At 38.5% G+C, this 121,896-nt stretch overlaps 3 protein-coding genes across 3 annotated transcripts; 1 reads left to right on the forward strand and 2 right to left on the reverse strand.

Moving 5' to 3' along the window:
• Positions 1–19,281: 19,281 nt before the first annotated feature.
• On the reverse strand, positions 19,282–21,350 carry LOC140232398 (uncharacterized). The gene is made up of 2 exons (XM_072312525.1): positions 20,443–21,350; positions 19,282–19,519 (listed from the first exon to the last, which is right to left on the reverse strand). The coding sequence occupies exons 1-2, from the start codon at positions 21,348–21,350 to the stop codon at positions 19,282–19,284; spliced, it is 1,146 nt and encodes a 381-aa protein (XP_072168626.1).
• Positions 21,351–30,524: 9,174 nt separating this feature from the next.
• Positions 30,525–54,696, reverse strand: LOC140232360 (nose resistant to fluoxetine protein 6-like). The gene is made up of 16 exons (XM_072312486.1): positions 54,621–54,696; positions 52,970–53,049; positions 51,734–51,809; positions 50,120–50,280; positions 48,069–48,156; positions 47,460–47,550; positions 46,572–46,954; positions 41,139–41,312; positions 39,868–39,961; positions 38,878–39,157; positions 36,584–36,663; positions 35,792–35,893; positions 34,261–34,399; positions 32,661–32,859; positions 31,750–31,892; positions 30,525–30,635 (listed from the first exon to the last, which is right to left on the reverse strand). Exons 1-16 carry the CDS (start codon positions 54,694–54,696, stop codon positions 30,525–30,527), a joined length of 2,277 nt encoding a protein of 758 aa, XP_072168587.1.
• A 7,129-nt stretch (positions 54,697–61,825) lies between these two features.
• Positions 61,826–119,492, forward strand: LOC140232179 (multidrug resistance-associated protein 1-like). The gene is made up of 34 exons (XM_072312318.1): positions 61,826–62,038; positions 68,417–68,590; positions 71,370–71,498; positions 76,531–76,668; positions 77,456–77,578; positions 79,331–79,392; positions 81,528–81,650; positions 82,132–82,479; positions 83,416–83,593; positions 84,312–84,566; positions 85,337–85,540; positions 87,387–87,533; positions 88,036–88,120; positions 88,721–88,787; positions 89,852–89,978; positions 91,031–91,207; positions 91,715–91,882; positions 93,354–93,582; positions 94,457–94,541; positions 95,394–95,550; positions 95,940–96,153; positions 98,216–98,526; positions 100,475–100,622; positions 101,231–101,530; positions 104,027–104,084; positions 105,271–105,586; positions 112,620–112,819; positions 113,310–113,436; positions 114,308–114,409; positions 115,300–115,446; positions 115,848–116,006; positions 117,173–117,339; positions 118,162–118,356; positions 118,986–119,492. Exons 1-34 carry the CDS (start codon positions 61,979–61,981, stop codon positions 119,095–119,097), a joined length of 5,592 nt encoding a protein of 1,863 aa, XP_072168419.1. The 5' UTR covers positions 61,826–61,978; the 3' UTR covers positions 119,098–119,492.
• Positions 119,493–121,896: the final 2,404 nt, after the last annotated feature.

The raw sequence follows: 121,896 nt of genomic DNA on the forward strand, positions 1-121,896 counted from the left end.
TTTAGCTACAGAGCAGAGCATGACATTGCACGAAATGATACTAAAAAGCAGGATATACAGTGTATATATATATTGAGTAGGTTGTCCACGTGTTGGCGAGATAATAAGATAAAAAACAAAACTGGAACAAAGCGCGCATCCTTGGTAACACGGTTGCAATATTGTTGTGGCTTAATTGTTATTATTCTCTCAGTATCAACAATTGAGAAAGAGCGAATCGCTCGAAAGGGCCTGGGAGACATATTGCATGCGGAGAATTGATGCGCCTACATTGATGACCAACTCTATTCTTATGTCCATGGGACATTGCTACATTGAAGCGGTGAAGGGCTGGAATCCTAGCTGGATATCATTTTTTTGATTATCATTCACATAATTACTGGACGGGGTCGTCACAACGTCAGGATTTTACACGTATCGCAGTGGATTTATACTTTGCATTACAGTAACCTGTGCCCATTACATGTATATTACTTTTTTTAGAGAGAAATCATTCATCTGTGAATCGAATATCATCGTCCGACAATTCCAGGGGATTACATGGACTTTGCGATTTTTCCATTTGACTCTAACGCTTGCAAGTGATTACATTATCATTGTACTGATATATAATCGTTTCTACTGATCACTGTCTTTACCCAAGATATCACTGTTACTAAGCCCCCTCAACATTAGTTTATTGGTTCTTTTGTGCGATCATTCTCAGCGTAATTTTGGTCGTAATAAACCTTCAACTTTTGCCTCTCCCCTCCTTTCCGTTTCATCTTTCTTTCTCCTCTCAACGATTTCTAAACCCTTACGTGATTTTCTCTGTATTCTTCCTTACAACTCTCTCTGTTCCCTATCCTCCAGTCTCTATTACTGCCACTTCAACTTCCAGCTCAACGGTGCCCCTCAATTGTCACTTTATTTGCCTCCTTATACTCCCCTCATGTTGCTTCCCTCTTCCACTCTTCTCTTTCTATATAGGCTCTTTGTTTTTCTACCAAGCAACGGTGCAAAAACTACACAGGCCTACACATTGTGTCACTGCAAATCTCTTTTGTTTCTTTATTGTCCAAGAACTACCCCCACACCCATTCCTTCATATTTTGTCACACTAAAGAGACCCTATAATACATCAGCAAGCTCGGGTCATCATTAAAAACAAAAACAAAAAAAAAAACAAAAAGAAAACAGACAAATCATACATTTAAAGCCGGATATTGATGCTTGAGAAGAAAATGCAGTTAATATAACAACAATGGAGAACTTCAGTAGCTTCTTTACTAACACATAGAAGTAAAGGAAAATATTTAATAAAGTACGTAATTTACAGCTAGCAAGTCATCTTTGTCATATTATAAACGTCACACCAAAGAAATAAATATTTCAAACACAAATATTTCTCGTCATGAGCTGAACCCGATATTCACTTATGCAGACAGGTATCAGTAATGCTTACAATTTCGACCACAGTCCGTTAGCTCACGCAATATCTTTATTATAGAACAGTGCCTTATAAACCAGCCAATGTAAACAGAAATAATAAGATTTGCAGCGGAATAAATTGAATAAACACATTTCATGTTGACAAGGAAAGTCGGGACTTGGTTAATTGATTTCCTTTAGCACACACTGTTAACGTATATTTATGAAAGTAGAGAAGTTAATTGAGTTCAATTATTAAGTAGCTAAAGCTCAGCAAATTAGGTCTGTTTCTGTAAACATTCACCTCTGTAATACGAGACTTTGTCTGTACTTGAGTAAAGTCTAAACAAGAATCCATGTCGGTGTTGGTTAATTCGTGTACATGAAGATAGTCACCGCACGTACGGTACACGTAATACCCAGTGAGTGCAATGCTTTCATTGATATTTGTTTGATTTTAAAACTCTACAAGATCAGCAATGTGTATCAATCGCTCATACAAAATTAATGACTCTCGAACTAAAGAGTCATGACAAAGAGTACATATCGAGCTATGGCTGTACAGTTCCACGCTGAGCTTAACTAATCGTCTGCTCACCAGGCTATCAAATTGATCCGAAATTGTCAGAGATTTGCCGTTCTATGATCCTTTACTTATCAAACGTCGTAATGGTAAAATGCATATGTCTTTTAAATTAGCGAAATGTTCACATAACTAAAAGCCTATAACATAATCATGCTTTTATTTCGCTGTCCGGCATATGAACAACATAATGATAATTATGAGTCGAACAAGGAAATAAGGGGGGCATATTACTGTAGTATTATCCAATTCATTCCACAGTACTTCTGGTCTATTGCTAAATAATCGAAATCTGTATACATACATTTCTAAATTCTTGTTAACTTCTAGTATGATGATAGTTATAAACAGTTGAATCTGTTTGTTTACGCCTACGATACGTTTTCAGAAACAACTTACTTCAATACATTATTTTTGGTACACGTCACGAGACCAACACCCACGAGTCACACATCTCACGAGTTATACAGCCCACAAGTCATATCCCACGAGTCATATAGCTCACAAGTTATACATCCCACTAGTTGTACAACCCACGAGTTCTCGGACACTAAGCAAACAAATTCGACATCAAGTAAAATAAGCCCACGAGTAAAAAAGCCAATGAGTTCGAAACTACGCAGAAAGCTCACGAGACCAACAACCACTGACACCCATGAGTGATACAGCCCACAAGTCACACAGCCTATAAGTCACATGTATAGCCCATGAGTTGTATAGCAGAGTCATAAGGTCCATAAGTTCGATACTAACCATCAAAGCTCACGAGATTGACACATTAAGCCCCGTGCTGTAATGTCAAACTCGTGTGATGTTTTTATCTGGTGTCAAACTCGCGGGCCTAGTTGTATGACTCATGGATGTCGGTCTCGTGGGATTACTTTTGATTGCATGGCTTTAAGAACGCGTTAAAGGAGAATTCCAGACGATTTTTATAATATCACATCATGTAGCACATAAACCGACAGGTCCATGTACAGATTTTTGGAATTCATTGTGGTCTTTGAGCAGAAAAACCAATATTCTGAAAAATCTTAAGCAAATTACACTGAAAAGTGTTGATGACATAGAGCCTCACATATTTCAGAAATGTGTCAGGGTATCTCAATTACAATACTGCTTGATTGATAAGTTCACCTGTGTAGAATGTATGCATGCATTCTTCTTTTGTTCTGTTTCCTTGAGCCCAAACTCATGCGTTCTCATAGTTAGGCTGCCATGTCATCATCTTTGTTCATTGCAATTTGTTTTAAATTTTGAACAAATTTTATTCCTCATCCCAATCACTATAAATTCGGAAACTCTGTACTCAGTGCAATAATTTATCGTTTTTCAAATGTGAAAATCTGAAAATCAACCCGATGTCTCCTTTAACTCAAACATTGCGCTTGAAAAAACAAAAGAATATCATTTTGGAAATGGATTCGCTATAACAGCATACATTTTGATTGCAAAAGAGAACCAACGTGCTGGGTCAGAATCGTGAATGCAGTGCAACAAGGTCAAGTGTGAAGGCAACATGTTCGTCGTTTTATTTGGTCTAATAATTCTAGTTGAGCAGTCTATGTCAGAAATTGCTAAAGCGATGAACAGATTTTGCAAGAACACTATAGGAGGCTTAACACATTACGGTACAACGCCAGACCAGCTCTGAGAACAAAAAAAAAAAAATAAATAAATAAATAAATAAATAAATAACAAACTCAATTAGAATCACACGAAAAGCTGAAATGTACACATTTCACTCAAGTAACATAAAGGTAACCATCTGTTGCTTTGACCGGTTTTCAAACAAAATTGGTGGTGAATACTAATAGTTCGACCCACCGAGGCAAGTGGGTCAAGTGAAGATGGAGTAGGAACAATAGTTTTTGATCAAGTGATGGTAGGCAAAGTATGGTTCGGTCGTCACATGAATCCACGAATCTTGGACCGAGATGGGGACATTGAGCATTCGTTGGGAGCTAGTCACCGGCGTGGAAGTATTCAATGGGTGATCGCTGGTCAATTACTCTTCCTGAAAAGGAAACAAAACAAGAGTGTTGAAAACCCGAAAACCATCTGTCATCACTGTGCACATAGTTCATTACGGTCGATCGTAAGCCACTTGTAAGATTATACATATTCAGGATTATACCAGATATTTTGAAAACGGTTTAATTCATTCAAAAGAATGTATATTGGGCCCTGGGCCATGTTGGACTGTTTTGAAAAGACATTATTTTTTCTTTAGTTTAAAGACATGAAATATTTTAGTAAAGTTGAGCCTGGCTCATGCGGTTTTAGGAGCCGACATTGGCCATTCCTTATGAATTTTCAGATATAGATCCCCCCCCCCCCCATTAAAAAACCCCAAACCCATAACAACAACAAAAGTGCTCAGAAATAAAGGAAGAAAAAAAGAGAGAGATGTGCAAACACAAGTCAATTCACAATGGTCATGCAAATTCCATGATCATGCCAAGCTGTAGTGCGCGTTACACGAAACTTTTCATTGCAATCACCTAACCGGGGAGTAATGTATTGGCGCTATTTTCTAGAATAGCATTACTAGTCATAGCGTCATAACCGTGTAACATTTCTTTCCAAAGTAGGTGAGCATTAACTTCGGGTAAATGCATACATATAACAAATATAAATTTCCAAGTGTTCAAATCCTTCAACTTACCTTGGCATACATTTCATGTCATTTGGAGCATTTCAGAATTTGCGCATATGCGCTTGCGAACTTTAAAAAAAAAAAAGATAGTGAATGATACGTTTTTGGTAGGAATGGCTTTGTACTGTATTGGAGAATATGTTGACTAAATTTCATGCCTATCCGACTTGATAATGATGTCATACGGGCCTGTCAAATGAAGATTTTGTGCGTGCGTCACTGACGATATTAAGCGCAAATTTATCCCCCCCCCCCCCAAAAAAAAAAAAAAAAAAAATATATATATATATATATAAATTAAAAAAAAAATTGCTCATCTTAGATGCGTTATACCTTGTCGGATGCAAGCTGACATCCTTTTTATCATATATATATATATATATATATATATATATATATATACATACATAATCATGTTACTTCTGAGTGTTGTTCTCAACTTCCAATGAATCTCCTGATAGTGAAGGTGTGTTTAAAAATGTTAACCAATGTGTCTCTTTTGTGCTGTCATAAGCACAACTCATAGTAACAGTAGTCAAAGTGTGATAAATGGTAAAATGTAATATACGCACTGTTATACTTATATATGAGAAACACCTGCTTTTGGTATTACGTATATGATTACAGTTTTAATTTACTAATCTGAAGTTGCCGCTTCATTTACATCATCGTAGGCCTATTTGATTGACTGTGAGACAAAAGTCATGGGACTTACAGCATGGATTGAAGTTAGATTTCAGTTCCGAATACTGAATTTTGTCTTCTCATTTTCCACAATGAGTGTTATCGAATGATAACAGGGAGGGGGGGGGGGGGTAGAGAAGCAACTTGGAGGAGATGAGATACATGTCATATTCCAGGTGATGATGCTCTCGAGACAAACAGTTATTTTCTATTCTCTGTGAATTGAGGATGGTACAGAATATTCAAAGCATGATGTTAATTAACATTTTGTATCGGTAGTTGTTGTTGTTGTTGTTGTTGTTGTTGTTGTTGTTGTTGTTGTTGTTGTTGTTGAAGAAGAAGAGAAAGAGAAAAATGTGGCTCTATACACCAAATAATTGGCCCCATGTATCGGTAGCTGAGGGTCTTTTTTCCACAATGCATCGAACGTAAAAGAAATTAGATGAGTTAATTCTTTTTTTCACTGCTACGAATCCAGGAATAGGAAACAACGCATACCTACCCAATTAGAAATGAGAAATTATACAAACTTACCCCAAAATGTCATCGTCAGTTACCTCAGTGTATTAAATGATTGTTCATTTTTGTCTAATCTGGATTTTAACAAATGGAGACTAACCTGGATTTTCTCAACCAAGTTACATTAAAAATTAGCAAACTTCACTAACATCACTTGTCTGCTGCCCTCGTTGTTATTCGTCCTATCCATGCGCACACGACATGTGTAGATCAGTATTGTAAATGGATCATTTTATAAGTCAAGGATTATTTTGTTTTTCTGTCTAAATTACGGCCAAATGACTAAAAATTTTACTTCATGCTTCATCTTGGTTAAGTCTATCGCCCCCGATCCAGCGTGTCACCTCTTTCGTCTCAGCGCCTTAATGCCGTTGTAGTTGACACCTGGGTCGTAGTCATGACGGTGACTTCTGGTGCGACTTCTGACGGCTCACTGATTGCGCAAGCGATCCGGATACCGATTACTTCGCAGATCACACCCGACAGTGTCATCAGTATGCCGACCACCACTGAGCCCACGGCTAACATTATGATACCAACCAAGAGAAGCCCGACTCCAACCAACACCATGAACACTGCGACCTTCGCCGACATCACTTTTTCCTTCTCTCTCTCTCTGTCTTAAGTCACAGGGTGTATCTCTGTTGGAGAAAAGGACGGTATCACGAAACGTAAGACTCGTTCAAACAAATGAGGACCAGGAGACCAGTGGATGCGATGTGAGAAACCCACTGAGAAACTACGACTCTTGTAGTAGGTCAGGGTTGCTAACTTTTGAACTAAAAACATTTTTTCTTGTAATTGCAAGTTGATGACAAACTTTTTTCTGATTGCATAGTGTGTGACTGCGATGAACATTAATAATTTTGGCTTAAATTGTGTTAAGCCCTCATAAATCCTCATAAACTTCCTTACTTTAAACTTATAAAGCCCAAGCTATATGACCCTTCCCAGGCCCAAGGGGGAGGGGGGGGGGGGGACACAATGTGCCCCTCCCCTATATAACTTTGTTATTGTTTGATGTTTCATCGTCATATTTGGCTATTCATAGCAAAATAAAGAAATACATTATGAGACCTGTATATGTATTGATTGGGATAGGTACATGCATAGTTATCATATTTCATATTCCCATAATATTGGAATGTGATAAACAAATAATATTAGAGGTATAACTTGGGGGAAGGAATCAAAATGACACAAAATAGAACAGCAATCTTTGGAAAATACTGTTATTTTTTAAGTATCCCTATTATATCTATTGTTCTATGCCGTTGTTACAGAAAAACAAAGGAAATAATAGAAAAAATAATTCAGGGCCATAATTACTTCACATTTTGCTTCTTAAGCAAATTTCAGCTAAGAAACGCCCATTTTATACATTATAATATTGTTAACTGCAATTGGAACAGAAAAATACGCAAAATCTGACTGACATGGTTGACAGTTTATCGTTGCCATGGCAACCAGCAATATCAAATATAGCTAAATCATAATTACATCAAAATGTTCAGAATAAGATTTTGGGAAAAGTCGCCAAAGTCGGTTAAAATTGGATTAAGGGGGAAGGAGTGACGAATGAAAATCTGGTAGGGGGCTTTATAGGGTTAAGCATGGACCTACGCTATGTAGGCTCATGCTTAAAGTCTGATTTTCACAAAACTGTTAGCACTCCTGTTCGTAATATTCCACTCTATTCTTCACTGCACCGTCACTCTGCTCTGCACGGTGCCAGGTAAAAATGGCAGAGGTAAAAATGGCAGAGGTAAAAATGGCAGAGGTAAAAATGGCAGGGGTAAAAATGGCAGAGGTAAAAAGGGCAGAGGTAAAAAGGGCAGAGGTAAAAATGGCAGAGGTAAAAATGGCAGGGGTAAAAATGGCAGAGGTAAAAATGGCAGAGGTAAAAATGGCAGGGGTAAAAATGGCAGAGGTAAAAATGGCAGAGGTAAAAATGGCAGGGGTAAAAATGGCAGAGGTAAAAATGGCAGGGGTAAAAATGGCAGGGGTAAAAATGGCAGAGGTAAAAATGGCAGAGGTAAAAATGGTAGAGGTAAAAATGGCAGAGGTAAAAATGGCAGATGTAAAATGGCAGAGGTAAAAATGGCAGAGGTAAAAATGACAGGGGTAAAAATGGCAGGGGTAAAAATGGCAGAGATAAAACTGGCAGAGGTAAAAATGGTAGAGGTAAAAATGGCAGGGGTAAAAATGGCAGAGGTAAAAATGGCAGAGGTAAAAGTGGCAGGGGTAAAAATGGCAGGGGTAAAAATGGCAGAGGGAAAAAATGGCAGGGGTACACTCTAAAAAGACCCGAGTCAGAACTGACCCGGAACTGGTACCGTTGGGGCATGTGCACCGTTCCGGGTCAGAAATTACTTGGAATTAGATCATGAAGACCCTGAATGGGATCATCCTGACCAGATTCATGACTCTGAATGGGTCATATCTGACCACATTCCTTGTCATTTCTGACCCGGAAGTGTGTATGACCCCAACGGACCCAGTTCCGTGTCAGTTCTGACTTGGATGTTTTAAGAGTGTAGAAATGGCAGAGGTAAAAATGGCAGAAGTACAATGTCAGAAGTAATGAGAGCAATTTCGTCAGATATAAACGTCTTGAATGATATCCTAATCACTAATTACTAATAACAAATCCAAATTGCAGATTTGAAGAATATTGATTTAATTATGTTGTAAAAAGATTAGAGCACTCTCATTATTCTGATTTTGATTCAAGTGCAGTGGCGTAATCTGTCTGTGTGCAGAGAAATAATAAATCAGCTAAGAGCCTAGTAGGCCTATGGAAAATTATCTTTATTATTCATTATTATTATTATTATTATTATTATTATTATTATCTGTCATTATAAGAGGGTTCCAACAATGCTGCAAAGCCCTTAAACAGTATAATCCTACGTTGTTTCGCCCAATGAAGTTATCACACACACACACACATACACACACACACACACACACACACACACGAACCCACTTTTGGTATAAACATATACGCAGATATACATACTCTCACATATACACACTCTTACACAAACGAATTCCGCTCACGTCCAGGCTAGTATATTGTCATTAATTTCATTTTTTGAACTGTTTAGTGTAAAGAAGTGCAGGAGACATAGTCGAAGCAAACCGCTAATTTTTCACCTGTTTAATATTATTTTCTCACATTCAGGTTTCGTAGGAGCCTATTTATCTCACAAGGCCTGATCACGACATAATGTAGAAGTAAAAATACAAAACGAAAAAAAAAAAACTACGGTAGATGTATCGGCAGACATAAGTAAGCTCTTGCAAAACATTTTATTACATTGTTCAAGTATCACATGGCGCAAAAACAAATAAGCTCTTGCAAAATATTTTATTACACTGTTCAAGTATCACATGGCGCAAAAACAAATATCTCGAAGTTTAATGAACACTTTGTGGTCACTTTACAAACTTATGCCTATTAAAACAGGAGACGAACTTTAGCAATAAACTGTTCTAGTGAGAGTAAAAACTGATAGTTTACCATGGGATTTCTTTCAATCATTTTGAACAAATCCGCAGGCCAAAAAATGTAAATGTTTGATGCTTTTCAAACTTAGTTGTTGCTCCAAAGTCAGATTCCATTATGTTATCAACATGGTATGTTGCTAAAGATTGTTAGATTCAGCCACCGAGAATGACGTTGTTCCCTCGTTATACAACAACAGTATAAGAAAATCCAGTCCAATCCCATCCAGGTAGATTGAAATCACCGCCTATGACTACCATAATGATCGCGATTCAATTTACACAGGGATCGCTGAAGCTCTGCAAGACTCTCTTTACGTGTGCCGCGGGGAGAAATGTAACACTGCCCTTTTGAATTTCTCCCAGTGGTAACAGAAACAGTAAAAGATCCCTGCCAATTTTTCATACCTGCATGTCTGTTATCAAGCAATTTTATTTTCAGAAGCTTGCACACTTTTTAAAATACTTATTAACATAGTATAGGACATACCAGATCTAAAGTAAGTTTAATATTTTACTGACAAGATACCTGTAGAGCTGTATAGTGGTTAATAGGTCAATTTTCAGGCTCATCTTTTTACTGATATAATTGGATTGTTGACTGGCCGAGCATTTTTCAAGTTACATGAGTGTCCCATATTTCTCCTCGTGTCCCATTTCTCCCCGGTCTCCCCCGTGCTTTATTTCAGGAGAAGGCACGAAAAGCGCGTATTGCGAGAAAGGTGTCAAAAACATGAAGGAAAAAATCTCTGTCACTTTTACTTCGTCCTCTTGCATTTCAACGACTAAATTCTTATCAATGGCATTTTTTATCTCTAGCATTTTGACCACTGACAACTTTACCTCTGACATTTTTACCACATAATTATTTACCTCTGCCATTTTTACCGCTGCCATTTTTACCTCTGCCATTTGTACCTCTGCCATTTGTACCTCTGCCATTTTTACCTCTGCCATTTTTACCTCTGCCATTTTTACCCCTGTCATTTTTACCTCTGCAATTTTACCTCTGCCATTTTTACCCCTGCCATTTCTACCTCTGCCATTTTTACCTCTGCCATTTTTACCTCTGCCATTTTTACCTCTGTCATTTCTACCCCTGCCATTTTTACCCCTGCCATTTTTACCTCTGCAATTTTTACCTCTGCCATTTTTACCTCTGCCATTTTTACCTCTGCCATTTTTACTTCTGCCATTTTTACCCCTGCCATTTTTACCCCTGCCATTTTTACACCGAACCCTCTGCACATGGTGATTGGGAAATGGTGATTGGCAGTGATAAATCTGTGCATGGTATTAGCATGATATCATGTTATTCAATTTTGAAATTGATAAATTCTTATAGCATGATCGGTTGTATTAATATCTGTAGACTAGCCGCTACAATCAAGACCTTTCAGTTCTCCGTTGGTTCAAATAAATCCTCAAAGAATACCAAAGCAGGTATATCTAACTCACATCATAATAATTTTGCTTGTCTGAAGTACAAAGAAATTAAAGTGAACATTTCTAATTATTGTAAGTGGACTGGACAAGATGTGCAACTTGTTTTTGTCGAGGATGAGATGAAGTAGGGTGTGAGTTGAGAAAATGTAACACAACGAGACTTCCAACGCCCGTACCAACAATGATCAAAGGACAGAACATTATCAGCTCGCTAGCCTGACCGAGTTTCGAATCCGGGACCTATTGGTTAGACAGGGAAGACAGGCTACCGACAGCGTGACATGTGATGAAAACATAGAACATTGATACTGCATTAAAAACAAGTTTACCTTCATATACATGCACGGACTGAGTAAATGTACAATTGTAGTAATATCAATAAAACATATCAGTGAAAGTTTGAAGAAAATTTCACAATCCATTCAAAAGTTATGATTGTTAGTTTGTCTGACATCAGAATTTGATTTTAAGATATCATTTGCGTTAGATTTTTAAACAATCATAGCTGATCATGTTTCATGATAATCAATCCTTAATAATATTATGTAAACCAGATTAGATAAGAAATAATATTAAACAATTGTATTTCTTAGAAAATGAAGTATTAGTGTCAGGTCAATGCATATTCACACACAGCAAGATGCACCTTGCACTATTTCAGGCACAATTTTTCCTCTTCATTTTTCGTTGCCCTTCTGTTCCCTACCAATATTCTAAAACCACCATTATTTCAAGCATAAGCTTACGATGCGCGGTCTGTTGCAATTTCCCCCTTCACGAATAGTTCTTTTATCTGATATTGATGCAAGTTCTGTTTGCACTGTATATTCTGTTGTCAGCAATACTGAAAATTAATCCCCAATGATATATTTTTTTTTAATTGAAGTATAGGAAAAACGCAGAAATAAAACAAAACAAAACTTACCCCCCTTTAAAGCGAGTTGATGCGATTGTCAGGTAATTCCACGTCACAATAATGTAAAGTGATCTCAAAGTGGGCTCAATGTTACCACCCAAGTACCAGCAAAGGAAGCCTGGGAAATCTGTACAATATAGCCCATTGTTCATTAATTGCCTTCCCTTCACTGAAATGTTCGTCAGCATTGCCCAGGGTATCGGATCCCTCATCTTCTTAACAAAAGGTCTCCTAGGCGACGATTGCTTGTTAGGTCAAAAACATCATTAATCTTTGTGCTGTGTACAGAAATTTCCCCCTCTCTGTAACACCGACTGAATAATAATTGTGAGCATTCCTCAATGTCTAGAATCGTATCTTAGATAATTAGAAAATGTTGACTGAAATCGTATGCAGGTGATAATAATGGTCATGAACATAAGAAAAGCGTATGTATTGTATAAATCGGGTAGTGAACACTCGCGATAAAATATTCGAAGTAGAAGTAAAAAGTTTATTGAAATCTAAGCAGTAGAGAACATAATTTTATATTAGGATATTGTACAAAAACGAAATGATACAGAAAACAACAAGGACAGGAATAAAACAGGGATAAAAGAAAAAGCAAGAAAGAAGAATTTGAAGAAGACAATAGGGATTGAAGAAGAAAATCATAAGAAGTGAAAGTAGAAGCAAAATGAAGAGGAGTAAGAGTTGTCGAAAGACCCGTCCAGTTCAAGCATTGACCTGCCAGTAGAGAGCTGATGACGGGATGCTAGGGACGAGTGCTGCTTAGCTTTGCTCGAGCTTATCTATAGCCTAGCAACACAAGAGGTACCACTCACTGAATTATGGAAAGACACTCTCTTCGCTAGAGTCTCTAATAACCTTGAAAACTTGGTTGTGCCTCTATGCGTACACTCCCCGTCGAAGAGACCTCCCTCACAGGCCTGACTCAGAGTGTTCTGGAGGGTTCCTATACCTCCACAAGTAACACATTTGTTAGGTTCATTATATACCACTTGTTCAGGCTAGCAGGAGTGAGCAAAAGGTCATAAGTTAGAATTAGTGGCTCCATCTACCATAATACAAACCATGTCAAGTGCCTTGGGTTCTACTCCTTTCCACATTGTCCAGGTACCACTGAGTTGAGCCTGGCCTACTGCTGTGGTCAATCTCTTCTTCTCCTCAGCCTCCCCGAAGCACACAGTCACGTTGCTTCTTGACTGTAGCTGTTGACCAACTTTTGGTTGAGGTCAAGCCCAGACCAAAAGGACCTCTGTTTTTCACCATTTCTTTATGCTTTAGCCTTGACTCGGTCTCCTCAACAGCAATCTGAGCTCACCATTTTTTTTTTTTTTTTGCCTGATTTCACCACTGGCTGACAATGATCTTTACGATCGGAGCATAATGGACGATCTAGCCTTTGCCACATTAACCTCTTCAACCAAGGAGGCAACATTAGTCAGGCAACTTGGAACGCTCAGCCACCTATTGACACATTCATTGATCTTCCGTTTTGTAGCTTCAACATAGGAAAACCCAACATCATAGACAGTCAATGGCCACATGATGTTTGGCATCAAACCAAGGGAATGGCATCCAACCAAACTGAAGACATTGCAGTTCAAGTTTACCCGGGAGACCACACTTATCAATTGTCTGCAGACCCTTGGCAATCTACTCCTCTGTCACCTTCGATTCTACAGTGTACCACCAACTTGCTGGTCGTACTTGTGTGGATGGGATTCGATCCCTCACCACAGAGTAGAAAGGGGCAGTCACGCACCTTAACTTGTTTTAGGACAAGGCTTCTTCGTCTTGAATTTCATTCTACACCAGTTCTACAGGTTCTGAAGCCTAGCCAGAATCTCACCTGCGAACTTTTGAGTTTGGACAGAGGATTGTGCGGTCGTCCACGAAAGCATGAATCGGAGGCAACTCCTCTGCATCGGGAAAGGTAACACCACGCCTTAAAGTCTATGCCGACCAAGCAATCACATTCACTTCTAACACAAAACATTTAATAGGCTTATGGGAAAAAATACCCAACCCATGGGTATGCCATCTCCCAGGCTCTGCCGACCCGTTGTACACTGCTGGATGGTTAAAGGGATTGTACAGTTATGGTTGAGACCTAATTTCAGGTTTCTAACATTTTTTGGTGAGATAATGAGAAACCTCTTATAAAATGAGAAAGAGCATGTAATTCTATGAAGAATTCAACGTTTATTTGATGAAAATTGGTTTTGAAATGGCTGAGGTATCAAAAAAGAGCGATTCTAATAAAGTGTGGGACCCACACTTTATTACGATCGCTTTGTGTAACTTTGTTTTTTGATTTGTCAGTCATTCCAAACCCGATTTTCATCAAATAAACTTTGAATTCCTCTTAAAATGGTATGTTCTGTACTATTTCATAAGTGTTTTCTTGGTATCTCGCAAAAAGTTAAAAGCAAAATTCTCATCTCCACCAAAACTGTACTATCCCTTTAACCGCATCTTGAAGTCTTGATTGCTCTGCAATCACCATGGAAAGAATCCAAAAGAATTCATAGCAAACTCAAGGAGTGCATGTGGTACTGAGTTTTACTTATTTACCACATCAACAGCGAGATTCCATCGTAGTCTCTTCAACTCTTGAATGGTTCGCCGTATCATACAGAAGTATGTTTAAGGCACCCGGGGAAACGTTCAATACCTGCCTTCTACACAGATGACAAAGGAGGAGATCATCACTAATAAAAAGCCAAACATGATTTTACCTTAGAAATTGAGCAGAGAGATAGGCCGAACTGACCTACCAATCAGGTGGATTTTTCCTCCTTTGGGTTGCATATACTCCCTAGGCCTTACACAGGAACGTAGGACGACACCCTGCTTCCATACAACTATCAAACATCGCGGCAAGAACTTTCTTAGCATTCCACACTTCTCGAAAACCTTGTACCGAAGGCCATTTGGGCCTGGTGCAGAAGCTGCCTATATAGACTTCTTTAGGAACCCCTCGACCTCGGAGAGCTTAGGCTCAGGCAGCGAAATCCAAGGGCTCTTCAGGTTCGGTAGGCCTGACCAAACCCGTACAGGAGGCAACGGGATATCCCTCCTGTCGTCAGAGCAAGTACTAGCCAAGTGCTCCTCAAACTCAACTTATCAGACTTACTCTGATCAAACAAAGCCTAATTGGTGAACCTATACGGGTTCTGGAAGAACGATCTTCTGGACCGTTCTCTCCCCATCCTCTTCTTGCACTGAGATTCTGCAAAGAGACGTCAGATTTGTTTACAAGCTCTCGCGCAACTCAGACGGGCCTGGCTTCTCGCTATAACCTTCTTTCTTCAACCAGTGTCTTGATAATCTATTAAACTTTTGTCTTTTTTTGACTAATTTTGTCTTTATGTTTCGATACATGAACTAAGTAAGCAATGAACATTTCATTGATGTATAAATGGAAAGAGAAATAATTTGTCAGTTTTGATATGAGGGATGGAAGAGTCAGAGCCCAATGGCATCTAAATTCTCCTTTGAAACATCCCTTAAGGTAGCCTTCATTTTAGCATAAGCCCAACATTTTCATCAAAAGCGCTCTTAGTACAGAAGGCCATATAACTCTTCTTTACCACGCTGTCACTATCATTTCGATGTGAATTTATCCTTCTACTTTGGTTCACCATCCGACATGGGCTATTTCTCGCCTTATGTGGACCAGGGAGGTGGAAGACGTTGGTTCTTATTTCCAGCATGATCCGCCAGTTTGCAGCAGAAATGAAAAATCCCCATCTAAAGACTGTGAGCATACTCTGTGTGTGTGTGTGTGTGTGTGTGTGTGTGTGTGTGTGTGTGTGTGTGTGTGTGTGTGTGTGCTGCATCTATGAAAAGAAATTGATAATAATATACATGCTGTGGGTACATGACTGGGGACGAACAATACACGTCTCACCTGTATTCGTGTTTTCCCCTGCGTTTTTGGACCAGCGCTCATCGACAATGATAAAAGTCACCCCCCCCCCCCCTCGCCTCTATGGCATTCATGTTTTAGTTCTGATTCTGGTTTGATGATACCCAGGCGGAACCTACAGTACTAGATGAGCGTTCTGCTCCTGGGCGAACTGGGTGAAGCCGCTATGTGACAGCAGGGGCGTGGGGAAGATGGTAATTTGCGAGTCCTACCTTCCCTGCCACTTCTTTGACATTCCATGACATGTACGAGCGTGGCCGCCCTCCCCTCAAATGACTTATTTTACGTCAGAGTGAGAAAAGCAACGTAATAGAAATCTTATTTACAGAAATATATATATCTACCTATATGTCTTATACATACATATAGGTATGTAATACAGTGTATTTTGTAAACATAATATCTCATGTAAGAACATCATTCATATATTTATATATTTAGCATATGATTGCATGTGTATGTGATATATGTTTATATGTACATATAAATATGTATAAATATATATATATATATATATGTATATATATATATATATACATATACATACATAGTACATGTATATACTATTATAATAATATAAGTAATTAACTCGGTACTATATAGCCTACTGGCCAATCCCATTAAGACTGTTGGTGACAATTGTGAGAGCATATAAAACGAGGCGAGCCACATGCAATGAGGTGCAAATGCTCCATAGTTTTAAAAAAAAAAAAGTCCGATAAAGAAGACACATTGTGAACATTATCTTCAGTACATTTTCTTCCAAAGGAAAAATGATGAACATGGTTTTAAATTACAATACATATACAGTGTTTATTGCATATTTTCACAGCGTCTACGTCATAAAAGGGAATTAGTAAAATTGTGCTTTTATGAGAATGCATGTTTCATAATAACCACGCATAAAACATTATTGTTACCGTGCCTGGATTTTAAAAAAAAAATCACAATTATAATCATGTCAGAAGACGAAAATTCAAACTTGAAATTGACTAATATGTCTTGTGATGAGCAGCTTATATTTTCTATCTATACGCATAATGATAAAATCGGTTTGGCACAGATCAGTTGTTGCCACAGATCTGGCAAATCTGGGGTGAATATCAGACAAGCTCACCATTGTCACTGATTACCTACTTGAAAAAGATCCTCAAAAAAGGGATAATGGTTATTAATTCTATACAAAATATTGTGCAATGATACCTAATGAGTGACATGATCTGTGAATACGTACTGTCATCTTATCTATATCACAATAATTATGGCGTTTATTCTAGATTCAAAGAGATTTTTCTCCTCACCACCACAAGTTCTTTGTCTAGATTTATACAGTGGAGGAGCGGGGGCTGTGTGTCAAAAGGTTTTTCACGTCATCTCACATTGCTGAAGAGACCCAATATTACACCTTGACGCTCTATTCATTACATAAAAACAAAAAGACAACAGACAAACGAGCAAAATCAATTTCACGCAAAATGCTGATGCTCTAAAACAGAACGCGAGTCAGGTTTCGATCACGTTGACGTTTATAGACACCTATGGAGTACGTCTTTTCAACAACAATTCAGCTACAAACATTCTAATAAAGCACATATAAAAGCTGGCAAGTCACCGCTGTCATATAACATGTCACCACGGAAATAAGAAGGAAAAATATTTCAAAGAGTTGAACCTGATATTCACAAAGATGGACTGGATTCAGTCACGATTGAACATCTCGACCAAATTTGTGGTTTAGCGCACACAATCATGGAATAGTGCGGTATAAGCTCGTCAATGTAAGTAGAAATTATAAAGTTTGCAGCGAAATAAAGATCTTAATATACGCATTTCATATATGAAATGCCAAAACAATCAGCATGTATGGAGGATTTGGTTGATTGTTCCAATTTGCAAACATGTCTTGATATGAAAGTAAGTAACTTTTTGTTCCACTATTGACTAGCTTATGATATAAGCCCATATATTCCTTCTATCACTGTCATCGTTATGACTTTGTAAGAGCATGAGCAACGTTAAAACAGGAATGCTTGCGTGTCCCACACACCCATATCGGTGTTAGTTTATACCTCATGTACCTCAACATGGCCACTGCATGGTACACCCAACAAATACAACGTTCTCATAGAATTTATTTGAATTTCAAGAGTCTGCAAGATATCAGCAGTGTGTAGAAAATGTCTCATTCATTGTGTCTCGAATTAAAATTCCGCTGCTAAAAAGTAGATCTACTACTGTGCAGCTCCAGATTGCCCTTGAAATCTTTTTTTTTATATAGTTTATTCATCCGAAAATATACTTTCTAAACATTAAATACATATGCCCTTTAAAGTAAATGTCCAGTGTGACCAAATGTGAGTCAAACAATGGACGATAGCTTAAAAAGGGCAAAAAGTACTTTCTACGTCATTTCAGTTTTGCAAATCGATTGCGCAATGATTAATAATCTATTTTCTAATATTCTTATAAACTATGCGGTTTGCGATCAAATTGACACCATATCATACTTGGGGCCTCACGTTAGCCTATAGGCCTAATGCATTTGTTTAAAAAGGCGATAAGTTTTTCAAGGATGATTAATAACCTCAAAACATTTTAGGTGCAATTTTTTTAGGTGCAATTTTTGTTTAACGTTAATACAGTAATAAATGTTTGGAAGTGGCAATGTCAGTTCACATATGACATTCTTAATTGAGGGTATGGCCAATACGTAGGTGCCGTGCGCAGAGCAGCGTTTTAGATGCATTATGGGATAGCTCATGGGACAAACTTGCCCCGGTTTTGGCTGCACATACGCACTGACATTACGCTCTGTCTTTATAAAGAGGTATTTTTTGTTGAAGATTTCTTCGCTTTCCACCATGTGACCAGCACATTGAAGCCTTGCAGTAGTAAACCATGACTCTAGTGACCGCAAATCAGTAAAGCTTAGATACTTTCAACTCTTTTAAGCTGAATTATAGCCAAGAAAAAAAGGGCTAACAATGGAAAAGCAGACAAAGAACTCCATTGAATCGTATGGGAACTGCGACTCGCGTGAGACAACCGGAAGCGAACAAGGGACCGAGGAATCCCACAGTGCACCTGTGACAGAGCTCTTCAGCGTGCGCAGGAGTTTTTTACGTCATTGGCGATAGCGAGAATTCCACAAAGACCTAGGAAAGCGCCCACCATGATCACAAGGTAATTGCGTAGAATTGTTTATAGAACGCTGTCACTCTTAAACTGAGCGGGAAATAAATACAAATGTCATTATTTACTAATTAAGCACTTGCTTTCCTTCAAAAAAAAGTACTAAACAAAAAAAAAAAAAGATGTCAGTCACATGGTGGCCAAAATCGTGAATACAGCGCAACATAGTCAACGTAGCATGTTTATTAGTTGAGATGATCTAGTAAATTATGGTTAAGCAGTCTATGAGAGAAATTGCTCCTAAAGATAAGTAAAAAAGATGAATAAATCTTCCAAGAGTACGATGCCAACCCAGATCAGGGCACCAGAAGAAAAAAATAAAGTCCTCATCACAAGAAAACCTAAAATTTACACATAATTCGTTCAAGCAACACAAGGCAGCCATGTGCTGCTTTCACAGGTTTCCAGGCAACGGGTGATGAATACTAATAGTCCGGCCCACCGAGGCGAGTGGGTGAAGTAGAGCGGGAATAGGAGCGGTAGTTTTTGATCACGTGATCGTAGGAAGGCGGAGTCGGGTTGGGCGGGGTCGCCACGTGAGTCCGCGAACCCTGGACCGAGATGGGGACATTGAATGTTCTCTGAGCGCTAGTCACCGGCGTGGAAGTATCCATCGGTGGTCGCTGTTCCATTACTCGCATGATCTCTTGATCGTCAGATTTGCTGAAATGGAAATAAATCGACAGCGTTGAAAGCCTGAATAAAAGAAGTCAGTGTACTTTACAACTCTCAGGTAGCAGCAGCATGGCTAGGCGGAAGACGCAGATATGTGCTACCGGGACATTTGCTCTAGACTCTCCAATCATTTATTTTCTACAGCTTTCAGCCAACTTGGGTTTGCCAATACATCGATGTGATAGACATAAGTACTAGCAAATAAAATCTGTCCACATCCACAGATAATAGATGCATATGGAGAGCCATAATATACAGTCATTCACACAGTAATATAATCATCATGATTTTACATGTCAAATTAACAGACGTAAAGAGTATCAGCTTACTGCAAGTCATTTCATATTCATTCAGAGAATCATAAAGCATATTGCAAAGTCATACAATGGTAAGTGATTCAAGACCTATTCTTGACCAAATTACCACTATTTTGAGGTTATGTTATAATAATATGCGTAACATTATATATATATATATATATATATATATATATATATATTATACATACATTTTGTAATGAATTTGATATGACTTGAAGTGGTATTTGTATTTATAGTTTTACAAGACTTTAAAATATTCTGAACAAATTGTACCATGTATATACAATTTTCGCCGTTGATGACGTAATAACAACATGATCAATTGCATTAATTTAGAACATATTTTTTATCTAATTGATCTTCTTTCTTATCCTTTCGCGTGAATAAGCAGCAAAGATTACACAATACACGCATCATACCGAAAACAGCATTAACCAATGTTTGGAAAAAAAAAAGCAAGCAACGGACTCCAACTTCCGTAGAAATGTTAATAATACCAATCCAAAGTCAACAAGTTTGGTTGCCCAATTATATCAGTTATCACTGAGAATGCTTCATTCTTCCAATCATTTAAATTACTATCTAGCTTACTTCCTGATCATTTCTTGGAGGGCCTCTTCTAGCTGGGCGAAGTCGTCTTTCCATCTCTCAGAATCTTCCGATTCCGACATCGCCATGGCAGGATTGCCGCCGAGCAAACCGCTCCGCTGATCGGCAACGTATCCAGGAGTTTCTTCTTCGTGGGAGGGGCTAGTGCCCGCGTTTGCACTGAAATCTGTGATTGTGTTGACTCTCAGTGGTCGATAGCCCATCGGCGTATGCCAATCGGGGCTCGCGTCCCCTCCCTTCGAAACTGTGGGCGTGTCTTCGTTGGCCGTGACGTACGTTGTAGAAGGCCCCTCCTCCGGCCGGCTGAAGTCTACGTCACCAGTGTCCCCGCCCGTTGAGGCGGAGTTAGTGCCGACGCGGGTTTGTAAAGTTGTGTCTGACGTGACTGTCGATCCACCGCCTGGCGTGTCGTCTGCTACGGCACCGATCTCGCACACATCCCCGCCCCGAAACTCCGCCATGTACTCTTTATATTTCGTCGACGTCTTGAAGCAGCACACGCACAGAAGGTATACCAAACCTACTACGAGCACTATGACTCCCAGTACCAGCACACCTATACCGACGCCCCACACGATCTTGGATATATGTGCCAGGATGACAAGTACTATCAGTCCAGCAAGGGTCAAGAATCCGCCCAGGAGGATCATCACCACTGAACAGATCATCTGACATTGCTTCTTCCGGGGCACCACGACCAGGCTGACGTCTGGCCGCACACTCCATCGCTTCTTCACCTTCTTCCGTCGACGATTGCCGGGTTTCTTCTGGCGGTAGACAACCGCCGACGAGCCGCTGTTACTGGGTGGGTGGTAACGAATCTCATCGCGCCGCGAACGGTCGTTTCCCCGCGTCCACCGCCACTGCGCCTCTCTCGGTTTCTCAGCCATCTTCAATGCGTGGGACAGTTAGTTTCCTGAAATAAAGATCAGAATACCTTCATTGATTTATGTCGATTCCAGACTTAGAAATTCATTTAAATTTTTAGATCTTTATTAAGATCTTTTTAGAAGGACCTTTTCATCAAAGTATTAATATTTTGCGTCAGATGCCTCAGTACTGAGCACATCGTTGCACTAGCTTATCGATACAAGTCTTGTTGAGGAGTGACACTGATTCTATTTGTAAAACTGTGAAATGCTGATTATTCTTTGATGGCATTTCATAATCTAAAGTACTCATGGACACATTGCAGTGATCTATAACTTGAGACTAAAAGTACATGATATATTTCATTTCATTTTGGCATGTATTCATGACGTTCAACAACGTCAGCCTCTTCCTAGAAAATGTGGAAGTATGACAGACGTATGTGCTTGCATATCAGTCATTGTGTCAAATAGCTAGGTCTTGAATAACCTGCGTAGTCATTTTCATTTCATGTTCTTAAATAATTGGTCCTTGCATTTTACGACCTGGAAATAATGCAAGCAGTGTAAATTGCAGAATTTGCAGACCTGTGTTGATTCAAAACTGGCTCCACTGACTCCTAAACTACCCTCACAGACAACTTTTCGTGGTAAATAATCCTTGAAACACAACCCATCCAAACTGGACTGAGATTTTATATTGAACACGACTAATTGGTCTCTTTTGTTAACAATGTCGCATTTAGTATAGTGTGAGAGAATTATCTGGTGACATCCTACATTTAAGAGTACTTCTGAATGTAAGTATTTACTGTGTCAATGGGAGATTGATCTCCTAAACCGTGAACCGACTCTTTGCTTGATGTGTGTTAAGTTTCCATCTATTCCCCTCTTAGTAGAGTCATACCGTTATGCTGTCCCTTTAATTATGAACGCTTTTACATTCTACCAAACATGCAAACGCAAAGTGACTAGTTTGTTATGGAAAGAAAATAGACAACAACAACAGTAACGCCAATGATGGTCTGACCTTGCCACAATATATAAGACAAAAGCGGCGCCATTTTTTTAAGGCTGCTGAAGAGTGTGCTTTCCACTGCGCATGATCACTCGATGCATGGTGGCTCCCAGAATGCGTCAGCGATGATTAGGGGGCGTGGTAGGTTCTTGCCATGCGTGAAGTCAATCAGTTATATTACCTGTTGAAATACAGTGAGCACTGAAATATTGAATACATATTTGACGGATAATATCGTAATTTATGATGTGCGATTCACTTCAAATGAATCGGGCTGACAAGACATACCTCTCAAACAAGCAGATCCCTTCGGTAGTACAAACATGTTCATACTCATCTGCATTTGTGTGCAAGGAAGCAGTTGTCATATAAATCTACATGTAATAGCAAGAAATTCAACCTTTAAAATAATCATGTTATTGGTATACATGTAGTTATCAGAACGTTATTTAACCAACAATCACTGGCGTTCAATACATAGAAATAGTATGTGGTAGTTACCAATACAGAACACTTGCAATCATTGTAAGGATACAACAAAATCTGTTAATTTTTCCTTCTGGAAGGAGGGGGGGGGGGTGGTGACGTTCAAATTCCTGACTGTACATTGGCACAAACTGTCCAGCACACATTGGCGTCTGTAGAGAAAAACTATCCGACAATGTCCATCAGCAGTACCTGGTCGCCCTTTCTCTCCAGGCTGGTGGCAAGAAAAACAACTTTGTTGGCACTATTCAATAAAGGACACGAAAATATAGGCACAGATTGTGCGAGACACTCGAAAAATAATTCCCTCTCCATTGTAACCTCTCCACAATAGAGTCGACACTTTGCTGTTACACGCGTGTCGGCCTAAAGTCTACCGCACGTCGGTGGGAAGGCACCACTGTGCACTAAAGTGTGCATGAGAAAAAGTCAAGCATGCACAGGGTGAGCACACCACTTGTTCGATGGGTGTGACTGACTGCTACAGTATTTCATTGTCATCACCTCCACGTTCGCCGGGTGAAAATGCGGTTCCGCTGCGCACCTTCAAATCGACAAGAGAAGAATTACGCGTTACAACCTTCCAAGTCAGTCACCTTTCATGCGATCAAGATCTATTTCCTTTGACACGTAAAGTAGGCAGGTACTTACAGACATTCCACTGTATTTACTTTTCTTCAAAACACCGGGGTACTAGTCTGTTATGATAATTTGCTTAAAGTGCATACGAGGAGACTGGTGTTCATTGATATACAGAGAGACAAGATATACAGACAGTTAGGCAGAGAGAGAGAGAGAAGGAGAGAAGAAATGAACTTGCATAGCAAATATATATGATAATATGTAATATACATGTATACACATATAATGCTATATATATTTCCTTTAAAAAGGGAAATAAACACATAGCCTACTTTGTGTATATCATGCATGTTTGATAACAGGATATTGTAAAATGCACCTGAATACTAGCATAAATGAGATATTTGTATGTTTCTTCGTGAGACTTGATAGAAATGTTGGGTCACAGCTTGCTACCTGTCAAACGAGGGGGGGGGGGGGGAGTTATCGGAATTATCCATCACTCGACTAGTGATGTTAAGCCTCTCAAGACCACAATATCAAAATGTCAACGGGACTGAGATCAAACTGGGTGCTAATCGTCATGACGGAGTTATAATATGGTGTGGTAGGAAAGATCAGGTATAGTGGGTGATGCAGGGGCGGCGCAGCCGTGGGGGCCGTGGGGGCCGTGGGGGCCCGGGCCCCCACACTTTTTGTGCACCATACAAAGGAATACATAAGGTGCCATCACTTTGGGCCCCCACACTTTTTTCAACCCGGAAGTACGTAAGAGGCACAACAATGGGAGGGGAGAGAATGAGCTGAGGACCTTTTTTTTTTTTTTTTTTTTTTTTTTGCTTGTTAGCTCATGAAACCCGGAAGTGGGCCCCCACACTTTTGAAAACAGTGCGCCGGACCTGTGATGTACATGGGGTTCATCGTTGAAACAAAAATACTGCCTTTCAATCCAATCATCAGTCACACATCAAATGCGATCATCAACTTTAGTGTGTAAATCATCATAGCTAATATATTATCATCATTAAGTATCAGCTCACTTGTATGTCTGGATACAAGATTGCATCAATTGCTATTGATATTGTGAAAATAACTTCGCATGGTAAGTCAAATTTTTGTACAGATATATATATATATATATATATATGTATATATATTATATATATATATATATATATATATATATATATATATATATATATATATATATATATATATATATATATATATATATATATATATATACTATATATATATATGTATATATATATATTATATATATATATATATATATATATATATATATATATATATATATATATGAAACTATATAACAAAGCAGTCTGAGGCGAGTGGGATACACCAAGGTCACTCTGTAAACTGTTCCCCGGGTCTGCATACAGGGTGAACAAAATAGGGAAGAAACAAAACACGAATTCCTGCGGTTTGTCAAAACCTGTAAAGCACATGCCTTCACGTTTCACTGAAAATGCTATTCAATATTTTGGAGAAAAAAAAATGTAGGCCCTTTGTTTCTTTGCTATGGTGGATTCAATTCTTTTAGAGCAAGTGTTGGTGACAAATCAATATCAGTGTTCAGGTAAGGTACACAAGGGAGGTGAGACCGCAGGGAGGTGGGTGAGACGAAATCTCCTTGGGTCCACGTAGTGAATACGATTGAATTACTTCAAAAAGTGGAGCTCTTTTTATGCCAAATGCTGACGCACGACTACGCCATGTAACTCTAGTTGCTGCATTTTTGACACGGTACGAATATACATTTCACAACAAAGACACAATCATGGTGTGATACCACTTAAACGTTTAAGCCTCTACAGTAGATATTAATTTCATCATTCTTTCACGCTGTCACTGCGTTATAGAGAAGAGAACTGAGTTATTTACATTCTAAAATATATTCGGCACTTCATGCCCGACCACTGTAGAAATTTCAATTATACCTTGTTATCTACCATACACAGCACGATCTTCATACTGTACAAAATTGTATTCGCATGACTGGCAGAGGGATCGATGCATATGGCCGGGCAAATGATTCCCTAGCTCTCGGCCATAAAATCCACAAATTTCGCAGGTGATATAGATTATGTCCCTAAACCAGTCTATCATTCACTTATAATTCTTCACTTTACCATGGCAAAATTCTAACCTGCGTTGGAAACACCGAAACCACATGTCAACACTGCACGTACACACAATGTATCGATACAGGAATAGCATATAGAACGTTTCCCAGCATGAGAAGTCACGTGCGGTCTGGTCTGAGAAGGAGACATAAAACGTAGCCCATCAAAGGACTATTGATCTCAAAAGCCCTCCATGAATGGAGATTACGATAATGCACTCTCATGTATGAAGAGTCTAGGTACCATCACACAAAAACACTGGCTCCTTTTCCACCACACGAGACCCACCGTTCACGAATATACTTACGCGAGTGAATTCGAGAGTTGAAAGTTGGGGAGATTCCATACACGGGAGTGGTGGTGCCATGTATACCCTCTCAGAAGGGTACTAGTATACGATTTGGTCCCTCCACTGACGGACTATGGCAAGGTCATGACAGTTCTCCTTTCAAAAGAGCGCGGCTGACTTTTATACTGCATTCGGCACAGTAAACAGTCACCTATTTTTGGTCCCTTTGAGGGCGCGTGCTCTATGATTGTAGTTGTACAACTGTACCGCTATATGTCCGCAGTAAGTATCGAAACAGAAACCTCTTCATTCGACAATACAGCGTCCAAATAAGCACTTAGGTGCACTTAGTACCTCCTTAGAAGGAATCGGGGCACTATACGGATTCTTTACGGAAATCCACGGAAATCGGGTAAATTGCTCCCAGTGTGTTGACTACCAAAACAAAAAGGCTAGGCTCAACTGTTTCTTTGCGGCTTAGGTGCGAATGGAGAGAACTGAACGTCGACTTTTTGTGTTTGATCTGAGGCGAAGCGACAAAGGAAGAAAAACGGGGGGGGGGGGGTCTCTATATGCTCCGTCGATCAAGAACGGAGACTCGAATTCAATTTCTTCTCTACGCAGCCATTCATATCAACACCGAGATCTTTTCCCTTTGCGCTTTGGTGTACAGGAGTTTGACGATCCCACATCAAACGGGTCTTCATGACGAGGGCGGACTGGGAGAAAGAAAACGCATTCTTGTTCAAAAACCAGAATTCAGGGTTAGATTTCAGATTACATGCGTGGGCTACGGTTGAACAGGTCACTAGTGTCAAAGCACACAATCTGCCACACACATACATACCCACACACTAATACTTGTCTCACAATTTCTCTTTCTCAGATAGAGAAAGACAGGGAGTAGGAGGGGGTGGAGACTCAAGGAGAGAAAAATTAAGATTCACACACGCGCATATAGATACACACACAGATGCACACGCACAGTGGCATGCAGACACACACACTTAAATTATAACTTATGGCTTTTTTTTCGCAAACTCGCATTTGGGTCGTGTGTTACACACAAATATCAGTATCTCTTAACCTTTGTATCGTGGTGGTATGGGTGCTTCTGATTCTGTTCCCAACGAAATTGATTAATCATTTCGTGCATTAATGGAAGAAAGTAAGCTTTTGGTATAAGGATGTGGAATAAAGGTGGACTGTTTATATTCTAACTGCCGACCAACGAAACTTCACGAACACTTCTATACACTATCCAGTCATACAATGTGGGTAGCAATGCAATGATTACAGTGCACCCCTTAAAGCGAATGTGATCATAACTAAATTCTCGTTACAATGAAATCAAAATCGAGGTCCGAGAATTATCATCATATTATATCTTTGTACACTATACTGTTCGGCTATAACGACATTTCGACATAACGAAAGAAAACTGCCGGTCCCGAGGACATCATTATGACGGGAGTGCACTGTATTTTTCCATCATATCATTTTCATAATTGGCTTTAATAGTAGAAGTACGTAACATGAAGTAGTAGTAGTGGTTGTATTGATATTATGTTATCGTCAGTATCATTACAACTAAATCATCTTCAACATTAGTTTCGTATGTCCATGAGTTGTATATGGGATAAAATCAGATATTTGCAATCGGTCGCAATTCTACTTTCTTTCAACGCCACACAAGACTTAAAGTCAGTTAATAGGTTTAACCTGTGAATATCCTTTCCTGCTTATATCGCCTCGTCTTATGCTTTCCAAGGCACTCCTATACCCACCTGCCACTCACCCATTTTAGAATTACCATGGAGCAATACAAGGAGTTTCTCTCTTTGATCCTTTTATTTTTTATATACCAATACCGTCTTTGCACATTTAAAGACCAAATTCAAATATGATAATACCCGCCCAAATGCAAAACTTCATTCAACCACCACTTACACTTAGTCCAACATTTTCTTATAGGGCTTAGGTGCAATATCAGGTCCGTTACAAGGATTTTTTTTCTTTTGAACTTTGTGAAGGATTTTTCGCTATTTTTTTTATTCTTCTTTATTCTTTTATTGTTGTTTTTTCTTAATATTCAAGTGGTCCCTGTTTGCCAGGGGCAAGGAAATGGAACGTTTCATTCATTATCTTATTTCTATGGTGTTTAGGGTGAATATCTATTTGTTGGGGGTTACGATTTGTATTTTGCGTTAGATACTTTGATTGGTCTGTAATGTTGCTACATGATTGGTGGGGGATGGGACTGGAAATTTTTCAGATCTATTTGGACTGAAATCTCCATACATCCATCATTATTCCAGCCACACACCTCATTGAGAGTATCATTTCTTGAAGGAATTATACGTGTTGGCTTCTAGTCCGAAGACGAGAAAATCTGTGTTCCTGTCACAAATCTCAAAGACAGTATTACCAGGTGTAATAAAAGAACGAGTCTGTGGTTTGTGTAGCCATGTGCAAGCATAGTCAGCATACAGACATGCACATAATACAATATATTCCATCGAAAGAGATTATAAAATCTCTTTGATATCACCATAATTATTAAAACGCGCGCGCGCACACACACATGCCACACCCGTGGTAATCTGTTTGCGCCACACACACACACACACACACACACACACACACACACACACGCATGTACACATGCACTCAAGTACACAAGACAATAATAGGCATACGGTCGTTTTTTTAAATGATCAGGCAAAATGACCAGTGATTGGTATTAATCACTTTAATGATTATCCAATACTTTAGTTCTATAATAATCTTCACAAAATATCTCACAAAGACAGTGTAACTTTGAATGAAACTCAGATTAACTTTGTTCTTATGATTAATGTTTAGCTCTATTAACAGGGAAGACATTTTGATATCTGTTGGACAATTATGCTGTGAGCTAGCACTGGTGACTCGTTTTTTTTTTTATTATTATTATATCCTGTTAATCAATAACCAAGATTGTGCCATCATTATCAAAGTTAACTTCAGTTAACACCGAACCTTTGACTTTCTCTCTGTTATTTTCCACATCACAGTATGATAGTTATGATGGAAGAACAAACAGCTTTTAAAACCTACGGAATCCTATATAACTTGCAAAGGTATATAATACACTATGATATACTACAGTTAAACAAGTCTTTGGAAATGATAAACACATTTTATATGCGTAAGCACTTTGAGATGAAAGGTACCAGATTTCATGTTCATGGCAACTTAATAATCGGACAAAGAAAAAAAAAACTTTAGTGTAACTTATATGAAATATTATTTCAAGCTCTACTGTTTTTCACCAAATAGGAATATCCGTGGCAATCACATGCAAATTACACGAAGTCAATGATATGATCACCTCTACCATTCACGGTTCCGACGTAAGAATACCATACGATATCATTATAGTATGAAAATAACTATTTCATAGGGCTTGTTAAAGATCTCAGCAGCTATACATCCCCTTTCAAGTGGAATTTATGTCTTCGCAAATACAACAATTTCACAACTCCACAAGGACTGACGTAAGTGAAAGATATACCCCAATTTATGGTCATTCCATGTCAAAATGTGCTGATGAAGTCAAACTGCTGTGCAGATGACATCACATCACATCACTTAATATGCATGGTTAGAATTCAAATAAATGTTGGTTCCCTGAGAAGCATCGTAGACAGAGATATATCAGAGAGTACTATAATAAGTAACATACCATCAACATTAGAAAGGAACCATAGACATTTCCGAAAATGTATATACAATATTACGTAGGATACAGTTTAACACAGAACTGGAAGAAAGTAAAAAAAAAAAAAGTAATACTAAGTATTCAATAAACAATAGGCTATTGCCCAGAGCGACTACCAAAGTAGATATTTACTTCTTGATCAACTTTATGTCAAGGTGAGAAGATACTCTGAAACACTATCAAATCAAACAAGAAAGTACAATAAACATCTAGTTAAATCATGTACAAACTGTTCAATAATCGTACGTTATGTAAACATTTCCCACCTTAAATAGTAACTGTGGCCAATATCACCGTATGGCGAAACCATGACGTAAGCCTTTGTAACTCCACAACTTTCTTGTTCTATCTCTCTTTTTACTGCAGAGGTTTTACCTTTCAGATTCTATTTATGTTTATATTACTCTGGTCATTTTCAAGTAATCATGAACATGTCTATACATGGGGACTACCCTACAAGGGGTTTTCCCACGAAACCGACACCCACGAGTTCGACATTGAAAAAAAAAAAGGTCCACCAATCATACAGCCCATGAGTTCGACATTATAGGAAATAAGGCACTTGAATCCGACACTCGGTAAAACAGCCCACGAGATATTACAACAGGGAGCTTAATGTGTCGGTCTTGATCGTGGGCCCTGTTTGCTTGTAATGTCGAACTCTCATGGGCTGCGTGACTCGTAGGCTGTGTAAGTCGTAGAATGTACAATGACCAATGGGTTGTTATGACTCGTGGACTGTATGACTCATGGGTGTCGGTCTCGTAACATACATCCCGTTACAGAAATGTATTTTGGAAAGATCTACTAGTATGCAAAAGTTGCAGCGTAAGTGCGAACACATCCGTTTGAGTGAGAGCGTGGATGGCCACGGGATGGACTCCACCAAGCTTAAATGTGGTATTTCCACCTACTTCTTGAACATGACCTTCTCCAGTCCCATCGGTGGCATTTCCATGAGCAGCGAGAGAATGAGTCCAGCCATGTAACAGAACACTAGGGTGCCCACGTAGAAGTAGCTCTGCAGGAGTACAGATCAATATCATTGCAAAAACCAATATACAAGAGAAAAATGCACACTCGCAGTTTTTGCAGGACATGCCGACAACCTCTGTCAAGCAATTCGATCAATTTACAGGTGAGATGTATACGACGTCAATCTGTCTAGAACCATGCATGACCAGATAGAAACAGCGTATTTTACAACACAAAGGGATTGTCAATCTAATCAGGATGGTAGCTACTTGTTTTTGTTTTGTTTTTGTTTTCTCCAAGCACATTCGCTCTTGTTGAATGCAGCAAAAATGACCTAACCTGCACACAGCGTTCACAGGTTTGCATCCTGTCTCCGTGTATAATAAACGTTCAATGAATTCCCTACAACCAATTGGCTAGTCCAATAAACACACGCAACTGGAAACAAGTTCTTTTAAATGTAAAAGTCTAAAAAGGTTCTCAACAAATTCCAACTTACAGAAATAATAGGGCTTGTCATCAGATGACCTGTAGTCATCTTATAAAATGAATTCAATACACAATGCACTCGAAAGCACTTTAGATCTAACGTATTTTTCTATATTTTGTTCAAGTGGGTTCTTGCATTTCTTTTTTTCCCCTGCAGATGTCAGGATGAACATGACCAGTAATTTCCAGAAATATATGAACAGCTTCTTTGGTGCAACTGATTGACAAATTGCCCTACATCGACGTAAATAAGCACTGAATTGATCAGTGTTTTAGTAGTAGCCATGATAAAAAATCATGGGCGTACATATTCGAGCAGGATTCGAACCTACGACCTCCTGATCATGGCTACTACTAAAACACTGATCAATTCAGTGCTTATTTACGTCGATGTAGGGCAATTTGTCAATCAGTTGCAATGAAAACACCTCGACGGAAGAATTTTCATGAATTTGAATAGCTTCTTTGTTACAAGACTTTATTTTGAGCCAAAAAGAGGTATGATACCCAACATAACATTTTGTAAGAAGTATAAATCATAAAGTATTGGACAAAATATGATTTTTACGAATGAATATAGCAATGAGAGAAAAAATGCGGACTTTGCGATGCTGACAAAATATTGCAGCTTCTAATCAAGATATGGTTGGAAAAAAACCCCCCAAACTTACCCATGACAAGTTTCCCCAATGAAAGAGCGCCTTGCCACTTAAGAGGACGTTGTAGATGACAAGGGGATGGATGAGATAGGTGCAATACGTCAGACGACCCATTGGGATCCAGAAATTCCACGTCAGAAAAGTGTTGACGACGCCTAAGATAAACAATAAAAAAAATAAACAGCATGTGTTTGTATTTGTGTTTCTTCGAATATATCTGTGTGTTAACATAAATTGTATCAACCTCATGTTGGAGATCATATCTGCTTTTACGTGAATAGGAAAATCAAGACAATTAATGTGCAATATCTAGGACAATTATTGTTTCTTTTTTCCTCATCCGCATTAACTTTGTTCTTATTTTACTCTCAAAGTATTGGCTTTTTCATCACTAATTCTGTTTTCCCTTTCCTTTTGTTAATCATTATACAAATTGAATTAAGCCGAACTTGGATATATCTAACTTCACTTTGTTTTTCATGCAAGCTGTTGTATTTTCAGTATTTTTTGCTTCCGATAATATGGAAAGTAATAGTGGTAATCATTAATAACGATAATACTTCAGTTCGGAAAATCGCTGATTAAAAAAATGTGTCAACGCATATAGCACTATAAACTAATGTAAAAAAAAAAAGAAATGGAGGACGGGAACAAAGGATGCACATAATAATTCCTTGTTTTGGACTCCCTTTGAGAGCAGTCATTCAGCTGCAAAAGGATTTTAACCCTTTGTATGTCACATTCATTACATGTCCATAGGTGTGTGCATGTGTGTGTGTGTGTGTGTGTGTGTGTGTGTGAAATCGACACATTTTTGCCTAAGTGGCACAGAAAGGGTTAACTAAAGTTTTAGGAGGGTGGAACTTTTAAACGAAATAAGTTTAAACATGTACATAACTGACAATGAAACTTCGAAAATTCACCTCCGCAGTCGTTGACGCATGCGAAGCAGATCCAGCCGATGGCGATGGACCATGTGAAACGAGTGAGCCCCTCCCACAAAACCGCCTTGTACTGCTCGAACACGAAGTCGGGGTCGGTCGGGTTTAGGGCCCAGTAGAGGCCGTAGACGCAGGCAAACATGAGAGCAAAGGCCACGATCCAACCGGGAAGATAGATCCACTGATGAAAGAAAAATGAAGAAAGTAATGTAAATTTGAAACGAATGTGCCAAGTGTAAAGTAAAAAGGGATCAGAAAGTCAAGAAACTTTGTGGTATGTTGAAATTAATAAGTAAGGATAGAAAGAGACTGGACGATCATTATCTTATGTACATCAGGGCTCGGCAGTAACGGTGGCCCGGTGGCCCGGGGCCACCAAATATGAAAGTCGGGCCACCGAATTTCAAAAAAGGGCAAATTTGGTGGCCCGCCTCGGGCCACCAAAATTTTTTGAAAAGTATGTCAATAAATTTGTAACTTTTTGCGCCGGAAATTAGCAGTTTTGTTCAAAGGATGGATGAAAAGGACTGAATGAATGCCTGAGAGTTAGTGTTGCAAATTTGTTGAAGTTTATTTATGAGTAGATATGTCCAACTTCTAATTCTTACTATCATAAATCTTAAATATTTGACTCATTAAAAAAAAAAGGACTTTTAATATTTTTATTGTTTTTTTTTCGGGACACCAAATTTTTCTCTCGGGCCACCAAAAATTTGAAATTTAGGGTTTTGGTGGCCCCATCGGGCCACCAAACAAAAAAGTTAGTGTCGAGCCATGTATACATGTACTTTCATTATTAAACAGGAAATCTACCCATTGGCAAAACGAAAGAGAAACACGTTTCCTACCATGCCTACAGAACGATATAAAATGACAAAAAATCGCATAAGAAATTCGAAAGATATGATATTTAAAATTTCCTTTTTTTAACATTTATTGACCAGTACTAATATGAATATTCAGCGCGGCAAGTTGGCGATGTCATGCTCTCACAATTTCGTATTCATTTCGTATACAGAAATGACAAATAAATATCATACTTTAGCCGTATGACTGTAAAACTTGCCTTAAAAATACCCAAAATAAAAAAGAAAAGATGTTAGCTCTGATATGTCTTGATATGGGAACATGCTTCTATTTGCATTAGCTAAAAATAACAAAAATTCCGAATTTGATTCGATTGATTTTATTTCATATCTTTTTTTTTAATAAATGAAATACAAAGTTAGTTGAATGAAGTAGCTGAGCCCAGTATAATTTGAATCTGACAGTTGAAATAAATAAATGATTAATTCAAATAGCAAATAAATTTCATATGAAATTATGATATACATGAAAAATTGTGAAGGTATGACATCATCAACTCACTAAGTTGAATATTCAAAGGGACTGGTGAAGAAATGTTTTTCGTAAAAAAAATGAAATTCTGAAATGTCATATCTTCCTTTTTTGTCATCCAGTTTTTGTCATTTTGTATGATTCTGTAGGTAATCATTTTCTCTTTTGTTGTTGTTGGAAGTTTATACATTTTGGGGTAGATTTTCTCTTTGAGGCTAGCCAGCATGAATTCGTATATACCCACCCATGGCATTGACACCTTGCGGTCCCTAGTGTAGAACATGATGTAGCCGACAAACATCCCAACAGTGTAGGAGTGAATTCGCGTGTATGGTTTGGTGTAGGTGATGTCAGTATCAGGGATAGGCCGGTCGTTATACTTGCTAGATAGTAAAAAGAAAAATAAATAAATAAATAGGTGTCATGTAATAAGGATCAACAAGTACTTTTGAAGTATCACATCAAGCAATTATAACATCATGCATTATATTTACCGTATTCATATTACAAGTACGTAGTATAATCAATCTCTAACTATCCTTCTATCTACATGTTGTTAACAATAACATAATTATTGCATACTATTATGCGATTATTGCCTACATACGAATATCAAGATTTAGTAATGAACATCTAAAAATAATAACTTTTACCATTTTCGTTTTCTTGATCAGTATAACTTTAACCTTCATTGCCGCTACGGCATTCCTCTTCCCTAGTATCAATCGCCGTATTCTTACTCATTGCCACATTATGCTAACACACCCCGGCCCAGCTTCATCTCCACCTCGATTTTATTTCTGGTGTGTTGAATTTATTTGACGTTTATCTTAAAAAAAAAAAAAAAAAAAGAATATTTCCGCCATATCCATCTATATAGGTCACTACGATCATTGTTCTGGTTTCCAGACCACAAGACCAGACAACAAGACCATGAATTCTTGCAATCCTTTGGAGACGAGACATGTGCAAAAATCCAAGAAATATGCAAAAGCATCTCGCAAATACAATGTACAATTCATTTACTTCAGCAATAATATATTACCTATAAATGGTAGAAAAAGTACGTCAAAACTGTGCATGAACATTTGCCATTATGACAGATTTTCACCAAATTTGGCAGGTAGCATCATTAATGGGCTCTCAATTTGTTTTAACGATGCATATCTCCTCCTCATCGGGGGTGGGGACAGGGGGAGGGTGTCAAAGTCCTTAAAGGAAACCCAGACCCAAAGAGCTATATGGACTGAATGAAAGCAGCAACATTAGTAGAACACATAAGTGAAATTTTGAGGAGCATAGGACAATCGATGCAAAAGTTATTAATTTTTGAAATATAATATTATAAAGAGAATTCCACGAAAATTCATTTTTCTTAAAAATTCCACATTCCATTAACTTGATACTGACATAATCGTGTTTAAGGGCAGTAATTATTTCCCTTGCTTTCTGAAAGCGGTTATTCAAGTGCTCTTTTATTACTCAAGAAAAATGAAAGCATGTTGAATCTTCTTTATATTTTCTTTATATTGTTGTCCACACGTCATGATGTCATAAACTCATGTAGTCTCCTATCCAGTAGTTCCAACACCAAAACGGTAAAAAAATCATAACTTTTGCATCGATAGTCCGATTTTCCTCAAACTTTCACTGATATGTTCTACTAATGTTGCTGCCTTCACTCAATCCAGGTTTCTCTTTTTGGTTTTGGTTTCATTTAAACTAATTTAAATAAAAAATCAGCTCAAGAACCCAAGGTGCTTCATTTCACTCACTCTCCCACGGGGTTGATGCCGTAGTACCACTTGATACCAATCATGGATCCAATAGACACCGCGGTGACGGCAACTATCGCGGCGACCCCAAGCTTTGGTCGTCTGAACAGAAGCGTATAAGAAACCCATTTACTCCGATATGATAAATAATCCAAAGCGAATGAAAAAAAAAAGGAGGTAATGTATGGAAACGTAGTAAATTTTGGTATTTGTCAGGGTTCGTAAACAGTACTTGAAATCAAATACAAAAACAGTTTTCGTAGTCGCAAAAAGAATTACTTGTCGCAACTTGTCTCAAAGAAAAATGTTGTAACAACTGAAAAGTGAAAATTTAATTGCACATCACGGAAACCTTAACTTCGTTAAAATTTGCAACATTTCCAAACATTCGCTGCTTAAGTGAGATATGCCTACCTTCTTAACGCCTTGTCAGATGGATTTTGACAGCCAGCAAAATGAATTATAAAGACCAAAATTGTGCAGAAAGATTTAAGAAGCTTAGAAAGAGCAAAACTTTCCGTGCTTGACATTCTTCATTAGCTTTCATTTTGAGTATCTTGTTAATCTCTCATCTGCCTCTTGGCTGTATCAATACATGGAGCTATACTGCTTGAACTTTTGACAGTTTACGAACAGTAGCCTGTACGGCAGATTGAGACTTAGGCCAACATATTGGAAGACTTTTTAAAGAAATTCAGTGAAAGATAATGTAAATGATCAAACTAATGTGCATTAAAACAAAAACAAAACAAATCAACAAAACAAAAACTGTATGATGTTATCATTACGTACCGGTAGAGGAGAACAATTATAAAGGGGCTCAGCAAGTAGAACTGCATGTCGCATGCCAGGTACCAAGCCCAGCCGAAACACTGGGGAAAAGGAAAATAGCATTAACAAAAATCGAGTTACAAAAAGAAGAGATATTGATGCGAGACACCATGTAATCACCTATACTTATAGCCCTATCACTCATGTGCTACTTTTAGATTTGAAATTGTGTTTGGCAACGTTTCAAAAAGAGACACGCTGAAGCAACAGATAGCTTTATGTATTTTGTATGTAATCATATTTGTGTGTTATATTAACAGGGTTCGACTTCAGTGGTGGTCCAGTGAACGGGCGACACCAAAAATTTATGTTGGGCCTCTAAAATTTCCAAAAAGATTATCTTTTGGTGGCCCATTCAGGCAAACTTTTAGATAATTAGTGGATTGTTACGTTTATTTTTTATTTCTGGCCACCAAAATATCACATTGAAATATTTTAGAGGCCCGAGCAAGCCCCGAGAGAGAGAAATAAAATGGTGTCGAAGCCTGGATATAACGAACTTGGTCTTGGGGCTTTACAGTCACAGAGGTAAGACGAATTTCAGTAAACAACACATGATAGACTTCAAAGAACCTGCCAATGCAAATAATAATAATAATAATAACAACAACAACAACAATAACAATAATAATAATGATGATGATGATAATAATGATGATAATGATAATGATGATGATGATAATAATAATAATAATAATAATAATAATAATAATAAAATTTAAAAAATGAATTTGCCAAAAATGTATGTCTAGTTTTGTTTTTGTTTTTTTCAGGCAAGCTGCTCATTGTTATGGGCACATTAAAGGGGAATTAATCCCAAATATACAAACGGATTGAGCGAATGCAGCAATATTGGTAGAACACATCAGTGAAAGTTTGAGGACAATCGGACAATCTGTTCAAACGTTATGATTTTTTTTTTTATTTTGGTGACGAGACTGCTGGATCAGAAGACTACTAGATCATGGCATCACATAATGTACTACGATTTAAAGAAAACATTTATAAAGAAAATTACACAAAATATAATTCCATATGAAAAGGTGCAGATTTCGTGGACTTTTTACTGAAACATGTCAAGGGGTAATATTTGTCGCCTTGCTTTCTGAAAGAGGAAAACCTAGTGCTCTTTCATTATGCTAGAAAAAATGGAAATGATGTTGAAAATAAGTCAACATGTATTTCTAGGTTTCATGTTCCTTTTTTATGAATCCGCGGAAAGACGATCAAGCATGACTTTGTATTTAAAGACGTATATTGATTTCTTAATGATTGATCGTAAGAAGATTGATTATCATTTTTATTTTCAAATTATCTCTCTTTTTTGGGGAGGGGGGAGGGGTAGGATTTAGTTAAGATTATAGGCCTATACATAATAGGTTTTCATGTACAGTGTGTCCAAAAAAATTACAATCCGATTTTCGCATTGATAACACCCAATATGATTAAACTGTCTAAATATTACTTGAAGGTCTTAAAATATAACATCTTAGCTCTATTTTGCAGAAAACCCCATTCAATTTGGTTAAGCGGTCACGGAGGAATGTGGATTGTTGTAAAGCATGTCATGAGTCTGATTCTTCCAAATTTAGCACTTCGATGCTCTTGTGTGTGAATACAATAGACGATTGCAAAACCTAGAGGGAAGAGATTCCTGACATCCTCTACAAAATTCCTCATTTCCCTTAATAATGATAATAATAACAATTGTTTTGGATATAAACTCCAAATTTTATTGTCCAAGAATGGAAATTCATTTTGCCCAATTGATCTCGGGCCCGGCAGCCACTGAGCAGCGCCAGATCGACGTTGCTCTAACCTTTTCAACTGTTGAACGGCAAACAAGGTAGCAGCAACTCCCATCTTTTAACGTCTTTTGGTATGACGCGGCCGGGGTTTGAACCCACGACCTCCCGATTGTGTGAGGGCAGCCGCTCTACTCACTGAGCCAACACATCTCTTTGACCACTGAAGCAAATCGAATAGGGTTTTCTGTAAGATGTGGGCAATGATTTATAGCTTCATACTAGATTGATTCACTATTTTTAAAGATATCATTGCGGAGCTCCTGTTTTATTTTATTTTATTTTCATTTTACTTTATTTTTTTTTATTCATTTATTTTCTATTTTTAATTTTTGTTTTGTTTTGTTTTGTTTGTTTGTTTGTTTTGGTTTTGTTTTTGTTTTTGTTTGTTTTGTTTTTTTTTTGGGGGGGGGGGGGAGGACATACGGTATATTGTAACGGGGAAAGTACCGAGTAGTTGTTGTCTCCGGGGAAAGGGTATAAGTTGTTGATGTAGAGAGGGTACGTCCACCAGGTTTCTCGGCAGTTATCGCGTATAAACTGGTTGTAAAGGAAGTCGAGTAGAGGACCCTGGCCGGCCATGTGAATTCCCAGTGATACCCAGAGAGCCATGGCGCCCAGGAGGGCCGGGGTCAGGCGCCAGTAGCGGTGGAATACGTACATCGCCCAGTTCATTTTGCCCTTGGTTTTGGTGAGTTTCTTTAGCGTGACGTACGTGACAAGGAGTCCTCTAACCAGAGAGGAGATTGAAAGGGTGCATGGTGAGCAAGATTAGTCATGATCTAGGAGGATGCACACATATAAAATGCGAAAAATTCTTTAAAGTTATGCAAAACACTTTTTGAAGGCTTAACTCACTGCATTCCAACCGAGGACTTATGGCTTATCCGAGAGCTTGGTGTAGACCTACAAGATGGAAACAAGTCCGAATTTACCTAATCCGCTCAATTCAGCTAAGGCAATCTTTTGATAAGTCTAAAGCCTATAATGGGTCACCGGGTCCGCGAATTACCTATCTGGAGGGCGAATATTGCAATTAACTTCTGCTCAGAACTAATGATGCCATTTGTCTTCAGAGGGCGCTATCCATGATCAAGCTATTTTATATACTTCCGATGATAGCCGAAAGCCTTCTTTAACAGCTTGAACTATTTCAATACCTATATCGCTAGTATGATACTGTATGGCATCAACATAAATAACAATGATAATGATAATAATAATAATAATAATAATAATAATAATAATAATAATAATAATAATAATAATAATATTATTATTATTATTATTATTATTATTATCATTATTATTACTGTTATTAATAGCGAAAATCATTATAAAAATAATGATAATTACAACAATAATAATGATACTAATGATATGACAATAATAAAAATGATAATAATTCTATGCATTTCTTCGAGGCTTCAAATGTCTTACCCTATCACGAAAAAAGTGTCCACGGAGAGGGTAGAATGCCTAATAGCCATCATAGGAAAGCTGAGTGAGTTCGTAATCGCATAATAGTAGTTATCTGAGGCCAAGAAGAAACAAAATATAAGGTACTGTCCGTTAAGAAAAGATCTAGCGTTATCATAACTATACATGGATATACTTTCGATGCCTATTCTCCATGAAGCATACGAAAATCTACGAAATCTAATTTGTTTCATTAAATCAGATAAAACGATGACCAAGATGGCCAAGTACATACAGATTCTTTGCGATAAAAAGAACACGTAGGGGACTATTATTTTCTTTGATTGCTCTGGAGGATTTCCTGGTAGAGATGAGTGTAATATGTCGCTCGTATTCGTATTACTATTGACATTTTATCATTACCATCGTTATATAATTCATACTTCGTCATTTTACCGTCATCGACATTTTTAGAACAAAAAGGCGGGAAAAAGGGGTCATGTCCCATTGAGCACCAGTGAGAAGAAAATCGAACACTTGCGTGAAACTACCTCGTGGTGAGTCTGTTTTGTCCCATAAGAGCTCTTGTTATTGTTATATGCATTCATGTTCACGTCCCTGTTAATGTAAATGTTCACATGATACAATTACTAGTAACTATACATTGTATATTTGTCTCTGTCCTTTTCCCCGTCCCTGTCCCTTATCTCTGCTTTGTATCTTCATCTATCATAATTTCATAATATTACTGCATTATTATCATGATTAGAGAGGATATTGATTTGCAGATGGCACACTCGCCACAAGTGTTGTACTGCAGCTAGAGATGATCCCCCGGTATTTTCAAAATGATCTCATTGTTATCTGTACTTTTGTACATCGTCTGCTGAAGTAATGTCATTGAACTGGGAAAAAACAGAGCGGTGAAATAATAAACGGGGGAAGAACTAATTAAGAGGAGATGAGGAATAAGAGGAGACAAATCTGGGAATACGCCTTACAAGCAATGGTTCTACATAGATTCTTCATATTTCACGTCTTAATTGTCTTATTCGTTGGATACGAAATTCACTCATTCAATGTCTTGTTATCTTTATGATTTGTTTTTGAAAACATTATGAGACAATAAAAACAAACAAACAAACAAACAAACAAACAATAAAAGACCGGGATAATCATGCACGAAGAGGAACGAGAAATTCAGGGGGAATGAGGATTGAAAACTGAACTGAGATTAGCAACAACAACCGAAAATTGAAAGAGAGAAAAAAGAGAGAAAGAACGAGTCTGACCGATCTTTTGAGAGCCGTAGAGGAAGAGATTGCAGTGCAGGAGAATGACCCAGAACATACTGAGCGTGCGCAGACCGTACAGCGCGCCGATGTCCGATTTGGAGCGCTTGGCGCTCAGGAGAAACTTGAGGTTCGAAGCCGCGGAGTAAGCCATGAGGATTCCATCGATGGTCTCTACAGGCATGAATCAATCACATTCCCACCATTTATAGAAGAAATGATGGGTGCATGAATGAATGGAATGCATGCAAATGAAAAAATGTTCAATTATGTCCAGTCAAAGATAAGTCATTGCAAACCTAACTGGTTTTTCAACAAGTCAAATGTGACGTCAATCGTTATGTCATTATAAAGCAAAGAATCTTTGGGTGTGTTTAAATGACTTATGTTTTTTTCATGCCCTCCTTGGAAACTACAGGCCAATTAATTAGGTGATCCGAGTATCCTCTCGGATCACCTATTGTATCTGTACGGATTCTTTCTTCTTCTTCTTCTTCTTCTTCTTTCTTTATTTCTCCCCAAAAGTTGTGCAGAGGTTAGCTCAGAAAGTGCTATGTCTATCAAGTTCAAACTTATACCATGTATGTATCGTGTTCCAAAGACGGCAATCGAACTAAAATCAAAGTGATCAGTCGACCGTGACGTCACTATGACGTCATTATATGAAAACACATTCTCAATCATATCTCATTAATGGAATGAAGTTTTTCAATGAAATTTACGTCACATATATTTCAAGTTATGTGCATTTTACTCATGTTCTCAAAATTCACATTTTCTCTTGATACGTGCGCGTACGCGCGCGTTGAAATATTTGTATGCTCAAATCGAGCTCAAATTTTTTTTACACACGTTTCAGACCATTTGGAGCATTTTTTGAAAAATTGAAAAAATCGGACGGACGCGTACGCGCGCGCGCATATACGCACGCACAGCTCATATGCAATAGAAATTTTCAGTTTTTTCACACTTATCGGCTGCCTGAAATGTCAAGGAATATGTCTACCAAGTTTCAAGTCAATCCGACTCAATATGACGTCATACGGGCCCGTCAAAGTTGAAATTCCGCGCGCGCGTCAATGGCGATATACAGTGCAACTATGCCAAAAAAATGACAATTTTAAATCCGATTTTACTCGTCAGGATGGACGGTGACCCCCCATTTTCTGTACATATTTTGAAAGCTGATGAGTTGTACATGTCATTTCATGGAGTGGCAATGCTGACAAAATGATTAAAAGATATCAAATTTCTTAATAAAGTAAAAAAAGTAAATTTTCAAAATGACGTCATCATATTTCAAGTTCATTCGGACGTATCTCACGAGTCTTCTGTCAATTTTCACCCAGATTTCAGTATGATGTAGCTTATTTAATGTTCTTTCAAACATAAAATTACAACATTTTGATTGGATAACGGTATCACCTCGTAAAAATGGATTGAAAGTATCCTTGTAAAATTTGACCAGTTTACGTGTTATCTCTATGGGAGAGCAGTTTTTCTGGCAGTGAAAATTGACATGACTATCTTTTTCGAGCACTAGCTCACTTATGCTTCGGTGAATTTTTCCCAGATTTTAGTATGTTGTAGCTGAGACTTTGGGCTATCGTAAGTGTGCCCTCCATTTTTTCATACGACGTCGGCATCACGTCGAAAAACTTGGTTGAAAATTGCATGTGGTTTCGATGCAGCGTCATTTTGCTTAATACATAGGGCCTATGGAGCATGAAATAGGTCATTGCATAGCGCATCCGACTCGTAATCCTAAGGTCCCTGGTTCGATGCTCACCCCTGCCAGTTGTTTTTAAATTTTTTTAAACACTATTTTTTCTTCTTTTTCTTTAGTTAGTCTTAATCTCCTTTCCTAACTTTATCTTTTTAGGTGATCCGAGTATCCTTCGGATCACCTTCTGTATCTGTACTGATTCTTTATTTCTGGACAAAAGTTGTGCAGAGATTAACTCAGAAAGTCCTCTGCCTATCAATTTCAAAATTATACCATATATGTATCATGTCAAAAAGACGACAGATTTTGTAAAATCATTGTGATCAATGGACCGTGACGTCACTATGACGTCATTATATGAAAGCACATTTTCATTAATATCTCATTAATGGAATGGAATTTTTCTATGAAATTTACGTCACATATAGTTCAAATCAAGCGCACTCTACACATTTTCTCAAATTTCAGTTTACACTTAAACCGTGCGCGTACGCGCACGTTAAAATATTGACATGCTCCAATCGAGCTCAAATTTTTTTTGCACACGTTTCAGATCATTTGGAGCATTTTTTGAAAAATTGAAAAAATTGGACGGACGCGTACGCGCGCGCACATATACGCACGCACAGCTCATATGCAATAGAAATTTCCCGTTTTTTTACACTTATCGGATGACTGAAATGTCAAGGAATATTTCTACCAAGTTTCAAGTCGATCCGACTCAATATGACGTCATACGGGCCCGTCAAAGTTGAAATTCCGCGCGCGCGTCAATGGCGATATACAGTGCAACTATGCCAAAAAAACTGCCAATTTTAAATCCGATTTTACTCGTCAGGATGGACGGTGACCCCCCATTTTCTGTACATATTTTGAAAGCTGATGAGTTGTACATGTCATTTCATGGGGTGGCAATGCTGACAAAATGATTAAAAGATATTAAATTTCTTAATAAAGTAAAAAAAGTAAATTTTCAAAATGACGTCATCAAATTTCAAGTTCATTCCAGCGTATTTCACTAATCCTTTGTCAATTTTCACCAAGATTTCAGTATGTTGTAGCTTATTAAATGCTCTTTCATTAACATAATAACGGTATTTTGATTAGATGACGGTATCACCTCGTAAAAATGGATTGAATGTGATCTTGTCAAATTTGACCAGTTTACGTGTTAACTCTATGGGAGTGCAGTTTTTATGGAAATGAAAATTGACATGACTATCTTTATCGAGCACTAGCTCGCTTATGCTTCGGTGAATCTCTCTAAGATTTTAATATGTTGTAGCTGAGACGTAGGGCTATCGTAAGTGTGCCCTTCGTTTTTTCATACGATGTCTGCATCACGTCAAAACACTTGGTTGAAATTAAAGCTTATCTTCCATGTATTGAAGTATTTCTTTCTTTCTGCAACTTTCTTTGCAATAACTCAAGAAAAACGGCCTCTATCACTTTCATATTTTGCACATGTTTAGTTCATGTGACGTGAATTATTTCATAAAATAACAACTACTTGATCGGACACCATCTTGGGTATGTAAATTAGGGTCAAAGGTCATAAGTGTTTCACCCTGTATCTTAGTGAATACATGTCCTATCTTTCCCATATTTTGCACACGCGAAGACCATGTTACAAGGATCATTTCACAAAATAACTACTTTTTACTCAGATGCCATCTTGTCTGTACAAATTGAGGTCAAAGGTCATATGTACTTCTTTTTGTATCTTCGTTATGACGTGTTATCTCTGTGGGAGGGAATTTTTTTTAATGTGAAAATTGACATGATTGTCTTTATCGAGTACTAGCTCACTTATGCTTCGGTGAATTTCTCCCAGATTTTAATATGTTGTAGCTGAGACTTTGCGCTATCGTTTTGTTTACTTCGTCTTTTCATACGATGTCGGGATTACGATAAAAACTTGGTTGAAATTAAAGCTTATCTTCTATGTATTGAGATATTTCTTTCTTTCTGCAACTTTCTTTGCAATAACTCAAGAAAAACACGCCCTATCACCCCCATATTTTGCACATGTTTAGTTCATGTCTCGTACATTATTTCATAAAATAACAACTACTAGATCGGACAACATCTTGGGTATGTAAATTAGGGTCAAAGGTCATAAATGTTTCATCGTGTATCTTAGTGAATACCTGTCCTACCTTTCCCATATTTTTCACACGTATAGACGATGTCGCGAGAATCATTTCACAAAATAACCACTATTTCATCAGATGCAATCTTGGGAGTGCAAAGGTGGGTCAAAGGTCATATGTACTTGTTGCTGTTTCTTCGTTATAGTGTATACAGAATTTGGTACCTAACATGGCAGATATGACTCCCTTTGCTAAATGAGAATGCAAACATCACACGGCCAATGTCTCTAAACACAGATGAAACTTGTATGGTCATGCCTATTGCGATCAGGACTCGAATCATTGGTAAAAAAAATCGGATCACCTTAATTTGTCAGTGATGACAAATTACAATCTCTAGTTCTGATTTTTTTTCATGCTTCTCCTTCAAATTTCTATAAAAATAACACAATTTTTCTTTATTTTTCTTTCTTTCTACTACTTTCTGTGCAATAGATGAACAACAACAATGGCTATTAATCCCATATTTTGCACATGTTTTGTTCATGTCACGTACATTATTTCATAAAATAACAATTATTTGATCGGACACCATCTTGGGTATGTAAATTAGGGTCAAAGGTCATAAATGTTTCATCCTGTATCTTGGTGAATACATGTCCTATCTCTCCCATATTTTGCACACGCAAAGACCATGTTACAAGAATCATTTCACAAAATAACCACTTTTTGCTCAGATGCCATCATGTCTGTGCAAAGTGCGGTCAAAGGTCATATATTCTTCTTTCTGTATCTTCATTATGACGTGTTATCTCTATGGGAGTGCAGTTTTTCTGCAAATGAAATTTGACATGACTATCTTTTTCGAGCAATAGCTCACTTATGCTTCGTTGAATTTCTCCCAGATCTTAATATGTTGTAGCTGAGACTTTGGGCTATCGTATTTTACCCTTCGTCTTTTTCGTACGATGTCGGGATTACGTTAAAAAACGTGGTTGAATTTAAAGCTTATCTTCAATGTATTGAGATGTTTCTTTTCTTTCTGCAACTTTCTTTGCAATAACTCAAGAAAAACAGCGTCTATCACCCTCAAATTTCTGTATCTTAGTAAATACATGTCCTATCTCTTCCATATTTTGCACACGCAAAGACCATGTTACAAGAATCATTTTACGAAATAACCACTTTTTGCTTAGATGCCATCCTGGCTGTGCAAAGTGGGGTCAATGGTCAAATATACTTCATTCTGTATCTACGTTACAGTGTATACGGAATTTGGTACCAAAGATGGCAGGTCTGACTCGCTTTTCTAAATGAGATTCCAAATATCACACGGCGAATGTCCCTAAACACAGATGAAACCTGTATGGTCATGCCTAAATTATGTATTTGTTGCTGTATCTTCGTTATCTAGTGTATACAGAATTTGGTACCAAAAATGACAGATATGACTCCCTTTTCTAAATGAGAATCCAAACATCACACGGCCAATGTCTCTAAACACAGATGAAACCTGTATGGTCATGCCTATTGCGATCAGGACTTGAATCATTATTAAAAAAAAATCGGATCACCTTAATTTGTCAGTAATGACAAATTACAATCTCTAGTTACCAAATGTTTTGCTCCTCCCCTCCCGGTCCTGTCCCGCACTGTCTCCCCCAGCGTGGAGTTGCTCAGAGCTCCGAGCGTTCTCATTTGGTTCTGACTTCCAGGCGGTTCCCAGGGACGTTTCCACGACGACGGGATCTTGGACTGGCGGGTCGACGTCGCCAAAGGAGCGATACTTTTCTGCTTGGGTGTCCTGCAGTGGTGTCGTCGGGCAGGCGGTCGTGAATGCGAGGTTCTGAGTACCGCCGTTGGTGAAAGACGACTGGACGCGATCATCGATGGGGATCGTTTGAGTCGGTGAACGATCGTTCATGAAGTGCTCGCGCAGGTAAAGATCGTAGATCGTGCCGATCACGACAAGGGCGGCAATCAAACTAAATACAGTCCTGGATAGAGAGATATTTGATCGAAGCAGCTTTCACTCACAAGCAATATACGATAACTTGTTAATGCACAGTACATTGATTATTTTCTTCCATTCTAGATTTCGGTATGAATTTTAGTTGCTGCTGGTGAGTTTAATTAAACATTATGGGAAAAGGCTGATCTGAACTGAACCGCTAATATCAATCGAAAACAAAATAAAACAATAAACTACACTGAAAAGTCCTGTATTCATAACTATGCTGCTATACATCTATATCCTCATTTTGTGAACATTATTAAACGACAAAGCGGCTTTTTAAAGTCTTTTTCAGTCTTTGAGGTTATAACGTTAGTAAAAATATCACTCTCTAAAACTTTGACGAGATGTAAAACTCTTTGCCAAATTCGCTTACATTTTGCAGTGTGTCTGATTTCTTATGGCATTTCAGATAATGACGTCTGGCAGTTGGCATCGTAAAAAGAGAGAAAGAGTGGAATACATAGTAAGTATTCAGGCTGACTTACAAGACTGCTATGGCATCAGCCTTCCAGGGCTCCGGCGCAAAGCAGTTGAAATTTAGTTTCGGATCCGTGACATTGAACACAATTATAGACACTGCGGGTTCGGGAGGAAAAGGTGACAATTACAACGAGGGACCCTCATGTTACTACTTATAGGCTTTGCACAGTGATATCCGAGCTGGTTGTTAAGATAGTTGGCCTTTTCTGTTTGATCTGTACTGTATACAAGCTGTTTCGGTTTTAATTTTAGAATAAAAAATACTATCCTCCAAATCAAAGCTACTTCGTCAAGACTGTAGATGACAAACAACTTCATTGAGCATGCTGAATTAATAAAATCAATTTTAGTGACAATAGTAAGGAAATAAGGTTACGCGATAATGATAAGATGTTAAACAAAAAAAGTAAGCTGTAAGACACCATGTTCTACGACACTAAAACCGTGATCTTACCATTTAAACAGCTTTGATACCGAAAATATATCAGCAATTCTATTACATGTATACCCCAGTTCATTTACTTACCTCGTTCTCGTAGAAACATTATACCGAAAACAAATCAAGACTTAAAACAAATCAAAATAAGGGCATAATCAAGTAAAGAGTTATTTACTCTCATCGGCGATTACGTTGACCTCCTCCCCCGAGCACGAAGACGGCCAGCACGTTCCGACTTGGATTTGTAACATCGAGTCCGGGTCCTCCAACACGCCAAAGATATAAATACCAAGGTATGATGTTAGTGTTATTCATCGCCATGGAAGCTGGTTCTAAATAACATCACCTGACCCGATCTGTGAGCACTATTGTTGCTAACCATGCTCACACCTGCACGGTTCCCTATAAAACTCCTGTTCCCTATATCAAAAGGTAATGACTGCGACATCCATGCACTCTTGATAATCTATGTCCTCATCCATTGCATGTCTGTTAATCACAGATTAGATGATATTTGATTTGATTTGATTTGATATGATTTGAACGATTTGATTCGATTTTTTTCTTTCCGCATTTAATCAATAACAGATTGAATACAAATGTCAAACGCACAAAGACAAGGAATAACAATTTGCAGTGATTTAAAACGATAATATTAGGTTTTCCCGGTCAATTTCATACTTTTGTCACTCAAATGCATTAATGTGCATTCAAATTCATGCAGCGCACGCACGCAAAAATATTCGATCTTTCAAATTCAGAATCCGAGCGATCAATTTCATTCATGGACGTTCTATTTCGTTTTCGTGAAATCAAATTCACGATTGGGCATTCAATTTCAAAATGCGAGCACCGACTTTCCTACTCGTGCATTCAAATTCATGCGATAGTCACGTGATAGTCCCAAAGAGCTTGTTTGGAGCGTTCAAATTCATTTTAGGCGATCAAGTTCCTACTTCGTGCAATCAATTTAACGAGGAAAATGGAGTAGACTTTTAAGAAAGAGAAAAAGGCCAACACAACCAATAAAGGCTTGCATACAGTGTAATATTATGGTTGTTTACAGGTTCTACATTGTTCTCTGTTCATGTATTCTTTGCTTTTCATCTCAATAAATTTCAAATTGCAATGTCCAATTAGCAGTGCATCCAAACAACACAACGACTAGTAATCATATTTCTTGGTGATACTGCATGCTGACAACGCCCAAACACCAACCACATAATCATGATAATGACAATTCATCAATTTAATGACAAACTGACACACAATGATCTCACATAGTCCCGCAAAAGTAAATCAATAAGACAGCAATACACTACAAACAACACGTATAAAATGTTAAAGTATAATATATCAGTTTCAATATAGTCGAAATTGTGTTTTTTTTCCTCGAAAGTGTCAACCAACCCTCCGTATTATGTTCGTCTGTAGGCCTATACAGTGCCTAATTTTTGTTTGTTTGTTTCATTTTCCATCAAACAAGGTGGCTGGATAACCCATATTCAGCTGCAATAGCTGGTCTTCCATAATATGGGGTCCAATTTGATGTTCTTTGCGATGAATAAATGCAGTGGGAACTTTTACGTGCATGAGTTGTGACTCTCTTACACATGGGACCTCCATTTTATGTCCAATCCGAGGGACATGTGCCTGTAATTAAGTGCGAGTTCAAAATTGTCAATGAACAGGTGGACCTCTACTGCCAAACAAATAATCATCATAAATCCCAACACATTCAAAGCCAAATAAGAAACACATGCATACACGACCCCAAACTAACTAAATTCAGGACTTCTTTTAAATTGAATGCAGTTATTTGGAACATGGTTGCCTATTCACGAATTTGAATGACCGACGAGATTCCGTCGCCAGCTTGACATGAATTTGACTGCTCATTGATGAAATGCGTGCTCCTCTCTTAAATTTGAATGCTCCGATAGTGAATTTGAATGTTCCGATATTGAATTTGAATGCTCCGATAGTGAATTTGAATGCTCCGACAGTGAATTTGAATGCTCGAATAGTGAATTCGAATGACTGGATTTTGAATTTGATTGCTGATTCAGTGCTGCGAGCGTGGAATGCGTGAAATCGAACGCTCGGAATAGGAATTTGAATGACAAAAGTATGAAATTGACCGGGAAAACCTATATAACATTAAAGGTCTAGTTGTCTACAGAGTTCTTCAAAAGCCAAAAGGTCACAAACTTTATTAGCTCTTACCTCTCCGACTTCCGTCATAGCCATGCAGTAGCGGGCGTCAAACGGAGAACCACTGGCGTCGCCTTTATTAACGTCCAAGCACTGCTCGATCACGCCGTACTCCACGGCGGTCCAGGTGAATTCGACCTCGACACCGGGCATATCACCGAAAGACGTGACCACTGAATTAAGCGGTGAAAGTGTTGAACAAGAGTCAAGTGTACGGGGTGGTGTGCGACGTTAGAAAATTACCCTCCCCCCCCCCCCCCAGCAAAGAGGAATCATGCTCTTTGTGTGTGTGTGTGTGTGTGTGTGTGTGTGTGTGCGTGTGTGTGTGTGTGCAAGTGTGTCGATTGGACTAATATGAGATTTTTGTTCATGGCGGGTTTTTAGCGAAATGCTGTATTCTCAAGACGCATTTAGTGAGCGGTGTGTGTCATGAAACAGATATTGATTAGTTTGATCAGATTGATCAATGTACCTTTTTTTTCCTGAGATTTGTGCAGAACTTTATATCATTTTTGTATCCATGGTCTGATTTGAAAAAAAGGAAAAAACAAAAATCTTATATTTATACCTTTTAAAAATGTGATTCAGCAGCACAAGTGTCAGGGTAATGAAGCAGATATTGATTAGTTCATCAAGATCACTTTTTCTGAGATTTATGCTGAGTTTTATATCACTTTCATATACATGGTCTGATTTGTGAAAAACAAACAAACAATAAAATAACAATAATTATACAACACCGTGTGTTTAAAAAAAAGAATGTCATTCAGCAGCACAAGTTAGAAAAACAGCTGCTTATTCTTGTTCAAACTAATTTCATTGAGAAAAAGAGTCTGATGTTGAATGAAATTCAAATAGGGGCCTAAAGAACATCATTTGAATAGATGTGTTTGTGCGTTGCTGTTGTTGTTTCTCGTTCCGGAGAACAAGAGTGCGAAGCAAAAATAATTGGCTTTTCCTTAACTGTGTTGAGTGTAGTGAAATTTACAAGTCGAAACATATCGAAAATATTATACTGTATATGAAAATGGATGATTGTTACAATATGCTTATAAGGTTAACATGAGTAGGGTTCAAGCGCTAAATGGATTATCTCCATTGACTTGAGTGTGTATACATTGACGTCGATCGTGTATAGTCAGTCACGCACTTCACACACACACACACACACACACACACACACATGAAGTTTATGAATGTGCATATAGGGCTCTCACTGCTGCTGTTGTTAGTTTTTTTTTTCTGTCGAAGAAGGGTAGCCCGTAGAATGATACGGGATCATCCCACTAGACCGACACCCATGCACGAGTCATACATTCCACGAGTTCGACATTGAAAACAGGTTCTTGAGTCATACAACTCACCGTAGTCATGGGTTCGACACAGGGCAAATAAAGCCCACGAGTTCGACACAGGTAAAAACAGCCCACGAGTTCGACAGATACAACACGGGACTTAATTTGTCGGTCTCGTGGGCCTTGTAAGCTTAGTGTCGAACTCATGGGCTGCATGACTCGTGGGTGTCGGCCTCGTGACGTGCACCCGAATATACACGTTCATTTCTCTTTATCATTTTCTTTATTGCAGACGAAGAATCTCCCACGACAATACGTTGCTTGTGCTTACTTTTGCGGGCGTAAGTTGCTCCAATAGCCAAATCTGTCGAATACTGTTGCAGATCAGTCAGACATTGCGTCGGATCCTGAAAAAATAGAGGGATTTTTCTTTTTCAATCTTATGACACATGGCTTATATACGACACGGTAGATCGCAAACATGGGTAGACCCTCTCCTATTCCCTTCGTTCTGGAAAGAAAACAAGTCGTAGTTTATGCTCTGTCCTTCTTTTGTTGCTTTTTCTTTTATTCCTGTTATATTCCTGCTCATTTTGTTTTCTGTGTCATTTCGTGCAATGTCATGTTCTCAGTAATGGTCACGTGATTTAAGATCTCACCCATAAAGAAATGACATATTCTAATCTCTTGTGCTACTGGCTTATGATGAATCTGAATACAAACAAAGCTGGTAGCACATTAATATCAGCAAACTCTGCTCGACACTATTGGGAAAGTATACGAGATGTGTATTAACTCACCCCGAAAACAAAAATTTGTTTTTTTTTTTTTATCAAAAAGTCTAAGCGGAATGCAGTCACAATCATTGTTTGTAATTAGTTGTTTATGGAGATTAAAGTGCAATTCAATAACATACTTAAAGGCATAATTTACCATTTGCAGATGAAAGCATTAGTGCTTTAAAATAGTTCTAAAATGTGAGTTAGGGATAGAAACAACCACTGTCAAAATTTGAATCCGTATAATCGATGTTAAGTGTTGTTAAATACACAAAATGTGAACAATAGTTATAATAAAAATGTTTCCAGACTAAACCGTATACAGTTACGGTTTACTGAGAAAAACCCTGATATCTCCTTATATTTTAGGTTTTATTGGAAATATTTCATATGGTAGGATGTTTTATGATACAACAGACCTACACATATGCATCAAATGTGATATCTTGAACATTTTTGAAATCACTGCTCCCAAAGGTAAACTGGACCTTTAATTTGACTTGCGTAAAATCAGAGGAAGAGAATATCACCACATGATGTAGGAAAAGAAAATAGAATATCTGTAAAAGTGGATATTTTCGCGTGACTAATTTTTCGCGCTTGGCCGGGTCGGAAGAGTTTCGCGTGTTTTTAATTCCGAGGAATCAAGACATCACGCACAGGCACATATGGCAAGCAAAAATATTCGCGTGCTTTTATTTTCGCGCTAGTTTCTGGTTGCGCGAAAATTTGAACACCGCGAAAATTTCCACTTTTACAGTAATGACATCTCTGGTATCCATTCTCACCTTAGTATCGTTCACCATCTGATCGATTACAACCGGTCCAACAGAAGGATCGGTTAGAACGGCGTAAATAGCCCCCAACGCTGTGTATAAATGCCATATAATATGGCAAAGAGAGGGAGAGGGGAAAGGAATTCAGAAAAGTTAGCCATGGACAAGACGGGTCAAGAAAAGGTGAAAGCAAATATACACAGGAATATTGTTCCTTTACACTGCTTTTTACATGCAAATATAACCCAGAGCGGATTAGTAATCAGTCCTCCGAAGGGAATTTAATTTCATCACGCGAATTCGAGAAAATAGTATACAAAGACTACTTAAGGAGATCTCACCACATAAAAAGTCGTACTGAAATTCACACATGACCTTTTTTATTGTACTTGTCCAATATTGTACTCAATAGTTAGTGATCTTTGCTTAATTTCATAAACCTTTTTCCAAGTAAACACACTAGAATGAAGATATTCTATTTTAGCTTGTTTAGTACCGTCTAATCGTTGACAGATGAAAATTAATGATATTGCACATGAACTAAGTTTGATTTATTTAAATCACTGATTGTCAAAGAGTTACCTTCGCTTAATCTTCTTCTTCTTCTTGCGTATGAGGCAGTGGCAGCTAAATAACGTCCCTCAGTTAATTATGAATCGTGTCAATATGTATTCTCTTTTGGCTTAATTTAAGATGGAAGCCTGCCTTACTGTTTCTCATTAAATTTTACATGAACAAGGATTATAGTTATACTATAGTGTACATAAGAACACACGAAAACTGAAGCTGCTCAAATATTTATTTCAATATTCTAATTTCTTTAAAATCTCATTATTTGAAGTTTATTTTTCTTTTTTATAGAGTGAATCTCAAAATTCACATCTCAGAAATTCATGTGAATGACTTTCACTGGCATGAGAAGCAGCGAATTGACCCTTTAATGTGCCAATGAATCAAATCTTTAAGCCTACTACAATAATGAATTACTGAATGCAATAACTCTCTTAGTTTCCTATTTCTCATTATAACGGAAATTGCTTCACAAAGAATGGGATCTTGCACACATCATTTAACAAACTCTATACTTGATTTCTTTCCTTACCGAACAATGGGTGTGTGCCTCCTTAACTTTCAGGCTGAAAGCTGAAAATGAAATAATCTATATAATATATATATGTATGTATGTATATATATATATATATATATATATATATATATATATATATATATATATATATATTATATATTTAAGAAACTATATCTTACAGTATTCAATTGCTTGACTAAATTCAATTGTACATATGAACATGAAATTAATGGATAGCTCGCAGGGGGTTAAGCCACTGGCATTCTATATAATTTACATTTGAATGGAACTGGGAAAGTTCCTTATATGTTGTTACACTTTGTGTGGGTGTCTGTCTTTCGACTCATCTTAACTGGTGTAATTACAATCGAAAATTAAAGATCAGTTCCCATCTCGCTTTTGACGTCTCGGGAGTAATCATGAGATAAAATAGTCACAAAAATAAACCAAAATCTTTCTCTGTCTTGATGATACATCATTACGTAAGAAGACATCACATTTTCACATCATGTTTTCTTATCTACAATAATCTATTTCGATTCTTTTCTTTATCAGAAGGATAACGGAATATGTTACCTAGTTCTTGCTGTGCGTGACAGGGACTTAGTGCAATCCACAACACCACGGCGATGAGTTGGGCTGATGATGGCATTCTGTTGAAACGTCCACCGCACGTGGTCTCCCAGGAAAAACAAAATAGAATAGATTCTTAAAATGAGTTCCAAGCTCAATTGTACAAGTTTATAACAATATAAGAAGTAGACGTCTGAGTTCTCGAGCGATTTTATTATGGAAACATACAAGTAGACCTGTATACACCAGTGTTATGCTAACACCTACCACCCTACGTACCAACGCAACTACGGAATGAACTGGTTGGGTCGCTTCAGGGGCGGATCCAGGAATTCCATAAAGAGGGGCGCACGCAACCTTCCCCATTTTTTTTCTCTTTATTACTTTTGTTTCAACAAAAAGAAAAATAAAGAGGGGGGGGGGGGGGTTGGCGTGCGCCCGGTGCGGTCCTCCCTGGATCCGCCACTGCGCTCGGCTATGCCAACAGAACAAAGTACGCACTTTCAAAGGAAGAAAAAATATATTGATATAGATTGACAGACATGCAATTCAGAGCGTTCTTTGGGGCCATTTCCAGCAGGCAATAACGCATGTTATATCATGGCTATTTTTATTTTCTTACATGTAGACGACGATGACTGGCAATGACTTAAATTCTGTCCGTCTCCTGTGTAGTCCAACAAATATAATGTTGTATAGCAGAATCTGGTCCGTTCCTTTTGAGAATTAAACTTTCCCTATTGGAAAAATACTCAAGTACGATGGTTGTCTACCCGCTATTGCATCCAATTTGCAATATTCCATCTGGGTCAAAATGTGTGGAGATCACGAGATCATCACAAATATGACAAAAAGACACACCAGGGGGCATTTCATGAAGCGTTTTGTCAGACATTTCTTCTGACAAAATGTTATATGCCACTGAAATCCTTGCATCTGATTGGCTGAGAGCAAATTTGTCCGACAAACCTGTCGGACGAAATGTTTTATGAAATGCCCCCCTGCACACACGCACACACACACACACACACACACACACACACACACACACACACACACACACTCACACACACACAGGCTCTTGCATCGAAGATTGGTGCGTACAGTATATTTTTAGGCATTCCTTTTAATGTATTAATTGCGTTGTGTGTTACTTCTATTAACTTAACTTTTATCACAAGATTGAATACAGTGAACTACAATACCAAAGAGTTTTACAGGCAATCGCGGAGCGCCTGAATACATAATTACTTTTTTGTTTACCTACTTTGTTTTATGAAGTCACGCACATTATTTACATTTCACACAGCTATAATGCGCTCACGTGCAAATGTATAAATAAAAAAATGACAATTAGGGACACACTCCCCTCCGCCTAGTTACCTAAGTTATGGACCATGAACCATCATAACTCCAAGAATAATCCTTGTTATAAAATTGGCTTTAGAACTCTGCAATCTGATTGGTCAAATTATCGTGCATTGATTTTTGCTGATCCATGTAAAAAGTTGAATTTCTTGAATTTACTGGTCTTTTATATAAAACGAATGATGTACTAGGCCTATATAATTTCATATGGACCAGTGAGAATTGGATGGTCTCGTTTATTTTAACAGTTCCAAAGTTAATCTGAGCATCCAATTCTCACCGATCCACTCATCATTCTGTTTATCATTCAATTCAATTCAATTCATTTCAGTTTTATTGTCCGTTTCTGGAAATTTGTTTTGTTTGCATGCATACACGTTACATAGACATGATAGACATATAAGAGATATACAGCAATACGATATCAATGTCATTATCAAAAGTACATAACATTAAAGAAAATATTAATCTGTATGAGTCAACATTGTGTTGGTTGCGATGTGCATATAACATTCAACAAGTGAGTTATCATTTCAAAGGTTTTGATTTACTTTATCTAATAGTCGACTTACTTGTTTAATGTTTAACTTGTACTAATGTTTGAAAATGACTACCCCGTTTTACGATCAAACTCTTTAGCCGCGCAGTGAGGAAGCTTTTAGTGGACCTCTCAGTTCTCTTTTTTTTTCTCCTCAAAATACAACTTTGTATTTTCCCGTATGCATTTCTATTAGTTTGTTGACTATTGATTATCCTTCGCACTTTGTACTGTATATATATATATACTTATGATGGATTTTCCGATTTACCTCGTGTTATGTTTTGCCAAGGAAACTGAGAATGAAATAAATTAATTGAATTGAAATTGAAATTGAAATTGAATTGAAGTCATTAAATCTATAGCATAAATTTGTTTCTTTTTTTCATGAAACCGTCATTCTCAAGGATTTACCCTCTCGATGTAATTAACTCAAGACAACTATATAGGATTATGCTTACGTATAATAGTCGAAAACAATAACACTAATTACTCAAGTCTTCAGAGATAGGGCTCCACGTGCATCTAAAGAACGAGATGAATGGAAAGTTGGTGCCTGGAAAAGTTCATCATTCTCCCATTTTAGGGAAAAAGAATACGAGTACAAGAGTACATATTTATAACCAAAACAAGGACAATATCAACAAGAACATAGACACAAATTGAATAAACTAAATTACATATTCGAAAGTAGTAATATACTCTACACGTAAACTTTATTTTTCATTCTTATTTCTACAATGCCAAGAGCTGTTCTTTCCTTTTTATTGAAAAGAAAAAGATGATGACGGAATTCCCGAACATTAGAGTACTAGTGGTTGCATAGTCTTACGTCACTATCTATATAAAAATGAAATGAGTTTCATGACTTGACAGAGTGCATGATGTTCATTTTCTAAATGGTGATAGCGCCCTCATTCAGGGTCACTGTGTCTTATATAGATCATTCTGGCACTGCGCCTGCAAGCTATAACAGTTATACTTTACACTATGACCAACTGTGTCAACATATCGGTTCACCAAATCAAACTATTACTTCTCGAGAGCATCAATCAATTTGCTAAAAGTGCAAAACCACAAAAATTTCAGTTGGCTGTAAATCAGACCAAAAAGGGGTTGTGATGTTTTAGCAAAATTGCACCTAACTGGCATTTTGAAATTTCACGTAATATTTATGAATCAGTGATGTAACAAATATTTGTATGGTATATGCCTTACATAATTACAAGGATTTAAGGTTATAACCTTCAAAGTCTTCCATATATTTACACGCAACTTTTTCTAAAATTGTAAATTCAAATCATATCGAACAGAAAATGTCTATCTCTGTAATCATATTTGACGAGTAACTTTTTAATACACTTACAATCCAAAAGTATCAGTTGCAAGTTCACATCCTACGGATATAACAACACGTGCATATTATATAAGCCAAATTCGCCACTCGGATAAAGGTATAGATCTCTGATGATTTCCACAGCCTTTCAATTAAACTGATGACTCCATTTTGTTTGCTTGCTTTTGCTTCATATAGCTCAAAGTCAACCATTGGACAGATGGACCTACGACAAAGTCAATCTTAACATGGGTTGGAATTGCACTTAAGGGAAGTTAATGCGACTTAAAGGGACCAAGAGCGAACAATCCTTCATTGTTGAAGCCCTTGAAATCTTATATTTCTTGAACTATATCAACCGAAGACAGGCACCTTGATCTATCATTCTTATGTGTTTATACCATCGCGTACCTGCTTGAAATGCAGTACATTATTTGTTGTGATGATTTTGTTGGACGATATTCGTTATTCCGAAAGTTCGGTAATCCGAAAATGAGAAAAAAAAAAAGAAAAGAAAAAGAGTGTGCGCAAACGAACTTTCGGAATCCTGCACCTAATTTCCTTCTTGGATTAACGAACCTTCAGAATAACTATTTTTTTTTTTCATTTTTGGACAAACGAACTATATTTCACTTTCGAATTAATGAATCTTCGGAAACGGAGTGTAACCTCTATGATAAGTACTCGTATAATGTTTTATGAACGACTGAGTTTATGTGAAAGACATTTCTCTCCTCCTCCCCCTCACTCATTATAAGTTCTTTGGTCTGTATGTATACGACCCTTTTGCTCTGTTTTACTTGTCAGAAACGAAATTCCATGTAGGCCACTGCTCATTCATTATTGTGTCCTGTGACTTTGCACTTGCTAAGGTCGTGTCATGAGAAATGTGAAAAATGAATGTAAAATGAAATAAATAAAATGATCGTCATTGCAACAAGTTATTGCATTATGGAAAACAAAGGTAATTCGACCTCATGAATGATAAGTGATCAGGAGCAAGACAGGAAAATCACTATTAAAATAGATTTCTCTCTCCCCTCTCTCTCTCTCTCTCTCTCTCTCTTCATCTGTCACACATTCATAAATACATTGTTGTAACACACAAACACACACTTCATTTCTCCATCTGTCTTTGTTCAGAGACTTTTTAATCAATGAATGACGACTCCGTGTATCTAGAGATTCGTTTATTCGATCAACTGCATAATTATTTCGGCCTTCGGCCTCAGTATTAAAATAAAACTACTGAGGCTTTTATACATGTCGTACACAGCTTTACTATTTATAGAAAAAGCATTCAAGAACATGCTCTATTATATTACATTCTAATATATCACATTAGTATTATAGTTATATATCAAAGTGCATACTTTATATCATATCAGATCATTTATATTACATCATTATAAATAGTTTTATTTGGATTAAAAAGTGTATACATCATGTGATTGGTTGAAAGAGCTATACACGTGAGGTATTTTCAACTCCTGTACATCAAAATGCTGGCATGTTTGAGACTCAACGGAAAACTCTGTGGCCGGTGGTTGGATACCGATAGAGCGCCAGCTTTCGAAAGGATAAAGACAATCGTGTAAATAGTTGAGAGAATAGTTTGATTTTTCAAGACGTTTTCAATAACTGTTAAAATTTGGATTTCATTGAATTCGGAGGTAAAGTATGAGCACAAGACCACAAGACAAAATAAAAGGTTTAAGCCGTTATTCTTTTCCCCCACATTCTTGTTAAATATTTTTGTATAGATAACAGTTTTAAACAAAATGCTCTGCCTAATTTCGAGATTCTTGATAATACTATGGGTAGATAGAGCTGACTGCTATAGTTTTATTCATTGAAGGGAATAGGCCTACTCTCAAGACAAAGTACATTCGTAAATCGTACAATATAGATATCGAGAACATGGCTTTCCCGCACTTATTATTTTGCCAAGCTTACAACTTTCCCGGCCTTGATGGCGTCTGTGTACAATAACTGAAATCACAAAAAAAAAAAAAAAAAAAATCAGAAGCTTTCCACAGACATAAATAATTATGTATTATATCGTAAATGATGCATGAATGTAAAAAACAAAACAAAAACAAAAACAGTGTAAATAGACTAATCATACGTAAATAAAGAATTTGGTTTAAATATTATGACGCCTTTAATAAAGGGCGTTTGATTGACGGTGATATGGGTTGTAAAAGTTATGAACACCGTAAGGGAAGACTTCTTTTTCTACAAGTCCCTGTAAAATTGCATTTCTTTCATTCTTTGGGTATACCTTTTTGCTGTAATGCAACATTCCAAAAAGACTATCGGAGGTGACGCTTTGAAATGATGGGGGTGAACAAAAATTGAAATTTATCATTTGTCTCTAACTGCATAAAATCATGTGATTCACTCTCGCGCTTGTGGCAATGGATGTAGATATACGAGTGTTGTATAACGAAACCTCCTATTTTCCTTTCACTATCTCAAACCATACGTGTACTAAAATTATTATGCAACGTTTGCCTATGCTTTGCAATGATTTATAATTATCATCATGATCCATACGACCTTTGATGTTAAAGACGAGATAGTAGGTGAAACATTTGAATGAAAAACATAAAAAAGTGACATTTAAAACAAAGATTTATCTTAATAAATATATATATATATATATATATATATATATATATATATATATATATATATATATATATATATATATATATATATATATATATATATATATATATATATATATATATATAATCACAGAGTTACCTCGTCAGACACAGCACACGCTACACTTTGTTTTTGCTTTTGGACCAAAGAGAAATACAGCTATACGTGTGCTTTGTTTTGGACCCTGGGCACTGACCTGGGGGCCCGTTTCATAAAACTTGTCATCAGCGACAAGTTGTCATAGATGCTAGGAATTGATTCAAGGGCGCCGCCTTTTGGGCTCTACCACGTAACTGACGCTCGCCATTCATTGCGTGCCGTCTACATACGTCTGTTATGTATTCTGTGTGTCCGAACCATGCTCTTTGGTCCGCGCGGCGACGTGGTCGGGTACGGTAGACCACACAGTATATACAGTATGCAGTGTATACATCTTTTGTTACGGTACTGAAACATTTTGCATACTAATGTGGAAGAGCCGCCGGAATGACTCCGCTGTCGCAATTTCTATCGTTCAGGTGGCAGACAAATGCAGAAAGCCTTACAGCTCTTGATGTGACCTTCAAGTATACGGTTACTTATTCCTATGCTGCTGGTCTGTCTCTTTACAACAGCAACTCGGATGATTCGACAGCCAGCCAGCAGCTGCATGCACGTTTCCATCCTCTGACTGGGGCTGGGACATCACACCGCTAGCCGCTCGGGCGAGCTGTAGCCGTGGTGGTCTACGTCTCTCGTTGGTAGAGTACGCTGTCCATTCCCGATCCTCGAGTTCGACTCCAGTTCGGGTCATAACGTCGTTCGCGCTTCTCCCACCCACACTTCACCGACAGTGGTTCTATTTTTAATGCTATTTAACGACGGAATATTTCGGTATAGACCCTATGCGTAAATGTCTAATTTCTGGAACGGATGCTTGAGCAAATCTGTATCACGTCGCTGTCATCACTTGTCGAGGCGGGCTAAGAATGATGCAACTGTTGTGTAGATTTCGATTGTTGTAGAACCCTGCCCGGGCCCTGCTACACTTACGGCATATTATTAGATCTAGAATCTAGAGTGCGTCGTCTGCAAGTAGCTAGTGCCTTGAACCTTGAACCTAGAACTTAGAAGTATCCCTTTCAGCAGCTCCTTGGAACTATCCCAGGATGGTACAGATGCCGTGCCACAGAGTCGAGATGGTGGTAGTGGTCTAGTACCGCATAGTCACGATAGTGCTCCATGATAGTGATAAAATTTACTGATGCTGATCAGTGCAGTGATAGTCCCACAGGTGAGGTGTAAGAAGTAAAATTGTGCCACAACTTGCTGCGTCAATCAGCTTGTCCTTGTAATTGGCACTGATCGTCAAATTGCAGCATCGTCTGCTTTGAGCTGTGAAAATAAAGAAAGCAAGAGCAGATCTTGGACTTGGGTGGAGGAAGAGACAGTGTGGAACTTGTTGAGATGGAAGACACAGGATCAGGAGACACATCATGGCAGAAATTCTGTGGCTCAGAATTATGGGTAGGAAAGACTTTTCACCCCTTTGAAAGGAGTTCCTGTTGGAATAGACCGATGCCGATGGTATCTGTCTCTTCACGATCACAATGGGCGTCGTATCTGATGTTGGGACATGTACATTTACTACATGCATGTGTATGGTCAGCCCTCCGTTGAAACAAAGGGCTGACCGGTGATGACCATACAGTACGTGTCCTAACGTCAGATACATGTAAGAAGACCACCGTGAAGAGACAGATACCATTGATCTACTGCACTGTTGGAACAGCCTCCAAAATTTTGTTACAAGATAACTAATCAAGATGTGTATATATATACTGTAATCATAATCATGCATATTACTGGGAAACCTTGGAATAGTTTAATAATCCTAAGTAAATAGATGCATCCAGTGTCTACACAACTACTGACTATTAAAGACAGTTTTGAAATTAGTCTGGACAACCTGGCTTTGCTGTAGAGTACAAACCCATCAAGTTATGAGTTTGATGCCATTATTCCACCTGGTTGTGACCTGCCAGCAATCTTTAAATGTTGACAGAATCTGGATCTGAATGCAGAGGCTTAAGGAGGCAGAATTTTACTGTATTGATAATTAAGAGTAAACAGTAAAATCTTTCACCTTTTACGCAAGGAAATCCACCACCGTCTCTGTACGTGATTTTTGAAAAATAATTCCTTCAAGCGATCATGCAAGAGCCTGCAAAATAGTGCAATGTAGGCGATGCCCAACTAGTTGGTTGGAGTTTAATAATGCCTTAGAAAACCAATTTAAGTGTTTCAAAATGGTCATAAATGATTCATCATAAAATGCGATGATTATTACTATGCAGTTTTATGATTTGTAGATAAATTGTAAGTACATATACATATATATCTATATACATGTACATATATATATATATATATATATATATATATATATATATGATATATACAACAATATAAAAACTCATTTAAAAATTAATAGATATATATTTTTTTAAACCCTGAAAATACCATGCATTAGACACCATATTGGCATGGTCCTATTTCAGCTCCTTCCCCCCCCCCCCCCCACTAATCAAGGATTCAAATGCAGACCTGCAATTGTGAATTATACATTTTCATCTTCTTGCTGAAATATTCATCTTCTTGATGAAAACAACATAATGGACTTTCCCCAAACTTGGCAAGTAGCATTCCTAGGGGGATAGGATCTCAAAAGCCCGAATTCACGAAGGTGGTACAAACGAAACCATGGTTTAAACCATGGACAAAAACCATGGAGCGCCAAGTGTCGCATGGAATATTTCGTTACGAAATTGGTCATTTTGTCGACAAAATGACCGTTTTGTTAACGAAATTATCATTCCGTGGACGAAATGTTCATTTAGTCACAAAATGTTGTAATTTTGTTACAAAATGATAATTTCATCGACGAAATGACTGACTTCGTGACGAAATATTCCATGCGACACTTGGCGCTCCATGGTTTTTGTCCATGGTTTAAACCATGGTTTCATTTGTACCACCTTCGTGAATTCGGGCCAAAGTGTTTGAATGGGCACCATGCTTTCCTTGGGGGCCCCAGGGGGCTCAAGCTTCCTAAATTAGGGAATATTCTTCTCTAGAATCGAAGCTTTAACCAAGTCTTATTCTTTTTTTTTTCTAAATTGCATAGTCCAACCTTCTATAAAGTACAATGTACTTGGCAGGTATTTTTACCAGTGTGATGGAATACCATGCCCCCAGCTCTCATAGCTGCCCCTGCCCCAAGTTTCCAATGTTCTCAGGTAAGAATACATGGAAGATGAACTTGCGATACTTGGGTGAGCGCGAGACCCCGGGGTCTATTTTTTTAAAAACCTGTCTGAGTGAATGATTGTACATGTGCGTGCTGTGTTCATGCTTTTTTTCTTTTTCTCTTTGCCTCTGCCACGAAGTGTCGTTGGAGACAGTATGTTTTTGAAAGCATGTTAATTTTTTATTAGGTTTATTTGAATCACTGCAGTATGTTTACATCATGTTTAAAAAACAGCGACAGAAGTGCTATGTAAATAATAGTATTTGGTAAAGTGCTAGTCATGACTCGTTGATTTGGTAAGCAGATATCTTTCAGTATACTCTTCACACTCTGGGTTACATGTGTGCTCAGACATTCTTGCAAACATACAGCTTACGTTACCTAAGGGCTTAGTGTATTTAGTGGTGGATTATGCAGCCACTACAGTAGGTCAAACTTTTGTTGTTCTGATTATGCGTGTGTGCGATAGAGAAAACGAGAGAGAGAGAGAGAGAGAGGGAGAGAGAGAGAGAGAGAGGGAGGGAGTCTAGATTTTATGGACGAAGGGGTCAGTGAACAGTAGCTAACCTTAAGAAGAGAGCAAAGGAAAGATCATGCTATTGATATAACTGTGATTATCACATGTTGACCACCCCCCCCCCAAAAAAAAAAAACAAACAAACAACAACAAGAAATAGGTGGTACTCTTTTCACAAGACACTTTGAACAGCATGTGATTACCAAATGTACATTATGCAACTGTGTTATAAGATACGTGTAGTTATATAGCATCATAGAAGTATCCAGGGAAGGGAGTTCTTGCATTGAAGGCTGTACTTAAAGGATACAGATTTTAATTTCCTGAACTGTTTTGACCAATGACATTGTAATTGCCGAGCTGAAACTATCAACAAGTTTGAACAGTCCTGTTGTCTAGTATACCCACTTTTGATGTCCAAGATTATCATTTGATAAAAAAAAGAAAGATAGAGCATGAGGAAATACAAACTACAACCTCTGTAGGCCTACATGTAGGTGTAAATTGAAGATGTAACTGTAGTTCTCCAAGCAGAGGTCTTTTTGTTGTTTTGTCTTCGCCTACTTTTATACAATATCCTCAAGAAAGTATTCATGATACGTACAATGTAACATTCCGATTTTCAAAAAGCAAATTGAATTGCTATTCCATGAGGTGAACAAGAAATAAGCATTGGAATATATTTGCGCTGAAGTCAAGAAGACAAGAATTACATCCTTCCCCCTGAAGAAACTAGACAACTAGACTACAGCTGTAGTATTAACTTTTTACTTAAGTATTACCAAAAAGAGGTTGTGAAGCAAGTCACATTTCAATAATTGAAACCCAACTCAAATCAGTGCATCATAAACCAGAGATGGCATCGTATCCTTCCTTTGAAAATAGAATTATGCAAACTAGTGCTGTAAAAAAAAATACATTAATAAAAAAAAAAGATGGAAAAAAAAATTAAGACTCAACTACACTATGATTAAAATTATCATTACTGAGTGGCGTGCTTTTATTGACCATGTCAATTGTGTAGGTTTGTTTTGCTATTTGGCATTTTTTTTGTTTGTTTTTTTTTTTGAGGGGGGGGGGGGAGATGTAGAGGCCTGTCAAGAAATGTAAATGTGAAGATTTTGACCAAAAGTCACAACTTTTGCTGTGTTGTCATGGGTACTATTGCAATTGTAATGTAACATGTACAATAATATCTGGGTAAGCTCTCGAAAGTAAAGATGGAAGTTTGAGTTTATTTGAGCAAAAGCAATAACTTCATTTTAATGGTTCATTTTATGGCCTTGGATTTTTATTCCTTGACATTTATGCTACCTGACTCTGGCTTGTTTGACAAAGCAAACAATTATGTGGTTGTGTTTGATTAACATGCAGGTATGTGCTTTATGACCACTTGCACACATTCAGCAGGCAGAGTACAATATTTAATTTACAAAGAAACTTGATGTAACCTATCCAAGCCAAAAGAAGTGTGGGGGAATCTGAGCTCACCCAAGTAGGGTGATTTTGCACAGATCAATAATAGAGACATAAAGTTCCCGTGAGTGAATGCGATGAAGAAAAGAGATATTGCTTATTGAGGTTGGAGACGATTCCATTTTTTATGTGTGTGTTTGTGGGGGTCAAATGAAACACTATTTTAATAATTAAAGTGATTTTCAAGAAAGCTTGTCTTTACTGTGTGTGCCCTGTACATCCATTGGACCAAGAAATGATGATAATAGAGAATAATATAAAAATGGCAGCCCTTCATACATGTGTAACATGTAGAAGACAATCATTACATCAGCTTGATTTTCTATTCACTGTTCATTCAGAATGCATGAGGATGCAATTAACTACAATTGTATTGTTGTATCTTGATTCGCTATTTTTGCACCGCTTGATCAGATGAATTATTTCAACTTAAAGAGTATTATGAACGTATAACCTTTCTGTCGGTCTTTGTTTTCACCGGGGCATGGGAGGTTCGGTTCATGTTGTTTCCTGTGCTTATCGATTGTCGGGATGAGTTCGAATCCGACCAATTGTTTCCCAATGATTTCCTGTCCTGAAGTAGAGTTGAGTACAAGGGGAGCGTGGAGTACTGCAGAAGGTCACCAGAGCGGCACACCATTGTCAAGTTTTGTCATCCTTCATTTTCTAACAGAGTTTAATGAAGCTCATCTTCCTTTCATTCTGTCAGGAGCTTTTGTGGAATAGATGATTTAACCTGTACTTTGTCTAGATACAAAATAATGCATGATTGATACAGAACATGCTGGATGCACTGTAGATCACATGATAAACACATTCAAGCAATGGATACAGCTTGGAAAAACCCTTAGGACATTCAGTTTTCCAGCTAAAGAAAAGAATACAGTGGAAAACATTGAAATGGGGGAACTATTCATTCATGTCTTGATTTTGATGAAACTTCAATTTTTTTTTAATTTTTTAAGCAGTGTCCACACTTTTTTTAAAATAATCAAAATATCATGGTGTCTCGAAATCTCAAGGCATGTCATGCACATACATGTACACTGTACACACTGTATTGTATCAGTGTACTTGCTGAAGTGACTCATTGTGTTGATCTGAGGCTTACTGTGCCTATTTTTAACCTGTCTGCTATCATGAGTGAAGCGTTCATACAGGGACAAAACTCTGGAGTCAAATCTTGAACAACTTTCAGAAATTTGCAAATTTGTGAGACCACTTTGGAGTTTTAGGATGTTGTGTCCACATTTTAATAAAGAAATATTCTCGGCAAAATTGTTTGGAGTTTGAAAACTCAAATTGTATAAAACTGTCAGTATGAGAGGCACAGTAGACAAACCTTTGTTGGGAATAAAAGTTATGGTTGGTTGGTTGGTTGGTTGGTTGGTTGGTTGGTTGGTTGGTTGGTTGGTTGGTTGGTTGGTTTTTATGCAGTGATCCTCTGATTGAAGATGAACGTGAAAAACTAGCCAAGTAATTAAGAGTTTTCTTTATTTTCTAGGTGTTTCAAGAATTGAAAAAATAAAAATGTCCTTTATTAAATTCTTGTTGGTTTCCATGATGTTTGCTCAGTAAAGGTCCATTTATACTGACAGTATACCTTCTGCACTGCTCCCCTCCCTGTTCCCCCCCCCCAAAAAAAATAATAATAAAAAATACATGTACATGCAAGGGGGGGGGGGGGACTGACACTGCATTGCAGTTGGACTTTGTGATTGACTGGACAAACTTTAAAAAAAAAAAAAAAAAAAAAGAATGAAGATGTATAGAGAATGAAATCAGACGATCTGATTTTTTTTTTGATTTTTTTTTTGATTTTTTTTTATTTTTTTTTTTATACCTCTGCCCTAAATGGTGCCAGAGGCATTCACAAATGTTTATTGGCTGTCACTGTCCCTCCCACATCTTGTTATAACACTTTCTGTATATAGCTTTTGGTTATTGGCCAGGTAAGTTAAATATTGGTGAAGATGCAGTAATTAGCTCATAGTCAAAATCCCTTACAATCAAAGCCTATAAAGTCAAAGGTCACTGAACTCTAGTTTAAATATGTATATGCATGTATCATATATATTTTTTTTTTTTTTTTTTTTGGAATGAAACACGCTGTATTATGGATACTTACAGAGATTGAGTACAGCATTCCAGTCAACTCTCCCCAGCAGTTGAATCACTGTAATGTAAAATGTAGTGATTGAAGTTTTACATGTTATTTTCATCGTACACAAGATTTGTTTCTTCTTTTTTTAGTTTCAGGTCATGTTGATCCTGTGTGTGCAACCATTGATAGATAGGTAGAATGTTTGCCTATGTGATACCGATTCAACGATAGTGATAAGGGAGAATGCCATGGTCATAGGTCAAGATACCTAAGTAATCATTAAACCAGGATAGATGATATTGCCTTATGATATGAAGTAAAGAGTGACAATACTCAATTGTCCTCAGAATCTGTTTGCTGAGTGCACATCATGTGCAAAAGTGCTGTCACCTTTTTACAATGTTACTTCTCATTCGCTCCCACAGAATTTGTTCATTTGCATGACTGTGTTTGACTTGTGATATCAAAGTGTGTCTATGAACTGTTTATTGTCCATAGGACCCCACCCTGCTGAACTCCTCCGTGCCTGACATCACACCATGCTTCCAGGAGACGGTGTTGTCCTGGATACCGCCGGCCTTCCTCGGTCTGGTCGCGCCCTTCTATCTCTTCTACTTGTCTCGCCACGACTGGGGCTTCATACGCCTATCCAGGCTGCATCGCATCAAGCAGGTATGTTTTTTGGCGTGTCATCTTTGTACATGTATGAAAGGTACGCGCCCAATGCCAGGGACACGTATTATCCCTTTTTGAAGACGGTTCCAGTGTGCACTGAATTCCGTGTAAATGTGGTATTTGAAGACAGGGAAGTGCGTTCACTGGGTTTCTGACATTTACAGTGAGAAACTGTAATTCAATATATTCTTCAGAACTTCTTAAAATGCATATTAAAGGTAGCTCCTTTGGGATTGTTTTCCTACAAGTGTAGCCACCCTTTGATGTCAAAGTGTCTTGTCAAAATTACTCTTTTTACGCTCACATTCAGTATTCCCGGCCCATCAGGGAATTCAGGGAAAATTATTTAACTTTTTTCCTGTCTGGGAAGTCAGGGAATTTGATAAAAATGCCTCAAATCAGAGAACTTTGATTGGCCCAAAAATTGAAAGTAGTCATTCAGACTCTGTTATATTTTGTTGCATATCAAAACAACATCCAATGGATGACCAGTGTTTTAAACTGCAAATAGTTTACTGCAACAACAAAGAAAACATGTGAAACTGGAAATGAGTATGGTTATGATTATATATGATTATAGTGGAATTTGGGGACTTCATCAGTGAAAAATCAGGGAATTTTGTTTTCTTGAAATGCTGGGAACCCTGACATTTATGATATGTTTAATATAAGTACTCTGTACTTTTGTTCTTCTTACAGTCAAGAAGTGGAAGGGCTTTAGATGACCACATGTGAATGTAATATGTCGTATGTATAGTACCTGCATTATTACTGTAGATGGACAGGCCAGTGCTAAAATTTGACTCACCAGCCTTTTCAGACTTGGCCCAAGAGTATAGCCGCTTGAAATGTCCATCAATACCCCTCCCATGTGGGAAGCATTTTGAGTTCTCATGAATTCACAGTCCACATAGTAGAATTACCTGGTATTCCTTACAGTGCTGAGCACTCTGTCTCATTTTCTTGCCTGTTCACATCTGTATATAATGCTATTATATCCTTGTGCAAATTCCTAACTGCTAGATGTGTCTGTTGTGGGGTTTTTTGGGAGGGGGGGGGGAGGGGAGGTTGTGATAAAACATGCATGACAAGACTTCCACAAGACATTGATTAGTACAAATCGACAAGAGAAATAGTGCCCAGGGTCTAGGGTTGTTTTTTTTTTTTCCTTTTTTTTTTTTTTTTCCTGGCACCACCAGACAAGATAAGCCTTAATAAATACAGTATTTTGATCTCCAGGATGTGCACAGGGGCACAATGGGTGTATTGTAAGTTGGCCTTCTTACTACTCGTAACTTGATAGCGAGATACATTGTAGGTTCATTCCGTGCATGAAAGCTTGCTCCTACTGTAGCTACTTGTCTGTAGCTACTACTGGTCATACTCTCTATGGCTGTTCGGGAGATTATGTCTCAGACAAACTGGATCAGTCATGCTTAAACCCACTGGGGCTGGTTGTGCTACATCATATGTGTTAACCACATAGAAAATGCATTGCAAAATCTGGGAGAAAATAGGTTAATTACATAACAGCAAGATGAGCAAATTTACTACAGAGCTGACCTTAGGCATGTGTTTGAATACCCTAGTACATTGTATGTTAAAGGTCATTTTGTTTTTCACATTTTTATGGCAGTTAAGTGGTGACATCATGAACTGCACAGCAGTCTTCTTATCCAGCAATGTGCTACCATTTCCTAAGGGATTGTCTGATTTTCCTGAAATTTACTGACTGTGTTTTATTACGTTTGTAATATTGCTCATATTTTATGTATACTGGTGTTTGGGTTGATTTCCCATTTAATACTTCTTATACCTTCTTGTGTAGATACATAAAGTTTTTACAGGTTAAACCATTCTGTAACATATTAAATGCATGCTCTGGTAGGACCACTGGCCCTGAATAGCAATAGCCTCCATGATTAGGTAATTGCTGTCATTTTGAAAGGCCAGGGTACATAATAATGTACATGTACTGTACCAACTCATCCCAAGCTGTGGTGTATTCATTATTTGTATTTGAACTTACCTACAAACTTCAGCTGTGTGAATTTCTACACTAGGCAAATTGTTGCAAAAAAAAAAGAACTTGGTAGTGGAACTCTCTACATGTTTGTGAAAGAAAATGCATCACAGCCAGGGTTTACAGAGGAAAGTATTCACTGATGTTTTTCCAAGCCATCAGGCCATCATAGTAACAAGATAAAAATCACAGCTATTTGTTTGTTATTACAAATTATTATTCCATCTTTAGTATCATGAAGACAGGTGAAAAAGAAGGAACAAGTCTTGGGATTTGAACCTGCATTTCTTTAATACTGCCTACCAGGCAGGGCCACTACCATTGAACTGAAGCCAATTCATGGCAGTGACAAGATGATGTTTGAACAAATACCCAATGCCTCACTTCTCTGTCATTCTCTCTTGGTCTTATTTGTGGTTCGCATAAAGCCTTCAGTATGGTGAATTATGCCCTTCATTCCTCTAAGAACAAAATTGTTTGTACATTATTTAAGTACATATTTTTGATGTAGAGAGGAACACTTGTAAATGCTTTACACCTCCAGTAAGGTGAGTTGTGCCCTTCATTCTTAATGTTTTATTTATCTCTTTTTTTTTTTTTTTGGTAAGAAGTGTTGTGAAGAATTGCTAGTGCTTGTGAAAAAGACTGCATCACATTAAGCATACCACAGGGCAGTATATATCATAAGTGTATATTTATGAAGCATCAGGGAAGCGTGATTGATCAGAATACTCTTTCATCCTTTCTCAACAGCTTCTAGCCAGCCTCCTGATTCTCTTGCCATTACTGGATGTGTGCGTGGGGATCGCAGACATGGTGCGGACGAAGGGAGAGCTCCCCGCCGTTTATCTTGTCACGCCAGCGTTGATTGCAATTACTATGGTGAGTCCCAGCCCGCGCAAATATCAGAGCTTGCCAGGTGTCGATGAGCTCTGTGTATAAATATTTGTACGCACACATCAAATTAAAGAATGGTGTTAAAGGCCTCGTCATGTCTTTACTTATTACGGTCACAATGTGTAGGCTAAACAATTTTAGATGGCTGTATTTGTGGCATAAACATTTCTGAGTATCATCATTAAAGGACAAGTTCACCTTCATAGACATGTGGGTTTAGTGAATGCAGCAATATTAGTAAAACACATCAGTGAGAGTTTGAGGAAAATCGGACAATCCATTCCAAAATTATGAATTTTTGAAGTTTCTGCTCGGTCACAACTGGATGAGAAGACTACTATGGCTTGTGATGTCACATGAGTACAACGATATAAAGAAAGAATAAAGAAAATTCAACATATTTCCATTTTCCTTGCATAACGAAAGAACACTCAACTTCTCTCTTTCAGAAGACAGGGGGAATAATATTACCCTTGATATACGTCAGTAACAAGTCGAAGAAATGTGCACTTTATTCAAAAAGTAAAGTTTTGTGAACTTCTCTTTTTATTTTCCTTATATCGTTGTAAGCATGTGACATCATACACTGTAGTAGTCTTCTCATCCAGCAGTGACTGCGCAAATACTTCAAAAATGCATAACTTTCGAACAGATTGTCTGATTTTCCTCTAACTTTCACTGATGTGTTCTACTAATATTACTGCATTCTCTCAATCCTTATGTATATGAAGGTGGACTTGTCCTTTAATGTAAACTACAGTACATTGTAATTAGATGAGCTGCAAAAAACTCCAACATATACAAGTATGGATTGCAGATAGAGCACTTAAAAATGTATAATGCTATTCTGCCAGGTAGGGTTTCATTAGATTTAAAAAATGTTGTGTCAGACAATGCTTTCTGAACATTTTTGTCTGAAATTAATTTCTAGGGATCAAAACTACAATTTTGCACAATTTGAATACATATGTTTCCTGATATCTGAATAAGTGAGGATCCTTTGTATGTTTTTTGTACTGTCACTTTTTTTTTTAAACGATAAACCTTATGGCTTCATACTTTGGCTGTCAAGAAACGTGCCTAACAGAATGATCTGTGAAAATTGATTTACTGCCGCTGTTTGTAAATGAACACATCAACATTGGTTGCTTTTTAGATGAGCAGTAAATCATCCCTCTTGACATGCTGATAGAAACTGTGCAAATGAAGTCTTTGGTGTCGGAACGTTCTCATTCAACAGTCTGAAAATGTTCAATATATTCTCTGTGTGCATTGTGCAGCAGCGTACCAGTACATACATGTACTGTATGTGCAAGACACATCTCTACATTCTGTATGTCATCTTGACGTTGCTGCTAATGGGGAAGTACACATACATGTAGCTCTAGATGTGTCATGGGTAGATGATGGCTGCTCTGTGTGCTGGTAAAGGAAATTCTCTCCCGTACGGAAACTTGTTTGGAGAAAAAGTGGTCATTCTAATGCAGCAGAGTAGTGACAATAAAGGCAACATGCGTGTGTATGGCAGATAGACGAAAGGATGCTGATTCCAGTATTGATTTCCGTGTTATGCTTGGTAGTGCTTCCAGTGGGTTATTTTTATTCCTAGAAATGATCCTTCTTGTTTTACATGAACGTAACATATCTCTTTAATTGTCCTCTAAACACTGTGTTAAACAATTTGTGACTGTGAAAAACAATGTTTTGTTTTTGTTTGTCTGGAATGCTCTTCAAGGGCATTCCCTGTTTGAGCAGATGTAAAAGTCAAATATTGTGATAAATTCTACTTGTGTTTTCCTTCAAAAAATAAATAAGGTAAATTACTAATGGTTGGTGAAGCAAGCAAACAAGATTTTTTTTTTCCAAGGATTCTTGCATTGTACAGTAAACTAAAATGGAGAATGTTTAATATGAGATGATCAAAGGAACCCTACTTTACTGTAGTTAACAGCCTGTAACATATGTGACCGTGCACCTCAAAACGAACATAAAGTCGCACACACTGATTTTGCGTGAGGACTGAAAACAAGTGAAATGGGTCAACCTAGCCAAAATTGACTTTTTCATATTTTCTGAAAGAGCAGGTCTTCTTTTACATTATGCTAAAATTTGGTATCATAAAACGGGCAGGAAAGTGTGTTTTTTTAGCAGTTTATCTCGAACATTTTTGATAGAATAGTGTGATTAGGTGTGTCTTCAGAATCCCTTTTTCATTTCTGAAAAACCTTGTCCACACTCTTCACTTTCAACTCTAATAACTTTTGCAAGGATAGTGCTACTGCTTTGAAAGTTGGCATTAATTATGGACAGAATGTGTTAATGAGACATGCTTATTTTCAGTTTAATCTGATAATCCCTTCATTGTTGTTACTCCAGTGGTTTACTTCCTGTTTTTTGTCCCATTCATCGCACAGCCAGCACGGTTTGGTAAAGATTAAGCGCTTGAATAGACACTGTACTTCATCAGAGCCTCTTTTCTCAGTTCACACTTTTTCTGAGGTTGTGCTTTCTTTCCAATATTTAGATAGGTTAGGAGAGTCCATTTGATTTGAGTTATACATCATTTTAAAGCTTAAAGTCTGCTCTTTCAGAATATGGTCTTAACTAAAAATTCATGTCTGGCGACTTTTTGTTTGTTTTGAGGTGCACTGTCACATATATATGCCCGTATCCTTCATCGTATCAAGTGTCTGATATGACTTAAATTCACTCTGAAACTGTTGCTATTTGCGACTGCTCTTCAATAGTTTGAGTCGTTAGTCCCAATAGGATAACTTTTCCGTGGCAAGCTTGATGAAAGACTAATGAGATGTCATACAGTACGTGTATGACATGAGGACATGGTTGTGAAACAGAAACTACCTTTCAAAAGGTATACCTGAATGATATTTGAGAGCATTGGACTCTGATGTATTCAGGACTGGAGTCACATGTAAGGTATACACAATTATGATATACTCAGGCTAATGATAAAAGATAGATAATGTAACATGAAATCATGTTTTAGCTTTTACTCTTTCAAAATGAGGCAAAATAGACATACCAGATGAAACAATATAATTCAAAATTCTATACATTATATGTTGAACAGGGTTCAGTTAATGGCATAATTAGTGTCAGAAGACTAGCCAGATGTAAATTATACAGCAGGAGGTGATGACTGGTCTGCTTCTTCCTCATTAGTCTAAAGATCATATGGAAGCATGAAAGAAACAACCAAAACACTCATATTCTATCCTTATTTCTAGTTCAGTTACTCTATATGCCATATATTTTTGTGAGTCTGAATTTTCATGAATCGGGACTTCCTGATGACTTCGCAAGTGATTAATTTTGCGATCGTGGAATACAGTACTGCACAATATATAAGTGTACGTGCACGTCACATTCATATTGGGATCAGAGTCCATATTTCACATGTCTTAAAATTTGTGAATAGCACCTAACTCACAGAATTCGCAAAAATAAAAACCCATGAAATATTTAGCATATACAATGGTCTAAGTTTATAGGGTTTGACTGGAAATTAGAAGAATAGTATGTTCTAATAAACAGGTGTGAAATCCTCAATGCAGAGATCAATAGAATTCAAAATTCATATTTGTGTAGAGCAAAAACATACACTAGTGTACATCAGAATTGCTCATTACATCAGGATTGCTGTTTACACATGTAGATGTACAGTGCCTGGCTGTAATGGACTCTGAGATCCCATATACCTGTTCCGTTTGGGCACTGTTTTTCATGTTTTGATGTCTATTTCAGCCACAACTGGGGGTCTTCATTATGTCTAACAATAGTTCATTTATGCACTGACATAGCAATACACCTGACTCATTTTATAACCCATTGAAACTTATTTTTTCCCTCGAAGTGTTATATTTGAAACCCCCCCCCCCCCCCCCCCCGTTATGGCAGACAAAAGTTACTACAGTGTTAAAAAAAACCAATAGGTCTAGATACGTGTTCTTATGTGTGACCATTTATCAAAGTTTATTGACGGATGACCTCCAGCTGTTTTACATTTTGAACTTTAGTCACAAGTTTATCTGGATATCTCTGATGGTCATTTATGTATATTTGCTTCTAAAAGTCTTTACCCTGTAATTGCTTTTCTCTTTTTGTCGTAAGTTTGATTTGTATGCTAATATCACTGTTGGGGCGACAAAACCTTGTACCGGTATCTCATAAATGCCAAAAGTTCAGGAGAGAAAAAAACACAAAAATCACAAAAACAAAAACATGAAATCCAGAGCAGTGTAACAAATTGGATTCACTACCTTTTCTTTGAACATTCCATGGGAACTTCATTTTTGGGGGTAAGACAGTTATATAGGATTTGGGCAGGACATCACTATAAACTGATTATCTGACAATTAAAAAAAAAAAATAATAATTTTCACAAAAATTTTAGATACAAGGTATTGTCACCCCAACAACAATATGTGTAAACATATTACAAAAAAAAAAGAAAAGAAAAAATGTCAGTTCAGCAAAATGTATCTATTTGGTGTACATTGTATGCCTGCAACATAATGTAGGAGAGGTTTTCAGTTTAATGACATTCATTGCTCTCCTTCATAATTTGATTTTTAAAGGGGAAGGCTAGTAACTGATCAGTGGGAATCAGTGGAAATGCTGGGAGATGATTGTTCCAATCCTTATGGGATTCATTCAAGAGTTCATTGTATATCTATTGTTGTGTGAAAATGATTTGCTTCATAATGGTCTCATATTCAAGTAATGTGCAGTTTAATGCTTCCAGGTTAGCGTCCCTGGTCAGTGACGGAGCATTAATCTGCACATTACTCGAATATGAGACCGTTCTGAAGCAAATCATTTTCACACACCAATAGATATACAATGAACTCTTGAATGAATCCCATAAGGATTGGAACAATCATCTCCCAGCATTTCCACTGATTCCCACTGATCAGTTACTAGCCTTCCCCTTTAAGTACTTTTTGGAAGTAACAGTTGGTCATTTTGTCTTTCAACCTCTTCTTCCTCCTGCCAGATTTTAGCTTCTGTCATAATCCACGTCGAGAGGAGGAAAGGTCAGCAGTCCTCTGGTGTCCTCTTCCTCTTCTACCTCATCAGTATTTTTTGCTCCATAGGGGAGTTCCACTCAAAGGTCATCAATGCCAGGGTCAGTGTGAGTGTGTAGACTGTGGTTATGTTTTTATTGGAAATTTGAGATCTTTACAAGTATTTTTTTTTCTTCTTCCCTTTTTTTAATCAGTGATGAGGTCACTTACAAGAATATGTTTCTGTAGTACCTGAAAATTTTCACTCAGAAAATAAGTTCATGCAATATCTTGCTCCCCCTCCCCCTTGTTTAGCAGTGCAGTACCTTAAGTAACTTAAGAAGTAAGTTTATGCCATATCTTGCTTTCCCCCCCCCCCCCCCCCCCCAAAAAAAAAGGAATGGTATAATTGATATTGTTTGATGATGAATGCACTACAGATACCGGGCTCAACATTAGCAGTGGCCCAGTGGCTTGGAGTCACTAGAACTTGATGTGAGGCCATCAAATTCTTAAAAGGCTATCTCTTAGTGGCCTGATTGGGCAGTGTATATTCGAAAATGAATTTTTGTATTCCCTTTTATTTTTGGCCATCACATCCCTTTTTTGGGCTACAAAAACTTCACATTCTCTGATTTTAGTGGCCTGAACGGACCACCACAGAAAAAGTTAGTGTTGAGCCCTGCTGTATATATTTCACACACATACATGTAAGCAATATATTCAGTACATACACATTATTGCCTTTGCCTTTGCAGTCCCTTTGAAAGATATCGGCATTGCCACTATGTGTGTGTAAATGTTCTGTGTTGTTGAAAATTTAAATAAAATGAAATTAAATGAAATGAGCCAGCTGTTTTGATGAATATCTCAAATTTGGTCACTAAATCTGTCATGTTTCATTATGATTGACAGGGTTCTGAGGACGTCTTTCGTTACGTGACATTCTTCCTGTATTTCTTTGTCCTCGTGGCCCAACTCGTGTGTGTCAGCTTTGCGGAGCAGATGCCCTACTATTCACCTGTTGTCACAGATGCTGTGAGTTGAGCTTCCATTTACATAATGCAAGAGTGGAATAATAACTTAAAGCATACTTGTGAAGCAATGATTGAATGATTAGAATAATTGAATTAAGAGTTGCAAACATACACAAAAAAATAAGCACATGATTTAGTAAAAAGGTACATTGTGAGTGGATGCCATCAAGTCTTTAATATGGAAACTATTCAAGAGAGAGAGAGAGAGGAAAAAAGAAAAAAGGAGATTGGCCGTAATAGACAAGTGGTCATAAACAGTTCTGACTTTAGCTGTACAGCTCTTAAGGCAATGAAATAAAATAAGCCCCATAGACGAGACAGGCTTCACTACCACATTGTCAATGAAGGTTCAATTACATGTATATCTACTAATGTGCTGTGTATTTAACCTGTTGTGTGCTTTGAGTGTCATATACATAGAAAACCCCATAGCCTTGGACACACTCTTTAGAGTCCCTAGTGGCACAGAAAGGGTTAAACAATTTTGCTTTCATCAGGATATGCATCCAAATTGGAGAAAACATAAGTGTCAGGCTAGACTATGTGGTGCTTCTGAGATGTTTAGGTGTGATGTCTGCTATCTTTTGTGTGTATATGTTTTTGTTTGTTTTTTAACTGTACGTACAGTTACGCCATCGGTTGAGCTCTTATCCAGTATTTAACCCTAAAGGGGCCGGGCTTTTTTGGCTATGCTCAGACCGGGGGGGGGGGGATTCCGCCCCCCCTGAGATCTCGGCCATCGGTGGTGCGATCGCTATGAAATTTTGCATGCGTGAGACCCGCGTCATAATCTACAAGATTGTGTTATAAGATTTTTTGAAACAATCAATTTCTAATTTTAATTAATTAATTATGCAAATTAAGCTCAAGGTGATATTTTAGCTTAATTAAAAGCATTGAGAGTCTAATTTTTGATCTGTAAATCTGTTTTAGCATCATCAACAATTGTACATCACAAAAACTTCCAAAACTCATTTCAATTCTTTTCTTTGTTTTGTCACTGACCACTTTTCTACCATAATTAGCACAAAATTAATCAATGAAAGTGATTAATTGTAAAAATAATCAGGTTTTTATGCCTTTCATGACAGAGCACTGTTTTCCATAGGAAATGTACACAAAATCACAAAATTGTGCCCGTTTTGGAGCAACATTCCGTTACAAAAATGGGTGTGGCTTCGCAAAAGTATGCGCGGACGTTGCAAATTTGGTCTCAAAAGTTGCGCGAGACTTGAACGAAGAAAGTCAAGAAGCCTCGCGATGAGGCCTTCTCGCGTTACAGAATTATAGCGCGAAACGTCGAGGGGGGGCGGATTCCGCCCTCCCCCCCCCCCCCCCCCCCCGGCCCTTTTAGGGTTAATATATGTTATCATTGATTTCAGCTGTCAAATATGACGAATATTGAAAAACATTTTCAGTGGTCATAAGCTGTCTAAGATGCAGAAACAGACTCAGTCAGACGGGATAAGTTTGTATTCTTTTCATCTTCCACTCTTTAGAGAGGACAGTTGTAATTTTTAGCAGTGGGAACACAAACAGGAGAGTAGTTCTCTACCTGATTTTATAGCACATAATGGACCACCATACGCATATGTGTGCCTGGTGTGTCAGCAACTTTCTATTTAAATGTAGTCTTACCTACATGTGCATATCGTGATTTTCTATAGATTTCATGGCTTCAGAACAAACTATTTGACTTCTTTGGAGTCATACATATTCTCATTTCTTTCCTCCTTTTTGTCTTTCTGTGTAGAAAATATCTCCCGAAGCTACAGCCTCCTTCTTGTCAAAAGTCACATTCTGGTGGTTCTCCAGGTATGTAGAAAAAGATCCCTGTAAAGCAAGAAACCTTGGCAGCATAAGACTTTTGCGAATATTGGAGCCAGTGGCCTCTTTCGCAAATTGCTAGTGGCATTCAGTGCATATAGTGTAGACAAGAACATGCGTGTGCATTTTAATATCGCAAATCTTGGCTCTTGTGAAATTAAAGTGCATGTGAAAGTTCCTGGTTTTACAGTAATTAGTTTTTAGCTCACCTGAGCCGAAGGCTCAAGTGAGCTATTGCGATCGCTCTTCGTCCGGCGTCCGTCGTCTGTCATCTGTCGTCCGGCGTCCGTCGTGCATAAACTTTTACATTTTCATCTTCTTCTTGAGAACCCCTTGACCGATTTTCACCAAACTTGGCAGGTAGCATCCCTAGGGGAATAGGATCTCAATTTGTTCAAGTGGGCACCATACCCCACCTGGGGGCCCCCAGAGGGGCCCAAACCCCCCCCCCAAAAAAAAAAAAAAAAAAAATTAAGGAATCTTAAAAAAATCTTCTTCTCTAGAACCAGAAGTGATAGAGCTAAGTTAATACTATGAATTAGTACATTGATGACTGTAGTTTCAAGTTTGTTCATGGCGGAATCAGGGGTGCCCCCCTTCGGACCCAGCGGAGGGGGGTGGGGAGGGGTCCTAATGGGACCCAAATTGTGCATTTTCATCTTTTTCTTGAAAATGCCACAATGAATTTTCACCAAAGTTGGCAGGTAGCATCCCTAGGGGGAAAGAATCTTATTCCCATCAAATGGGCACCATGCCCCACCTGGGGGCCCCAGGGGGCCTAAGTTTGGACCAAAATTGTAAATTTTTAGCTTTTTCTTGAAAACCCTATAACTAATTTTCACCAAACTTTGCAGGTAGCATCCCTAGAGGGATAGAATCTCAATTCCATCAAATTGGCACCATGCCCCACCTGGGGGCCCCATGGGTCCCCCCCCCCCCCTCCTGTAGGGAATCTTTACAGATTTTCTCTAGAACTGGAAGTGATTGAGCTTAGTTAATACAATGAGTCAGTATATTGATGACTGTTGTTTCAAGTTTGTCCGTGGGAGAATCAGGGGTGCCCTCCCCAGCCCCCCCCCCCACCCCCTTGGGACCCAAGGAAGCGGGATGGGATGGAAGGTCCAAATGCGGGCCTAAATTTTCATCTTTTTGCTGAAAACAACATAATGGATTTTCACCAAACTTGTCAAGTAGCATTCCCATAGGGATAAGATCTCAAAGTGTTTGAATGGGCACCATGCTTTCCTTGGGGGCCCCAGGGGGTCCAAACCTCCTAAATTAATGAATATTAAATAATATTTTTCACTAGTTCTAATCAAAAGTGATAGGGCTTTCAGTCTTTTTTCCCAAGCTGCATAATCCAACGTTCTATTAAGTACAGTGTACTTGGCAGGTATTTTTACCAGTGTGATGGAATATGTAAATGGACACCATGCCCCCATTCTCACCGCTACCCCCATCATAAGTTTCCAATGTTCTCAGGTAAGTGCCGCAAAAATGCATGGAAGGTGAACTTGCGATACTCGGGTGAGTGCGTGACCCCCGGGTCTTTTGTTTCTTTGAGACGGGACCATTGGTTTTATTTGAACTAGGTCTATTTGAATGAGAAAGGACTGTTTTGGTACAACGCAGAAGCATTAAGTGGATGATTTTGATGTGGTGTGGGCACAGGTACCGATTCAAAATAAAGACCCCCCCCCCCCCAAAAAAAAAAAAAAAAAAGAAAAGAGAACGAGATATAAAGTGTGCATGGGAATACTTGTACATTAAACATCAATATGTCAGGGAATGTATAAATTTCTCCTTCTTGTTCTGATTTAAGGGGTTTAGGAATTTAGGGTCCTTTTTTTTTCTTTTTTTTTTGTTAGATCACAAGAATGACAAACTCATCCACACCTCAAAAAACTTAAGTTTAAATGCTTATTGCAAACTTGTTTGTCTCAAATGTCTGATGCGTGCAGTGATAATATATTGACAAACTCTGTCCATTAAGATGCGCTGTGCACAATTTGCATTTCTAGTTACGACTTATCGTTAGACAGGCTTTGTGCTTCAAAAGAGCCTGAACTACCGACGGTTTTAAAGTGTTCCTTTTCTTTCCATCCCCACTGACGCACACACAGAATGGTTGTGACTGGTTACAAAAAGAGCCTGGAAACACAGGATCTGTGGTCCCTCCTGGACAGGGACAAAGCCTCGACGGTTGTCATGGACTTCCTAAAGAGATGGTTTGCAGAAATTCACAGGTAAGTTTGGGAATCCATGGCTATGTTTGGCTCCTGCTGTTCCCATTTCTGTTTGGTATGCATAAGTTATTATTGTGCCTAGTACAGCGTGTGTGAGGTATGGCATATCAGATTTACACATATGGGCTTTGAGCATCAGTAGCATTTTACATTTTTTATGAGAAAGATCCAATAGTACTTCCCTCTTCATTTTCCAAAGAAACTTAAAATTCTTTTTTTGAAAAGATAATTTGATTTGATTCAAATTCAACTTTTTGTGAGGAAAAGTGAAGCAGCAAGTAGAGTTGATTTGCTGTGTTTCAATTTTTTTTTGGTTGATGAGATGATATGACAGTGACAAGAATTTGCATGCCAGTGATGAAACTTTGCCGTACAAATAAAAAAAAATGCTTGCTCTTCCCTCCCTTCCTCCTCAATTTGTTTTTTTTTTCTCTCTATTGCCCTCATTTTTATCATCATCATTATTTTCCTCTTTGTACAGAGCCAATCAAACGACCTCAAGGGCCCACTCACAGGTCAGTCTCAACCAGCAGTCGTCCAGCCACGGTCAGAAGTTCGTCATGACGGAGCTGACCAAGCAGGGGTCTCCTGGCGCCACCCAGACGAAGGTCTACACCTCACCCACGGACCCGCGGGGCCCGGCGGGGAAGAACGGGTACATGCCGGCGGTCACCTCTCCCGAGGTGGACTTCCTTGAAGGGGAGAGCATCAGCCCCGAGGCAAACCTACTCAGGGCCGTCTCCAAGAATTTTGGGGACAAGTTCCTGGTTGCTGTGCTGCTCAAGTTTATCCACGACTGCTTCCTGTTTGTCAATCCACAGATTCTTGGGTGAGTCAGCCAATGGGTCTTGTAGGCAGATGTTGTTCAGAAGAACGAACAAGGAATTTGGCATTCCTTATGTTGATATACATTCACATAGTACATATTGTAAGATAGGCCTTCTGAATTCATGCACCTACATGAATATTTGTGCAAGAATGATGTCTAGATTTACCATTGATGAATAGTAAGTCATATGTTAGATGTCATTTGAGGGCATATTGTTCAGGTTAATTGTTTGAAGAAATTGTGATTACTTGCAAGTGTGTGAAGTATGAATTTAGTTCAACTAGGATATATTCCATGCTAAGTCTATTCTATAGAACCTTATTTTATGAAAATGCTCAAAATTCAAATTGAAATCCAAATCAATATAAGGTGTGCTGTAAAATGATGCAAAACAATATGTTCAAGAATTTTTTACTACTCAATTGATCAACTGCACAAGCACATGACATGTGCTATAAATTAAAAAAAGAAAGAAAGTATATTACATGTTTGCTAATGAGCACACAAGCGCCATAGGGCAGTTTTGGATGGCATACAAAGCCCTCACCAACAGTGTACATTATAACTTCCAAAGGCACTTCCCTAAACTGGCAGTTTGTTACATGTATATTTGGGCCCTGGCTGACCACTCCTGTTATACTACTTCTGGGCATTGTGCAAATGAATAGTGAGTGGTCGTCATTCATGAAGGAGAAAAAGAATTCACAATGGGCTGTATTCACCCACTCCTCTATTCCCGCTCCTTAACCTGTTAAGGATGGGTTCCGAGTATGCTCGGGCAAGTGTCTATGGGAAATGCGTGTTGTAGCAAAATCAGTCCGTCCTCAACAGGTTAAATTGCAAAATGTCTTACCATCACACTGACGGCCATGTTTTGTGAGTGTAGTGTGAAATAATATATGCCATTGTGGTGCCATTTCTACCTGTGTTTTGCAGCCTGCTGATCACCTTCACTGAAGATGCCTCCGTGTGGCAGTGGAAGGGTTACTTCTTCGCCATGCTCATGCTGTGCTGCTCCATGTTTAACTCTTGTGTCCTCCACCAGTACTTCCACCGCTGCTTCGTCATTGGCATGCACATTAGAACGGCAATCATTGGCTCAGTGTATCGAAAGGTAGGGAAGGAAGGGAGGAGCATTGTGTAATTTTGTTTAGGTCACTTTGTGATTGTGATGTAAGCATAGAACTAACTTCAATAGTTGCATTTTATGCACTTTCCAAAGTGAAAATTCACATAGTGTATGTGTGATGATTACTGATTGTAAAAGCACTTTGCTGGTGGTTGGATTGTCCCATGGAGTAGAGAGAAGTGTGGAATTGCGGATATATTCTAGGTGTTAGTTTTTCTCAGGGAGATCATACCTGGAGTGTTCAGCATGCAACATTTTACACAGACCCAGCAAACACCTATTGCTTCACTTAGTTGTCGAGATTTGACTGAAGTGGACTACTGAGTCGTACAATAGTTTGCTGAATCAGTGATCGGATTGCCTTCTCATATCGTCGGCCTCATGCCAAAAGGGCCTTAACACCATAGACTTTGTACACTACTGGTGCCCTTTTGGCATGAGGCCGACGATATTTGCTAATGATCATGGCCAAAAATGCAAACAGTTTCATGTATAATGTCGTACTCTGCGAGACATAAGTATTGCAATGCGTATCATGGAAGGATAATCAGTGAAGTTAATATGCATGTGGAGGTAAAATGATGGATGATGAACATCACACTGAATTTGATGCCTATGATATTGATCAGGAATGTGACGATTTTACTACCGGTAGTCGTCCTCATTCTTCAATTGTCCACTGCCATATCTTATCTTATACTAGTCGCTGAAGCTATCCAACGCCGCCCGGAAAGGAGCCACCGTAGGGGAGATTGTGAACCTCATGTCGGTCGACGCCCAGCGCTGCATGGACCTCTGCACGTACCTCAACATGCTGTGGTCGGCGCCGTTCCAGATCTCGGTGGCCCTCTACTTCCTCTGGCAGACCCTTGGGCCGTCCGTCCTGGCCGGGCTTGGGGTCATGATTCTGCTCATCCCACTAAATGCCTTGGTCGCTACGCAAGCAAAGAAATTACAGGTAGGGAAATATTAGATTACATTATGAATATATTCCCTCTAGGATTCCATTCATGAAGCGATTGAGTTGTGGCCAACAGTCGTTACACCTTTCAGGGGTTTGTGATTGCAGTTGTTGTCAACTCATGAGTGTTGCTTTATGTAGTGCTGCAATGACATTTGTTATAGCTCAGAGACATAAAAGTGGAATATTATTCTCTAAATAAGAGAATTTTTATAGACTGAGAATTGTCCTGGACCATGCGCTACTGATCATTTGTCTTGTGAAGTCTCTTCTTTCAAGGTGGTCTCCTGAAAAAGATGCCATCATATTTTTATGTGTATTATGATTTGAAACTAGTACATGAACATTTTCAATGACCTTGCCTTGCAGTGGAAGATATATTCAAATACTTTTTATTTCCCTCGTAGTGTTTATACACTCCATAAATTAGAAATAAAGGAAGAATGTATGAGATAGATAAATGAAGTGTATTTCATAAAGGCATTCATGTCTCATAGTCAACAGACTAAATTGCAAATGGAATAACATCTTATGAACAGTATGAATGCTGTAAATGGTGCATTGACAAGTGCTTGCAAGGTATATGTAGATGTAAACATTCAGAATGCCTATGATTGAATACAATTCCTGTAAGGCTGTTGCGTAAAGCACCTGGTCAGCTAGGGGTTAAAAACAAGATGGCACAGATGAGTGTTGCCACATACTGTAACAACGACCTGACTGTCTCTTTATTAACCCCTTGGTCCCCCCCCCCCCCCCCCTTGCAGGTGAAACAGATGCGGTACAAGGATGCCCGCATCAAACTGATGAGTGAGGTGCTGAGCGGTATCAAGGTGCTGAAGCTGTACGCCTGGGAGGAGTCCTTCCAGGAGAAGATCCTTGCCATTCGCAACAAGGAGCTCAAGGTGCTCCGATACGCTGCCTACCTCAATGCCTTCAACTCATTTACTTGGACCTGCGCACCCGTCCTGGTAAGACTCCACGTTGATAGTGTCACGACATGGTAGGTTACATTGTCCATGTGAAAGTCCTACTGATAATGTCATCAGCCCTTTTACATCAAATTTATGTTTATGTGCAAGGCATCCATTAAAATGAGTTTTCACTGCACAGGAAGCAATAGGGTAGTAACCTCTCAGCCCTTCATTACGTCAGGGGCACGAGGGTAATAAAGCGTAACATAGAGGGAGAGGGTGACTCACACCAAGTGGAGACCGCTACCAGGAGCGAGGGTCATAAACCTGCCAAATGTCCACCAGTGGGAGGACAGCCCAGAAGAGGCATAGGTTAAGAAATTGATAGTCACACCCAGCTGCAGTGGTCAGCTAACGTCAGAGGAATATCCTCCTTCTTTGGAAATCATGTTCAAAAACAATTCTTTGAAATTAAGGAAGAGTCACTCATAGGGGTGTGTCCAGTCTGACCAATTGGTAGAAAGTTTTCTGAACCATCTAACCCCCTCCTCCAATAAGATAACTTGTTTAACAAATTAATATCAGTGATTGGTCCTACATAGACAAGTGTAGTTAAGAAGGAAATTTTGGAGAACAAAACCGGGATGCAAAGCCCAAAATTCTTCAGACCAGAGCACAAAATTGTTTGTGAAATCACTACGCTTGTATCCAGTTCGTTGGGAGGGTTCGGTGAACATCAGTGTCGCCGACATACTGGTCTACCCTTTGGTAGATGGATTTGGAACAAGGAGGAAGAGGTTGTGGTGGCAAAACGCCACATTCAGTGTACGTTTGACAGTCTGAGCACTAGAGAAATCTCTCATCAACCCGAAGGAGGTTGCGGCAGGGGCCAGGGAGAAAGTAACTTGCACAGAAAGGGGAGAAACGCCGACGAAAGTTGGCGGTTAATGTCGGAGCAAGGATCCGAGTTTAAGGTGGGAGCAAGGAGTTTTAGGCTGGAGTAAGCTCCAACGGTATTGGACTGCAGAGTCTACTAGAGAGGGACCGAGGGGACTTCGTCTAGAGGGGACTCAAGTTTGATGAAACTAAGACCCATGGGCGAGGACAGATGATCTCATCCCGAGAACAAGAACCAACTGGCTTTAACGATAATGTTAACTAAATGTACTCCTAGTTGGCAATGATTATGTCAGTGTTTGATTGTTAATCACCATTTTTATTTCTATGCTGTAAATACGTTTCAAAATTCAGTACAATAAACCACGCAATTATTGAACTGAAGAAGCATTTGTTTCGCCTACTTTGTAGACTCTCAGAAGAGAAAGCCTTTGATCCAGTTACGGGGCGGTGCGGCGGCAGCGCCCTGTGACAGATAGGCTTTAGGTATCTGATGGAGAGATGTTCTTTATTAATACGATGTGTATGAGAACTGTTATTTGAGAAAGAAGTACATGTATTTTGTTCTTATCATAAACCATTAAGAAAAAAATATATATTGCAAAGGATTATGTTCATTGAACAACAACACAAGAGGAGACATTATTATGTCTCTGAATTCATCATAAAGTGAAGCAAATGATGCAAGTTCTCAGAAGAATTCTAAAGAATTTATAGTAAAATGGCCCTCATATACTATATCTCAATGATCGTGTACATGCTCCTTTGTTAGTTTATGGTACTGCATTGCAGTGCCTTTTGTTCTCTCCATTATGAATGTGAAAGCCATAGTTGTGACTATATACCTTTAAGCCGATTCACAGGATGTCGTAACATCAAGGAGTTGTTGATACTTGTACTTAGTTGTATTTGTTTTCTTTGAATTATTGCTATGCAAATGAAATATTAGTTTTCATAAAGAAAAGATAATTTATACCGTATATCTCTTGATTGATGCATATGCCAGGTTTCCGTGACAACATTTGCAGTGTATGTGGTATCCGACGAGGAGAACGTGTTGGATGCGGAGAAGGCCTTTGTGTCCATCGCTCTCTTCAACATCCTGCGCTTCCCTCTCAGCATCATGCCCAACCTCATATCCAATATAGTTCAGGTTTGTGTCCTTGGCTATGTGTGTCTTTGTGTATTATTCTCTGTTTAATTTCTGGATGCTCTTTCTGGGTTCTGTAACTACCATGTTGTGCTACTGTAAGGTGTTATTTTCGAGTACAGATATTTTCGCAAATGAGCAGGTCACAGACATTTTCGCGAGATGTTGTTTTTGCAAATTGAAAACGAGGCTATTGTAAGTGCACTAGTAGCCTAGCTCATGGTGACATTTTCGCGTGTTGTTAAATTCATGGTCCAACAGTGATTCGCAAAAATTGCGAAAATAACAGCTTATACAATATATCTTAATCCATGATATTAGGCATGAAGCATTTCAGAGAGATTCCAAGATTATCATCATGTGATGACAACTGTCAAGCAGGATTTTGTTGCTTCCTGAGCGTGGTTCCTTTTATGTATGTGTTTGTGTGCTCATAGAACGTTAATAATCACAACTTTGAGACCAAATTGTCTGGTGACCTCATGTTTTCCTTCCCCATATTCAGGTGAGCGTCTCCCTGAAGCGCCTGGACAAGTTCCTGAAGAGTGAAGAGCTGGACCCTCAGAATGTCGACCACTTCAACATGCCAGGTAAGAGCACAATACTGGTTTGACCTATGGTATTCTCTACTAAACATGGATGTGGGCAGATAACAGTAAAAACTTCAGACCATTTTATTGACCTCAGTTGCTGTTGAGTGATTGTTTAATTTATAAAAAGGATATTTTGATTTTGCTGTTTAAAAGTAGCAGTTGTGTTCTTAAAAAGATGAGAAATCCCTATGTTGAATTGTCACCACATCTGTGTACACCAATTCAGCAGTGAAGAGCTATTTCCTGTGATGGAAAAAGAAATCATTATAGCACTATTTTGTGACCTTGTTTCAAGGATTGGGAATGTGGTGTGAGTCTCCTTTCCTCGAGTATGTTATACAAGCATAATATTCTGTAGATTTAAATCTGATTTCAATTTTTTTTTTTCTCAAGTCTATACACATTTTCCTTCTTCCATGAATCAAAATCACCTGAAATTTTAGATTTTCGATTTTTTCAACAAACCTCAATATCTCCCCTGGTTATATTATTGTATTCTGGTGTGAAATGATGTTTCCATTGACCTATTTGAAAAATCCATGAGAATTGCTCACTTTGATCATATTTTTCTTTTGATTCTTACTTGTGTGTGTACAGGACATTCAATCACAATAGATAGTGGACAATTCACATGGGACAGAGAGGAAAAGACTACACTTACAGAGTAAGTTCCTGGAGTATACACATAAATAGAATGACAATTCTCTTAAAGGGGATGGCTAGTAATTGACCAGTGGGAATCAGTGGGAATGCTGGGGGATGATTGTTCCAATCCTTGTGGGATTCATTTAAAAGTACATTATATATCTATTGTTGTGGGAAAATTATTTGCTTCAGAATGGCCTCATATTCAAGTAATGTGCAGTTTAATGTTTCCAGGCTAGCATGCCTGTACAGTGACGGGGCATTAAACTGCACATTACTTGAATATGAGACCGTTCTGAAGCAAATAATTTTCACACAAGAATAGATATATAATGTATTCTTAAATAAATCCCACAAGAATTGGAACAATCATCCCCCAGCATTCCCACTGATTCCCACTGATCAGTTACTAAGCCATCCCCTTTAATGCATAGTTGTTTTGATTAATTTCTTTTCATCATAGGTAAGTATCAATCACAAGTCCATCTCAACTACGTCTAGTTCCTTCAGTACCTCCAGTGTCACTTGCATGCTTAGAACATTCAATGGCTTGATGTGTTCGAGCATTTTACTCAAAACTGGCATGGACAATGGCGTGCAAACCAATCAAAACTAAACAAAGGTCATTTGTAAATGTTAAATGGGGTAATTTTGCACCGCGTTTTGTAGCTTGTGATGGAGTTGTATCAATGACATAGACTTGCTTGTTGCAATCCAAAGGGTCTTTCCCATTTGGACTCTTCATTTCTAGAGCACAAGTGCTGTAAAGAAAGATATTTTTGCAGCATCATAATTTCATGAATTGGGGGGTGACGGCCTTTTTCACAACATGAAATTTTTGCAAAGTGCCACTGGCACTCAATGCATAGAGTGTCGAAAGAAGTTTGGCATGTATTTTAACTTTGCGTTTAACTTTGCAAATCTTGGCTCTTGCAAAATTTCCAAAATGAAAATGCACACGAACATTCCATGTTTTACGATAGTCTTTATATATTACGATGTATTTTATATACCTTTCCTTTCCTGGAGGAAAGAGATGATTACTAGCCATTATTTGAGAAACAAATCTTGTCTTTCTACCAGCATCACCCTTGACATCAAGAAGGGGTCACTGGTTGCCGTGGTAGGCCAGGTGGGATGCGGGAAGTCATCCTTGCTGTCGGCCATACTGGGAGAGATGGAGCGACTGGATGGAAAGGTGTTTGTGGAGGTGAGAAAATTATGATAAGTATGATACCTGGCATTTGTTAATGGATTGATTTTATTTTCTGTATAGAAGACAACAGCTGGATAGCCCATGTTCAGCAATGCCAACGTGACATCGCTGGTCTTCCATGGGGTCCAGTACATCAAAATTACAAATTCAGTACAATATAAATGTATGAAATACATAAATTAAAAAAAAAAAAAAAACAATCGCATATTACAAATGGTACATGCAAATAACAAAAAGAAAAGGTACAAGGAAAAATGAAAGAGGATAATATAACAACCCATATGCTCTTTTGATATGACATAGAATATCTGATACTCTCATTTCCCCTTTAATCTTTGTTTTTTATATGATATATAAAAAGCATAAGAGCCCCAAGTGATGTGTATCCTGGCATTTGCAACAGTTCAAATGATTAATTGTGCTTTACCCATTAAATGGAAGGTAAGACTTGGTAACCAGTGCAGAGACCTGTTGGCTTGGTGGAAATATTTGAAGCAATTGATTTCTCTCAAATGTCGTGAAATCAGTTCCCTAATATACATGTATGAAATTCAGTGTCCTAAAGCTGTGGTATCATGCTTCTCCCCAGTGGCCTGAAGTTTTGCTTTATGTTCAAGTAGTGCAGCTAGTGAGATATTTCTCATGTGGTCACTATGAGATGGTCATTTTCTGTTGTAGTAAACTTGTGTAGGTGCTGGTATTTCTTACAACATGTCAAATTCATGATGCAAACTTTCTTTGTTATTTGAATGAATGGATGATTGAATGAAGGAAGGAAGGAAGGAAAGAAAGAATTTTATTATCCAGTGCAGTAATAATCATTGTATACATTTACAGTCATATTCAGTCATATAGAAAAGCAAAGAGTAATAGGAACCATGAAGTCGCGTGAAACCAGTCAAGTCTAGCCTCTTGCAATTTAAGCAGTTACAAAGTGTATGTTTCTTAATTTGTTCAGTAATGTGTTGCTCATAAGTAGTTATCAGTAAGATATTTCACTGTTAAATGTACCAACAAAGTTTTTGATGTTTTGTCCTGTCTTCCAGGGTTCCGTTTCCTACGTACCCCAGCAGGCCTGGATTCAGAACGCCACCGTCAGGTCCAACATCCTCTTTGCCCAGGGCATGCAGGTCACGAAATACAAACACGTCATCCAGGCGTGCGCCCTCGCTCGAGACCTGGAGGTGCTACCTGGCGGTGATATGACGGAGATTGGAGAAAAGGTAAAACCTTCACATGTTTTTGTCCTTCATCAGAAAATATCTGTTTGTCACTTTCTTCATTTGTACATCAGTGCTATAGACTTTTTCAGATTGTAAAGAAAGAAGATGTGCATATTTGATTTCTGTAGATGACTCAATAGCTTCATTTAGTGAGGAAATATGCTTTGTGATATTTTGGAGGCATGTCTGTGGTAACAATTGATGCTTCTGTTCAAAACACGTTGAGGATGGGCTGATTTTGCTATAACACACATTTCCCACAGACACCTGCCCGAGTATACTCAGGACTCGTCCTCAACAGGTTAAATTGTTGGAGGAAAAAAGACTGTAATGTACATTGTAATGTTAAAATGGAAAGTGTTTCACATGTGATATATGTTTACATCCTTTGAAAAAAAAACTCTTATATAAAATTTTGATAGTGATTTTCATAGTAGGCCTATCCAAAAGTTACGGCCATACACCAGCATGCTGTAATTTTTAGCAATGTTGGTTCTGTTTTCACAGGGGATTAACCTGAGCGGTGGTCAGAAACAGAGAGTTAGCCTAGCGAGGGCGGTATACACCAACAATGACCTTTACCTCCTGGATGACCCCCTGAGTGCTGTGGATGCCCATGTGGCCAAGCACATCTTTGAACACGTCATCGGACCTCAGGGACTCTTGAAGAACAAGGTGGGCACCAGTTGGTGCATCTCGGTCAAGTTTCCACGTCCAGTAGAGTGTGTCCCAGCGTGTTGATTGGGAGCATAATGATCATAGCACATGCTGTTTACCTGTAAAATGATGCATTATAGATATCTGAGTGGAAAACACAAGTTTGAGACTGATTATTATCATTGTGGCATGGATCAGTTATTCTTTCAATTTTGTGGAATTAAACACAGAAATGTGTGTGGGTCCACCCTGGTTCCACCACACATGTAATAGTGACATTTTAGTTAATCTTTGTATAATATTCAACTTCATTTATCTTGTAATTCTGATTTATATATACTTCATGTATTTTGCTTAGTGTATATATAACTTCTTTTGAGAGTGTAGGAATTTTGAAATTCAAATTGATCATGTACGTGGATTGCCATAAAAGTGGAAACTTTTGGGCAATTAATTTTTTGTTCCGGTTCAATTCAGCAATCATTGTGTGTTTATCATCTCGTAGACAAGAGCATTTTGTACAATTTCCAAAATAATTGTAAGTTAGTATCTTATGAGTTAGCTCAGTGAAGCCTAAAAGTGACCATAATTTCCACGCTGCAAGATATTCTTTGTTTTACTTTGACTAGTATGGAATGGAGAGTAGTTGCAGAGACTCCAACTCTCCCATTTTCGACGGGAGATCTCCCGCCGAAAGCCCATTTTTGCAAAATCTCCCGTTCTCCCGTTTGAGATTTGATTTCTCCCGCCCTGGCTCTGTGTCTCCCGGTGGACAGGATTTCTCACTTATTTCTATTGTATGTTGAAAAAATAAGCCTTATATAAGATAGCACCAGAGAACACCTAGAACCCAAGGAACTTCGCGCCTCGCACACATCAACTTAGAGTCTCCCGTTTGCTAGGGGTTTCGGGCGGGAGAATCTCCAGATCAGAAGGTGCTTGGGGTTGGAGTCTCTGTAGTTGTGATCACTCCATTTAATTCAATCAAAATGGCAATGTTACTGAAATACGGACTGAATTATCTTCAAATTGAAATTGATATAAAAGCTAGAATTCTGACTTTAGGCACCTCAGCAGATGTTCGAAATGCACCAAGAGTCATTTTACTCGGAGCAAAGTGTCGGAATTCCATTACATTTTTATGCATTTTACCGTGCATGTATAAAGAATTGCAATTTCATGTTCATATCTGCAGTACAAACAGTTTTGTTATATTTATATGAATGCATCATGTCTTTTATGTACCATTGTGAGCAATTTAGCGATCTCATTGCTGCGAGTCATGATTTCAATGAACCATGAATAATGATAATGATAATAATGATTATATGAAAAGGAATGTCATGCAATATCAAAAAACGGCAAAAAAACAACCACAAGAAAAAAACCAAAAGGTGATAAACTGACATGTTGTTTGACAAAATCACGGCTGTCCAACCACCCACCAAAGCAACAGGTGTTTTCCTTCCCCCTGCTTCCACCACTCCAGACCCGCATCCTGGTCACCCACGGGATCAGCTTCCTGCCCCAGGTGGACCAGATCGTGGTCATGGTGGACGGCTCCATCTCAGAAGTGGGCTCCTACCAGGACCTCCTGGACCAGAACGGGGCCTTCGCCGAGTTCCTCCGCAACTACAGCCAGGACGTCGACGATGAGGAGGACGATGACGTGGAGAGTGATGATGAGCAGCTAGCAGCCCTGAGTGAAAAGCTGGCTGGTAGGAGAATCGAGAGTGGTGTAAAACCAGAAATTTTCTTGTGCATGAAACTTTCAAAATTTCCCAAGGAGCCAAGATTTGTGAAAGTAAAATGCACACAAGAGTTATTTCTATACACAATGCATTGAATGCCAATGGAATTAGCATAAGTTTTATGCTGTCAATGTTTCTGGTTTTTATCACATGACAGCTTGGCACCCCCAGGCGTAGTTTCGATAAAGAGTCTACAAAGCTTTCAGTTAACTTTCCATATTTATATATGAAAGCTATTGTGCAAGTTGTAAATAGAGGTAACAAAATGCCAGCAAAAGACCCAAATTAGTATGACTTTATTTCCTATCTGCAAACAAAAATCTTACATGCAGTGTACATGTTTACAGCCTTCAGAATATGAAGTTTGTTTTGGTTTTCTACGCAATTTACATCTGTGAAGTGTCATTTATCATTCAGATGGAATTCGAAGTACATTTTTATTATAATCAAAGTTGTATTGGGGCTTCCTAGTCTCAGGATATGTCTCATCTGTCAGGTTTCTCTGAGAAAAGGGTGGAAACTGGAGTCTTCATTTTTAATTTTTTTTTCATTTAGATATTATACACAAGTTGTAGAGCACTAATCAACCTGAAGTCACACAATTTTTACATACATGATAAAATGTTTGTAACGTATGAGATGCAGTGCAAATTTAGAGGTGAAAACATTGTAGTGGTGAAAACATTGTAGTTGAACAGTATTTGTCTTTTATTTTTGGTTTTTCATATGTATTCTAGTCAGACCAGGAAATTGTACACGTTCATGTCAGTTAGACTCTGAACAGATTTGTTTCTTTTTCCATGTCCCGTTAGTCATCCAGTTATATTTCCCCTTCCCACAGGTCACATGTCTCTTGAGGATCTGACAGAAGAAAAGGATTCAATGCTGAAAGTGCCCCAGGGATCGGACAAACTGCACCCCAAGGGGTAAGAGTCTGCCCCTCCTCCCTTGTCTTCTCTTTACTTGTGGCCCTCTCTCACTGAAATGCAAAACACAAAAACAGCCCCCCCCCCCAAAAAAAAAACAAACAAACAAACAAACAAACAAAACCATTAAATAAATAAAATACATAAACCAAAAAAGATACAAATAAATGAAAAGTGGAAAGATCTTGAAACACATTTTGCCCTGATATTCCTACTATTACATGATATATTATTTTGTTGTTAACTGCAAGGCTATCATCTGTATTCCTTCCGTTTTTCTGTTTTTCTCGGGGGGGGGGGGGGGGAGGGGGGGGAGGTCGAAAATTTCAAGTCTTTGACAATCAGTTCACTGCAAAGATATTTTTTTGCATTGATTGAACTGTTCATTGAGATCTGTGGTGAGAGTTTGTTTTTTTCACGTTGATAACCAGTTAAAGTGGTGTCTGGTATATAAGTGAGTAGTTTGTGGGATAAATATTACAAGAATACAGTAATTTCGATCATTTTTTGCTTATACAACTCTCTGAGGTCTTAGATATCAATAAGGCTGAGTGATTATTTAATTCTTATGATTGTTCATTTAGGTTTCTTTTGTCTTAATATATTCATTTCTGTGCATGTGTCAATGCATTTGTCTTTGTGTGTGTGTGTGTGTGTGTGTGTGGTTATTTATGTGCAGTCATGAATTGTGAAATTTTTATGCTACTCAGCAAGACCACCATAGCACATAAACAAATCTTTGAGCAGATTGAAATAATTCTAAACAGTTTCCATGAAATGCCATTTTTTGTGGAAGATGACAAATCAGATGTACCATGTTATTATTTCTCTGTCCTCTTTTTGTGATAACAGGAAAGACATAGAGGCTATCTCTCAGTACGAGATCCAGTTTGGGGGAACCGGTAACCGGCCCCTGAAGACGAAGCCTGAATCTGCAGAGAACAGGAAGGTGGTGCTGGGAGATACAGAGGAGAAACTCATCCAGGAAGAGAAGGCCAAGAGAGGCAATGTGAGTCAGGTTACCATGGAGACAGTACTCAGGGTGATGCCTAGAGGCGATATACTCATAGGGGGAGGTAATATACAGATATTGTCGTTTTAGAGGTTTAATACGTTTGACGTCCCATGAGGAATTATGTCAGCATAAGCAGAGGAGTTTGATTATGGGGCTACCTTTAGCTTTATAGCGTTACTTGAAAGCAGTTTTTACATGATGGCCACAGTGAACGTATTATTGTTTGATATATCTGTTTAACCCTAAAAAGGCCGGTAATGTTGTACAGTATAATGATATGTTGGAATATGAAATGAGAACTAAAATTGTTGAAAATATGAGCTTCTTGTACAACACAGTCACCAGTACCTTCTGTGTTGATCCATCACTCGACCACCGTTCAGGTCAAGTTTGCGGTCTTCTGGGCCTACATCCGCTCCATCGGCCTGGTTCTCTCCCTGGTCATCCTTCTCCTCTACATCCTCTTCAATGCCACGTCGGTGGCCTCCAACCTTTGGCTCAGCCGCTGGAGCAACGAGCCGCTGGTCAACGGGACGCAGCCCGCGGCGGTCAGGGACCGCTACCTGACCGTCTACGCCCTCCTCGGCATCACGCAAGGTCAGACGTAGCTCCCCATTGGGGCAGTGTGGGCTAAATGCGGCCTCTTGTGAGGCCAGTCTGTACCCCTGATTTTTTTTTTGCAGGGCTGGAAGTGATCAATGACAAGAGCTGCCAACCTCCTGCCACATTGATTTGTATAGAGACTCCCTGAAAATATAGTAAACTTGATCAAGGATCTAATGCATTTCTTCCTTCCAACCTTGTAGTATATGTGGGTGTTGCTCCTGTATACTGGAGAAATGCTACTCTTTGACTACGTAAAAATCCTCCACTGGAGTTGGACCTGGGATTCACTCCACCAATTTTTGCTCTTTTTTGATACATGAACCACCCCCCCCCCCCCCCACAACACACACTCACACATACAATTGTACGATCCACCTTTTGGTAGAACTGCTTGAAGCAGGTGCAGATACTGTATGTGCTATTTAAAATTACTCTTCCCTGATCCCATAATAAACTGCTGCGGCAATTTTTACAGTTGGTCACAATTTCCAGAGGACCTTCTCTGCATTCTCACATTAGCGATCTTCTACCTTATGTTTAGCTCTCTTGCCACGTTGTATGCATGGAAACATAGTTTTAAGTGGCCATCGCATGTCACAAAGTTCTACTAGTGTGAAAAGTTGAAGATCAAGAAGATGTGAGTTGGCATGAATGTGGCTCCAGCATCGGGATGATCAAGGGATGTGCCCTTACCATGCCCTTTAGTAGCCATAACCTTGATGAGTGGGGTCTTGTCTAAATTACATTTATCACATGATTATCCTATAGGGTACAGTTATGCAAGAAGGCAGGATATACAAAGTAATGTCACTGCACTTTTTTGCTCTGTTTTTTATGCTATGTGTCTATTGTATGATTTCCCATGTTCATCCAACCAAGCAGCCTTCCTATCTGTTTGGTTCCAGAAATTCAATACTCAAACTATCAATTGAGACCAAGAAATTAATAAAAGTTGCTGATTCTGTCCCGTGTATAACTATCTGTCGCATTAGTTTATACTGCCTTTAATTCATACTGATTTACTCATCACATTCATGCTTACTGTCTGTAGACATGTTGTCTTTGTTAACTGTGAGTCCATATTTTGAAAGTCTTATCCACCAGTGTTTAATGTAAATAGTGTATATCCGATTAGTTGGTTATTGCTCACAAAGTCTAGATATGAGGTAGCTAGCTAGATGTTAGCCAGATTCAGCCACTGCCCTTACATTCTTCATTTTCATCTTTTTTGTTTTGCCATTTCTTGTAGTAAGGTGTACAAAAGGAGGAACAATCTTGTGTAATTGCATTAAGTGTGTTACACAAGAGAACAATGGTTTATAAAATTTTGCAGAAATAGCAGATGCAATGAAGCTGATAAAAGTATTGGGAATTAATTTCTCCTAAAATTACAAAAATTTGAGTGTTTACAGAGTAGTTTATGACTATTTTTCATTCTGTTTTGTGATTGTCAAATGTTATTACAAATGTTGCTGTCGTAAAGGACTTTGCTGTCACATACAAATTGGGTTGGCAGCATTGCTATGACCGCATGTTTATGTTGTAGTGTTGTCTAGTTAATCTCTTCAAATTACTACAGACCAAAGGTTTGAAAATATGCTTGTTCCACATCATGCTTGTTTGCAGTGGTTGACATCTGGTCATTCCATGATAAAGATGTTAGCCAGTCCTTCTACCTTGCCCCTCCACATGCTTGTCCCTGTCCTAACCACCCTCTAAAAAAAAAAAAAAGAAAAAGAAAAATTGCTGAACTGATCCTGTATCTCTTTTCTTATCCTATTGTGTGTTATTCATTCACTGCCTCCTATTACTCTCCTTTGAAGTCATGTTTAGGATATGTTCTGTCATTTTTCTCATCCTTCTCTCTGCCTTTTGTGATGTGGACTCCTATCGAAAACTATCCAAGTGTTTGTTTAAGTTCCTGCCTGGTATTGAGATTAATACTTTTTTTTTTTAATCGTTTTTCGAATACTGTACTATTCCTGACTATTAAAGTATCGTCGCTTTTCTCCGCCCGATTCACGCTCCTCCATCTTGCCCCCGTGGCCACCAGGTGTCTTCATCACCGGTGGCTGCTTCCTCCTCTACCACGGCAGCATCCTGGCTGCCGCTTACCTCCACCACCTCCTCCTCCTCAACATCCTCCGCTGCCCCTCTTCCTTCTTTGACACCACCCTCAAGGGCGCCCTCCTCAACTGCTTCGCCAAGGAGACGGACAACATCGACGTCGAGATCCCGCTGCGGCTGCGCTCCTTCCTCGACTGCCTCCTCAAGGTGGCGTCCGTCCTCATCGTCATCACCTTCTCCACGCCCTGGTTTGCCATTGTCATCCCTCCGCTCGGAGGGCTCTATTATGTTGTGCAGGTACCAGTCAGTTTTGCCCCCCTCCCCAAGCCCCATGGAGAAAAAGGCTCCCATGATGGTTTTAAATCTACACTTTGAATGCACGTTTACGTTGGATGTGTTCCAGATGCGCATGCATGCACACACACAATCTCTGGGTCTTTGTGTTTTTTTTCCCCCACACCCTGTCTCTTTAACTCCTTTTCTCTATGGCATCTCTTTTTCTGTGGTGTTAACTTTCATTTGATGATCATGATTTGCAAATTTTTGTTTTTCAAATAAATGTGATAATTCATGCAGTTGTATACAAACTCAATAACTCATTCACTTGACTACAATCACAACAGAAAACCGAAGTGAATAGAAATGTTTCATCATTAACAAAAGTAACCTGATTAATGGTACTTGAATTCTATTTCCCTCAAGGTTCTGACAGAAGGAAAGATATGGTACACATCGAAAAAAAAAGACAGCCCAGTACAAACAAACATAACTGACAAACAGACCGAAAGCTGCTTCCTGTATGAAAAACAAACTGGGATTCCAGGGAGGGAGATGAAAAACAAATTGCAAACACTGCACATGTATACCTCACTTCAGCACTCCACAACCAAAGTAGAGACTATATATACAAGATGTAAACATGTTGAAAGTTTTGAAAGTGGGAAATTTTCAGTCATTTGTCAAATGAACAATATTGACGTTAATTCGATGAGTGAAGATTCTCATGAAATAGAAAAATAAGACTGAATCCAGAAACTGCTTCCTGTAGTACTACTGCCAAGAAGTGCCAAAACTGCAGTAGCTGTTGCGGCTGAAGCAGGTGGGACAACGAACTTGGATAAGACCGCTGGCTTCCATGCACAAAAGGGGTTTGAGTCCCAACCAGGTAGTAGTGCCCTATAGCAAGGCACTTCATGCTCTTTGCTAAGTCTTTCGGAGGAGACTAAAAGCTATGTCTAGTAGGCAATTGAATAATTACCAAGTTTTATTTGAAACCAGTGCAATGCACACTCTGGCAACACAGGAAACCTGCCAAGGAAATTAAAAAAATACTACTTCCTGTATTGTGAGGGGATTTTTCCACTTCTGTTGTTCGCGATTACACATCAGTGATTGAGATATATCCTGGTTTCTCGAGGTTACTGACAAGTACACAGATTATTGTGTGCACATAGATATCTTCACATAGTGAACACACCCATATGTCTTCAGTATATCATCTCTTGTTTCAAGCCTGTTTAGTTTGTTTTCAACACTCCCATTCCCTATGATGAGTGGGAAGAATTAGCTGTTGAATACTTGAGTCAATGAGACATGTTTAACCCTTCCTTATCTATCTGTTTGGTTTTTGGGGGGTTTTTTCAGACATTCTCCTCCAATTCAGCACCTGCTTCTGTTAAATGTTTATTTTACCCGTTTTTCCATTTGTTGTATAGACAGTGAGCCTTTGTCACTGCTTGTTACTGGTCTTGAGTGAGCCCTCTAGAGGTCAAGTATGTACAGTCTCTGCAGACTACTCCACCCATCTCTCTGGTCCCAACAGTGACTGCCGTTAACGTCAATATCAGCGTGGATATTACTAGTAACATGCAGCTATTTTCTCCTTGTTTGCTGGTAGCATCCTCAGTACGGCGGGTGAAACTCTTGCATCATTGCATGGGATGAGGTATGTGTGGCCACTGTACAATCAGCCATCAGAGATGAGTCTTGAACCTTGACCTTTGAAGAGGTACTCTTCCTTAAAGTGCATGCGCTGTCCCGGAGAGTGTTGTGCTTTGCAAAGTGCTGTTTTGTGTCTGGCACGTTGGCATTTTTCTCAGATTTCCATTCGGTTGTCGTCACCAGCAGAGCATCGAGTACTGCCCCCTCCCTTTTTTTGGAGAGGATGGGGAATATGTCCTGTGTATCTCGCTGACTGTGGCATCCATTTCCATTACCTCCTGTGCTATGTCCTGGTGTATTCTAGGCCTCGCACTCACTTTACTCTGCAGGAGAGTTCCAGCCATACTGCAGTACCAGTTTCAGGTGCACACTGGCTACATCCAACAACACTATCGTCCAGCGTCCTACCACATTCCATTTCGACACAAGTACCCTGACGCTGAACTCTGGATGTTTGTATTGACGACACAACACGCAAGCCATGATAATGCGATGCCAGCACAAAAATGGTGCAACCATTTACGTGAACTGCGGGCCAAAGGTCTGCCATAGCGCCGTAAAAGTGCATTTAGACTAGAACGCGAAAATGAAAACACCTTGGAGAGTTTTGTAGTACTGAGAAAGCAGGACAATGTCTTAAACTTGCGTGTATGAATATCCCCTGTTTTGGGGCCAACAATACCAAATGCATCACGCTTTCAGTGTGATCGCTTATTGACGTGCATTAGAATGGAGAGTTGTGCATACATTGTAATAATGTTAAAGGGAGCAAGGATGTGTCCTCACATAATTGGTATCATGTAGCTGTGCTGTATTTTTCAATATACTTTGCTTTCGATTCATAAAATCAAATTGTTTTTTCAAGTTTCTAGACGTCTATCTGATAGAACAACCCCCACCCCAAGCAGATTACAAGCACTTCTTGCGAGTAACGGGAGCACAACATATGTATATGTGGCCACTGTGTGTAGTCCAGTCAAGAACACTGGCCCACACGTACAACTGATGTCATCTTTCCTGTGACGTCCCATCTCACCCTGCCCCATTCAACCGCACCCAGGTTTTCTGACGATGGCAGCCCTCGGGACCCTAAATCACGCCGTGGTCATGGCAGCGGGCCGCCTCCACCACATCCTCCTGATGGCGGTGGTTCGCTACCCCATGGCGACCTTCGACGTCCTCCTCCGCGGCAGCCTCCTGAACCGCTTCACGTCGGACGTGAACACGCTGGACTGCGTCCTCGCCGAACACCTGGACGACTTCCTCACCGTCTCGCTGGACACCGTTTTCGCTTTTGTTGTCATTTGCGTTTCTACTCCCTGGTTCATGGTGGTAGCGCTCCCGCTCACTCTGGCATATGGTATCATACAGGTACTTGGTAGTTAGCATCTACTACCTATTATTTTGTCACTTTGTATTAGCTGTGATCTTGTGATACAGTAAATACACAGCCTTTAAGGCACAGGCTTCTCCAGTTCTGTCTTCACAGAGCTGGACTACTGTTATCTCTTGGGAGTCTCTTCCCTTGCTAATCTCCACTTGCTTGGTTGTTCAGTTTGCATTTTTGTTTTTTCATTTATGTGTGTGTGTGAAGCACAGGTTCTTTGCTTGGTGTCATGCCCCTGCAGTCCTAGCTCACAGCCCCTCTTTGCATGCCAACATGTATTGCTACATGTAGAATTGATATTTCACACAAGCACACAGTCAAACAAGCCATTAAGATTGTCAGAGAGCAACAAACGGAGGCAATAGATTTGTCAGATTTCTAGCAAATATAAAGTGCTGGACAGACATCTCTCATACACCAGTTTTAATTCCTTCAATGGCATCAGAATTAGAAAAATAGGATTATTTGTTCATTGTGCATGCATGAAACTACATTTGCTGAATGATGCCTTACCTATGTTACTTTGTTCCTCTGTTTTACACGATATCTGGTAATCTTAAAGCATTAGCTTACTGTATGTACATGTAGTTGCATTGCCAAGAAAATGTTCTCAACAAGAAAAAAAGAAAAATGACAACAAGAAGCATGATTCACCAGTTTCCCAGACTTTGTCCAAAGTAGTTGTTTTATTTGGAGAAGAAAGTAGTTGTCACATTCATTGAGTTGTGTGACTGCCATTAGCGACCCATTTGAATACAAGGTCCATGAGAGTTTGGGCTGGTAGCCCTTGATGGGGGAAAAAAAGTGAATGGAAACCTCAGCGACCCCTACTCGGGTGAGAAAGACCTCAGGCAGTGCAAGTTTTCTGCCAGATTTCTCTTTCCGATGATGTTCTACTGTCCTCATTTTGCTTCTCTTGTCTAATCTACTTCCACCGCTGACCACACAAAATGAACATACAAGTACGTACAGTCTCTTTTCATGGGCAAGAAATGTCTCTTCGACGCCTGTTTAAGTATTTTGGAGTTTGTGTCCTAATAAGATTAGAAACTTAAAACTATTCACAGACTAGTAAACATCAGTGAGATACACATTCCTCCTGTGGCAGGGTGATGTGACACAAAATGACTGTGACAAATTCAAAGTTGGTACACAGCCACGCAAGCTTGAGCCAAAATGTGTACAGAGAGCTGTAGTGAACATAGACAGTATCTTTCCAGTGCCAAATGTAGCCTACATTGCGACTTCACAGAAAGTGTAAAGACTCACAACATGAAGGCCTTTTTTTTTACATCATGGTCATCAAAATATTGTACAAGAATCACATTAATTTGGTGAAGTTTTTTTGCTACTTCATCTAGTGTCTTATCCCATGGTAGAGGGAATTGATAATATCACATCGGATTCATAAGATACAGGTATCTTTTTTTTTCCACCTCTCTGTGTCTTGGTCTCACACATGTGCATGCACACTATATATAAATACATACACGTACACCCATTTAAACTCTGTTGATATGCGATCATGGGGGTATCAATAGCAAAGAGGAACTTTGATGTAGTAATGCTGCTTTCCATATTGTCACCTGGTATGCAGCGGTTAGCAACTGATGTCGTTCAGCGGTGAAGGAGTGTAATATTTATGCAGTGCTGCTTCTTACTCCATCGTGCAGTGGTTGACTAGTCCAGCTGTTCCTCTTTCTCCTTGCATTTTGTTTACACTTGACGTCGCTCGCCCGGCAGAAGCGCTCTAGCATGAAATTTGACCCCAATATCAAATTTTTGTTCATGGCATAATTTGACCGTTTTGAAAAGCTCATTTACGTGGTGTGATCATTATTTCATGTGATTTGTCGAGTCCACAAGCCTTAGGGCCTTTCTGCCAGGCAGGCGACAATAATGCACAGGTATGGGAACTTTATAGTAGGTTTATATCCCTTGACACTGATGATGGATAATGTCTGGAATATCAGGAACTAACTTCGTAGGTGTGCAAGATATCTGACTGGTAACTTTTAATAGAGGCCTACAGTGTATTAGGTGACTTCTTCAAAACAGCTCAGATATATTATATAACAGATTACCCACCTCTTTCATAAACATGCAGCCTAGATCCAAGACTTCTGGTCTGACACAGTATATAGATGCCCTAAACCTAGTGTGCATTTCCTTAAAGGTAGGAATTTTGTTCACCAAGGCTCTGACAGCTTTCGAGATACTCCGTGAATATCTGTGAACCATTTGTGAAACTTTCCTTCATTGTTATCATAGATAAGTTAATAATGTCATCTGCAGCGTGCTTTGTATTTCATCCTTTCTTTGTTTTGGTCTTTTTTTTTATGACATTTGACTGATGCCATTTCTTTATTAATGTGTCATTTCTCTCTTGCAGGATTCATTTGGAGAATTATGAAAATATTCATACACGTGCATAATTTGATTCATCCCATTCTTATTGGAAATCCACAGCCTTCGTCATTACTAATGAGGTTCACTTGACTCCACATGCGCTGGGAAGCTGGAACTGGTGATATTTCATTTCCCACCGCGCCTTATGAAGGGATGCAATCATGATATAACCCTGTGCCAGCAACTCTCCATTGTACGTCAGCTGTATTCAGCAGTCGCAGATAGTCATATTTGTCCCTTTAGCGCACATAGGTGGAGGATTGGAGACGAATATTGAAATGTGGCAACATTCAATGATGAATGTGGCCATATGTTTATGCGCAAGTACGATGTTGGTTTTTCGTATAGTATGATGTATGAGCTTGGTCACATGTACCCTTGTATTGTCAATGTGTGATTATCCATCCTTAGGTTGCTGATGACTTGCAGAGGAAAGAAAGCAACATTTACCTTCTATTTCTACCACTAAAAGTCTTTTAACAGTTTTCAGTTATATATTCTTAACTTGGAACTAGGAGAGCATTAACACTGTTGAAAGCTTTTGGCATTAATTTACCTCTGATTCTCAAGTGTTGCTACGCTAACATTTACTCAGATCTACATAAGAATAATGATATGGATATTTATAATGCCTCTTACCACTCTGTAAAGTGTGTACTCAAAGGCATGCAAAAAATTCCTCTCACACATACACTTCTCGTCTGCCAAATTCGCTGTTTATGCAGTATATTTTGCAGTCTTTTTACTTCAACAAATTTTACAAGCTAAGTATTCTTTGCAAAATTGACAGCTCTTAAAAGAATATATATATATATAACCTTCTATGACAGAGCTTTTTTGTATACCATCTCAAAAGTTAGAAATCAGTAAATTTGAGACTTCAGAAAGGGGTAATATTTATTCGCATTCTGCTGTTGTGGTTCTGTATCATGAATTTAGCCACTTTGAAAAGTGCCTTAAATCATGAAATTTACAGTGTATGGCATTTACATAGCTATTTCTTTGAAATAGCACCAGTGATTGGGCTCCAATTCATTGTTTGTCTTTTTTTCCTCAGGAAAGCATCAGTATGGTGCTTCGAAATCACTGTGGTACCAGTTTCGTTCTTCCCTACCTCCCCCTCCCCCAAAGCTAGAATCCCAAGCCTTATGTATTAGTGTCAATGTATCAGTGTTCATGTCCAAGTGGGTAACAAACTTGGATCAGGCCTGTCGTATTTTGTAGAATGGGAAGCCCCACAAACCCCACCTGCCTGTAGTCTCATACTGACCACACCCTGCACCCCTTGTGCCCCTCGCTGCTAGGGCAGGCCTATGGCTGTACATAGGCGACCTCCTGCTGTTTGCCGGCAGCGTGCGGGCCACCACACACCTCCACCACGTGCTGGTCACCGACGTCCTGCGCTACCCGATGGTCTTCTTCGAGACCACGCTGAAGGGGCAGCTGCTGAACCGCTTCAGCAAGGACGTGGACGAGATGGACACGTGGATGGGGCAGAACCTGCGCACCATGCTGCTGGTCTGCACCAAGTACGTCCGCACCATCGCCGTCATCTGCGCCGTCCTGCCCTTCTTCACCCTCATCATCTTGCCGCTCAGTGTTATCTGCACTCTGATGCAGGTACAAGACACACACACACACACACACACCCCGCTTTCTCGGGACTTCCCCTATTTTCCTCATTTTGGTGACTTCGCACATGTTGGTCTTAGGATTAATCAGATGGCTCACTTTCTTCATCTTTTAAATCGTGATTTTAAAAAAAAAAGAAAGTTTGACAAGGCACATAACACCTGAAGTGTGGGGACTTATGGAGACTGACATAATGTCATTGTTCTTGTTTACGTCTTTTGTGTTGTGGTGCCAGCCTTGTTTGGGAAACCAGGGTAGAAATTATGCATGTTACGTTTGGGTGCTTCTTATTCTTACCTGCCAATCTACTTGTTCATTCATGTAATTTTCCAGATACATACTTGACTAACTAGCATGTGGATAATTCCTGGATTTATGTGCTTATGTTAGCTTATTTTGCATTATGTGTCCACACAGAAGCGTATGATGTAGAGTTTCTGCTGATTATTAAAGATACATCTTCAATGTCTCCTGCATTGCAGGGATTATATCAGGAGAAAGGGGTGATACAGATGCTCTGAATTGTGGGGATGAAGGTGCTTTTTTGTTGTTGTTGCTTTGTGTTGTTGCTTTTAGTGGGGAAAAAAGGACAACAATTAATTGGGAAAAAATACATGTATTCTGCTAAAGCTATGCAACAGAACCACTTCAACACAAGTTGATTAAAAAATAGTATATGCTGGTATTAGTACACATTGTCCCTTGTCCCAAAGTCCACTCAGGTCTATGTTTGTATAGTATCTTGTTTTGTTTTGCTTTCTTTTGTATTTAACGTGAGTGTGGGGGTTTGTTTTGTTTTTCCGTATGTAATTGTTAATGTCATTTTTGTTCTGCTTTTCTAATGTACTTTGAACAGATCTATCATCTACCAAAAAAGTCCAGCCTAGTTAGGGTTGAGGGGGCCTTCGAGAAATTGTGTGAATGGCACAAAGCATGAAGAAATATATGAACATTTCAGAACATTTCAGAATTGTTTATATACTACTCTTAAAGAGTGGTATAAACTATTATCAGCAGTCGAAGAGTCTTTACAAGACAAGACTTCAGTTTATATTCTGCTGTTGTTGCTGTAGGTTTGTACAAAGTTTAACAAGTTGATTTGACAAAAGTATACAAGATTTTTATTCTGTGTTACAGTGTCAGTCTGTTTTCAGAGAATTCAATCCACCATCGTGAATTTGCACATTATACCTTTCATGTTGAAATGACAAACTCATGAGTAGCATATTTCAGCCTCATTCCATTCATTGCTCGCATCCTTGAGAACTTTCCGCATGAAAGTGATATTAATCTTTGGTAACATTTGTGTAATAAATTACTTTAATGAAATAATGGCTTGATTTATGAACCTCCCCACCCAACCCCCCCCCCACCCCACCCCATCATGCATCAAGCACATTATGACCTAATGTACAAGCTTACATTGATAGTGCAATTGTTTTGTTTGTGACAAAGCCATGCATCGTTGAATAATTCAAAATACAAACATTTTTTGTAACAATTTGAAGGTCAGTAATCCTTTGGGATTATCATTCAACTACTCTTCTAATTATGAGGCTATGTATCCTTCAAGATTTGAATAACAGTCATTTTGTTTTGTATTTTAATAATGATAATGACCTGCATCTGTACACATTAATATAACAACTGCTTTTCAAGGTGTAAGGCCATACATTCCATACACTATGATATGACCATGCATCTTCTAATGCTTTCGCTCCTTGTATTTTGTGCTTAAATTGACCCTGAGATTTCTCATCCATGTCAGAGCAGCTCATTTCACTTTGAGACATACATTTTGTAAGTTATATCCACCCCGTCAGGGTTTTTTTTTTTTTTTAATGACACATGACATATACTGTAAAAGTGGAAATTTTCGCAGTGCTGAAATTTTCGCGCATTTCGCACAACCAGAAACTAACGCGAAAATAAAAGCATGCGAATATTTTTGCTTGCCATGTGTTCCTGTGCGTGATGTCGTGATTCCGCAAAATTAAAAATACGCGAAACTCTTCTTACCCGGCCAAGCTCGAAAAATTAGTCGTGCGAAAATATCCACTTTTACAGTACCTTCCATCAAGCATTTCCATGTGAGTGTTCAGATTGAACAGGCCCTGAGAAAATGTTGTTTTTACAATTTCTTCATTCATTTGTGTGGGTTTCTCTGATATCCTGTATGGAGAAGGTTTGGCTTATAGGTTGTTTGAATAGTTTTTATTTTTTGCCCAAAGTCGTGTTTTTCACATTTGTATACAGTAAAAGTGGATATTTTCCCACGAGTAATTTTTTGCACTTGGCCGGGTAAGATGAATTTCACATGTTTTTCATTCTCCAGATTCTGTTGAATGAGGACATTGACTACTGAAACATATGGCATGCAAAAATATTTGTGTGATTTTATTTTTGCACTAGGTTGTGGTTGCGCAAAATGCGCAGAAATTTCCACTTTTACAGTAGACTAGTAATGATTAAAAAAAAAAAAAAAAAAAAACTTTGATGATATCATTATGTGTATTTACAACTGTAGATTCTGATGCATTCTTACTTTCCCTTGGCTGGAAATTGACACAGGAATAGGTGTAAATATTCACAATTGTTGCAATCAAATGAATGGATGCTCTATGAAGGATTATACAGTATAGTTGTAAATGGTAATGACATTGCACACTCAATTTACAAATGGGGGCGCTGTGGCATCGTGGATAAGACTACCAATTCCCAATCAGAAGACCCGAGTTCGATTCTCGCCCAGTGCATACATCCTTGGACTACAATATGTTTTTACACACAATGTGTCTCTTGACTGAGGTGTATGAATGGGTACGTGGCAGTGCTACCTGATAATAATGGCAGGGCCCTCTGATAGAGCAGTGGCAATACCGAAGAGGCTACCCTGGATTATTGTAATACCTTATTATTGTAATTCAATGTCAAAACTCAATTTAATGTGTGGGGATAAGAATGACATTTGTAATATCTGATGGATCATTTTTTGTTTGTTTGTACCTTCCCTGCCTTTGTTGAAATCATCTGAACTGGGGAATTGGTCTATCAATTCTTCATTGAAATGACTCCTGTATAATGCAGAGAAGAAATAACATTTTGTTTTTTCAGGCTTTTTAGTCAAAGGTGAGGTCCGACTTTAATTTAACTAGTTTTTTGTTTGTAGAAATGTGCAGTCAGCTCAAGATGGCGTTTTGTGCCTTGTCACATTTGATGTCCATTTTTTGGCTTATCTTTACTAGCATGTGGTCTTCATGAAGGAGGTATTTAAGAGCGTTGAGTGAACTACAGTGTATTATTTTTTTTTTTTAAGTGTCTTTACAAAATTATACATGGTAGGTGGGCTTTCTGGGGCTTATTGTCTCCTTCCTTTGTTTGTTTGTTTGTTTGGTTTTTTTTTTGTACACTACAGAGGTTAATATCTCCCTCACTAATAGCTATTGATCTCTAAAAAGTAACAGTTTTTATTTTTCACGCCACTTTTCATTCCTTCCCTTCTCCAGCCGTCAAAACCGAGATGTTTTGCAATTATTGATCGGTGTGTGCAACTTGCCAATAATTTCCTTTCTTTATTGATAGTGAAGAAGTGCTCTTTTTTTTCTTGATTCTTCTATTGCAAAGATGTATTCATTCATTATTCTTCTTTTCCAAAGATGTATTTCCTTCAACTCAGCATCATTCATCAGCTCAAAGTCAACTTAATGCCAGCTTTGCCTCCTTTGCCATTCCAGTCAAAATTCCATATGAATCCAATTCAAGAGAAATATTTATGTATGTATACTATTCAAAAACAGCAACATTGCATTGCCTCATCCATTATGCAAATTTACCAGTCTCTTCACAGGAATACCAACTCTGCAGCTCATGCCATGCCATGTGCAATATTCTAATAGTATACTTCTGTATGTGTGTCATTGAAATATGATTCGTAATCTTCTCATTGGCATTAGTGGATGCAAGCCATATTGTACCTGAGCCTTTCTGCAAGGATTTTGACCCATTGACGACTAGTCCCGAGAATACTCGGGCAGGTCCCTCTGGAAAATGTGTGTCATAGCAAAATGGGCTCCTCCTCAACAGGTGAAGATGTACCAGAGTTGCCATTGCTGTCCCCTTCTTCCCCCCCCCCCCCCCGTCTCTCTTTTTCCCCTCTATTTCTTTCTTCCTCACTTTCCATTCCCTCTCTTTCACCATTTTTTTTTTTGTCTCTGTCTCTCTCATACAGCACACAGCATATCTGTTGATTTTCATTCTTAGCCCATACGAAAACTAGTCCCAAGTAGACTCGGGCAGATGTCTATGGGATGTCTATGGGAAGATCAGCTCATCCTCAACGGGTTAAAGATTAGGCAAGCAGTGAAGAGTAAAAGGCTGAGCAGTGGACTTCAGCTTAACTGTTTCTTTTCCCACCTAGTTTCAGAAGGGTGGATCGGAGAAAAGGGGATTTTGTTTTGCTGGTGGATTACTCTCGGGGTTGATTTGCTGCTTTAAAACAAATTTGTATGACGTCTGTGAGACGTGCTCCTGAGCTACGCAGACGGCTGCAGAATATCTTCCGCAGGAAAACATAGTCTTTTATTTCAATTTTATCTATGTGGTCAAAGGGCAAAATAGCTCAATAGCAAGTATATCTCTGTGTGGTACTACCAGCAAGGTGACACTGAACAGTCCCACAGGAGAGGAGTGAGACCAAACCTGATCTGTGTCGAAGGCGGAACGTACCCATCTACTAGTCAGCTGCTGGCGTATCTTTCATGTCATGTACTCCGTGGATTGTGTCGGGCCGCCATTGCATTTTACAATAAACAATGTATTTGCTTCACGATGCTGTTTGTTTTCCTGGAATCTGCAATGTATCATTTTTGCATATATTGAACAGTCAGAAAGAATGTAATCCCCCATGAGCTTACCACTTTTCCACTGATGATTGATTTTTGTAAAATGACACTGACATGCTTTGCATTTTATGCAGTATCACCTCCCTGTTCCAACAGTCTATTGTAGTTTTACCTCCTCATATGCCGAAGTTCATTCGTGCTTACATGGTTGTCATTACATGATATATCCGGAATGAAATATATCCTATCGTCATGACCGCGTCAGATATAGTGCTTAATCAAATGAACATCTGCTTTGCTGGGACTGGAATATTACAGCAGTCTGCCAAACATGCTTCATTTAGCAGTTTTATCAGGCTCTCTTAAAAAGGGATTTTTTTTTTTTTACCACCATACATGCCAACATTTCAAACTGTCGGTTTTATATATCTCCCATATACACTACCATGTTATCACAGTTGCATTCAAAATGACTATATATACTCTAGATTCATCTGCTGGTGTACCTCCCATCAGTACATACGTAGGAAAAAACGTAATAGTATGCCACATATAATTTCATCTCAGGAATTTAAATATTTATGTGAAATAATACAGTAATACCAGCACCACATGTCATACACAATATCCTGCATCCGCATTGTATTTTGCAATGTTTTTGATCACCCGAATTTCGTGAGTTAACCAATATTATGAAATCAACATCTCACAAAAATATTTCCTGCTGTAACACAAATACATAATACACCATCCCAAAAGTGTAAGATTTATAAATTTTCCTCTAAAAGGGATAACACTTTTTTTTCTCATCTAGTCAATATGTTTATTGCCTGCAAATTCAACCACTAGTGAAATTGTCTTACAAGTTCCAATTTGTGAAATATTATACTGGCAAAATATGTGGCGCATGCAGTGTATTGTGTATACTGCGTATCTTGCTGTCATGTACACCTAAAGCAATTCATGGCTCCAGGGCTACATGTAACTTGTCTAATCATTACCTCTTTTCAGTGTAGGAAAGTTATGTCTTCATCATAATCAGTATTTACTGCTCATATTACAATGTATATCTTGAGCTTCAATATTCATTTTTCTTCATCCATTCTTTCTAATATGCCTGCACTAATGCTTGCTATATTATTTTTCTTCTGGCTGCACTTTCGCTTTTTATGTTTCTCACTTTTGATTTTGTAATGGTACAGTGCACTATCTTTCACACTAATGGCAGTGAAGCAGTATACCAGATGCCCTAAATGTAACTGTCAGACATTTCTTTGTGAAGGCTGCCCCATCAACTGAGTTTGTATGACATCTTGTTGCCTGAAGATAATGTTATGAACAGCATTCCTGTTTAATTATCCTGTTCGGAATTTGTGACTATTATGGATGTGCTCCAGTAGTAGGTCCTTGCTAAAACTCACCAGGACACCACTAAAAGAAAATCCTCAAGCCAGTGAGCTGTTTGAAGTTGTATCTGTATTTGTCGTGTACTTTATGCTGGTATACTGTTTCACTGCTGGGTTGGTCGTTATTTTATGTGATTCCATGTTTGTGTCTGTGCTGCATGTTTTCTTTTGCTACATGTACAATGTAGATACAATACTATGTGTTTGCTTTGCCTCCATTTCTCCTAAACGTGAATGTAAACAGAAAATCTCTCAATCGATTCAATTGCACCATTTGTCAAAGCATGGCATAGAAATGTTTCAAGATGTATCTTATCTGCTTGTGTCTCATAATGTTGTGAGTCATCTCAAATAAAGCAATGCCTTTGATATCATGGAATAAAAAAATTTTAAAAAAAGACATTTTGCATTGTGATCATTGCCATTAAATTCATAGCACAGACTGTCATCCAATGATTACAAATTGTGAGAATTTTAAAGGTATAAGATCTGTCTCATCATTATCTTCATCTAGTTTTCTCAAATGAAATTTTGGCATATTTCCATTAAATGACATGTATCAACATTGGACATACAAATCTCTGTGCCCATGCTACAAGTTTTGAGTCATTCTCGGGGTCTTGATCACATTCGTTTCTCCACCTCCCTCTTAATCAGTGCTTAGAGACATTTTGATATGATAAACACTTTATAAATATTGTGAATTACTACTTTTATTTTTATTATCATTATCATTAATCTCATCACCATTAATGTCCTCCCCCGTCTTGCCAGCGATTCTACATCTGCACGTCACGGCAGCTGAAGCGTCTGGAGTCCATCTCACGGTCTCCGATCTACTCCCACTTCTCGGAGACGATCGTGGGCACGAGCACCATCCGGGCCTACAAGCGTCAGGGGGAGTTCATCCACCAGAACGAGCAGCTGATCGACGACAACCAGATCACCTACTACCCAAACATGGCCTCCAACAGGTCAGAGTTCACCGAGAACTTTCCGCTATCTATGTTACCAGTAATTATAGGGTCAATTCAGTGTGATAGATTGAAAAAATATGAGCCCAAAAACATATTTTTCCCAACTTCTTTCCCAAGGGAAGCAATGGTGGCCAATGCTAGTTACATTGTATGAAGAATAATGTTCCTGTTGTTGACGCATTGTAGGTATCTGCCTTTCAAAGATAAATATGTATCTTTGCACAGCAAGTTATAATTATATTATGAGACCCTTGTTCAAGCAATATGTATTTGATTTGTAGAATGCTCCCATGACACACAACAAGAATGCATATAAAATAAACTTTTATCACATTGTTACCATGTTTCTTTCACCCCACATGGAGGCTATGCTGATATCTTTGGCTAATTCAAACCACTTCTGTTCGCTGAATGTGACAGCTAATGCTTCCAAGTCGGGTGAAATTGGAGAGAAACTGGATTTCCTTTCATGTCTTCTTCATTTCAGGTGGCTTGCACTGAGACTAGAGTTTGTGGGAAACTTCATCGTCTTTTTCTCGGCACTCTTCGCTGTGATTGGTCGAAATGAGCTGTCCTCTGGCATTGTGGGTCTATCAATTAGCTATGCCCTTCAGGTATGCTACTTTTCCACTAAGAGTTCCACCAACAGAAAGTGCTACATGGTGTATTGACCTTAAAGCATGCATCACAGAATTATACGGTATCTTGGATTTAGACAGGGGTAATATTACAGAGAATTGCAGCTTTGCTAAAACTACTGGTTCCACATTTTGATGATGAGGAATAGGTTGGATTTGGATGGGGATGTACAGAGGAGTCCATCTTTGCTCTTACTATTGGCTTCACAATTTAACAATGAGATTAACCTTATTTCAGCCAATAGCAGTTACATGTGTATTTGTTTATATTTTATGTGTCAGCACTGCCAAAGCACATATATCATTGTGCTTTGATATTTTATCATGCTGATGTGGTTTAGTTTGTCAGCTCATATCCATAATCATTTACATCATCTGTCTCTTTCCAACACGATGTAAGAGGATGGAGGGGGGGGGGGGCTCTCAATAGTACTAGCACACTGTACATTCTTTCATTGTATGGCTTGCCAAGGTTTAGCTCACTCAAGCTGTATTTTTGATATGATAAAAGAATTTTCAAAACATTCTCTTTCATCTGCATTCTCATTTACGAGTTCTATGTGTCAAAAATTTCCAGAAGGAGCTTCTTTGAGGAGGACAAACTGATAAAAAGCTATTTTTATAACATGCATTTCCCATAGATACATGCTTGAGTATACATGAGACTAGTCTTTCAGAGGGTTGAGAACCGTCTTTAAAATTTGTCAATTTAACTCCAGCCGAGTACAATGGTCATTTTGTGGCATGTATAAACTGGATCATGTATGTGGACAGGTATGTAGGCTGCATTTTCTATCAAAGTACAGTGTGTTGAAGTGCAATGGACATTTCTCTGCTGACCTCTCAGATCACCCAGACCCTGAACTGGATGGTGCGGATGACCAGTGAGCTGGAGACCAACATTGTGGCCGTTGAGAGGGTCAAGGAGTATGCAGAGACACCCACAGAGGTACGTCTTGATCGGTCAGCTCTGACCTGGTCTGACCAGGTCTGATCAGTTTCTCTGAGATGGCAGACTGCATTCTAAATTATCTAGGCCAGTCTGAAACTTTGCTCTGGTTGAAACTTTTGTCATTTGGTTGTTGTTGTTTTTTTTGTTTCCTTCTATGTTTTCTTCTCTTTCCTTTTGCCTTTTCTTCCTTCTTTCTCCTTGTCTCCTGTTCTTCATAGTATTATGATTTTGCTGATTAATCATTCATGCACTTCATCTAGGTATAATCAATTGTTGCTGATATCCACCTTTGCAAAGAGAGGTTTGTTGTCAAGATGCCTATTGAACGTTGTGAGTGCATCTATTCGCCATAGTTCTGCGAGGATAATATTGCAGATATTGGAAGCAGCAATGTGAAGTCACTTTATAGCAAGAAAAGATGGGTTTGATCTCTGAATGATCAGGTTCAGTGTATCAACTAAAAACACACATTTTGGTGCACAGCTTAGACAAAAAAAAGTCCCCCCCCCCAAAAAAAAAAATCAGAGGTATGCAAAGGTGTCAGCTTGTGGTGAACTTTCTTACAAAATTTTGAGTTCATATTGCACCCATAGTATACCCTACTCTGACATTGGTGGAGAGGGTTTTGGTAAGTGTTCATCATGGAGGAGCCCTTTTGAGTTCTTGAGGAACAGCAATGCATTGTAGCTCTATAGAGTAATGAAGTGATGATGTCACAGTATTTTGTTGCAGCTTTGGTTGGAACCAGGTGCAAGCATAAACATTCAGGGCTAGGTGAGGTTGTTCAGAACCAGTTTCCATGGCGATGATGGGCTATGACATCACACTTTGGTACTCTGTAGTTGATGAGGTGAAGGGATGACTGGCCGATTCTTGCTCTTTCATAGGCTGCTGCCATCGTGCCCGATAATCGCCCTGCTCCAAGCTGGCCACAAGAGGGCGGTGTGAAGTTCATCAACTACAGCACTCGGTACCGCGAGGGACTGGACCTGGTTATCAAGGGCATTGATCTGACCATCAAATCTGGGGAAAAGGTTAGTCTCATTCCTGTTTTTTTTTTCTTCTTCTTCTTCGTCTTTTCAGTGATGATATTTGCATGTGATATTTTGTCTTAGATATCATATTTTTTATGATGATAATGATGATGGTTTTTGTAGTAATGACTTTTCTTGTCACTGGTACACTATTTTCATTATCATATACAGTTCTTTCACACTCTTGATTTTTTTTTTCCATTGTTGTACTCTGTTGAAAATTTGGATTGCAAATGTAAGCAAGTATGTCAGTCAGCAAACAGATCAGTAGGCCCAAGGGTTACAATGATCAAGTTACTGGAATCTTGTTGTTTGACGAGAAACTTTGTTGCTTGCGATTTCTGCAATTTCAAAACACTTGATCCTCATCCATCACTGACCCACCCCTATCTGATCACCAGGTGGGCATTGTTGGAAGGACTGGGGCAGGCAAATCCTCCCTCACCCTCGCCCTCTTCCGCATCATCGAGCCCGCAGGAGGACAGATCGAGATCGACGGCATCGACATTGCCAAGATCGGACTGCGAGACCTGAGGTCGCGCATTACCATCATACCACAGGTGAGATTAATTTCTAGCAGGAGGGTGAAATTGTTGGGAGGGAGATGAAGTTCATTGGTACACAAGCAGTATTGGTGTTTTAAATACCCAGACACGAGGATCTCTTTAGAAGTTCTTACATGCCTCTTTATTGATAGTTTGAAAATTGCAAAGACTGCTAATATTTTTCACTTGGTTTCTCTAGGAGGGGAAAAAAGGATTGCATTTTCTCTCATGTGATTTTAAAGGAAACCAAAACCCAAAGAGAAATGTGGATTGAGTGAAAGCAGCAACATTAGTAAAACACATCAGTGAAAGTTTGAGGAAAATGGGACAATCAGTGCAAAAGTTATGAATTTTTTAAAGTTTTGGTGTTGGAACCACTGGATGAGGAGACTAGTAGAGGTTATGATGTCATGTGTGGACAACAAGATAAAGAAAATATAATGGGAATTCTACAAAAATTCATTTTTCATGAAAATTACACATTCCATCAACTTGGTACTGACATATGTCAAGGGTAGTAATTACTCCCCCTACTTTCTGAAAGCGGTTAGTCAAGTGCTTTTTCATTATGCTAGAAAAGTGAAAACATGTTGAATTTTCTTTATATTTTCTTTATAATCATTGTCCACACATGATGTCATAAACTCAAGTAGTCTCCTCATCCAGCGGTTCCAACACCAAAACTTTAAAAATTCATAGATTTTGCATCAACTGTCCGATTTTCTTCAAACCATCACTAATGTGTTCTACTAATGTTGCTGCTTTCACTCAATCCACATTTCTATTTGGGTTTTGGTTTCCTTTAAGGGTAGGACTAGAATTAGCTTTTGCCAAGTGTTTGTCATGTTTACTTCTGAATCAGACAAGGTATAAAGCTATAACAACCATACCATGCACATTGAGCATGCATAGTGGAATGGATGAATTAGCCAAATGTGTGATGTTCATGTCGTAAAAAAATCGCATCTCAGAAAAAGCAAAAGTGGAAGATGATTAGAGTAGTAGCTGCAAGACCAAGAAGTGGATGCTATTGCGCAAGGTAAATTGTAAATTTTCTCTGCCAGGAGAATGTGTTATTTGTTGCTGGAAAGTACTTGTTGCTGGAAAAGGGTAATCCCTTTTGTTTTCGAATCATGTCACACACTCATAGAAGGCTTTGCTACACATTTTCCTATTGGTAGGATCCTGTTCTGTTTGCCGGCTCTCTGCGCATGAACCTCGACCCCTTTGAGAGCTACACGGACGATGACATCTGGCTGGCCCTGAAACTGTCTCACCTGCACACCTTTGTCTCGGGTCTACCGGAAGGACTCCAGCACGAGTGCACGGAGGGAGGGGAGAATCTCAGGTGGGGCATGACTTTCCGGTCCATATTCCTCATCATCCTGTATTCCTCATGCAAGATGTTATATAGATGGTGGTTGTCATAGCAACAGATATGATGGTTATGGTGATAAAGAGGATGCTACTGAAGAGAGAAATGATAGTGATGATAGTTTAGATAGCTGCTTCTTTATGGCTACAGCAAAAGAAGTAAATATGATGGTACTGATGATAGAGATTCCTCATCATCCTGTCTTACTGATGCAAGATGTTATATAGATGATGGTTGTCATAGCAACAGTTATGATTGTGATGGTGATAAAGAGGATCCTGCTTAGGAGAGTAGTGATAGTGATTCTGTATGGCTACAGCAAAAGAGGTAATGATGGTAATGGTAAGTTTGATGCTTGGTATCCAAAATTATGATGTTTGTAGTCGTAATGATGATGATGTTGATCATGTTGAACAAAAGTAATGAGGAATAGGAGTTCATAAAGAAGAATGAAGACAAGCTTACCAACTAACAGTGACAAAGCTAATTCATTCTTGATTATATTCTATTTTGTCTATGGTTTCACTCCAAGTGAGCGAGACATATCTAACCTCTGCATTTCAGATCAGTCATGAGGAATTTATTACCTACACACTCTAACAAGCTCCACACCAATGATTGGAAATATTCAACATTCACAATTTTATTCTACTAATACTTTATTTCATCATTGTTTCATTTTATGTAGCAGAAAGGATATAAAAACTTATTTTGACCTAAATCCTGTTCTTTTATATTAGAATTGTATTCTAAAGTTTGTTTTCGTTATTTTCTTATCGCTGCATTGGCTTCTAGTGTCGGTCAGCGTCAGCTGATCTGCCTAGCGAGGGCGCTGTTGAGGAAGAGCAAAATCCTGGTGTTGGATGAGGCCACAGCAGCGGTGGATCTGGAGACGGATGACCTAATTCAGGCCACGATACGCACCGAGTTCTCAGAGTGTACCGTCATCACTATAGCACACAGACTGAACACCATCATGGATAGCACAAGGTGGGTGAGGAGGGGAGATGGTGAGATGAATGGGGGGGGGGGGGGGGGGATACCTTTTATTTCCTAGCAAGTCTGGTCGTAGATTATCTACACCAGTAGTAGGGAAATCTCCATTCATGCAATATTCGACAAATTTAGTATTAATAACGAATGCTTCAAGCTACGCCATGAATGACAGTGACTGCTACCAGTAGTTGTGTGTTACATGTACTTGAAAAATAAAATCTCTGCAGTTTTAACTTTGTCCTTGTTCCGTTAATTTGAGAGGAAAAAAAAACAAGATGATACTTTGCGGAAATGAAGTGCAGATATGTCATCGTTTTCATATATGCTCCACAGAATGAAGTATTGCCACTATTACAGAAAACAATGGCAGTAAACATTTTGATCATACAGTGTAGATAATTAAATGCTTACAAGTAGTCAAAATAAACATAAACTTTTACAGTATGTATTCTTTTCAATTACAAATTTTAGCATTCTTCTGTGCTCTTACTGAAACATGGCAATGGAATTATGGGTACTTTAATAGTTTATTAGTCGATGCCATATTTCCTTTTGTAAATGCAAACCTCAAAAGACCCCAAGATCAGCATCAGGAAAAAAAATCTTCTCACTCCTCCTCGCAGGATTCTGGTGATGGATGCGGGGCAGATTGCCGAGTTTGACACACCCTCCGAACTCCTCGCCAAGGGAGGAATCTTCTACGCCATGGCCAAGGATGCAGGCCTGGCGTCATGACAACCGCAGTGCATCTCAGCCCCAGACACACCGGGAATTGCTACGCTTCATTGAAAGCATCCTGTGGGTGTGGCTGAAAATTATGTGCAGATATTTGATGCTTGGTGAAAGGGTAAATGAGTTATTGCCGTGCTTAAAAACCAAACCAGCACCCTTTGGCCTCTCACTTTATGTGAGTGTGTAGGATGAAACTTCAACTCTCAGTGATGTGCTCTCTCAGATGAAGTATTGCTAGTGCTTCGGTTTTATTCATGTTAGAATTAAACAGGATTTATCTCATAGAGACATTCTGCTTACTTGTGCAAGTAAAATCAACGCAAAATATCATTGAATGTTGGATGGACAATAAACAGGCATCAAGACAGTTTTACAAATTAAATGTCTGTGAACTGTAAAATGAGATCTTTCTGGGAATGCGAGATTTTTTTTTCTTTTTAACCTGACATAAATGTCTCTTGCATGGAATTCTTCACATCTTGTGCATGCCAAAGTGGACAAAAACACAATTTTTCTTCAATTTGTAGTAAAACTGCAGCTTCTTTTGTCTTCAGAATGCCACTAATAATGTCTGCAAAGAAACATGAAGATACTATGGATAGATAATTCTTAGTGTTTCATGAGTCATCGTGCAGACCTAGTAAAGCAACCCCATGCGAGTGAGGTATGTGCCATTACCTAAGCAACATTATAAGTCCTTATATGTTTATAGCTGCAACATTAAAGGACCTTTCCTCTTGGTATGTTCTCCATAAAGAAAGCATTGGTCTCAAACATAGAGTTCCGCCTGGTACAATTTTTCGTCTTCATATCCTTTCATTCTGCCATGTGTGTGCTTAGGGAGAAGTTGCTGTGGCTATCGCTCATTTTTCTTCCAATGTAGAAACGTGCATAGTTTACATGGTAACTGATTGGTAGACATTGTGTTACAGCATTGTAACTGTTCCTTTTTGGCGATAATGTATATTTCGTAAGTTGTACACGTATGTCCAATGTACTTTTTCCGCCTTGTTATTCTATCGTATACCATAGCTTACCACAAGTGATACAAGGTATTTTATCAGATACAGGAATGATACCAAAGAAAACATACATGTATATTACAAAAAGTGGAAAGGAGAAAGTATAGAACTGTATGTTATTTTGTTGCAAGCTTCATCAAGCTGGTTTTGAAAGGTTTTTGTAAGGGAATCAGGAGGATCCCCTGCAGATATTAATAATGATTTTGATGTTGGGAAATTGTAACTATTATCAAGTGTGATGAGGATGTTGTCTACTTGTGTACAACGTGAAGGGCATTATTTAAACCAGTGCAAAATCTGTGGCATGAATGCACTGATACAATTATATGACTTAGCTTATAATGTATGTGCATAATTTGTGTCTTCATTGAAAGTCTTCTTTCTTGATATGTTTTTTTTTTTTCAACGCAACCAGCCAAGTGAGATGTTTGTGCTCTTCCTGGAATATTAATTTTGTCTGCTTTGTGGTGCCAACCCTTCTAGCCAATTTACCAAGAGTGCTGAATTAATGATTTTGATGAAGCGAGATAATTAGTAATTTTATTTGTGCATTTCTTAATTTTTTTTATTTTTTTGCTTTAGATTTGCAGCTTCTGTAGCTGCATTTTATACATCCAGAATAGCTTACAAGATCTTTTTTTTTTCTTTTTCTTTTTTTTGCAAATTCAAACATTCAAAGTGTCTGTGAAGAAAAGCAATAACAACAAGCCCTATTTATTTGCCAGTTGTGTACATGTCATGCATGGTGTGAAGAAAACACATACATGCAGACACACAATTTTTGTTCAGTCCTGTACTCTCACATTACAGTATAAAGGCTATTGCATCACCAGTGATCAGCATTTGTTACAAGTTGTGCAAATATATCGTATACCTGCATTGAACCCTGTTTTTATAGCTGAGCATTATGTGTTAAAGAAAACAATGTTCAATTGCTCAGTTCTCGTGCAGCATTCATTATTTGATGTAAGTTTGATATTTATGATAAAATTACTGGTATCATCACACATTGTCATTGGGAGTTTGGAGCAAGTGAAGAGCATAGTGGAGAGTTCACTTTCCTTTACCTCAGAGAGTAATCTCATGTGATTTGCCTCAGCAGGTAGGAGGGCAAGGTCAGGTGATCGGTCATGTGGATTTGGTCATGTGACACAGCCAATTGGAAGTCACTTTCATCATGACTTTTTATAGTGATTGTGTGTAGTTTTCATGGTGATGTTCACGCTCGCACAAAAATGGGCATTCACCATGCAGAGAAAGTCTCTCAAACAGCATGTGCTCATTCCAGTTGAATTATTGGAACTGAAGATAGGAAGTAAGCCCCATGCATGTTATGCACCAAAGAAGTATATTGCAAGAGTACATGGAAAAAAAAAAATGTTTGCATTCTTTCTTGGTGCCATGGCAAGTATGAATTCATCTTACATATGCGTAGAACTAGTTCGTGTATGCAAAAGCAACATTGGCTGTATGGTTAAGTGTGCAATGTTGACACGGTGCCAGGTATTGTAACAAACCAATAAGACGGAGTGACACAAGTCAAGTATTGCAGTGTAACGTAACATAATACATAACAAAAGACACATGCATGAATACATGTTATTAATTATGTTTGATACATCTCATTTAATTTGAGGTTCTGCCCTTTGTGCTTCATTTATGCAAAGATTGTTCCAAATCACACCAAAAAAAAATAGTTAAATAAAAAAATACTTATGAAGATGTTATGTTTCTAGATGCAGGGGAAAAGAATGGGGGAAGCGCAGGTGTTGGTATTAAT

This window comes from Diadema setosum, chromosome 8, assembly GCF_964275005.1.
Source record: "Diadema setosum chromosome 8, eeDiaSeto1, whole genome shotgun sequence".
Taxonomy (NCBI): domain Eukaryota; kingdom Metazoa; phylum Echinodermata; class Echinoidea; order Diadematoida; family Diadematidae; genus Diadema; species Diadema setosum.

Coding starts and splice junctions, on each gene's coding strand:
- LOC140232360 (XM_072312486.1), bottom strand. CDS start 54,696: ATGCCATCATCAGCCCAACTCATCGCCGTGGTGTTGTGGATTGCACTA. Junction 47,551..48,068: donor CAACGTAATCGCCGATGAGA/GTAAATAACTCT, acceptor CCGAACCCGCAG/TGTCTATAATTGTGTTCAAT. Junction 31,893..32,660: donor ATGCGTCAACGACTGCGGAG/GTGAATTTTCGA, acceptor TGTTTATCTTAG/GCGTCGTCAACACTTTTCTG.
- LOC140232398 (XM_072312525.1), bottom strand. CDS start 21,350: ATGGCTGAGAAACCGAGAGAGGCGCAGTGGCGGTGGACGCGGGGAAAC. Junction 19,520..20,442: donor CTCCAAGAAATGATCAGGAA/GTAAGCTAGATA, acceptor TTTCCATTTCAG/CAAATCTGACGATCAAGAGA.
- LOC140232179 (XM_072312318.1), top strand. CDS start 61,979: ATGGAAGACACAGGATCAGGAGACACATCATGGCAGAAATTCTGTGGC. Junction 98,527..100,474: donor GGCTCTATTATGTTGTGCAG/GTACCAGTCAGT, acceptor GGTGTATTCTAG/GCCTCGCACTCACTTTACTC. Junction 104,085..105,270: donor GCGCTGGGAAGCTGGAACTG/GTGATATTTCAT, acceptor CCTCGCTGCTAG/GGCAGGCCTATGGCTGTACA.